At 48.2% G+C, this 144,179-nt stretch overlaps 1 protein-coding gene and 1 long non-coding RNA gene across 2 annotated transcripts; both read right to left on the bottom strand.

Moving 5' to 3' along the window:
- Positions 1-36,990: 36,990 nt before the first annotated feature.
- Positions 36,991-39,474, bottom strand: LOC309651366. The gene is made up of 2 exons (XR_014258071.1): positions 38,817-39,474; positions 36,991-37,248 (listed from the first exon to the last, which is right to left on the bottom strand). It is a non-coding gene; the product is annotated as an uncharacterized lncRNA (long non-coding RNA).
- A 1,441-nt stretch (positions 39,475-40,915) lies between these two features.
- On the bottom strand, positions 40,916-124,230 carry MYOM2 (myomesin 2). Its single transcript, XM_082443958.1, has 37 exons — positions 124,106-124,230; positions 118,190-118,308; positions 116,460-116,618; positions 112,680-112,842; positions 112,413-112,570; positions 111,194-111,286; positions 104,494-104,582; positions 104,357-104,407; positions 103,427-103,591; positions 98,617-98,778; positions 96,102-96,243; positions 93,928-94,127; positions 93,273-93,326; positions 83,320-83,447; positions 79,949-80,132; positions 79,018-79,192; positions 77,423-77,544; positions 75,627-75,814; positions 73,624-73,750; positions 72,254-72,432; positions 70,941-71,055; positions 69,714-69,870; positions 69,518-69,624; positions 67,185-67,229; positions 66,493-66,629; positions 62,300-62,444; positions 62,121-62,180; positions 60,690-60,757; positions 55,189-55,302; positions 54,912-54,999; positions 54,348-54,386; positions 49,626-49,731; positions 45,056-45,213; positions 44,769-44,805; positions 43,865-43,887; positions 42,709-42,764; positions 40,916-41,582 (listed from the first exon to the last, which is right to left on the bottom strand). Exons 2-37 carry the CDS (start codon positions 118,294-118,296, stop codon positions 41,265-41,267), a joined length of 4,419 nt encoding a protein of 1,472 aa, XP_082300084.1. The 5' UTR covers positions 118,297-118,308; positions 124,106-124,230; the 3' UTR covers positions 40,916-41,264.
- Between the last annotated feature and the right edge of the window lie 19,949 nt (positions 124,231-144,179).

Below are 144,179 nucleotides of genomic sequence, written 5' to 3'. Positions count from 1 at the left end.
GGAGCTCCCATGAATGAGATTAGTGCCTTTATAAGAAGAGACCCCAGATAGTCCCCTTGCCCACTCTGCCATGTGAAGACAGTGACAAGACAGCCATCAATGAACGGGAACTACGAGAGCTAAATGTTTATAAGCCGCCCCGTCTGTGGTTTCTGTGAGAGCAGCCCGCGCTGATCCAGACGCCCAGCTCACTTAGTAATTGATTCAGCAAATATCTGAGTGCCTTTCAGGCACCTAACAGTATCCTGGCTTCTGGGAATCACTGAGGACTGGAAAAGATTAACCGAAATCCTGCTCTGTTTCACAGCAACAACAACGGCCAGAGAGGAGAGAATTTACATAGCTGGTTCCTTTGGAAGGTCCAGAGAGTTAAGGAACCACAAAATAGGTAACACCATCAAACCTCACTGAATCCAACCTCCGTTTTTATTTAAAAACAAACAAACAAACAAACGAAACAGCTTTGGGATGCAGAGAAGTCCACTCTGCCACACAGCCCCTAGAGGTGAGATGGGAGACCCCCCATCACCCCAAGTCCCCATCCTGAGCTCCCCCTCTGAAAGCAAGTGGATTTTCCAGGAGTTTGTGAGTCAATTTATAACCCATTTTGTTTTCACAGCAGAGCACATAAAAGTGGAGATCAAGGGTGCTGCCTGGTATCTGATATGAGGACAGGAATGCAGCCAGGAGAAGCACTGCCTAGGAAATGTCATCATTCTTTTGAAGTTTATTCTCTCTGTAAGATTTTTTTTAATCCTTTGCATAGGCTCTAACGAGAAATGCATAGTTTTTTAATTTCTGACTTCTTTAAGCTTCGTTTGAAAAGACTAACTGAAAAAGATCAAGTCCTTTTAAGTGACACGTCTGTGTCTGTATGATTTTGCTCTGTCATAATTACAACATGCAAGGCTGTCAGAACTAAAAAAAAATGCAGATTAATTCTTTCTGTTGCTTAAATCTTTTATCTATGAAACTCACTGAGAATGTTTTACTTCCATAACTGATCAATGTACTCATTAATCTCACATGAAATAAAAGCATTCTAATCGATTTGCTTAGAAAACTTTTAAAAGGCAGCCAGAGCTGCCTGAGTGAGGTCCAAATCAGCAAAGGACCAAAATGGTGTTTCAGAGTCATAAACTGTCTATTCATAGGCCACACTGGGAATGTTTCATTTCCATAATTGATCAGCTTATTGATTAATCTCAAATTACATAAATGCCTTCTAATTGATTTGTAAAATCTTTAGAAAACCTGAGCTGCAAGAGTGATTTCAAAATCAACAAAGTGCTTGATATGCATAGAAATATTACCTGGAGTCACAGAATCACTGAGAGTAGAAGGAAAGGGGATTTTCAGAGCCTTCTTCTTTACTGCACTTAATCCAGGAGAATTTAGTAAGAACCCTCTCCAGAGTGGGTCCTGTCCCCTTGAATTAGCTCATCCTGTCCTGGTAATAACGCGGGAGAGATACAGTGAGCAGGAGGAGGGTGCAGGGCACCTGGAACTGCACCAACCCTTGGCTGAGGGCACTCCCAGCACAGCGGTGAGAATAAAACCGACCTCACGAGACTGTGGGAAGGATCACAGGAAACCAAGCATGCGAAAGCTTCCCGTACAAGCGTTGAAACCCTTGGAAACAGCACAAACAAAATGAGAAGAAAACCAATAAGTTGCGCAAATGCCTGTGTATGTATAGAGTATATACGTGCATATGTGTGATTAACACGTATGAAAATATTACACTGGTCATACCATGAATATGCAAATAGTGAGTACAGATCGGTAAGAAAATATTATTGTAAAGTAGTCAGCGAAATGTATGGCCAAGGACAATCAAACGTTTTTGATGATAAAACACCACGAACAATCCAAATGCCCAAGAGCAGAGAAATGGTTAAGAAGTAGGCATATTTGATCCATAGAAGAACTATTATTATGCCATTCAATGCGGCACTGCTGAGGACTACTAATAACATAAAGAAATTCTCATAAAATGAAATGGAAAGAGAATATAAAACTAGGGAAACCATCTCTATGATTCTGGTCTACACACGACACAAAGAAACGACTTTAGTTATTTCAACTTTTCATGTCCATTTATAGAACGGAATAAACTAAACACCTATATACATATGTTTTTAAAAGATGATTCAGTAGGAACAAGGATAACAGTGAAGATGTAGAAATCTAGGAAATTGTTTTTATGTTCATCAAAATAGGATAATATTGGTCTAACACGGGACAAAGGGAATGCCATATTACAAATCCTAACTTCAGTCATTCTGGACCTGCAAAATTCTGTTTTGTTTATCATTAAAAACATTTGAGGTTTTTCTTTCTCTGGGTGTTAGTAAAATGTTTGCAAATTTGCTCTGCAACGTACCTGTGGGTGGAGGAGAAGACAGACCAGGAAGTTTGGTGTGTCTGCCACGTGCCAAGTGAGATGCGTCTGGACAAACAACAGCCCAGAGGCTGAAGGGCCGGCAGCCACCTGAAGGGCATGGTCGGCAGGATTGGGCCCATTCTTATTTTACAGCTTAGAGAAATTCCAAACGCACAGAGGTCTTACCCGAAATCCTCAACATGGTTGGGAGAAGGGGCTAGAATTCACATGCACAGCATGTCAAATAGAACTTCAAGATTGGAGACATTTGTCAACGCCATCTTATCTCATTCTCCAAATGACATAATACTAGGTAAAAGGGTCAACTACCCCTACTTTAGACAGTGCTAGTAAGACAAAATTACTAAAATCGGAAAAAGTGACCCCAATTGCCGTATTATAATTATTTTAAACATTCTCACTAGGAGATCTCTTTCACATTGGAGAGTCCTTTCCAGCTGTACTCATTTCCAGCTGAATTTTAAAGAGATTCCAATGCTCTTACCTGATATTTTTGTTTAAAATGTTTAAATGATTTTCTGCTTCTCTAGAATCTGGAGCCTAAATCATAATGAACTAGGAATCAGAGATCCTCACAGATTCAGGACATAAGGCAAGATAAAATCTGCAGCTCTTAAAAAATTAAGCAATAGTATTACCACGTCAGTGTCCAAAGCCCTTGCCCTTACCAGTGACTAGTAACCAGGAGAAGTCGTGACTTGGCCTCATCTGGAAACGTCCAGCTTCAGAGGGGCCCCTTTGGTGGTGGGTCCTCTTAGCTGCCCTTCCTCAGCCATCTCTGACGGAATGACCCTGCGAAATTTCTCTTAGGAAAGCTGCTCCAAATACCCTTTAGTTGAATCATAACTGGATTTACAGCCTTTTCAATCTACCGTGGTTTAGGAGTAGATATTTTCACCAAGCAATTATTTTTCCCTTAATACTGAGCTTACTTACTGGATAAGCAAAAGAGATACTATTGATGAAATGCTCTTGCAGTGCCTCAGCTTGCATTTGTCAGCTCAGTCGATAGTTGATGCCCCAGGGCCAAATAAAAAGAGTGAAATTTTCAAGTTTTTAGAGACTATCAAACTCTGAACTGTCAGCTTCTCCTGATATAAATCTATTTTCATTTCAGTTTCTCCTGAGACACTTAGCTTCCAGACTGCCGTACTGAAAGTAAAAAGGAGGATAGAAGAGGGCGTATCGATGAAACACAGCGCAAATAATTCAAAAGCGTGATTGATTATACAGTCCCTGGCCAGTGGGATGGCAAGACGTTCAGTATACTTTCGCCTTGGCAAACGAGTCCTTGTCTCTACGTTGTCATTGCCATATTTCTATTTTCTATAGTAAGTTTTGCATTAAGTCGTTATGACGTTTCCATGCGTCCTTGAAAACAGAGATTTATCTTACTGGTTAATTACAGATCAATACAGGTTAGAAATCACGGGCTTGTTGCTGGGCTACAACAGTCTCTCTGTTCCTGCGTCACAGTCTTTTCTGATCTCTCCTCGGTCAACATGGGATAAATATGCTTCCTGTCTGGAGGGTCAGACGGGCAGCCCGAGTGAATCCCAGTGACGCTGTCTCAGTGACACGAAATCTCAAAAGGACGGTTATTCATGGTAGTTCTGTGCTATGAAGGCCCCACGAACACTGAACTAGCAAATACCTAATCACTGCTCATAGGGGAAACACGGGTCACAACATTTTCATCAGTCAGTCCATACAGAACCTGGTTGTATGTGGGCTTCTGTTCAAAGACATCCTACTTAATACATAGTGTTGATTCATTAACATGAAATCACCGCTAACAGCACCATAAGCCAGGCCCAGAGGAAGCTTCTCTGACACACGTGTTTCCCTGTGAGGCCCGTCGCAGCCTTCTTGTCCTAAGGGGTGCTGGCCAGCCCTGCAGCACGGGCCTCAGGGGCCACCGTAACCAGTGACATCTCCCCAAAAAGCACAAAAATGCACGAAAACTTGGCACTAAATAGACCACGAAAAGAACGATTTACAGGATGAGCACCACGAGTACTGAGTTTGGCATCGCAAATAAATGTCGGCAATTAGGCTGGTGTGGAAAAGCGGAATCTGTGAATAACGGGGGTCAACTGTAGGTAACAAGGAGGTCAAGACACTCTCATGAAGACGCCTGCAAATGTCAGGATAAACTACAGGTGTAAAAAGTATTAATGATGCTTTTCAATAAACCTTCTGGATCAAATCTACATATGATGCGTAAACCAAGACTTGGTTTGTTTCATTAGCAAAAGCAAAATGTGCCCCATTTCTTTAATTAGTCATATGCATTGGACCTCCTAAGTGGATCTGAGGCCTTTACAAAAGAAAAGAAGAACTCAAAATAACAATTTAGATCTAAAACAGGACAGGGACCATCAGAGAGAAGCAGAAGACATGGCTGTTAGGAGGAGCCCAAGTGAGTTTGTTGAGGAATAAGGCAACATGGACCTTGGAACGTGGTGATGGTGGCACAGGTGTGTGCATGGGTCCATACTTACCAAGCTGTTCATGTTCATTATGTGCAGGTCTTTATATGCCAATTACACCTCAACAAAGCTGGAAGGGAAGCCTTAATCCTGTCATTCCCACAGTGTCTCTCCACGACACTGTGATACACGTACCCTGGAAACAAACCAAGGGCTCCAGTCTCTGAAACCCAAAATTGGGACTCTTTCCCAGCTTTCACAGAGGTGGGAAGGGAAAGCTATAGAAAGAATTCTCTTGTTATTTTCCCTCCAATGTTTGACATCTGTTCCTTTTTATCTAGTATTAAAGATTAATATCAAAATAAGTGACAAAGAAATATCACCCCCAAAATGTGAAGATCTACCATCATTCGTGATTCGGTAGCTTGTTTTTATTTTTTGTCTTTGTTTATTGGGACTGTGTGCTCATACTAAGTTTATTTTGTATATATATGTGCATGTGTGTGTGTGTATCTCACCAAGTGAGTGGAAAAGTTATCCCTTACTTGAAAATGCAATTAAATACATCATTATTTCATGGTATCCAGCAAAAAGCAGCTACTTTCCAGTTACAATACTCCTTGAGTACTTTCAGAAAATGCTGATCTAATCCAACCTTTCACTATGCATTTAGAGGAAATATGCCCCCAAAATTTAAATCACAATCACTAAACATTATAGAACCTACTTCCTCCATTCCTTCATTCAGCATTTTGAGCGCTTTTTATGTTCTAGGGACGGGACTAGCTCTCAGCAGAGAGAAGTGAAACCAGACATACTCTTTACTATACTGCAGATCTTTCAATCTCCTGGGACTTAGTATAAAATAACTTCAAATAGGGTTTTGGAATCGTTTTCTATCGATTGTCTTTAAAGTGTGATTTAATAATATTCACTCATGACTCAATACTTTTATGAGAAATACAGATTATATTATCTAGGAATTTAGTTTTCTGCCAAGAAGAGTTAGTAGATCAGCAACTGATATCAAGCAGACGATGGTACAAAATCCAGTCTTGAATTCCCCACAGTGTAAGGGGAAATTTCCATCACTCTGACTTTGCTTCTGTCCTCCTCTCAGCCAGCAAGCCTCTTTCTCCAATCCATCCTCCCAGCTGTTCCAAGGCTGAGTTTCTGCGTCACTTCCTCTGGAAGCGCCCCCGCTACAGACCCTCAGACAGGCAGCACTCCTCCCTTCTCAATGCCTGGGCGACACTCCATGGGGTTAGTTGTGCAGATGCACTAAGAACAATGCAGAGGCATCATGGTACTTATTTGTTGATTTATTTGTTGACACTAAGCTCCTTAAAGGCAGGACTGGCATATTAACGGTTTACCCATGCACAAAACAATAGCTGATTCATGTGAGCGCTTAGTGAGTGTTTCAAAATGGAATTAACGGTGATGCTATTTACAGCATCAAAAAATTGGCCTCCTAAAGTAGCAGTTAAGATGTGGGCTAAACTGTCATCCACCGGGCACGTTAGTGATCATCTTTCTACTGGAAAGTTGGATGGAATTCCCCTCCAGCACACATTAACGCACATGTGGCCAACAGAGAGACCAGCTGGTGGAAAAATCTGATTTTCTAAAAGGGCTCAGATGTCCTCGGACACTTCCAAAGTGCTCGGGAGAGACCTCTGCTCTGAGTAACGCCCTTGCCTTCACCTGAGCACCAGGTCTGACGCCCCTCCCTCCCCCCACCTTCCCTGAGGCCCAGGAAGCCATCCTGACTTCCGGGCATGTTCCGGAGCCTCCCATTTATCTGCAGAAACAGGGGCAGCACCTCAGGCGTGATCTGCCTCCACTGGTCTCCTCCAGCCTTGGTCCCCCGTGCAGCAGGTTCTCCTCAAAGACCTAATTCCTGCCATTATGTCTCCTTCAGAGGAAGAGACCAGATGATGACATTTGGTTCTTCTCAGGGGTACCCTGACCAGCTGGGGATGGGGCCCCCATTATTTGGTTTGAGGATGGCAGGAAGGGCAAGAGCAGGCTTTGTGGGTGTCTTGAAAGCCTCCAAAATCCCCGTTGCGGTGGCCCCGGTGGCTGGGTTGACACAGCGGCCGTGCCCTGGAACGTCAGTCGTCGGTGACTCAGGTGCGCTTCAGTGCTATTCAGGTTGTGAGTCCCCTGACTGCACGCCCACCTGGAAGGTCCTCATCCTTTACCTCGGCTGTCTGAGGCACCTGACTGAAGATTCCTTCATCTCCATCAGTCCTACTGATCACAGAGCTGGAAAGCGTTCTTTCCAGGGCACCGGCCACAATGCACACCAGGTGCTTCCTGTTCACCTCACTGTCCTGCGCGACAATAAACCTGAAACAGTGACCAGCTCAGATAATAAACGCACACGGGTCTAGGACTCAAGTGCAAACAGCTGTCAGGCACATCCAGGGAAAGGTCTCAGTGTAATTGTACGCTATGTACTATCGCAAGCAAGGAAGGCATGACTTTACCCCAAATTCTCTCAGGGAAAGCACCACCTCATCCTAAGAGGGAGGCTATTTTGGTCCCAGGTATAACTGAGTTTTGAGGTACATGGATAAGATCTCACCCTAAAATCTAAACCGACTCTTTGGTTGGCAGGCAGGAAAGATATTTATAAGGTGGGGAGAGGGCAGCTCTAGTCTCCACACACCATCCCACAGGGGCAGTCCCAGTTACCCCAGGGAACAAAACAGGACAGTTTTCTAAAGAACAGGGGAACTGCCTGACCTGAAGTCGGCCTTGATGTTCAAGCTGGTGTTTCTTAATTAGAGTGTATGGTAAACACGTCTAGTAGAAAACCTACACCATATCTGTGGCTCCAAAGAGACCCCAATCAGGTGGCTTCATTAATCCGCCCAAATGCGGGAGGCGTGCAGACCTTCACTGCAACGTTATCAAATAAGCACCCAGGTTTCAATGAAGTTTTTAAAAATGCTCACAGCAAAGCCCAGCCACTCTTACTGTGACTCTTGTACTGAACACGTATTTGTTCATCAGTGTGAAGCAGCCTTTGGTCGCCCTTCACACCCAGACTACATGTAGTCATTGTTTTTAGCTGGATTTACACTCGGCACTGGTCCCTGGGGCCAGTGTGTTGGGAAAGTCCGTCTGTGCCGGGCTTGCCGTTACCATTTGGAAGAAGGGAAACCTAAGGCCAAGCTAAGGGAACCCAGGCTTGAGTCTGAAAGACGCCGTGGGTTTAAATCAGCAGATGCATTACTGAGATGCCTCCCCTGGTGACGTCCAGTGCCCCCACCCTTCTCCTCTCTCAGCGGCATCCTTCTCACTCCCTGTAGAGACCAGAGGAGCTCAAATCCAGAGTCTTTCCAGTTCTCAGGCCATGATGCGGTACGAAGCTGGCGGCAGATCCAGAGTCTGAGTTCAGATCCACTCCATGGGGCGGGGAGCCGACAGCATCAGAGAGAGAGCCTCAGCTAATGTGCACCGTGGGCCATGGGCAGTGGTGCAAAATCACCTTCGTTTCAAGAACAAAAAGTGCTTATTAAGGACCATCCTGTATCTTCCCCCCATGCCAGCCCCCTCCTTCCCGCCCTGAACAAGACATTGGCAGAGCCTCTTGCTCTAAAAGCCTGAGCCCCACTAGGCATCACCACACCTGTCACCTGCTTTGGGGACTTTAAACAAGAGTGGAGCGAGAGCCTGACACTCTCCGTGCTTGTGAAACTGGGCAAGTAGGGGCTGGGGTTCCCTGGTGACAAACACACAGGGCCAGTCCCCGTGCAGGTCAGCCGGGCAGCAAGATACCTCCACAGATGTAGCTGGTCTCAGCCCCCGGCGGCTATTCTATTTGCCTGGACTGTGCAAGCTTCAAGTGGAAATTTAGACAATTTCCCAGAGTTTTCTTATGCCTCAGACACAGACTTGGACAGAATCATTCCATATCACTAAACAAATAACCTGTTAGCTTGTATTTCCTTTAATGACTTCAAGGGGCAATTTGACAGGACCAGCTACACCCATGGGCTTCATCACAATCAGGAGTTCCTCCTGCTTCTCTGAATTGTATCAAAATGTTTCTCTTTGGATGGGATTCGTATACAATTAGCCCAACAGTCATCCTTATCACTCAAAATGGTTTCAGGTTAAATCTAGGAGGAGATTAATTTGTTCACAGTAATGTTACAGATCTAATATATGAGAAGAGAGATTCCCAAAGATGCTGAGGGGAAAAGGCTTAAAATGAGTATTGAACGATTTAGTGCAGAGTCTCACCGGCATTCCTCCCCTTGCCATGCATTTACGAGAGCGAAATAATATGCTGGTGAAGGGCTCCTGTGCGTTCAGGCGTACGTCTCAAGGTATAGGATGATCATCTTGCCTCTCTGGGGAAATGTGATGGTGTCATGGTCCCCATTTTGTAAAGGATAAAGGCAGCCTGATGGACAAAGCGATTTCCACGTTTCCAAGAAGCGAGGCAATCCCAGTGCTGCACCGTAGCCTCCGTCCCTCAGAACCGTCGTGCAGAAGCATTTGCAACGGCGCTCACCTCTGAAACAGACATGATTGCTCGGAAATTGAGGTCACACCCGCTGAAATTGCCAGTGCATGTTCATCCTGTGAGAAGTGTCATTAAAGCAGTTAGGAGGCGGGAAAGCTGGAACGGGGCTGACACAGGCGGGATGCAGGACCTGACGGAGGAAGAGCTCGCTGTCTCTGACCCTCTACGCATCCTTTCCTCCAGGGAGAAAATGTGATCCTAATTGCCAGATAAAAGCCGTGTTTCGTTTGTAAATTTTGTTTTTGAAAACAAGTGTTGAATGGTGTTGTATTGTTGATGTTGCTGTTTCATGTATTTATATCACATGCATCATGTCCTTCGATTCCCCAAGAACCTTGCAAAGCAGGAAAGAAAAGTATCTTTGCTCCCATCACACAATTAAAGAATCTGGGTCTCAGACATGCTAAGCGCCTGGCACAGCTCCACTGTGGTGAGCAGGACCCCAGGAGGGACCAGGCCACACAAGGGCAGCATCTGTGGAGAGTCCCCTCGTGCTCCCCAGAGGGACCACTGCCTGGGTGACTGTCCCCTGGACGACAGAGGACACTCAACGGGCAAAGGGCTGCTTGCCCCCATCTGAGCTGACGCCGGGTGGGGACACCGGAGCGCGACCGCGGCCGCCCATCCAAGTGGAGGGTGAGGGTCTGCACGGCCAGGAGATGAGGGGCGTCCTGCTCCCCAGCGCACGGTGGCCCCTGTCCCTCCCCCAGTCCCACGTGCGGGACTGAGACACACGTGGTTGAAGCACTTGCAGTTGCAGGAGCCGCCTCGCTAGGTCCCCGGCTATGACGGCAATTCTCTGTGTCACCTGCACGGGGCTGAGGGAGGCCCAGAGAGCTGGGGAAACGGCATGTCTGGGCCAGGTCTGTGAGGGTGTGTCTGGGAGAGATCAGCATTCGACTCTGCGGACAGTAAATAGGATCACCCTCCCCAGTGTGGGCGGCTTGACCCGAGCCACGAGAGGGGGGAGGAAGGGAGAACTCTCTCGCTGTCTTTTCTTGAGCTGGGATGTCCATCTTCTGACTACGTCCTGGGGCCTTTGGATTTAGGCTGAATTACATCACGGCCTTTGCTGGTTTCTGGTTTGCAGACAGCCTATCTCAGCGTCCATAATCACGAGAGCCGATTCTCCTAACAAGTCTCCTCTTGTATCTCAGTCATCTATCTGTCTCTATCTATCTGTCTCTGCCACCTATCTATCTATCCATCCATCTATCCATCCATCCATCTTATTACTTCTGTTTCTTTGGAGAACCCAAGATGCTGGTCCTTCGTGTAAAGGTGACCACAGTGAAGAGGCCAAATGGGAAACTTTGAAACTGCCCACAATCCCTGGCCAAGATGTCAAATCAAAACCATTGTCACACCGGGGGACGGGGAGGGGAGTAGAGCTTAGGGCCCTAATTAAAGACGTAAAGCGGGGGCGGGCGCACCTCTCCTGTGGACAGTCAGACCGCACGTATGTCAGGTTTTGCAGACACCATGTCTCTGTGGCCACTGCTCAGCTCTGCACCCTGGCGATGCATGAACCCCGTGAGGGCTGAGCTCACACAGAGCACTGACAGGACGGATGTGGGCTCGGTGGGGTCCAGTGGGCTGTCAGGTGCGCCCGGGGGGTGCAGGGTGGTGGTCCCCGCCCCGCCGCCCTTAGCTCGCTGGGGACAGCTGTATGCAGGCCAACGTCTGTGGACCAGCACGGATGTCACCAGGTGGCACCCAGCCCGAGTGCTGTTTCCACAGCAGATTCCTGAGGCCCCGGCCAGAAGGTGTGTGGCCATCGATTTGCTGAAGGCGTTCTTCCTCCTTCCAATTAGAAAAGAGGACGAAAAACAGCTGGATTCACATGGGACACACAATAATCTCCATTTAGAGTCCCGCCTCAGGGCTGGGCTTCCTCGCCCGCCCTCTCCCACATCACAGGCCAGCCCTGTCCCTGGGAAACCCGACAGGAGCCACACAGGTGACTCTAAACCTTCCAGCAGCCACATTTGAAAAAGCAAAGTGTTAAATTAATTTTCATAACGTCTCTTATTTAGCCCAATACATTTAAGATATTATTTAACATGCAATCAATATAAAAATTATGAACGTGGTATTTTACATCTTTCTTTTCATACTAAATCTTGAAAAACCAGGGTGTCCTTTGCCCTCAGAGCACGCCTCAGTTTGGCCCAGCCTCGTGTCAAGTGCAGGATGGTCCCAGGAGGCTAGTGGCCACCACTTGGACACTGACGCTGTGGTCTAAGGGGGTCTGGACCAGCGGGGCCGCCCAGAGAACACATGACCCGCAGCACCGATGACATCGTGCTGGTCAGAGGGGACAGGATGCACGCCCTCCGGGGGAGGGACTGACCTCCGGGCCTCAGTTTCCTCTGACAATAATTGTGACACCTCGCCGCGGGTCGTCATGGAAAGTAAATGACTTCATGTGTATAAAGTGCCGAGAACAGCGCCCGGCACATTCTAACATTCGTAAGTTCTTTCCATCATTAACTGTGTAAAACCACAGGTTGATGGAAGAAGAAATATACTAATAAAGAATTTTAAAGAGGAAAAAAAGTGAGACTCAAGCACTTCCATGTAACCCGAATCTGTCTGTTGCCCTTGACACCAGAGAATGAAAAGGTGAGGTTTGTGGGTATTTTCAAACTCAGCAACATTTACCCAGCTGCACTTCCTAGTTCATGATGCTTGGGGCGAGCAGTTCCCACCGACGTGGAAATACATTTCACACCAGTCGGTAATCCCAGCGTCCCCACAGAACCACCTTCCCAGCCCCACAAACCATCTTAGGGGAAGTGGCCCCAGTGGGCCTGGCCTGTGAGTCTCCAAACAAGCGTTACCTGGAAATAGAAGATCCCAGAGGCCCCCTGGAACCTGGGAAAGCCCTGGAATCAATTACAGCGAGGGAGGGGGAGAGGGGACCCGCTCTGGTGTTTACACAGGGCACCAATTCAGCAGTGCTTTTGATTAACTGCCTCAGTAAAGACCAGGCTTAATATATTCCGGATCTAAAATAGAAAGGAGCTCAGCCTGACACAGGATAATAAACCAACGCGAGCCGTATAATGGGCTATAACAGCCTTCCGAGTTCTCGGCACAGATCTGAGAGCTGGAGTCAAGTGAAAAGGAGCTTACATGTAGCGCTCAGAGGAGCCAGCCGCTGGCAGGCACTGAGGGCTGCAGAGCCGGGGTGCTGCAGCCCAGGGCGCGTGGATGGGACTCTGTGGACCAGGCCTTGTCTTGGGTTTTCCGAAGAGGGTGAATGGGGAACTGATTGAAATCTCATCGCGCGTCTCCGCTGTTACACATCACTCTCAGGCTTCCCTTCCTCTGGTCCGTGCCGAGCCTTCTGGAAACTTTCACTGGTACAGTCTAAAGCCCCAGAAAGGCTCTATGTAAAGAAAACGGAGCCCCTCTCCCCACTTTTGCTGATTTCATATTAGTTAACCACATAAGAGCTTAGTAAGCATCCCACCTACTTCACTTCTGGGAGCACCATAGTCCAGCAGCCAAGGCCACGGGTCCACGGGAATCAGACGAGTCTGAGCTGTTCGACCCTGTTGTCCATCACGGCACCCCGTCTCTGTGCCGCCTTCAGTCCTGCACCCCGGGGCCCAATGCCTGCCGTCACCCTCAGGTTTCCAGATGCGGTGACTGTGGTTCCCTCTGTGAAGCCTGGCCTGCAGAGTAAACCACTGCCTGCCTGCTAAGGTAGGTAATTAGAAATTTTGATATCAACACACATACCCCATCCATTCCCCATGAATGCCACTGGATTTAGGGGTTAGAGGCAGAGAGAAAAGGCAAGCAAAAAATGCATGAAAAAATACATCATGTGTAACATGAATCTATCCATATAAAATTGCATTTGTGCCCGTGTGGGTGCACAGAAATTTGGGGATAAATAGATAGGGCCGTCTAACGATATAATGCTAAAAGGAAAATAAACTTACTATACAATGTATATAGTATTTTGTTACATATTCAAGATTTTGTTAAAATTTAAAAATGAATAAAACCCATCTACATGCCTATATCTGGAAAAATGCTGTGTATCTCCAGTTTGATGTCATGAGGTTTAGTTATGATTCATCACCTAATGCACCCTTCAGGAATTATTAGCATAACGATTTTTCAGAGTACAAACAAGCAAACAAAGGAGAGAAAACACAGAGAATTACTAAGTTGAAAACAAAGTGCTGGGACTTCCCTGGTGGTCCAGTGGTAAAGAATCCGCCTTACAATGCAGGGGACACGGGTTCGATCCCTGGTCAGGGGAACTAAGATCCCACATGCCGCGGAGCAACTGAGCCCGCGCGCCGCAACTACAGAGCTCACGCGCCTCAGCTAGAGCCCATGTACTGCAAACTACAGAGCCCACGCGCCCTGGAGCCTGTGCGCCACAGTTAGAGAGGGAAAACCCTCACGCCATAGCTAGAGAGAAGCCCATGCACCACAACAAAGAGCCTGCGTAACGCAACTAAGATCCGACACAGGCCAAAAATAAACAAAATAAATAATAAATAAATCTTTTTTTAAAAAAAAAGCACTATTTAAGGACCACCTCCATGCAAAGTTAGCTGCTGGCACCGTGACTCCAGAATGCACAGTTGTTGTATTCTGCAACTTGCATCCTTATGTTTATCCATCCCCTTTTATTTATTCTTTTCTGTCATGAATATGCATCAGTTTCTCCTCAATCACACTCAGCTTGCTTAAGTGTAGCTACTCCTTTGAGATCTACGCTCATTTTCTGAGCACCGAGCAAGGAGAAGCTGCAGGAAAAATCACACTGCATGATTCATATCATATCATATAATTCAGATTATAGCCATACAAATCACATCCATGATTCATATGCCATAATTTCAGCCAAATTTGAACAGCATCACATCTGTTATCTACAGAAATAACCATGAATTACCTCTCAAAACAATTTTTCACATTCTCAAAGGTACCACTTCTCTTCCTATTTATAGATATTTTTGCCATGAGATATTGAGGTATACGCTGGGCAGCTAGGTTGATGGAGAAAATAATTTTTTTCCTGAATTTAATTAAACAGAAATGGATTGAGTGCCTACTGTGTGCTTGACCCATACTGTGAACTGCAGGAAATACATTTGGCGTGCACAATGCTCTCCCATTAGATTGTGAGATTCTTTAGGACAGGACTTTAGACAATTGCAAATTCTCCACTGCTCAGATTCAGAAAGGTAAAATCATCTCTCCATGTGGAGGGCAAAGGAAGGATTAAAGACAACCTGTCCGAAGTTCTCCTTTGCTGCTGGAGCTGAAGCTCTGATCACTCCACCCCTCAAATCTTGGGGGGTACGTCCCCTCTCAGCACGATGATTTCAATAGGACGCACCCATCTTGACCCTCATGTCTCCTGGCCACAAGCAAGAGGGGGTGAACCTTCCTCAGGAACTGCTTTCACTGTGCCATTTCTTAACTGGAAACTTTCACTCCAGAGGCAATGGGGCATCATGAATTGCCCCATCCTGATCTTTAGGTTCTGTCCCAGCTGTAGGAGACTGAGTTTGACAGCCTGCACCCTTGAAGGGAAGTGAAGAAGGTGGTACTCTCCCTTCCTCATCTTCCTCCCCCAAGTCCATAGCTCCAGCCAGACCTATAGGGAAAAAAATCAGACAAATTCCAACTGCAGTGATTCTACAAAATACCTGACGGGTAATCCTCAAAACCAGCAAGGTCATCAAAAACAAGGACAGGCTGAGAAAGGTCATCCCCAAGAGCAGCCTAAGGAGACAGGACGACTAAATGTAGTGTGATGTCCTGGTTAGGATCCCAGGGCAGAAAAGGACAGAAGGAAACAACTATTGAAATCCCGATACCGTGTGGAGATGAGTTAAAAGTAACTGCCAAAGTAGATCTCTTAGTTATGACAAGTGCACATGGTGTACAGGGCAAAGTTTCACCAGGTGTTGTCCCTTTCACTGGCTGCTGTGTAATCAATCAGTCTCCTTCTGTGATGGGATTTGTGGTGTTGCCCACAATTTAGTTCGCTGATCCATTTCTTTATTCTCAGACCCATACCATATTGAGGAGATGACACTGACTTTGCAGCATATTCTCGGCAGGCAAATTCCCCCTCCCAACCTCAACGATAGTACATTTTAATTCTTTCTTGGCAAGTTTGGAGTATTTAATTTTCCAAGTTATTTCTCAAAATGCGATGATGGGATTTTATTTTTGAATCAAATTAAACATTCAGGAATTTTGGAAGACCCCAGGCTGGCATGGGATCCCCCCAGGGATCCTGGACCAGAGCATGAAAGGTATCCTCCCATTCCTCCAGGCTGTCATCACATCCCTAAGGAAAAACAGGTGTAGAGAACAAGAACTCACAGTGGTCCAAGCCATCCCTGCCACTGGTATCACCGACGAGAAACCGGAGGCTTGGAGAAGCCAGGTGCCCGCAGGCTGGCATGTGTCCCCGAGGATTCCGGCCCATGTGGGCTCCTCCCTCCTGCTCACCTGCCACGGTCACAGCACCTGCTCTGCATCCCCTGCGCTATCACCAGTGCAGGCTGGTTGGATTAAGTGATCTCAGGGATATTCTGAGTCCCACGGAGATACTGCTCAGAGGTCACCCCGCCCAACATGAAAGCATGTGGCAAATCACAGAGAATAATAACCAGGGATATGTCTTTACTCCAGAGGATTCAGGGATCCCACCTTCACTGCATGAATCTTGACCCACAATGGATGGCTAAGATCTCATGCTTAGCTGTTTGTGTCATATTGTTTGGTAGCCCTTTTGGGGTTCACCACTGGGTGTATGTTTCTGAATGCGATGACCTCTAAACAGAGCAGAGTTCTGCAGTGAAGCTTCTTTTCCGTGACTCTGAGTGCCTTTTATGGTCTTTTAAAAAAATATCAAGATATCAGACTGCATCTACCAATATATACGTAATTCAAGCTTTAATCGGAGGGAGACTAATTACTCCCACGTAGATTGTAAGGATAATGTACTATGTGTGTTGCCCTTTCTTAAAATGAAAGATTTGTAGATTATTTTAAAGGCATTTTAATCATTTTCTTCTTTTTTTTAATTCAGCATATTAACTTGCAGGGACATACTGACAGCATTTAAAGTCTCCACGAACTTAGAGGGAAACACAAAACAGGCACTTTGATAATTCATTAGGCTGAACGAGCTAGCTGGGGTGACGGAACGGAATGTATGTGCCTATAACATGGAAATGCCCTTAATTGTATCAGGGATCGCCAAACAAGCAGCTTGACAGTGAGACTAATTCTTATCTATTAAAAGAAAGGAGGGGGTCCGGTGAGGATTTCACCAAATTCATTTTACGTGGGCTCCCCAGCATTCCGTGACAGAGCTGCATGTGTGTTTGCTGTTTGTTTGGATTTTGCAGAAATGATACATTGAGTGCTGAGAAATGCACAAGCAAAGAAAAAGAAAAATTAAATGGCTTAGGAGGAGGAGATGAAATCAATCTTCGGAGACTCTGCGGTGACCTTGAGCCTTTCTGGTGGGAGATGCTCTGCCCGGATGAACTTCCCAGGAAGGACGGGGAGTGAAAGGAAGGGCTCCAAGTGGCCGAGCAAGGGGGTTGAAATGCCTCTCCTGCGCCCTCAGCCTCTTGCAAAGTGTGAGTCTTTATCTGTAAAGTGACCGTTCTTCCTCCCTGAGTTTTTTTTTTTTTTTTTTTTTTTTAATTTATTAATTTATTTATTTATTTATTTATTTTTGGCTGTGTTGGGTCTTTGCTTCTGTGCGAGGGCTTTCTCTACTTGTGGCAAGCGGGGGCCACTCTTCATCGCGGTGCGCGGGCCTCTCACTGTCACGGCCTCTCTTGTTGCGGAGCACAGGCTCCAGACACGCAGGCTCAGTAGTTGTGGCTCACGGGCCCAGTTGCTCCGCGGCATGTGGGATCTTCCCAGACCAGGGCTCGAACCCGTGTCCCCTGCATTGGCAGGCGGATTCTCAACCACTGCACCACGAGGGAAGCCCCCTCCCTGAGTTTTGTGGGTGTAAAGAAATGAGTATTTGTGGATGGTCCCCCGTCTAACTACAAAGTGATGTGGGAAGAAGAGGGGTTGGAGGGGACTCCCCACTTCCCTTCCTTCCTCCCCTCCCTCTGCAGGAGAGGCTTCTGAGGGAGGGTGGGGACCAGGGGGCTGTGAGCCCAGCCCTGGGGGAGGCTGAAATGGCTCCTCCCCTCAGGAAGGCGCTGTGCGCATCTCCTACAGACTGACCAGCGGAGAATGCAGCTCTGACATCGCCTCGCCTGAAGCAATGCCTTGTGCCATGTCACCTAGCAGCTCTGGGCCCGTTCCCATCTGCACGTCAGTGAACAGCATCCTTCAGCCACATGGAGCCAAAAGTAACCCAGCCCTTTCCTTGTGTCTTAAATTTGAGGAACCACACTTACTATTCACACCTCTGGCAGGATTAGTGTAGCCACCTTGTGCTAAAAGTGTTAAATATTTTTTACGAAAACGCCCCTTTGGCTGATGGGAAGTAATTTAAATTCAAGATGAGAGTGAGTAAATAAACACTATTGGGGGGAAATCCCTTACTAGCAAAATAAATAAACAAAAATTCTCCTTGAGGCTGTAATACGGAGCAAGGTTACATCCAGGCAAACCCATCTGTTTTACAGTTCGGCTTGATAAATGATGTCAGAGAAGGTTAACAATAATGTGATCACATGTGCTCAGTCCCTCCCGAGAAGTGTTCACCGAACAGAGCATGCTGCAATAAGCTAATTAACGACAATTCTTTTTATCTGTTGATGCGTCAAAATGCATAACCATTGCCTGTTTTTAAAAATAAAACATTGATTCTTGGACAATAAAAGTAACAGGAAATCAGCTGCTACAGAAGGTCCTACATGAGCATCGTTGCCCAGAACACACCACACACAGCCACTTCCTCCCCAAAGGCAGACACCCCCCAGCCCTGAAAGTGCGCCCCTCTCCTTAGTAAGGCTCCTTCTCACCCAGGTATCCACCCAGGGTCTGGGACCGTTCCTGTCCCCGGGGAGGGGATGAGGGGGATGGAAAAGCCAGGGGTCCTTTCTCAGGGATCTCCCTGCTTGGTCTTGGTCCTTGCCGTTGTGCCCCAGGCATATTAAATGGGTCATAGCTTTGTCCTTGTGTCCTGAACACACCATCATTCCATGTTGCAGCTCCTCCCATGGGCACTCCTGTGATTTCCTCATCTCCCACCCAGGAATTCTGACACCTCCTGGCCAGTCTGTCCGTCATGATCCTCCTGCCCTCCTGTATCTCTCAACAGCCCCGCTCCCGGGCGGCCCCTCCAGAAGCCCTGGTGGACATTTCTGATGCTGAATGCTTCCCAGGCCTCACCTGCCCACATGGCCACCTGTTCTGGTTACAGAAGGTATCCTGATTTGACAGGGTCCCTTCCTCAGCACTCAGCTCTGTTCCTGCAATAGGAGGATGAACACTGAATCCCAGCTCTTTTCACTTGGCCCAGTGCGCGCGGGTAATTCATTCCTTCACGCCTGGCAGGATCACAAACTATACTACAGACGTATTTCGGGAAGTCCATTTTTTGCATGTTTTGGCATATCCTCTCATAAAATTTGCAAGGTTGGCAGGGGAGTAGAAATGGAGATCCACGTATCACATCACTAAATATAATAAAGTTAAAGTCAAGCTAACTAGCAGTGAAGTAGAATGCTTTGGAGCCACTCCCCTTTACAGATATGCTTTCATGAAATCCAGGAAGGTCAGGTTCTACCTGACAACTTGTTACTGAGTCCAAGCTCACTCTGCTTGCTGCACGACAAGCCAATAAATCAGGAGACGAGGTGTTGAGGCAGGGAATACAACATTATTTGGAAAGCTAGCAGACTAGTGTCTCTGAAAAACCATCTTATCGGGCCCTGGATGCCAGTTTCTTTTACAGAACAGAGAGGGGGAGGAGGTGAGGAAGTTAAGGTAAAAAGGCCATTTATCTTGCAAAACACCTCCCGTGGCCAGCATCAGGGAGGGGACGTGTTAATTTCTTCCTTTCTGCAGCCATTCACAGGTGGGCAGGGTCAGATTGTCTCCCTGTGAGCTGAACAAAGGCACTTTAGTTTAACATTCTGGCAGAGAGGCAGGGTTCCCTGAGGCAGGCCATTATGTATGATTATAATAACAAAAGCAAAGATTAAAGTCAAAGAAACAGATCCAAGATGGAGTCAAAATTGGCTCTTCCCTGTTACAAACTGTTGGTCTTCTCAGAGCTCCACCTGGATGGGGGGCGAGCTGCAAGGAGGGCTGGGCCCCAGGCCTACCCCACACCCTGGGCTTCTCACCCCAGGGTACTCCCATGATGCAGGTGGCATCACACACAATCACACACACACACACACACACACACACACACACACACACACACACACACACGAGTGTCAATACCCAGGCTCTGTCCACCTGCAAATGGGTGCCTCTTGGCTGCAAACTGATGAAGAGATGTGTCCCTCAGTCAAGGGACCTGGGGAAGGAGCCCAAGAACCCCTAGAATCAAGGCCAAGCTCCAGGGCATCTAAGGCCCCATGGGCACATCCCCTGGACCCCACCAGCCAGAACACAGCCTGAGAGGGTCACATCACGGGTCAGGGTGGCTCCTGTCTGGACCAAGGACAGAACTGCTCTCAGAGACCCAGAGTTCGCCATCAAGAGAGGTGCTAGGACCACTGCCTGTGTCTCTTGCCTCCATCCTCCTACAGAGAGGGGCACCCTGGACCACCTACCACCTCTGTGTCACCCAGCGGTAACTTCCATCTGAAGGACGGTCCAAGAAACCATCGGACCAGGGGAGGAAAGCTGCTGTGCTCAGAGGGCACAAGGGGGGGCAGAATGACCGTGTGCTCAGTCTCCATCCTGTCCTTGGTCCCAAGGGCTCCTGGGGGAGCATCTGAGCTGGAAAGAAGAGAAGGAGCCCCTGAAACACTGCAACCACGGGAACCTGGAGCGGGGGAACACCCTGGGGAAGCTGGCAGGGAGGGGGCACCCCTCCTGCAGGTGGCTCAGGGGGGCTCGCCTCAGGGACACCGGCTTTTCCAGGTAGGCGGCACTGGTCCTTGGATTGTAAACTCCACCACCGAGCGCAGCTAGGAAATAGGGACTGTGGACTGACCTGATCTCAGGGTCCCCTCCCCACCAGGGCCGAGGTCAGAACGGCTTCCTAGACCCTGGACGGCATGAGCTGGCAGGAGTCGGAACAGTTCGGGGCTGGGAGAAGTCCTGAGTGGGCTGTGCTGGGTGCACACGGGATAATATACTCACATGTTCATACAGCACCGGCTTGTAAACCCTTGGGGAAGCAGCCTTTCCTGCACAGACACACACTTTTCATTCTTTGGGTGTGTTTCATCAAAGGCCTCAAAGTCAGATAAATTACACCCGACCTTGGGAATGTATGCACTGCGTGTGGGTCTTGCTGAGCTGCACGCTTTTTGGAAGCTTGGGGTTTTTTCCTTTTCTTTTCTTTTCTGATACTTCACCTCTCACACAGAGGGCAGGCATCCTTCTCACTCAGTGCTTGTACCACCACCAGCTGTGAAGCCCGGGGGAGAACCCTCCAGGACCACTGCCCAGCCACCTGCCTGTCACCTGCGATTTTGCACAGAAGCCCCTGGTGGACGACTTACTCAGGCTGAGTGCCAGGCCTCCTGACGCCACCTGAAAAGATGCTTTTCAAGAACCAAGAAGAAATGAACGCGTGTTTATAAACAGATAAAAAGAACTGCTTGGCGTACCAAGGGAGCTGGGAAAACCGGAGCTTTCGCTGTTATTTTATGTTTCTGTTGCCAATTCACTCAGGACATACTTTTGGGCACTTAGAACATGTTTCAAGGGAATCACAGCCTGATGGTTTTATTATTTTTTAATTTAATTAAACATATATTAAAACTTTTAAGATCGAAGCTATTTTCCCTTTTGTTACCTTTCCCAGTACATCCAAGAACTGGGCACCCAGAGAATCACTTCAGTGTTTTCTTAAGTCTTGCTCAGGTTTCCTCATTGTCTTTGGACGCTACTGAGCTCAGAGATAAATTATTTCCATATTCAATCATTGGGTAAGTTCTCACCTCCGCATGAATTTCTGTGTGTTAATTTTTTAATCTTAATACTCCCTTTTAATTTTCTCTTTGACCTAACTTCCCCTCACTTTGTGTCATTGTACTGTACATATTGAGAATTATTTCTAAGCACTTTTGAAATGAGGGGCAGGATAGGTTGACTGACCAGATGGATGGATGAATAGATAGAAGGTAGATAAACAGGGTAGATAGATACAGAGGTAATAGATACCTAGATAGATGATAGATAAGTACATACATACATACATACATAGATGATAGATAGATAGGATAATTTAAGATGTTATTAATCCTCTACACCCATGTGGAAGAACAGAAATGAAATTCTTAGCACTGATTACATGGTTTGAGAGGTAAGGAAAGGAGCACAAGAGAGGAAACTGGAATAAAAATGAGCAAGGATTTATTTTCCTTTTACCACTTTCCAGTATTTTTTTTTACAATGAGCACTTATTACTTTCAATAGTTTAAAAATGCAGGACATTAGAAATATACATACTCTGTAAAAATAAATGCTACATAGATAAAATATTAGAAATATAAATGAATATAAAACAAATATAGGGTTGAAATGTAATATATCTTTAAATTCTACATATAAAATGCCACGAAGGCTGCACCAATTTACATTCCCACCAACAGTGCACAAGTGTTCCCTTTTCTCCACATCCTCACCAGCTCTTGTTGATAACCTAATTTCTGATCTATTCTAAAGTACCTCAGAAGACACCTTCATTATATACTCACTCATTTTATGTATATATATATATATATATATATATATATATATTCCCCCCCACCCCCCCACCCTTTGGCCATGCCACCAGGTATGTGCGATCTTAGTTCCCTGACCAGGGATCAAACCTGTGCCCCTTGCAGTGGAAGCGTAGAGTCCTAACCACTGGACCACCAGGGAAGTCCCTACTCACTTTATATTTGGAAGCTAGAAGCACAAATGGATTATCTAAGATTGGAGACAGAGCAAAGAGAGACCTACACTGATGTTTAATTCACTCTCCACAAAAGAGTTGAGAGACATGTATTTTCCAGCGAATTTATAGCAGAATATTAACAGCATAATCATGAACAGTTTTTATTAAATGATTTTATTTGTGTTTGCTTAGTAGATAAGATTTATGGTAAATTAAATAAGGTCCATGAGATTTTTAAAATTAAATATATTAACCATTTAGAAATAGACATGTTTATGTATTTGGTGGGTACTTTTCTTTTTAAATAATGAAAAATAATGAAATCCAGAGGAAAATTTTGATGCACACAAAACAAAACATTGAATCTAAAAATGGTACACACGCACATATATACACACACATACACACACATACATATACACACACAAACACACACTTCTCATTTTCTTCTTATTTTTTCCTAATTTCTCCACTTTCCCCTACTTTGACACAAATTTCATGAATAAATTTATTTTTAAATATTATTTTAATTTTAATAATATTAATGATACTAAAGACTATTTTAAAGAAACTTTTTTTTTTTTACAGCAGCTGAACAACCTGTCAACACCATACTTTAAGGAACAGGAATTATACTGGGTTGCAAAGGACAACACAGGAGAAAGGCATTTGACTTTTAAAGGATGATTTTCCTGAAGTTCTGAGGCCAGAGGCCGCGTGCAGACATGCTGGCGGAGATGACCTTGAACTTGGGAGTATTTATAGCCTGTTGAGTCACATAAGCTACACAAGCGTACACTTCATCAGGCAAGAGCGCTGACGGGCGCATTCCGTCAGGAGAACGAGCAGAACAGCTGGTGTGTGTGGATGTCTGTGGCATAAGTTCCTGCTAAAACTGTCAGCCACACCCTCACCCTCTCCCCCGCCGGCAGAACGCTGGCACAAATTGTTCCATAGACAGCAGTCTCTTCATTATCCTTCACAGCCCAGGACGGTGGCCGCTCTAAAAATAAAGCCTTTCCCCTCCTCGTTCTGAAATATGCAATGACAACACTGGATAAAAATGGCTAACGTTTTCAGAAAGACAGAAATCATGCTCCCTTTCAAAAGGATGGACGTCTGCTCCATCCTTCTTCCATGTCTGACTTGGAAAATTGGATTAAGAAGATGTCAGCTCACTGCTAAGTCTCAATTTCTTAGAAATGCATGTAGCAGAGCTCAGGGAGAGGAAGTCAAATCACTGTTAAATCTGAAGTTGACAAAGTTTGAACATTCGCAGGTGGTGACGTCTCTGTGAACCAAAGACTGAGGGGAGAAGCCATCAGTTTCAAGATCAGGAGGCCCCGTGTCTGCTCTGTTCACAGGGCAAGTTGTTTTTCAATCTCATAATAACCCTGCGAAGAGTTACTGTCTCGATTTTACAAATGGAGAGAGGACTCCAGAGAGAACAGAGGTGATTTTCTTCAAGACCCTGGCACCTTGATGAGGAAACGATTGGTTACAGCTTCGGTCACTTTTATTATCAACACATATCGTGATGAAAACAAACAAGGGATTAATGATTCCCGCTGAACTGTCAACATCTGGCACTTGAAACAGTAAACGGCAGATGAAAGCAGCAATTAGTCAACTGGGATGACGTTCCCTCCACCAGCCAACAAGATGTTGACAAGGTGAAGACAGACCATAGTGTTTTAGAAGGTTCTAGAAACAGTCCACCCCAACTGGAGACAAATAGCTCCTGCACACCAAGTAGAACAATTGAGGAGAGCCACCTCCTTACAACATCACTACATAACGTTTCCTATCATCCCCCAAAGGTGAGATACAGGAGAGGTTCCAGGATCCACCAGAGATGCGGACTATGTGCCCTCTAATTTGGGGAGAAGCCAGGTGAGTTCGATGGTCAGGGACCCCTTCCAAAGGGCGTCAGCACATGATTATTAATAATCATTGCTTTACGTTAAAAAGGAAATAAATAAAAGAAGAGCATTTCCTGAATTTTCAACCGGTGCCAAAATTTCTCCTTTTTCAGCTACACTTCCCACCTCTCGGGTGTTCCATCCACCCCCTACCTGACAAACCTCTCGTCACTCAGGGGCCGTGTCCCTCGTAGACGCCTGAGGAGGCTCCCTGCCGCCTGCACCTACGCTCCTAGGGCGCTGATTTTGCAGCCAGCTTTGCACACCTTACCTGCCTCCCCTGCTGGATAGAAAGGCTCTGCCGTCCTGAATAAATGACAAAGAACTTCAAACTGCAACAAAGGACCACGGATAAGGTAGAATGCGCCATAGCACTGATGCTCTAAAAGCTACAGCCCACCGTAGGACACAGGTTAGCCTGGGCTGGAGGAAGGCTAGAGCCTGTGAGCCCAGGAGGTGAAGGTGAAGTTCACTGGCACAGTGGCCTCTGTTCTCCCTGCTCCCTGAGTACCACTGGGAGGAGAGGCAGCGGGAAGGGATGGGAGACCGAGGGTCCAGGGAGCTTGGCAAGTGTCTCGTTCCTGCAACTTGCGATGCGGCCAGCAGCCTGTGGGCTCAAGAGGTCCCCTTTCCCTGGACTGGGGGGTCCTGGCAGTGGGCACTGCACTGGACTTGTTCTACAACATTCTGTACACACCCCTGGGGAAACCTGTGCACTCTGAGGAAGTAGGACCTCCTGGGGTGTCAGCCAGTTCGGGCACAAGTACCCACAAGACCTCGAAGCCGCTGTGTTTGTGGACATACACACTGGACATTCCTCTGCTTGTGACCAGCATCCTCAATGGCCATGCGTGGTGGACATGCTGACCTCTGTGTTGAGCCTGTACTTTATGCTTTGAGTTTATGTTTCTCTTCAGAAAAGTGTTTCCCCTGTTGGTACCTGCTTGCCCAAGTTAGCCTTTGCTAATTGGGTCTCCACCATTGAATGTTAAAGAAATAGGATAAATCGGCTTGTTAGAAAGAAGATTATAAACAGGAGAGAGATAATTATAAGGTATCCATTGTTAGCTGACAAGGTTAATTGTTCCTAATGGTTTTTCACGGTGTTTTAATTACACACAATCTGAAGGTAGTCTGCCTGGTGGTGGGTGAAGTAACCACAGGGAAAGATTCTGCAAGCCCCTTAAAATCAGGAACAGAAAACTTCAAGAAACCAAATTTACATGGCAAAGCCACGCATCAGATGTTTGAAAGGAGAGGTAGTGGGTCCAGGAAGAGGGAGCCTCACTGGGGCCACCTGGAGGCCTGTGGCTGCAGGACAGGGCTGGGTCCTGGGGAGGCCGACTCGGAAATCCCTCAGGACACTCCCAAGGCGTATCATCTTGCATCTTCCAGCTTGAGGGCACATTCCCAGGGGCCAAGGTACCACATAGTCTCACAGTTTTTCAGTGAGTTGTAGATTCAGCAAACAAAATCTTTTTTTTATTTACTCACTGTTCTCAAAGAGTTTGCAAATGTTTATTAAATTGAAATCTCACAAACTTGAACAGGTGAGCAGTTCCATGGAACTGGAAATTAAATTGTTGCAGTTGACAGGTAACAAAGCTCCTGCCTGAGTATTCTTCTCATTGGAGATACGGAGTGTGTCAAGGGGAGCTAGCTGAGACGAGCTAGCTGAGACTCAAAGCTCTGTGCTGGGCTAGTGAGGGCTTCCTGTCTCTGAATAGATGTGGTGTAGTTCACGTCCTCCTCCATCCTTCTGCCTCTGAGAGGGCGTGAGGCGGCAGCTACATCTTCATCGCGCTTCCACAGTCCTGCTTGCGGACCTGCTGGTTCGTAAATCAGAGAAACTGAGTGTGAATCCACTCCCTTCCCTGGGCAGCCTCCGTTTCACATGATTATTCAAGTTACCATCAGGTTCCTGGTTCCCACACGGCATTGGACCACCACTTGGGAGCTCCCATCTCTCCGTCCCACAGGTGAGGTCTCCAAGGTCCCCAGCACGTAGCTCACGTGCTGCCCACGTTGGACTCAAGACCTCAGACCCCAAAGCCTCTGTGCTGCGTCCCTGCCTTCACGGAGGACGGAAGCTCAACAACGAAAACACAAACGTGGGAAATGCTCACTTATACCATCTCACCCAAACACTTTGGGGCCACTTTCCTGTTTTGATGTGAAGAACATCGTCTTTCAAAATCGTTTCCTTATTTTATCCTTTGTTTCTCAGTGAGTGGCACCTCCACTGATGATGATAAAATCATTAAGTGATCAAGTTTTCTCATTTAGTCAAAAAACAATATCTAAACAAGGGGCAATACATAGGTTACGGTGTTTGGTTGAAGTAATCAAAGGAAATACCTCAAAGGCTGTATTTTTCCGTCCATGGAATGGGGAGATTCTAAGCGGCTTTCTTGTGCCTGTAGATACGGTGTTTTGTTGCTGGTGGTGGTTGTATTTTGCTTTCTTTCTGTTAACCCAGGCGATTCAACCCCGGCAAAGGCACCTGCAGCACCCGCCTTGGGCCCAAGACCCTGCTCATCACCTTCACATGCTTTTACTATAAGAAAAGGCGAGATTCATCTGCTCTTTTTACCCTTGATGGACAAAAAAAAAAAAAAAAGGTAAGGTTTTATCTTCAACTTAATTACAGCAGGGAACAGCGTTACCTCACGTGTTTCTTTTCCCCTGGTAAAAACTACAAGAAAACAAATCTTTTTTTTCTTTAACCCTTAGGCCAGATCTGTGTCCAGGTTAGTAATAGCTGTCCAGGGGAGATCCCCTTCCTACAATCAAAAAGGGAAATGCGATTCACTATTTCTCTTATGCAACAAATCGGTGTTAAGAATAACATACCAGGGAACATATTTTATTGACGTTAGTTTAAGAAATCTGTCCCAAATCAGCTCAAATGCCTGCAACGGTCCATTTCCGTGAGGCAGAGGCGGGCGGTTTTACTCCGGGGGCAGGGGTCTGACTTTCACAGCCCTCATACCCCTGCCACCCACGAGTGCCTGTTTACAATCAGGAGCCCAAGGCCAGAGAAGGGGTCACTGAACCTCATCTAGCTAAGAAGTGGGGTCCAGCCTAAAGCGGATACCTGCCCTCATTTCCTGAGAACAGCTGTTTTCTGTAGCTTCCACCTCCTTGATTTATCTTATTGTTTTGTGGTCTGTACGCGATTCATATCTTTTTAGCCAAGGTAAGAGGGAATTTTCGCCACAAATAAACACAAGCTGAATTGAGGGCGATGGAGAATCAGGCTAAGGGGACCAGGGACCCCGCCCGCCCCTCCCAGCCCAGCAAGGACCAGCCAGCGGCTGCTTGCGTTTCTGGAAACCTGTCCAGAGAATGCGTGTCGTGTGTCTGTAGCTGAAACGTGAGGAAGAGCAGCTGAACAGCGAAGGGGTCTGTCTCCTGAGGCTCCAGAGTAAATGGTAAACTCGCAAGTTAAAGACGCCTCGTGAGTCTGAGTTGAGGGCAGTTGACACGTCGATTGAGCAGCAGAGACAAAACGGTGCTCAATGCTGGGAACAGAACAACTAATTAATCCCGGAGGACATGCTCTCCAGCTCCCCCAGGGAGTACAATTTAGCTCCAAGTTGCCGTCTTCCGTTACTCCGCAGTTATCACTGAGATACATTAAGGTACGGTTTCTATTTGTTACACCAGACGTTATACAAGCAATTTTCTCAATGTTGCGATACGTGTTAAGATTGAGACTTGTTCATGTAACCACACTGATCTCGTAGAAGCTTTGGACGAGCAGACCTGGTTGATTTGTGAGACTGTTTATCGTTTGATTTTTATTTCTCGTCCTCACAGATTATAATGACTTCATCATCAAACTTAAAATATATTTATTCCTTCAAAGAAGAGTCCCAAGTTAACGATTATTACCAAAAAATTGTGTAAAAAATAAACACCAAAACTGAGATAAATGGAAAAGAGGGCAGAAGAAAAATAAATACTATCAGGAGAAGAGTTCCTATTCAGTGTGTCTGTCTTAAAGATCGTGTGAACTTGATCTGGGTGGAAACGTCAACGCTGAGGTTCTAGCACCTAATTCTTCTTTTTCCAGGTACAACAGACAAAAAGTATACATATGAAAGATATACAACGTGATGATTTGATACTACATATGCAGGGTGAAATAATCACCACAGTCAAGCTAATTAACACATCCATCACCCATGTAGTTACCTCTTTCTTTCTTTGTAATTCTTGAGGTTTAAATGGTTGTTTATTTATAAAGAAATCAATGTCTGTGTTACCATACTGATAGGCCTCAAGGGAACCCTTAGCTGCAATTTTGGAAAAAAAAAACCCACTTTCTTGACTAGATTCAATTGAGACCACATCATTGTAAAAATGATGCTGATTGGTTGAACATAGAAATAGAAAAGAAGTAAATTCTCAAAAAATTATGGGTAACATTGTATAGAAGGAAGTGGGAGTGAAACCTCAGGAAAACAGATCAGAAAACGTAATAAGCCACAGATCCGGAAAGAACAGTGTCCACCACACCACCACCTGGGAGCCAACAGGGATGCTTCTGTGACCCGGAGTGAAGTAATGGGCACAGATAGAATCGACTTGAATTCTAAGATTCTGGAAGGGCTGGGGTGGCCCTCTAACTGGGGATCTTTTCAGGTGGGAATTCCAGCAACATTATGCAGATGCCCCTGCGAGGAAGTATGACCCAGCCAAAGCAGTTCAGGTGGGGAGCCAAAAGAGTGGGCTTGCGGGAGGGGTCTCTGTGGGGCTTACATCTGCCAGATTGAGAAAAGCGCGGAGGCTCAGACAGGTTCCCAGCAGCAATGGGCCCAGATAGAACTGAATAAGAATGTGAGAAATGAATAAGAATGTGGGATGATACAGAATGTTCAGGAAAGGGAACACAAACAGTATTAGAGGGATGAGAATATGCTCTTCCTTCCGAGGATCAAGAATCCATTAACATGGGAAATAAAGTACACGACCAGCACTGTGCCATCAGATTCAACAAACCTCATAGAAAATATGAGCAAAAACTGGTTCCAGGAAGAAGTGATGGTATAGAGTGGCTTCCACCTCTTAGAAGAATCAAAAAACGGCTCCATGGAGAAGGCATGATGTGATGTGAGGGTTCCTCTGATAAACGGAAGAAGGGAGAAATAGAGGAGAGGGGCATCTGGGAGACAGATCAGCTGGAGGGAGCTCCAGCAGAGAAGAGGGTTAGGACCGACGAAGGGCAGACGCTCTTTTCCAGAACAGAGGTGGAGTGTGAGGGTAGCCCTGACAGATGGGCGGGGCTCCTCTAGACCACGTGTGTGCAGAACGAAACAGTGTGTTATATCAAATGAAAGTCAGGCTGAGGATCTGCAGGAAACAAGGAGTCATGTAAAGATATTTGAACAGATGCTTTCTTTTTTTTGTTTGGTATGATTCCATTTTTTTAAATTGAAGTCTAGTTGATGTACAATAGTATATAAATTACAGGTGTAGAGCATAGTGATTCACAATTTTTAAAGATTATACTCCATTTATAGTTATAAAATATTTGCTGTACTCCCTGTGCTGTACAGTATATCTGTGTAGCTTATTTTATACATAATAGTTTGGACCTCTTACTCCCCTTCCCCTGTCGTGCCCCTCCCCCTTCCCTCTCCCCACTGGTAACCACTAGTTTGTTCTCTATATCTGTGAGTCTGTTTCCTTTTTGTTATAGTCACTAGTTTGTTGCATTTTTTTTAGGTTCCACATATAAGTGAGATCAGACAGTATTTGTCTTTCTCTGTCTGGCTTATTTCACTAGCATAATGCCCTCCAGGTCCATCAGTGTTGCTGCAAATGGCAACATTTCCTTCTTGTTTATGGCCAGTAGAACAGAAACTTTCTTTATCAATGCTTTGCTTTCGGAGGATTAATTGTGCAACAGGCGGTTTTGGGAGGAGTCGGAGGATGAGTGCCCAGGGAGGAAGCCAGGGAGAGTCTTGGTCAGAGGGATTAAAGGCTTGAACTGTAAGGGCACAAAAAGACGGGAAAAGGGAGTGTCAGTTATAAATGATGAGATATTCACGTTGCTCCGTGTTACCTGCCCCTCAGCCAAGGCCACTCTCCATTCTGGAATCTGTCACAGCCTCAAGGAAGAGAAGAGCCTTTCAAGGATGGTCTACGTCAACGTACAAGTAAATACCAAGATGTAGGCTGACTAACAAGTGAAATCATTTAGTTAAAGAGCATGACGTTTGGTAAGTTAAGAAATCATCTCTCTGGAGCTTCCCTGGTGGCACAGTGGTTAAGAATCCGCCTGCCAATGCAGGGGGCACGGGTTCGAGCCCTGGTCCGGGAAGATCCCACGTGCCACGGAGCAACTAAGCCCGTGCACCACAACTACTGAGCCTGCGCTCTAGAGCCCGCGAGCCACAGCTACTGAGCCCGCATGCCACAACTACTGAAGCCGCACACCTAGAGCCCGTGCTCCGCAACAAGAGAAGCCACCGCAATGAGAAGCCTGCGCACCGCAACGAAGAGTAGCCCCCGCTCGCCACAACTAGAGAAAGCCCGTGCACAGCAAGAAAGACCCAACGTAGCCAAAAATAAAATAAATAAAATTTAAAAAAAAAAAGAAAAGAAATCATCTCTCTGCAGAAACTGCCACTAATCTTTAAGTAGTGTCCCAGACAGAAAGCTCGTAGCAGACAGCACTACAAGAAATCACGTCTGTGGCCTAGAACATAATCTAAGATTGACCGGACGGCCACAAACGCTGCGACCCACATGAAGGAATCCGCGTGTGTGAGAGCCCATGTTCCCTGCATTGCCCTTTAAGGCTAGGATTTAATTAAAACACATCTTCACCTGCCATCTTTATACTCACACTCCCTAAGGGTGCCCTTTCGAGAAACATGGCAGACAAGGGTAATGTAGAAAAACTCCTCCTACAGAGAAAAACTCTCTCCTACAGAGAAAAACTCCTCTGTAGAAGTGCTGTTACTACAATTTTGTTTTAATATGTAAAGGACTGTGAAGCCCCTGGTGGCAGGAGCAGCGGCCTGGGAGGGAGCTGGAAACGTGGGCTAGGCCGGGCTCCCCGGGCCTCGGACGGCTAAGACGCACTGCCAGCTGAACACGGGAACTTCAGGCCTAAGAAGTGAATTCTTGCTGGAAAAATGCAAAGTTCGCCGCCTCTATTGCTTCATGCAAAGGTGTAATGAGCAGCAATCATATGAACTGACCGCTGAGCGGCGGGGGGCACAGGGCTGGGTGGTCCCAGCGCTCCCGGAGTGAGGAGGCGAATGAGCAGTGACGACCACATGGCTGGAGCCCCACAGATCCCTTTCTCAAAAGACCGGAAGGCAGGTAGCAGTGGCGTAGGGGTGGGAAATACTTAAGCATCCCTTTACTTCGGTAGCCTAGGTGATAAACAGGAGCACTTGCTTTTTCTTTTTCTTCTTTTAATCTTTAGAAGGGAAAACAAGGAAACATGTTCCCCGGGGGGTTTTCTTCCATTGGTCAAAAGAACTGGGGCATCTAAAAAAGTCACTCTAGCCACCAGATGACAGCCTTGAGTGGGGTCTTGAAGGGGTGGAGGCCCCAAGGCCCCGGCCACCAGGTACAGCAAGCACCACGCCCACCCACCGGCTGGAGCAGGCGCCGCCCACTTGTAGGAAAGGCCCCGCCCACCTTCTGGAGAGGCCCCACCCACCGGCTGGAGCAGGCACCGCCCACTTGTAGGAAAGGCCCCGCCCACCTTCTGGAGAGGCCCCACCCACTGGCTGGAGCAGGCGCCGCCCACTTGTAGGAAAGGCCCCACCCACCGGCTGGAGCAGGCTCCCCACACACCCCCCCCGCCCCCCCCCGGAAGCTCACTGTGCCCCTTCCTTTCCCAGCATGGGCCGCCCTGGGCCTCCCGCCTCAATTCACCCAGAGCGCTGAGCTGTCTGGGGCCTGAATGCTCAGATTTGTCCCTGGATTCCAGGTCCCTTCTAGCCCCTTTGCTGTCCCCAGGGTCCTGACTCCCTGCCTGGTTAATGAACACGCTGCTGAACTTATGGCGTCCTCCATCCCTTCAGAGCCGGCTTCCTGCGGGTGGCAGGTGGTCTCAAAGGCGACCTGCTTCTCTGCTTCTCACCTGGTGGTCTCCGGGGGTCAGCCATCCTTTGCCATGTGGTGATCTGTTTCTTTAAACGCTCTCAGTCGTTCAACTAGGACATGGGAACAAAGCCAAAAGCATGGGCATCCTGGGCGTAGGAGCCGTTCCTGAAGCCAGAGAACCTGCTGGAGCCCAGATTCCACCACGCCTCCAGCGGCACGCAGGTGTGTTTGCCCAGCCCACCTGCACCGCATCTGCCCTCCTGCCCTCCGCACGCCCACTGGCTGGCAGCTGAGATATTGAACTGACTCCTCGTCAAAACGACAGACAGAGGAGCTGATGTCCTAAAATTCAAATCTGAGAAGTACTTTAGGAAACTTTTGAACTGCCTGAAAAATCCCAAGAACCTGTTGAAAAGGAGTCTTTTGGAAAGTCCCACATACGAGACGAAAGCTGAGCGTCATGATGGTGGGGCCCGAAGTGTATTGGGGAGCTGGTGATGCAGTGACACCCCTGTGGGACATGGATGGAGCTCAGTTGGAGAACTGCTGGTCCCACTTTTACAGATAAGGAAACTGAGGCACAGAAAGATAAAGAAGATTTGCCCAAGGTTGCTGTGCAGCTGGGTTCCAACAGAGCCAGGACTAGATCCTGAGCTCTCCCCGCGACGCTGTGTTCACCACTTTTCTACAGCAATGTATTAAAAGCAACGAAAGAAACGATGTTTGCATTACCGGAGAAGCGGAGGAACATCTTTCATAAAATAAAAGCAGATACATTAGTGTGGCTGGTGAGTGAGAGCTGGAGCAGGGAACGGAGTGATGAAGAGGAAGCAGAAGAGCAGACGTGGTGTGGCCTTGGCGTCATAAAGCTGAATTGAGTGGGGATTGTTTATCTTCATTTTCGCTTTTAATATACCCCTTTAATGTACCTCTTTTATATGCCCCCTTTGTTTAAAAAATACCATCATAATTCTATGCGAAAATGAGGTTTAAATGGATTTTCAACTATCTTAAGCCAGAAAAAAAAAGAGATTGTTATGTGTAATCTTTTGTTCCATTTCTTATTTAACTATACGTCCAAGGGGCAATAAAAATTAAAAATTAGAGATCCCCAAAACTAACCATGTTTGTTCACTATGAGACAAAAGGTGATAGGGATTGCTAATGCCCCCCTGGCAGCTTCCTCTCCCAAACATGCATTGTGAAAAAGTCCTTTGAAAAATCGAGAAGCGGGGCAACCATTGAGAAAGTGCTCAAGGACAAACAAGGGCACCTGGGTGATCACAGCTTCCCGAAGATCCAGAAACTCCTCCGGTTCAGATCCCACACCCTCACCCGACAGCTCCACAGCATAATTTGCTTCCCATCATCATGGGAAAAATTCCAATGCTGTTAATTCACTGCTTTGAAAAATGAGGGCATCTGCTGCGTTTGACATGCCTCTTTGAAACACGGAATATTTAACATTCATACCCCAAACCTAATGTATAGATAGATCACATCTTTTTATGACTTCACTGATGTAGTAAGAGCCTTGTAATATCTCACAAGCTATGTTTTATTCCTTCTAATGTGTACCACGTGAAGATTAAGAGGTTATATTATTGCCTTCACAATGACCTGCCATTTCCTGGACACGGTAATTTGCCGGACCTGCCCTTGTCACTGGGATAAGCATAACGCCTTTAATAATCTTCCATTCACTAAGCGATGTGTTTGCATCAAAAAGATGAATCTGGTTTCCCCGTGCAGGCAGGCGTTCGGTACCTGTTCTCTGAGTGCCATCTAGAGGTTTCAGGGCCCCGAGCACAGGAACTGGCTGGGAGAGCTTTCTCCACGTTCATTAATTTAGCATTGAGAGCTTGTTCCCGAGGCTGAGAACTAGTATCTCTAAGAGCTGGCTTATCTCATCCCTTCACTCCAAGCGGGAACTGTGGGAACGCAGCCGAGAGAGTGCCGGCAGAAAGGTGCTGAACCTGGGTCTGGGGCAGATCTGCACTGAGGACAGAGAAACCGTTTGAAGCCGGCAGTGCTCATCTGAGCTTAAAAGCCAGCGCCACGGAGAAGCGGGCCTTGCAAAGGCTGTTATATTGAGTTCTTTTTCCAGCAAACAAGATGCACATCAGAGGTGACGCGAGGAAAGCAAAGGCTTTTATAAAAACCCTGCCGGTAGTGCATCCTTTCAGCCCCACCTGCCTTCTGAGTGACCGGCCACCATCCTGTCCCCCTGCCCGCGGGCAGCCGTGCTGCATCTCTGAGCTGCGGCCCGAGGGGTCACAGGTCACGGGAGCTCCCGTGGCATCGGCTGCCACTGCCTGGAGGGACCATGGTCGCCAGGCTGGTGTGTGAGGCTGATCCCGCAGTGTGTTTGCGTGTGATTGTGGCACCAAGTGGAGAGAAGTGTGAGGCCAGGCGTGGGGCACTGCTTCACACCAGAGCCACGGTGCCACCTGCAGTGCCCTGTGAATGTCCGTGATGGAGAGGTAAGCGTGACCCATGTCGCTATGGAACTACTGCCACTAATTACCCACAATCCCCTCTTCTACGGCTAAGGCAGCAAAACCACCATGTTGAAGGAAAGGAGGTGCAAGCCCAGCATCCCCGCGGCCTTAGTTTAAAATGAATGTTTAGGGAGCACGAAGACGGAGAGGCTGACACCCTCCCGCGGCTCCGCAGCTCCACGCGAGCGACCGTGAAGGACGGGGACAGGCCCCGACGCGTGGAAAACTTCCCTGAAGAGAAATGGTGAAGCATGGCCTCAAATTTTACATCAAGTCACAGAAAAGATGGTTGAGAAAAAGCAACGAAGTGTGGATGAGGAAAAAGAGGGAAAAAAGTCAAGAGGAAAGTAATCTGGGTTAAATATTAAATGTTAATATTAAATAGTCATACAGTGACGGTCATCATGAGAGCAAGCACGGACGCAGCCCTTGCTGTGCAGCAGGCACCGGCCTCAGCGCCTTCTCTGTGCTCGTCACGTGACCACCAAGCTTCATACAGAACCTGGGGGTCAGGTCCCAACACTGTCCCCGTTTTACATACAGCGGACGGAGGAGGACCTGGGTCGGTGACTGTGCCCGGCGCCCGGTGCGTGGATGGCAGGGCCGGTGTCCTCACAGCTCTGGCCCCCTCGGTGCAGAGGGGCTGGGAGATTAAACAGACACATGATAGGGGGATGGGGAAGGGAGGGAGGAAGGGCTGGGGGGAAGAAGAGGGATCCTTATTTCTAAAGAATAAACTAACCGGCGGCAAATCTGACCTGAACTCCCCGGGCTGTGGTTGCCACTGGGAGCTCCCTGGAGTGACATTCTGACGCCCACAGAGACTGGGAGACGGGGCCCTGTCCTCCTGACAGTCGCATCGCAGAGGGGCTCCAGGGCCCGGGCTGTGAAACCGGCAGGAGGCCGGGGGAAGGCTTCCCTGCATCTCTGAGGGAGTCACAGGTTCAAGTCGAGTCGGGGGGAAGCCTGCCTAAGGTCACCAAACGGAGGGCAGCCGTAGGGCCGTCTGGGTCAGAGTCTGGCAATTGCCAGACAGTTTAAAGAGAAGACACTTTGGAACTGGTGGGCCGTCGGCTGACCACGGTGGACGGGATCAGTCCCGCGGTAAGACCACAAAGTGGTTTCATGAAATTAATGTGACTTCTGACATCTTCCTATTGTTTTTTCGTAACTGTCCAACAATCACATAATAACCAGTAAATCAATTTAAAAAAAAACAAAACATAGAACACAAAGTGGAACCTTCCTCTCTTGACGCCGCCTGACCATCTGCTGAGGACCTCCTTTCCCAACCTCCAGAGTGGAAAGGTGAGCTGAGGTCAGGCCCCGCCAGGCCTAGAATCCCCCACTCCTGGAGAAAATCAGGAGAACCGCGCTGGTCTGACCTCCATAGACGGCCCCCCCTTACCTCTCCCCCATGAGAATGCGAAGGCACCCCAACTTCCCTGTGTCCTTGATCACATTCCTAATGCAGCTCTCACCCTTGCTCAAAGCCCACCTTAACAGAACCCCAACTTCTCTCAAGCACTAGCCCAGAACCCCAAACGTGAGAAACAACTTTCTGTGAAGTAGAAACAAAGCCTTCACTCTCCAGTTACCGACTTTTTCCCTCCTTGATAGACACACAAACCGACCTTCATTTAGTTAAAAAATTGTTTGAATCCATTTTTTAAAAAACACTTTCATAAGTATCCACCCACTAATGAGACACTCTCAGATGTGTCACAAATATGCGTCTGTTCATTTGTTTCATGTTTCGTTAATGCGAGTGTACTTTTTATGAATTTTAATTTCTCAATCTATTTATGGTTTTTAATTTTCTAAGTCATTAACGTTCACATGTGGATTCTCACTGCACTTCTGGGTGAAAACGTTTCATGGAAAAAAAAACCACACATTTTACTGAAAGCAGCACATTTGTCACGGGCTGAATGAGGCAGACGTATGAAATTCAAGCCCTAGTAACGGCATCATTCACACTCTCCACCATAGAGGTAACTATCCAGCGCGGGCCTCCTTTTCTGAAAACGGAAATGCAGGTGGCATCAGCATAAGCAATGGGCTTCATTTTCATGTTTATTGACTAAAGAAAGTGGCAGATTCTTTTAGGAAGGGCGTTGGTGTTCAGGATTCATCTGACAGAAGGTGAGGGGGACTGAATCCTACGCAATCAGGACCCGCCCTGGTCCTGGGCATTCTGACTGCAGGAAGCTCTGCTTTTGCCAAAAAGCCCTTCTGATGCTTGAAAACACAGCGTTCCCGGAAAGGAACCTCGGGCTCGCTTTCTCACCCCACGCAGCTTCATTCTGGCCAGGCCTGAGGGCAGAGAGGTGAACGTGAACGAGGTAACTTCAAAATTATTGCTTAAAAATCGGGTATGGGCAATCTCAATGCCCAGTTTTAGAAGATGCAAAATCTCTGTATTTCCCACGTGAGTTGAACAAGTTAACACAGACGTTTCCCCTGGGTGTATTGAAATATGATTGATGTATAACATTGCATGAGTTTCAGATGTAGGATGATTTGACACGTGTGTCTATTGTAAAATGATGACCCCGCCATAGCCTCAAATCACTTAATTACTATTTCTTTTTTGTGGTGAGGACATTTGAGATTTAATCTCTTAGCAACTTTCAAGTATGCAATGGAGTATGATCAACTATAGTCGCCATGCTGTGCATTAGACCCCCCAGAACTTATTCATCTTGTAAGCAGAGGTTTGTGCCCTTTGACCAACATCTCCCCACTCACCCCCCAGCCCCTGGTAACCACCATTCTACTCTCTGTTGCTGAGTTCAGCTTCTTTAAATTTCACGTGTGTCTTCGTCTGCCTGGCTCTTTCACTGAGCATAATGCCCAGGACGTCCATCCATGTCCTTGCAAATGGCAACATTTTATTCTCTTTTATGGCTGAGCAGTATTCCATTGTGTGTGTGCGAGTGTGTGTGTGTGTTCACAAATATGCATCACATCTTCCTTCTCCACTCACCCTTGATGGGCACCCAGGTTGTCGCCATGTCTTGTCTATTGTGAATAACGCTGCAGGGAGCATAGAGCTGCAGGTATGTCTTCAAGACAGTGATTTCACTCCCTTTGAACGTACACCCAGAAGCAGTGACACATTCTCTGGGTGATAAGCAGCTAGTAGGAATGTTTAAGCTACAAAACAATGTTTCAGTCTGTGGTCCCCTTAGTAGGTCCTGTCTCAGTACTGGAAGCTGATGTCTGGTAACATCATCAGTTTGGTGAAGCGTCATTTTTACAAATGCCGAGTCACACTTCAATCCTTTACGTTCCCACCTGCTCAACCTGTTCTCCTCCCAGATGAAGCCTTCTTCCATGGTTGATTCATATGCATTTATACGTAACAATTCTCATGAGATGGCCAGAGAACTAGACATTTTTAACTGAGGGTTGATTTCTTTAAAAGCCTCCATTCCACCCTCACCTACCACATTTCATAATCATATGAATCTGAAATTCACTCTTTCTATAACTGAGCTATCAGAATACATATCACACTCACTCGTAGAAGGCATCATTTTCCTCCATTTTTGTAGATGCAAGAAAACAAGACTTAAAATAATCCAAGTGCGGGGTTGGGGCGGGATGAATTGGGAGATTGGGATTGACATGTATACACCAATATGTATAAAATAGGTAACTAATAAGAACCTGCTGTATAAAAAAATGTATACCATTTATGATAGGATTGCAACAAAGAAAAGAAAAGGTACATGGGAGGGTATTTTCATCTGTCTTTGTGTCTGATTGTGTTTTATGTTTTTATTAAACGTTTATTCTACCTTAAAAAAAAAAAGAGTACCTTATGCTATGATAATTAAATATTATGTTTTCCAAAGAAAAGAATCCAAATGACTTGCCCGTAATAAAAAGCTGGCCGTTCGCTGAGCTGGAACTCGGTGCTGGACCTGGGCTCCACGCACCGCATTTCTGCAAGGAGTCGTCCTTACCGAGGCCTGAGGTCGTGAAACAGAGGCAGATGTGTCTCATCACAAGCTTTCATACTGAGGCAGGCGTGAAAACGAAGCCACATGTGAACTTGACATCTGCGGTATTAGGGGACAAAGGTCACCGCAAACTTCAAATGACCTGGAGGAAAGTCCTCACAAAATTCCAGCCTGTGGATGCTGAGAGGTCGGAGGTACGGGTGACACCCAGACAAAAACCCCCAGAAAGGAGACTCCCCACACCAGGTGCCAGACACAGAACACGGTATTCAAGCTGAATCTGGACACTTTGGGAATAAGAATAAATAAGGACAGTAAGATATTACAATCCACTGAATAAAACAGGAATCCGTGGGTCCAATCTGAAGATGATAAATATAGACATTCACATAGACATAAGCACAACATGTAAACCCACGCCCGACGGGGAGGGGACCCTTGCTCAGAGCCGGATGCTGAGTAAGAAGCCTGGAGGGTGCGGCTGTCAGAAACACCACCCTCCTCAACCCTCAGAACGAAGATGGATTCAGAGGAGACTTATCAGTGGCGCTAAATCCGGGTGGGAAAGCGCCGAGGAGAAGGGTGTTTACCTGGTCCTAAAGTGCCCCCGCAGACGGCGGCCTGTGAGCTGCACAGGGACACAGACAGAGCAGCTACCCCGGGTCATCCGGGGAAATTCCACTTCCGGTGAAGGACGGTGGGGTATCGTGCTTCTGGACGTGCCCCCCGGGGAGGCCGCCGCACCCTGTGGTAGGGGGCTGGCTGATTTTGTGTGTCACCTGGGCAGGGCTGAGGGGTACCCAGAGAGCTGGGAAAACAGTGTTTCTGGGCGTGTCTGTGAGGTCGTGTGTCTGGAAGAGATCAGCGTTTGAATCTGCAGACTGAGTGAAGATGACCCTCCCCAGCGCGGGCGTCTGCATCCAATCCTCTGAGAGCCCGAATAGAACGAAGAGGTGGAGAAAGGGAATTCGAAGTCCAGTCTGCTCCTGCCCTCGACTTCGGAGCGCTTTTTTCTCAGGTTTTGGACTCAGACCAGGAACCCCATCGGCCCCAGATTCTCAGGGCTTGGGACCCAGAGGGAATTTTACCACGGCTAAACAAAAATGACTACTTAAACTAAAAAATAAGCAAGTTCTTTCTAACTAAATAAAGGTCAAATATAGAGAAATCTGCCTGGGCCTACCCTTGCCAACGATGTTCTTGGAAACACTGGTGGACTTTGCAGTAATAAGAAATTCAGCTAAAGATCACCTGTACAACAGAAGAGGTAAAAATGATTTTAAAAATTCGTATCGAGACTCACAGAAGCCTGCTCAGCTGGCTGGCATTATGAGGGAGGGACGTACTTACATGTCAGGATTTCTTTGATTACCTTAGGAAAATATAACCCAATGTCATAGAGTTTGGATTGGCCTTAATGACACAGAGAGAGAATATTCTGGACTCTCAAAGCTTTCTCTGTTATGGAGCAATATGTTTAATACAAAACTAAAATACGGAGATAGGATTTTTATGCCAGAGGAATTTCAGCCTCTTTCCAAAAAAGGGAGAAAAGTTCAAAGAAAGGATATGTTCATCCCACACATTTTAAATCTTCACCAAGAGATCTTCTGTAAACAGCCAAGTTTCACGTTTCCTCCCATGACCACTACTGTGATCGTTTCAAAAGCGTTTTCCTCCCTTCGAAATGCCTTAATTAACACACTCAAAAAGCACACGGCCATCTACGTATTTTGTTTTCCCGACAGTGATTTTACACCCAGTGGACATTTCTAAGCCCACACGAGACGTCACCTTCCCAGTCCAGTAGCCTCGGGCCCAAGTCCTGACGCGGAAGCTGCTGGGGGTAGCGGGCTGTGCTGGGAGTCTGGTCCCCGCCCCAGGCTCCCGGCTTGGGGTGCATCACCCGCTTGTTCCAGCTGTGAAGCTGCACCGTGACCCGTAATTAAACAAGCCAGAGGGGAGCAGGCAGATGTGCCGGGGACGCGATGGTACAGGAGAGACACCGCAAGTTGCCTTTGAAAGTTTTATTCACCTGAAGCAAGAGAGAGCTGGGAGTACGAGGCACACACGCTGTCCCACCAGCATTTCAGCGCCCCTAGGCCTGAGGGCACTAGAGGGCACGACCCCAGGGCAATGTCAGCTCACCTCCAACCCACCCCACCCAGCGCCTGCAGACACAGCGGTGCAGCCTCCCGGAAAACATTCGCGTTTCCGCTAAGAAGGACAGAAACCCCTAACCACCAAACACGAAGACTAAAACCGTAACGCACGACTGACTATCAAGCCACGCTGGATGTCGCGGGCCCTCGTCACCTGCTGGGAACAAGCACCCGCACCATCTGGCTCCTGGGCCGCCCCTCACTGGGTGGTCGAGGGCGTGGACGCGGCGATGAGCTTGGGCTTGGCCTGCTGGGGCAGCACCACGTCGGGGATCTGCTCCCCGTGCTTGTACACGCTGACCGTCACGTCGATCTTCTCGCCCCCGTACTTGTTCTTGACGTGCATGCTGTACTTGCCCGAGTCCTCGGAGGTCACGCCCTTGATGGTCACGGAGACATACTTGGACTGCTCCACCTTGACCACGAAGTGGTCGCTCAGCTCGATGACCTTGTCGTTCTTGAACCACACCACGTCCGGGTCCGGGTTCCCGAACACCGTGCAGGCCAGGTTCAAGGTCTTGGGGGGAGGGTGGGCAGAGAGGGGAGAGTTAGAGAAAGAAAAGCCTGGCGGCCTCCGAGCAGCCTGGGCCCTCCACCCACTCGGCTACTGATCTGCCCTTCAGGACATTTATTTAGTCAACACGCTCTTTACGTATGTAGGCACCACACTAGACACCAGGGATCCAAAAAGAGCAGGAAGTTCACAGCTTCCTGGGGCAGCTGGAGAGAAGACTCAAAGGTAATCTTTTCTATTTATTCCCAGATCTAATCCATGCGTAAGTTGATTAAAGAATTTGAAGGTAATCAAGCTCTGGGTTTTCCGGTAGATATTTTTAGCCTGGTTCTAAATTTCCTTTATATTCAGACTCATGGGTTCCCTTTACCAGTTCTTCTGGCACATCCAGAGACTGCGTTGTCTTAGGATAAACTGCATTGTGGACACTTAGCAAAGCATGCTTTCGGTCCAGGATAAAATAAAACTAGTGCTAATCCTCAATCCATGACCTCCAGGTACAGCTCGCCAGGTTTTCCTCAGCTGCTAAAGAAAAGGGCTCTACATTTTCGTGTTTTGGCCTAATAAAAATTCTCTCAAGTAGCTATGTCCCTGTGACACTGAGATAGAATCACTCAAGCACCCAGAGAAGTACCAATTAGATATCAGTAATTCCAGTGACAGGTGACCGATTAGAACTCCAATAAATGGTTTCCATCATACACCCCAAAATGACCTTGACAATTGGAGCGGAGATTGCTCTTTTTATTTCACACTTGACAAGGCGGCTCCCACCTTCACACGAGGCGGGTGGGTCGCGTGGGCGAGGGTGTGGGTGTGGCCCACCTGCCCCTTCATTCACGCCCTCGACTGGCCCCGGGACCCGTGGCGTCAGAGCCAGGTGGACACCGGGGCTGGAAACACCAGGTGTCACAAACACACCATGTAATGTGTCTCCCCGCGGTGGGAAAGGTGCTCTGTGTGCATTTGGAGGGTTAGACTATTCCCTCCTTTGAGGACACAAGTTTCCCAGAGGCAGCCTGGGCCCAGCAGGACCCAGGACGCCCCACCCCGGCTGCTGGCACCGGGCCTGCCGTGGGGGCCCCCCGCGTCGGCCGCCCTCCCTGGGCACCCGGTTGCCTGCCCTCACCTTTCCCTCCATTATGGTCACCACGTCGGGTAGGCCGCCGAGCACCTTGCCGCAATCTGCAAGAGCAAAGCGACTCGGCTGAGAAAACCGTCCACGGGGACGATCCTGGGGGTCGGGCCCTGGGCTGAGCACCGAGGGGCACAAGAGGAGCTGGGAGGGGGGCGCCGGCCCGGGAGAGGACACGGGGCAAGGCACACGCAACACGGGGGTCCCGTGCGAAGGTGCAGGGTGGGAGCAGGGAGTAAGTGACTCCAAGCGCAGGGGGCGTGAAACGGTGGAGAGGAAACGCGGCCGCGAGCCGGGCGTGAGGAGGAAGGTCTCACCAGGGGCTCAACACAGGGCAGACCCCGTCCTTCTGTAATTTAGTCGGGAATTGGGGGCCAGGCCTCTGGAGAGGGGATTTTGCAGGGGGGTGTATTGCAGGTATATTTTCATTTTCTGTCTACTGTGATGCTCTGACATCGTAAGTCCCGTCTGGCTGGGCAGAGACAACCCCCCGCCAGCCAAGGGCCCAGCCAGGAGCCCGCCTGTGACCTATGCCAACAGCCGGCCAGGCCCGGCCTCCTCCGCCTGCCCCGCCCCCGGGGAGGTGACACGCCTCTGCCCGAAACACCCAGGCCAGGTGCCCAGAGGCTCGGGATAGCCCTGTCACCCAAAGCCCAGCAAAATCACTAAAACCAGCCAATTGTACGTGTTCCCCCCACCCCGCCTGCCTTTCCCCTGGAAACCCCAGTAAAGGCCGTGCCCTCAGTCTTCCCTCCATCCTGTCCTCTGCCCCCTAACCCCCTGGCCATCCCCCCACGTGGCCGGCGTGGCCCTGCCTCTAGGACCCGAGAGCCCAACAAACCGTCCTTCCTGGGCCTGTCCTGAGCCTCCCCCGGCGGCCGCTCCTGACTGAGCAGCTCGTAAAAGGACACAGAACAGGTGGCGGAAGGTGAAGGCAGAAAAGAGGCCAGGGAGGGGGGAGGGGGGAGGAAGGGGAGCTGGAAGGCGGGCTTTGGGGAAGCAGGGGCTGTGGACAGTCCTGAGGGTTTCCAAGCGGGCCACAGGGTTCGCTGTCTATCATTTAATGCACAAAATGAACACTCTTAAGTACAGACCCTCTGCCCCACCCAAAATAATATTTTGTGCTTGTTATAATCTAACATGTACTTACTTTTCTCTGCAAAAGCAGCTGACCTGAAAATTAAAGGGGGGCAGAGAGCATAATAAATAATAAAAGAGTCATGAGCAAATGCTATCAACCAAAAGCATCACACATTTCAGAGGTTTGCTAGAGATGAAAGCAAAATGAAGAAGGAAACGTGTTTGCTTCTCGTAGAAGAAGGCATTCGGGTCACAGGGTCTGAGGACCCGTATGTATGGACTTTTCCTGCCGTTTCCCACTGCCCTGTCTTCCAGCTGATAAAACTCACAGAAAAGTTTCTTTTTTCACCAGATTACATTGGAGATTTTTAGATATTTTTGAAAATGTTGGTATTTGATTTACCTAAATCGTCCATTCATCCATTCAACAAATATTTACTGAATAACCTAGTATGGGACAAAGAGTGTTCTCGGTGTCGGATGCTCTAAAATTTAGACATACGTTTAGAAATCCCCCAGTTATTCTTTAAAAAGTTGCTCTAAACACTGGGATATTATTCAGCTAAAAAGAAATGAGAATTTTCCGTACCTTCCTCTCAATTTTGCTGTGAACCTAAAACTGCCCCAGAAATAAAAAGTCTTAAAAAAGAACCTAAATATATAACATTAAAAAATTGCTCTGTGTGATGTGTTGTTATAATTATACCTATTTCAGAAATTCAGCATTTAAATTCATTTAAATTAACCCAGGGTTATTATAACTCTACAATTAATTGATAGATGCATTTATAGTTTGGAAGAATGCCTTCTTCTAGATACTGAATGGCTTAATTGTTATTTTTATCCCAGTTCCTAGGAGTATCACATTCCTTGGGTCAGCTAGGCATCCATAGATGTTCCCACACTCAGCCAAAATGACACCAAGTCAACTGGACCCCAGACGGAAACATAATAGCCAAGCATGCAAATCTTACTTGAGCCGCTGGAATTCGGCAAGTGCTTCATCAAAAGCTGCAAGGAAATATTTTGTACATCAGTAACCGTTTGAACGTGTTCGGCTTTTATTCATTCCCTTAGCTGCTCTGCTCATGAGTTTGCTTAATGAAAACTGACTGGTTTGCTTAATGAAATAGCCAAATGAATCAAGTAATCTTCTCTGAATGAAAATGGTAAAATCAGATTGTTTCCCTCTCAGGATCCTTGATCACTAAGGTAATCCCTAAGTACAGAATTATTAGATACTAAAGAATAATGATCTTACCAGACAGGTCGAGGGACCGCTGATGGTTATTTTTGCCGTCAAAAATCTCGAAGGTGTATTTCCCTTTGTCCTTCTCGGTGGGCTCCCAGATACGCAGCCAGGCCATCTCCTCACTCCCGCCAACCCTCATGTGCTCACTTGATGCAATCTTAGCATCGCTTTGAAAAAGTCACAGGGACATACTCAATTTAGAATCTCATATTATATGTAAGATACCTGCGGGGCAATATTACACATCTTTCCGGGGGAGCCTCCTCTAACTTGCTAGAGCTGATGTCATCATAGATTGTTCTGGATATTACACATTTACTAACTATATCAGCAGCTCAGCTCTGAAAACCTTCTGAAATTAAATGTGATACTTAGTTTTTAAAGATACCTTGTGGTTTAACATATGCTTGTTGGTAATAGGTAATAGACTATCAAATACTCTAGACAGTATGGCATTTTTCTGCTCAAAAAGTTAAAAATAGAGTCACCATGTGATCCGGTGGATGCACGCCCAAAAGAATTGACAGCAGGGGCTCCAACAAATATTCGTACACTCATGTTCATAACAGCATGACTCACGGTAGCCAAAAGCTAGAAACAACCCAAGTGTCCATCGACAGATGATGGATAAACCAACTGTGGTCCATCCATATAATAGAATATTATTCAGCCTTAAAAAGGGAGGAAATTCTGACACCTGCTACAACCTGGATGGGCCTGGAGGACATTATGCTGAGTGAAACAATACAGTCACAAAAGGAGAATTACTGCGGTATCAGCACAGCCAGGACGAGGGGTACATGCTGAACTGGAGGAGGAGTCCACCGAACGCCAAACCACACGCAACCCGCTGGGCGCCCTTCTCAGAGCCCTAACCCCCTCTGGGCTCTGGCGCAGGAGCCCACGGCCCGCTGAGCCAGCATGTGCACAGCCTGGCGCGTGACCCTGAGCTCAGCTCCAGAAAGGAGCCACCCGCCTTCCATCCTAACCCCTGACCTGAGTTCTGACCCCACCTCTGTCACAGCCCCGACGCCTTGCTGGACTGGGCAGAAATGTTGTTCCCAGACACCATGTGAAGCCACCAGCCAGCAGAGGGCTGGCAGAAGACACCCCCCCCAACCTGGCTCCCCCTCCCAGCTCAGAGCCCCCAGCCTGGCTCCACCCCTGGGGTAAATTCCAGAACCTTCCCTGATCAGCAGTCCCACCCTCACCCTACACCCGCTAGGGCTGGCTTCTGCTGAATTAGCCAACTTATAAGAAGGCAAACAAGTCCTGGTAGCAAAGCACAGCTGCTGGCTGCATTGAATTTGTTATCACTGCTACCCCCTAGACAGTGACTTTGGCTTGAAGGACTATTTGTTATTGTTTTGGGACTTAAATGGGCCAAGTCGGATAAAACCTCTTCCTTGGTTTTATTATTTGATCACAAAACATGACCAAATCCCTTCACTTCCAACTAAATTTAAAACATCTTACGTTAAGGTAAGAAAGAGGAAGATGGAAGAAAGCCTAGGTGTGTCTGCTCATTTGTGCGAAAGAAACCCAGGAGATGGGTCCCTGCAGGGGGTGGGGAGGGGCTGGAGGAGAGGGTGGGGAGGGGTGGTGGGCGCACCTGCACGGCGGCCCTGCATCTCCCCTCCCCCAGGGAGCTCCAGGCTTCACTGAGATTTCAGGGGCCTCTGCATGCGAAGTTTCCCGGGTTGAATTAAAATCCAAAGTGTTTTCTTCTATAAAGAGGCCACGTGGCGTCTTCAGTGGCTGTGATGTTTCTAAGTCTTCAGTGGTCCATACTTAGCAATTTGAGGTCTAGCCCTTCCTCGATGACAGAGTAATTTCACCTTTGAGCAAGAGAACAAAATCCTTTTGCGAAGGGACATGTCTGCTGAGTTCCCCTTTGTATGCTTCTAAACTCGTTTGAAATAGGTTTCAGCCCTTCTTCTAAGTGGCCCTCGATGTCTTACTCAGCATTTCATCAAAGAACAATCGGCCTTGCTGACGCCCACATCTCCCCATATCCTCATCATTCTCTATTGATTTCTCGCCACCCACTGGCACAGAATGTTCAGGTCCACAGCTCGAGTCTCCCTTGGGCGTCCCTGACTCTGTTAGGTGGGCCATTTAGCATCCAGCAGCACACAGTATTTCTTTCTTTTTTAAAAAATAAATAAATTTATTTATTTATTTATTTATTTTTGGCTGTGTTGGGTCCTCGTTGCTGCACGCGGGCTTTCTCTAGTTGCGGCGAGCGGGGGCTACTCCTCGTTGCGGTGCGCGGGCTTCTCATTGCGGTGGCTTCTCTTGTTGTGGAGTACGGGTTCTAGGCACGTGGGCTTCAGTAGTCGTGGCTCGCGGGCTCTAGAGCGCAGGCTCAGTAGTTGTGGCGCACGGCTTAGGTGCTCTGCGGCATGTGGGATCTCCCGCAGACTGTATTTCAACAAATGTTTTATATTATTCTCTATTTTTCCAAGTGTTGTCTAACAAGGACTTACTTAATAGTCAAATAGTGAAAAATAACCAAGGTTATATTTGTGATAGAATATAACTATAAAATAAAGTTTAACATAGCATTGAATACTATTTAATAGTCAAGTAGTAAAAAATAACTACAGGTTATATTTTAGTTATTAAAGAACTGAAGAAATACTTGTGTTGATTCTGCTTGGAGAAGAGAAAGCGTGGCAACAACCACTTCCAGAAGTCCGTGGAAATCTGCAACACGACCGCGAGCTCTGTTGGTCTCTAGGGATGGTTTCTTCTGATACAACTTTTTTGATGAGGCAGACATGTGATCCGAGCCCTTATCTCTCAGTCTGTCTGTCGGCCTGCAATCAGTCCCCTCCTTTCGGCTGGATGGCCCTCAGCACCGTAGTGGCCAGAATCAGACCAACTAGCGTTCGATCCCTGCTCTTTCACTTACTAGTTGTGTGACTTTGAACGAATGATTTCTCTTCCTCTTGCAAAACCTCAGTTTTCACATCTAGAAAATGTGAGTATTAATACCAAGCTCATAGGGCTTTTGTGAGGGTTAAATGAAATCATGTGCGTGAAGTGTATAACACACAGTAACACAACATACATGTACCCGCGTGCCCGGGCACGTGTTCACGCGGGGTGTGGCATGTATTTAACCTCTGCACACCCGGCACCCAGCACAGAGCAAGCCGTGCCCTGGGAGGCAAAGCTGGAGAAGCAGCAGCCTCCTGCAGGGGACAGACGCGTTTACCAGGGACAATAAGACACTTATCACAGCTGCACACAACTTACTGCAAGATGATAGGCTGTAAATAACAAAGAAGCCCACAGAAGGAAGTGATTCATTCTCCTTTTCCAGGAGAGGTCTGATTCAGCTAGAAATAGACATTTACTCATCGGTTTTAAAAAATAAATCCTTATCAACGATTACATCACAAAACTACACCAGAGTTTCAGTCTTCAAAGCTCCTGTTATTAGAGTCCTCTAGAAAAAGCCACTTCCCCACAAACCCCTCAGTATGGGATCTGCAGTGACTACACCCGATACAGATTTCCATACTAACTACCAAAAGCAGAGACGCAGGATTCCAAACACAGATGCACTAAGTCGTCAACACATCTTCTTAGTTTATGCTTCTGATCATAACATCTAAGACAAAAGCACAGCACGTCAAAATGTAAATAGGAAAAAGATATCCCAAGACATTTATCCATTCAGCACTTCGATTTACTCACGAATAGATTCACCTAAATAATGCTTTTACAAGTAAAGTAGTCATAAGCATGAAGTTTGCCTTTTGAAATGTTAATTAGGGAAAATAACATCTAAAGGCACGACGTGGACACTCTGAGGTCCCAGTCCGTGGAGGAGCAGACGATTTTGGTATATGGACATCACTGAAAACTTGGCCTGCAAGTACTGCCCATGTCCTCAGGTTAGAGACAGACACCATGGTCCCCGCTCCATCCGCCCCCTTCGACGGGGTGCGTTAGAGATAACCCTGGGGGGATGGTCGGAAGGGCAGACCCCAGGGGGCTGGGGGCAGGCACTCGTCCACACGCTGTGACCATAATGAGAGTCTCCAGTGTTTTAGTAGCGAACATGCCCACCTGGACAGGCAACCAGCAGCAGACGTGAAATACAGAGAAAACCTGCTGTTTGTACAGGGCTTCATCTCTCTCGCTTTCTTCTTTTACGTACAATTAAGTTTGCTTTGGTCCTTTTCTTTTTAATCAATCTAGTGAGAAACCAACAGACTGGAAACCTGGAGCATCTTTTCCAAATATTATTTTTCCATTAGCTCTGCTGGATTCCAGACAAAATGTGTATCACCAGTAAAACCACCTTTGTCCAAACCAAGACACTGAAGAACTTTGTCTCCAGTACCTTCAGGCACTTCTTTATCTTTCTCCTTCTCCAGCCCCCCCGCACCACCCCCCCCGCCCCAGTTTCTGTGATGGTCCCGCCCCGAGCCCAAGGCTGTCATCATTTCTCAAAACTACAAAGTCTTGAGCAGACTTGGCTATGAGCGCGTGTCCCAGCCGTGAGCCCTGGGCACCGCCCCATGGATGGCACGGCCACAGTCCACGGCACGCGGACACTTACTTGTGGTACCAGTTCACTTTCATTTCTTCGCTGAAATATTTCATGAAACACTGAAGTCTTATTTCTTCTGCGGTGCAGACTACCTTCAGTGGAGAAGCAGAGGGTCCTGCAGAAAATAAAACATGCTCAGATCTGAGGAAAGCAGTCTGTGCTGTGTGAGAATGGACAAGCCCTGAGGCCAGGTTACATCCTGCTGTAAATGCATCCTCACGCATATATTCTAACATCCATCGGCCACAAATCCTTACAATTTGCCCAGGCCATGTTCATTCATTAAGTAAGCTTTTGCCACACCAAAATTAACTGAAAATCTCTTTGACAATAGCATCAAGGAACTCAAATGGCCCCAAGAAAATATTCCCTAAGGGCACTTCTCACGTCCCTGACCACTTCCATCCAGACATTACCACAGGAATCAACTTATACATTAGACCACACACAAGCTTCCCATATAGATGGGATTCCAAACTGACGGGGTCTGCCCTGTCTGCAAGATCGAACCCACCTTCTTGCATTTCTCCCCTCCTTCTTCCTGGCATTTGCTAAAATAACCTTTTCCCTGAAGGGAATGGAGCCTTCAGGCACTCAATCCCCTATAGAACTTTCTGGAAAATCCATGTAAATGATGTAGGGATGGGAATCCCCTTATGGAGCTCCGTGGCTGGAGCCCGTCTAGCTGAATGCCCCACCTCTGTGGCCTCTGGCGTCCTCTTTCTCTCTACTCTTGCCCAAAGAGAAAGGCAGAAAATGATTTTTCCAAACCCCTTCCTCTGCTTTGCTTCTCCCTACGTGGGGGAGGGCAGTGGGCTGACCAGATGCAGAGGGTAACAAGCTGCACATCCTTGAACACAAAAATACGGAAATGTTGCAGTCTTAAGGAGGCCGAATAGCTTAAAGTCGAGGGTCATTTTTCAGACTACACTTGCAGTCGATAAATGATCACGAGCCCACAAGGTTTTCCAATCAAGCGGGGAGGAGGGAAGGGTACCATCCAGGAAACGGACACAGAAGGAGAGCAGTTCTCAGCTCACATGCAAGGATGGTGCCTGGCACTTTCCCTAAACACTGAGAATCAAGCCCTGCACACAGAATTAAACTCTACCCCACAGAACCAGACGGGTTTCATTTCATCTAGAAAATCAACAGATAATTAACTTCACCCACCACAGGGAGGAAAGGATGGCAGAAGGCATGTTCCAAGTAATCAGATTACAAGAGCCTGATTTCCAAGAATGATGCTGACCAGGGCAACATGACCTAGGAAGCTGTATCCCTATTTTCTGATTTTATACCCGCTGCATCCTTACTGAGCCTTGATTTTGACGGTGTAAGGGGCATTTATATCTTATTAGACAAAATTTAACCAGATAGGTATTTAATCTACACAGTCGCCACACCAAAAGTAAGTTCTGCCATTGGTGTTTCTGTTTCACAATTGATTCTTAAAGTTATTTGATTAGACATTTCAGAGTTCTATAAATATTAAAAATCAAGGTATATAGTTTAAGCTTGGCCCTCTTTAGGTAAAACACACCTTAGACATTTTTGTAAAATTGAAGGATTGCCAACGTTAAAGAGCTGGGTGGGTAACGTCTTAGAATACACATCTCGTGATGAGGGGGGGGTTCCGACGTGCAGCAGAAGCAAGACAGGACTCCTAATCTAGGGACACGAGACTACTCTGCTAGTAGCTAACTGAGTGACCCAGGACAAATCACACAACTTCTCAGTGACCAGAGTTCTCATCTAGATAATGTGGGTCTCTTCTCAGGTTCTGCAAAAATACAAAGAGTCCCTCAGCACGTCTTGTCAGATACAGTTAATGGAGATGCCGAAAACCTAACCGAGGAGTTTGAGTCTCCAATCGTGCTTTCTGCGTCTCAAAAGTCAGCATGGAAATGAAGAGAAATGTCCAAGGCATGTACACACATACACAGAAGCATGTGCATGTTCTCACACACACACAAAGCACCATCCACGCAGAGAACTGTAACTTTGGCATCGATTTTTATAACGGGTTTGTTTGCAGCCAGAGAATTATAGAACTTTACATCTGGATGAGAACTTGGATGTCGTCTTGTCCAAATTCCTGATTAGAAGGATGAGGAGGTTGAGGAACCCTAACTCTCTCCATAACAGCAGGTTTGCTTTGCAGCCGAGCACAGACTTTAACCTTCGGGACACGAAGAACAAACAGTTCTGTTCTGTGGGCTGCTCGCTGACCCGGCAGGAAAGCCCCCTACACTCTGCCATCCACAAGCCGCTGCAGGATCCTCTCTGTGGGATCAGGGTCGGGAAGGTGGAAGCCCAGGAGGCTGACGTGAGGATCCCATGTTTATCCAAAGCCTCTAGTTGGCCCTGAAATTCGAACAAAATTTTGGGGGGGGGTCCCCAAGAAGAGCCACTGATTGCTTCCCAACATGCAAACCCCAGAGGCTGTTTGGTCTTAGAAGGTCCGGGAACACTATCTCCCCACACCCCGCCCCCCAACAAGCTGTGAAGGGAAATTTGGTTTAAAAGCCAAGAAAACGAATAGGGAAACGTTTCTGTGCTCCAGGAAACAGGAAATCACTGTTCTGACAGCTCTCTACTTGAGAATTCAGAAGAAGTACTCCTTGTATCAGCCCAGCATTACGCCTGATGCTGCTCCATGGAACTATAGAATCTGACCCAAAACGCCTGTCCCGGGCGGAGCTGGACCCTCGTTCAACAGGCAGAGGCCACCAGGCACCCGACACGCATGGCGAGACCGTGACTCGCGTCACAGCGTCCACGTGACCGTCAGCAGAGCGCGGAGGACGCGGACCCATCTTCACTCCGGCTGTTTCAGGAGCGACGCGCTCAGCGCTGTCTGCTATCAGTTAGACCAACTCGGGGCTGCATTAGGTCTAAAAAGCCACTGATTGCAGGCGACAAGAGCCCACTTGGAACCCGAGCAGGAATCATGGCATTTTCAAGGATTACGAATATTCCTGGGGGGTGGGGGGTCTCTGAGCTGCAGGGAAGAGGCCTGTGGAGACGACGGCCACTTCCCGGCCGCCCCGGGCGTGTGGAGACCGGGCCGTTTTCTGCGATCTGGACCACGGGCCACCTCCACGCGCGGTAGGCAGGGGCAGGAGGAGTGAGGGTGTGTGTACGTGTGAGCGTGTCTGAGGATGTGCCTGTGTGTCAGCACCCCCCAGGGCTCTCAGAAGACACAGAAGAGGCAGAGACACAGCTTTCCTGAGGTCAGAGGATGGAGGATGGAGGTGACCGAGGTCCCTGATGGATGCAGCAAGGGGACGTGGGAACCACAGATGTCACACCCGGACCGACACCCCAGGCGGCCACGACACCTCAGGGCTGCGGGGAAAGCCCACTGCAGCCTGGGCGGGATGGCCGGGAAGATGGGGCGGCTCTGGGATAACGGACCGCGCGCGTGGGCTGCGGAGAAGCCCCCGCTTGCTACTAACACATCCACATCATAGATCAAGTAACACTTGCTCTGCTCCTTTCCGGCTGCAACAGCACTGGACATGCAGCGTCCAGTAGACCCAGGGCCTGGCTCCTCGGGAGGACAGAGGCTGAAACTGGTGATGTCGCGTGTCCCGTGCCTTCTCTCTGTCCACCCCACTAACTCTCAGTAAGACGCACGTGGTCCTTCCAGGCTCGGGCATCTGGGACCCAAGATCACGAGAATACAATAGGAAACTACCTTCTGTGTTGCTCTGTCCCCTTCACTGGTACCTTCACTTTTCAAGACACCACGATCAATCGCATCACCAATGTTACAGGTCACATGATGCTTTAATGCAAGGTCATCCCATGGAGAATAAGCGTGAAGCCGCCTTTCAAGTGGCTTAATGTACCTTCACAAAGTGGCATGTACACCATGGAGTGGCATTAGGCCCATTAATAATTATCAGGAGTAAAACTCATTCAAAATGTGGTCATCTATGTGACAAGCAAAAGCAAAAAGGAACAGTCTACCTTACGGGGATGTTTTGAGAAAGTGATGAAAAAATAAACATCAGAAGTTTTCCACAAGAATGACCAAAAAACCTTACGGGGCAGCAGTTGAGCTCAGACCTGGGAGAGATGTGAGCTTCTGGTCCTGACTCTGGCTGCCAGAGCCCCACGGTTAAGCCACCTAACTGCTCCAGGCCTTAGGTGCCTGATCAGATGATATCAATTAGGTCATCTCTAGAAAGCCCACAGCCGTAAAGTTTTATAATCAGCAGAAAGCCCTCTACAAATATAAGCTATTATTATCAAATTAATAACCAATATCTTTGTACTCACAGTTTCCAGGGAAGGGTAAATAGAGAGGACGAATTTATTTGCAAAGCTAAAAAGTGGTTTAGTATGTATTAAACCAGACACAAAACCAGAGGCTTCAAAATTCATTATTGCTATTCAGCATCTGTAATGCAGACGCTGATAGCAATTATGGACAAAGCATCTTCGGAGTTGACCTAAGGCAAATTACAAGAAGTGGCTAATTAGGGAGTCCAAACTGAGTATGTTTTATCTTTTTTTTTTAAGAAAAACATATTCTGCATATAATGCCGAAAACCCCCTTAAAAAGCATCACCGAGGCAGTCAGATAACTGTTCTGCCGTTGAATCTGGGGCCTGTTCACAGGAGATGCACTGTGGTTCCATTAGCTGTGGAAAATGCCCTTCTCAGGAAATAGCGATTTTAGCACCAAAATGACTTGAAAGTTAGAAGGCATTTACTTACCACAGACTCTACTGATGGCCAAAATCATATCCTCGTACACTGAAAGAAAGAAGGAAACGTACCATTACGATGTCTAATTTTATCAGCAGCATTTTCATGTTTAATTAAATTGATACAGGAAATCAGGAAGTTCATTTGAAAAATGAAACATTAAAACGGCAATAGTTATCCATAAAAGGCTCATGTGTGGCGATAAATCCTTCTAATCTATTCACTTTTTAAACAAGGAACAAGAACATTTTGCTCGACATAAATCCGACCAGACATTTAATTGAATCTCTTCATCAATGTTTCGATCATTTTAATACATTTGTCACAGGATAGAACTTGGCTCCTGATGGTGTAAGACGGCATTTCATTGAAGCCCAGAGTAATATCATATCTTGTTCTAAAACACTCAAACAGCTTTGAATGCAACTCAAGTACAAATCTATTTTCTTTTCCTGTGTCCCCGCTAAAGAAACAGTATGTACTAAGGATACAGACGCTGTGTCCTCATTACACAGTTCATCCTGCTGGCGAAGTGGATTTCCTTTTAGTAGAAGAAAGAAGGTTTTATTCTACCTTTGTCAGCTATCTCAAGGATAGACACATCTTGACCTCTCTCGTCTTTCAAGGTTGCCTTATATTCACCGCGGTCCTTCTTTGACAACTGCAAATAAAACACATCCCATATGTACGTAAAACTGACGCCACGATACAAAATGTAATACAGGCTAATACATTCTCTTTGCAAACCATGGAAATTCAGGAGGCAAACTGTAAGATAATGCAGAATTCACAAGTTGCTTGAGAGAATTTTCTCATCTTGCTTCTATCTGTCTTCTTTAACACAATGTACCTTTGGTAGGAGCAGCTCACAGACCCCCTTCTCCAGATCAGGCGACTTTTCCGGTTCATACAGAGCGTCGTCCTTTAGCCATTTGAAGACGGTTTCCTTCTTGGTGTTTGCAACCTACAAGACAGGAGTCTTACGTTGAGTATGTGAATCGCTGTGGCTCATGAGAAAAAAGTCTATTCTGATTTGAAATCACAGACCTAAAAAAAATCAATTTTTATTATGGACAGTCTCAGACAGAAGCACACAGGAAAGCTGTCGGTCCTAATAATAGCAAATACATTTCTAAATTTCAGCTTCTAAAATAATTAAGTCGTGACAGTTCCATTCGGAAGAACAAATGATTCCTCTTCGTGCTAACCCATGAGATTAGACGGTGCAAGGTTTTTTGGTTCACGTGAGATGTCAGTAATAAAGACAAGATGTAAGCAAGCAGTGTATTTTAAATTTATAAATGATATAAAATATCATTATTGGTCTATAAAACTGTTGAGTGACTGCTTTTTTGGCAACATGACATTGCGGACACACAGACGCAGGGGAAAGAAACTTTAACACAAAACGAGCCCACTGGGCACGAGGACTTTCCTTCTACTAAAATTCCTCGAAATTCAATCTCTGCCATAAGCTTGAACTCGAAACTCAGCTTTGCAGAATTCCAAGGATGAGTAAGCATCTGAAGTCACATGCTCTGACCTACACGACCCACGAAGAAGAAGAATTCTGGTTCTGTAGGAACAGGACGTGCTGATCACATTGAATTGTGTGACACGGACCGTTCTGCATTCACATCCCATACAGACTCAACAACACAGATGCCAGCGACAAAAACTAAATTACAAACATTGAGAGCACGTGATGAGTTCCAAGAGTGTAGCAGTGCAATGTATTTTAGACTTCCCATAGCAGCTACATCAGTTGCTGTCGTTGGTGACAGCCCTGGGAGACAATCCCCAGACAGCAGGTTCTTCCTTCTGAAGCCAGGACCACGTGGTGACAGTCAGCAGTAGGATGGAGCGAAGCTAAACAATCCCAGCAGACGATGTACTTTGTCCTAACACCTCAAAATCTCCCTTGTGTCCATTTCCACGCCAAGCCAATCCCCGACTCTCTTCCACCTTAATTCAGCACTGCTCCCTCTTACTCTCATTTTCCAAGATACTTACACTGTCGGTCCTTGGGTGCTAAATAAAAACCTTTCCAATGACCTTCAGCCTCTGTTCTCTAAAACCTATATCCTCAGTTACTTTTTTTGTCCTGTAGCTCGGGGGGGGGGGTGTCTTCCGTCCCCAAATAACTCATTTGTCGCTTCTCTGAACTCTCTGCAATGTCTCTACCACTTTTTTCTTTTCTTCCCTCCTTCCTTCCTTCCTCCCTCCCTCCCTGCCTCTCTCTCTCTTTCTTTCTTTTTGGCTGCGTTGGGTCTTCATTGCTGCGAGCAGGCTTTCTCTAGTTGCAGCGAGCGGGGGCTACTCCTCATTGCGGTGCACGGGCTTCTCATTGAGGTGGCTTCTCTTGTTGCGGAGCACGGGCTCTAGGCTTGGGGGCTTCAGTAGTTGTGGTGCATGCGGGCTCAGTAGTTGTGGCTCACGGGCTCTAGAGCGCAGGTTCAGTAGTTGTGGCGCACGGGCTTAGTTGCTCCGTGGCATGTGGGATCTTCCAGGACCAGGGCTCAAACCCGTGTCCCCTGCGTTGGCAGGCAGATTCCTAACCGCTGCGCCACCAGGGAAGTCCTCTACCACTTTTTCAATACGTGCACCTCACATGCACATAAGTATCTAGGAAAAGGTCACATCAGGATCCCTTCTGAGACACTGGGTCCTGCCCGACTCTCATTGTCTGAGTGCGTCCTCCCCAAAGCTTTACTGGAGGTGTGTGAGAAATCTCTCTCCCAGATTTCCTTCCGTTCATGACTGAGGTTTCTCTTGCCTTAAACTTTTCTTTTAAAAGATGGTTTTCTGTAAAGGTATAATATGAATACGTCCTCACATTGATTTTTCTCCATGTGTTTTGTTATGTAAGTAAATAGAAAAATAACCACCTGCCAAAGTATTATTAGGCAAAAACCTATGTGGAAGAAGGGTTCACGGAATCACAGGAGTGATGGGACACGAGGATGCAGACTAGGTGGGTTAAATTGCAAAAGACTCACTTCTCAAGCAATAGTTATTCAGTTTCTCCAATATCTGTGTTTAAAGATCTATGACTCACTTTGATCAGGGAACTTAAAATATTATCAGATATTCACAGGAGGGCCTACACCACTAGGAGGATGTCAGAGCACATTGGGAGCAGAATTCCTATTTGTCCCACCGCCATTGTGAGCATGTACTCAGGACACCCTGGTCAGAAAAAAGAGCCAACTGACTACAACATAGCCACTGCCTTAATTGACATTTACCACCGTGTATGTTTAAGGTGTACAATGTACACAACTTGATACACGTATATATTGCAAAATGGTCCCCACAATGAGGTTAGTTAACACATCCTTCACCTCACATGTTTACCACTGTGTGTATGTGTGAGCAGTGAGAACACTCAAGGTCACTCTCTCAGCAACTTTCAAGTATATAATACAGTGTTATTAGCTACAGTCACCACGCTGGGCATTAGACCCCAGAACTTACTCATTTCATAACTGGCAGTTTGTACCCTTTGACCAACATCTCCCCCACCCCTTAGCAACCACCACTCGTCTCTTTGTTTCTATGAGTTGGGCTTTTTTTAGATTCCACGTGTAAGTGAAATCATGTCGTGTCTGTCTTTCTCTGTCTGACTTACTTCACTGAGCTTATTTCCCTCAAGATCCATCCATATTGTTACAAATGGCAGAATGTCCATCTTTTTTATGAGTGAATAATATTCCTCTGTGTGTGTGTGTGTGTGTGTGTGTGTGTGTGTGTGTGTGTGTCACATCTTCTTTAGTCACTCATTCGTCAGCAGACCCTTGGTTGTGTCTACGTCTTGGCCATTGTGAGCAATGCTGCTATGGACACGTGGTGCAGGTGTCTCTCCACAACAGTGACATCACTTCCTCGAGACGGACTCCCAGACGTGGGATCGCTGGATCGTATGGTAGCTCTGTTTTTAATCTTTTGAGAACCTCCGCACTGTTTTCCCACAGTGGCTGCACCGATTTACATTCCCACCAACAGTGCACGAGGGCTCCCTTTTCTCCACAGTTTTGCCAACATTTGTCATTTCTTGTCTTTTTGATGATAGCCATTCTGACAGGTGGCCTTCACCCTTGATTTGTCTTCTGTTTTCCCGCTCAGCGTCTAAACATGATTGAATGTCCCCAACCAGACAGCGGGGAGAGAAGGACTTGACCCCCACGTCCACGACCCGCTGGGACTCCCAGGGTGTGATGGGCTCAGCTCAGTCTTCACCCATCTTCCATCCCATCAGCCAGCGCCGTTCAGACTCCCACCCCCCGGCCACCGGCCCACCCGGACGAGGCGGCAGGCCCCGCGTCAGCCCCCCCCTCACTCAGGACACTGCGGTGTGGTATTCACTCCTTGAATTCCTCACCTTCCTCATTCCATGAAGCCGCTTCTTGTTTCTCCTCTTATTTCTCTGAGGACTTCCCCTCAGTAATTCCCTGAAAAATCCTTCTCTCCTGTTCTACTCTGACAACATGATATTTTCCAAAATTCTCCAAGTTTCCATTATCTTTCTGTCTCTAAAGGCTGACCTTCAGCAAACCTGACCCACGGGCGTCGTTCTCACCGCCACGCGTGTCCTGCCACCTCATAAACCTCCACAGCCGAGCTTCAGCTTGCTGTGAGGGCCGGGCTCACGGTGACGATGGTAGCACACCATATCGCCTGTGCTACAGGCGTAACCAACGAAGTACTTGCAAAACTGAATTTATCCTCAAAATCCTCAGACTTGGTCCTGCCCCTGCGGTGCTGGTTAGTTTCACAGCACCACCTGGTCTCCAAGACAGAGACCTAAGATCGTCCAAGACACTGTCCTCGCTCACATCCAATTACTCACCAACTCCTGCCGGAACCGTAGCTCCTAAACAGTCTTCCGGCGTATCTCCTCCTCTGTGCACGTGACCACTATGCTCGCCTGAGTTCCCATCTCTCACTGAGCCTCCCCACTGGCCTTAAGCAACAGCCAGATTCATCACACTCCTTCTGAAAACCCCGAAGGCAGGCTCCCCGCCGTCTGCAGACCAGAGCCCACCTCTGCCCTGCTGGATGCCCTCTGGTCCAGCCCCCAACTGTCTTGCCAACCTTATGTATTTCTTATTGTAGTAAAATACAGATAATATAAAATTTACCATCTTCACCATTTTTAAGTGTACAACTCTGTGGCATTACGCACATTCACGTTGCTGTGTAACCATCACCACCAACCATCTCCAGAACTTTCTCGTCTTCCCAACCTGGCACTCTGTCCCCATTAAACACTGACTTCCCACCCCCATCCTTCAGCCCCTGGCCCCCTCCATCCTACTTTCTGTCCATGAGTTTGACTGCTCTAGGGACCTCATGTAAGTGGAATCATACAGTGTGTGTCCTTTTGGGTCTGGCTTATTTCACCCAAGGATCATCCGTGTTGTAGCAGGTAACAGGATTTCCTTCCTTTTTAAGGCTGAATGACAGTCCGCAAATTTACCACATTTGTTTATCCATCCATTGATGGGCACTTGGGCCACCTCCACACTGGGTTATTGTGAATCACGCGGCCACCATCATGGTGCACACGTAGCTATCTGAGGCTGGATTGTATAGTAATTCCACGCATTACTTCTGAGGAGCTGCCATACTGCTCTCCACAGCGGCCGACTCATAATTCACCCTCTAATCCTTCGGCTCCTAGTTTCCCACGCGGCTGTTTCACAGTTCAGCCTATGGGAGCAGTTTCCACCCTCGTCGACCTGTATCCTTCTCAGTCATTCCCCCCGCACTCAGCTCAGGATTCACCGCTTTGTTGACTTGTCTGCTTGTTTTTCCCTCTTGTCTGTGAGTAGCTTGGGAACAGAAATGATGCACGATCGAGCTTTCCCCACAGCCTCTTCTTCTTCAGAGACAGCCGTATAGCAGGGGCTCATTAACTTAAAGTCTGTTCCCCAAAATACAGGTTTTTATAGTTAGTAGTAATTCAGGCTTACTTTATTACTGAATTGCTCTAACAAAAACTTAAGAGCATCTTATTCCCCAAACATACCTTTTATTTCCTAAAGAAATCGTATGAGCAGCACAGAAATTACCAGATAAATTTCACCACAGCACTCTTTCCCATAAGTTCACTTACTGAAATCTTAAATAAATATTTTATAAACTACCTACTTGAATCTTCGTTTGGTTGCCCCTGTAATCTGTTGACAAAGACCACAGACGAGACTGAAAGTCTGAGTACCACCCGCCCCTAATCCAACCCCCCTGCGCTACACCACCAATGTGATCTGAGCGTAGCTGCTTCCTGACTGTCTCCACTGTCACGAGAATGGGAGTGTCACTCTCTTCTGGCTAGAACCGATTCCTCACCTTACAGACCAGCCGGACTTCACAGTCTTCTGTAACATCCCAGCGCAGATACTCAGCGAAATGAGGGCCTGGCGGGAAAAAGGGAAAAAAGTTTAAATAAAGGGAAAAAAATGTATACATATACACACACACATACAAATGCATTTTGGGCAGAAGAAAGTAGCTGTTCAGTCTGAAACCAAGATAATTTAATAAAACTAATTTTCAGGGCTCCGAAGTCCGTGTGTGCAATACTGATACTGAAATCTCTATTTCTAGCTGGATGATGCTGTCTGATCTCTCCTTCTCGGTGATGTCTAATAGCTATTGCTCTTTAGAAGGAACAATAATGAAATATTATATTTTTTTCTCAAGGCATGTGTCTAACAACATCCAACAGCATAGTATAGAAAAACTTTAAAACAGGAGAACTAATTGAGGTAAGATAAAGAAAAAGCAGTTTGACCTAGCAATTATGTCAACACACGATATTTATATTGCATTTGAAATCAAAGATTAATTTATATATATTTCAAAAATATCATTTTTACTTAATATAAACGCAGAAGTCATATGCTAATAATACATTCAACACAAAAATACAAAGCAGTTTTAGAAAGTATTTATTGATTTCTTCCATATAAATACATCCTACAGAGTTGTAGAATCATATTGTAGAAAAAAAATCATATTGTAGAAATGAGTAAAATAAATATTTTTGACTACTAAAAATAAAAATAACTTAAAACAATGAAAATAATGTCTTCAATTTTATATTTTTAAAGCTGTATTCTAACTTTTTTTCAAAAACTATAGAAATCCCATATAAAAAATATTTTTCAAATAAACCCTTGGGTTGTAGTTCAGTTTCTAAAATTTATCCATTTTCTTTTGTATCTAGTTAATATGCATTTTTATTTTTTACTTATTTATTTATTTTTAATATGCATTTTTAAAACGATATATTTAAAAAGTATTGTTTGTAATTAAAGTTAAAACATCTAAAAGTTGAAAAGTTCACACAATTTTAAGTAAAATAACAAGCTCCTGGCTATTGGAATTGGGTCTAGTGCCCTCTCTCCATTTCTCCTAATAATCCCCCCAACTCACCCACCCCCATTCTTTATTCCTTTTTGTCACAATCACTGGAGTCCATCTGGACATGTAATGGAGGCATCCTTTCCTTATCACTGCAGGAAAATACGAACACTCAACAATAGATTCCAGGGCTTTTCAAGGTAGAAGCAAGAAGAAAATACAGTCGAAATAAAGGGAAAGGTCAAAGAACAGAAAAGTATCCAAACTTCTACAGTTACAACGTGGTCTGACTTCTCGATCATTTAAAATTGAAGTTAGAGTCGTTTGGCATTAAGTAGGATCTGCTCCAAGCAAATGCTCAAATCCTAAACCTTTGTCTTGTGTTAGTGGTGGGGAAGCCAGCCAACCACCTACCTTGTTTCCTGAGAAATTCCTTTCTTTGAAATTCAGCCTCTTCTAGGACAGCCTTGAATGCTAAATCCAATATTTAAGGGGAAAAAAATAGAAATGAAATACATTTGCTTCTCTCTGGTCAAAAGAATTTGCTTTGAATTTTCCTTTACAGACATATGAAGACCTTCCACACAGCATACCGTCTCCAATGAGAACCAGAGAAGACTGACTTTTGGCTTTTCCGTCTTGAATCTGCACAGTGTAGGTGCCTTCGTTTTTGATGGTAAACTCATCTATCATCATCTCGATAAGGCCAGTTGACTTGTCACACTTGATTCTGTGTGTCTGGGAGCACAGAAGGAAGGGGAAAATTCCACCGTGAAATTCCTCCCTCCATTTTTCCCGCTGGCACCTAACAGTTGCATCAACTATTGTATCTTAAGGGATCATGGTGCCCAAAAAACACACAAAAAGAAATTTCAGCCACTGAACCTCTTGGTGAACCAAAGGGCAAACGAGGGACCTCTTGGTGAACCAAAGATCAAACAAGCGACATTCGGCGATGAAGCCCTAGGTCTGCATGGGGAGTGACCTACACACAAAGAATCCAGCAGAAACTCTGCACACTCCTCGGGAATGTGCACCTGATGTGAGATAATTCAGCACACGGGGGAAAGAGAACGGGGTGCCCTTCATGTCCGATCACAAAACCACAGGCAACAACACAACCATCTCCACCGCCGCGAGGGCTTCAGTCCCGGGGACTCTAGGGACATGGGCATCACGACTGGTCGCCCCCCTACTCAACACCGCCACCAGCACCAGGGTTGAAGGTGCCCAGGCTCTGCATCCCCCATCCGGGCAGCCTCCAATGGGGACCCTTTCCCGGTGCCGCCCATCCAGAGCTCACGTCTCCCTCGGACTCTGCTCTCATCGCCTGTGATGAGCTACAGAGACTGAGGTATGGTTGCGAATGGACCATGTCTTATTCCACCCTTGGATACTATATCTGCAATCTAGCAGGGGTCAGGGAGGCAGAAGGAGCACATCCAAAGAAGGACTTGTCTTCGATGCAGCCGTCATTCAGGGCAAGGACAGCATAGGGGCGCCAGCACCGGGTCTCCCCTCAGGAACACCACTCCCAACACCACAGGAGGGCTGCCTCCTCTGGCCTTGACCCCCACCACGCTACACCCAGAATGAACAAAAGCATGACAACCTTTGCTGGTGACGTTTCCTGCAGGCATTCCTGCTTCCTTTCAGAGGAGCCCAGCTGGGATTTACGCAAAGGCTTCCCAGCCTGAGTTAATGAGCCGTCCCAGGAAGGTGGGGCTGTGGGGTGAGATGAGCGAGTCATCGCCAATAACCTGTGGTCAGCAGCCAAGAAACAGGAGGCGCAGGAGCAAAGTCCACTCCTTCCCCTGAGAACCTGCACTCCTTCTACAACCCTTACCTCGATGAGACTATTACAACGAACTCCCGTCTGCGGGTAACTAACGGAAAATGTGTAAGATCGGCCATTTTCTGACACACCTGTGTATTTATTTTCACAATGCTCTTCTTCCTCTTTCAGGTGACATTTATATTTTGGATTCCAAATGCCAGTGTCACAAGAGAGCTGAGAAGATGAATATTAGCAAAATAGCACCTTTGTTCAACATCCCTAAGCCCGTTTCCCTCAGCATCGGGCATCGTTTCTAAATTCTCCTGCCTGACGTTGGAAGAGGCACCTCTGTCTTCTGACCCCTTCCGTTTAATCCAAGTGTATTTCCAAGATGCCCTGTGGCCACTCCCCTGGTCAGCCCACCCTCCTCGCCCCCCGGCCCCCCACCTTGCTAGCTCTCGCGTGTGCAGGCTGCAGGGCACACGTGTTCCGGGGCCCATTCTCTGCATTCCTCCTCCGAAGGAGAACCCAGGAATCCACTGCTATTGAAATCACCCCTAACTACTCCAGCCTCTCCACACCCCCACCTTCTCTGAGTCGGTGCTCACTGTACTGTTTTACACGCTCTTCATTCTGTATTTTTTCTATATCATTCTCTGACTGAAGCTGTATTTCTTCAACTCTGGGATAAGCTCCAGGAGGGCAAGTTTACGGCTCATTTTTCTAGGCTACGGCGGACAATCAAAAACAATCTGCAGACTATCAGCTGCCATCCACGGGGAAAGGAAGATGAGTGTCTGTGGTCCCAAGGGTTAAGGTGATGCCTTAGGTTCTGTTTGATCAAATATGACTTTCAGGTTTTAAGCGAATAAAGCCCACCCCCGCCCACAGGCCCTGACTTCCAGGAAACATAAAAAAATCACCTGGAAATCGGAAACTCCAATATTGTTTCAAGTAAGTAAAGCATACACTGTGTACTTGGACAACACTGCTTAGATTTTTTTCTCGATGGGAACTTGGTGTATATAAAGTGAGAGAGAGAGCAATGAACGAGAAGGCATGAGTTCAGATTACATTTTGAGAGACAGGTCATTTCAGGAGGCGGTACCGATTACAGGAGGTCTCCTGATTAGGGGAGGAGGACACCGTTCCCTCCCCGGAGGCCCCGGTAGTTCTTGGGGGCTGCACAAAGAACAGCAGTCTGAGGGCTGCAACAGGTGCACCTTGCCGGGGTCCTTGAGTTTCTTTGCAGTTTTGAGTATTTGCTTTTGAATACGGGGGGCAAATTTCAAGTTGATCAGACAACGGTGCTGCTCTGAGTCTGTAAGACGTTCGCCCCCATCAAACATCTGTGAGTAGAGGCCCCTAGGAACCTGCTCTAATTAGGTCTGCGAAGGGAGAAGGAACCACGCTCACCAGCCGGATTCTTAACAATCCAGAGCCTTCTCCATTTTCTCAGCTTCTGCACCACAGGCTCTGGGCAGGTTTGTGAAAAGAATCAGGCTTCTAGCGATTGCCATTATGCAGCGAGATGATGTTCAATGATTTTATGGGGGCCATAAATACAGGTTATTATGTGACTTTCACAAAATAGCATCAATCTCCACATGGAAAAGTCACCTGTGGATTGCTAATTAAGGAATGAAATAGTACAGCCGTATTCCAAAAGATGAGCCAGGTAGCAAAGACATCCGTTTTTAAAGCAAGCTCTCCACAGCAGGTAGGAAATGTTCATCAAAAGATGTTCTACAAATAAAGGGCAATTACACTAAATTCCATTGCATTCCGTAGCATGATCTCTGCTCAAAGAAAACGTCTCCAATTACCTTGATCATGCGATGCTCTTTCATACACAGTATCCATACTGTGGGCTTTTTTGCAGCCAGCAGGAAACCGCATGCTTTCTACTTACTAGCCAACTCCCCAATTTGTACAGTTCTTCAAGGATGTCATTATTCTCATGGGGAACATGGACTGGATAAGAAAACTCACGTAATCTTTGTCCATACACGATTTCTTCCTGAGAGACGTTCGTCTAACCAAGCTTTACTAAAAACCCATCAGACACAGAGGCCAGACTAGGGATGAGGAGCCCAGCTCACAGGGAGAGTAAGTGGGCCGCGCACCTGGCATGAGCAATCCCTACATCTCAACCATCCCGTTAATATCCGTGCAGCAGACACACCGCTGAGGCACTTAGGACTCAGTAGGATAGCTAAATAGACACGATGCATTGGGTATCAAGGGAAAAGAGAGCAGAGGGGGTAAAGATGGTGGGATGTGAGAGACCCCAAGGGCACTGCTGAACAACAAAGAAAGGCTCCATCAAACAGGTCGTCTTTCAACTGGGTTCCCAGTTGCGCTGTAATAATTAGACAAGAGGACATATATGGAAACACAATGTTCCACAGGCAAAAAAAGGAATCCTTGTAATATCTGTAAGCTTCATTCTATACAATTAAAAGTAGAAGAAGGGCAAAGTATTTGTATCATAGCATCTTACACATTTTTCTCTGCCCAGATTTGCCGGGCCAAGGGGGCAGCCTAAAAGCTCAGGGAAGGTGCAGAAACTAATTTCCCAGCCGACGCCTTCCATGGGGAGCTCTCAGTGGGAGGGGGGCCTAGGGAGGCATTGCTCACATCAGGGCAAAAATATACCCCTTCAAAACTGTCATCAAGACTGAATAAACTGATCCACTGAGGATAACCGCCACCCCACGTAACCTGAACCTTTTCACAACACCACGTCTCTAAAACGTAGTTTGTCATTTTTTAATTCCAACAGGCTTGGATTTAAAGGCCTCCTGATCTCTCATCTACCCGAGACCAAATCTCTGAACATTGCAAGAATCAACCATGTCTCATTCATGTTGTCAGCCTTCTACACCCCAACTTCTACAGCTCGAAAAGGGATGAAAACAGACCCAGAATATTGACTTTCAGGAACTGACCTTCCCAAGTAATACCTGGCCATCTCCAAAGCCAGAGGCCACACTCACATGAACTCACCTCGCTGTCAGTGACTTCTCCGTCATTAACGATAAAGCGGTAGCTGGCATCTGGTGATAAGTGCTCAGCCTGCAGCCAGAAGCGGACCTGGCCCTTATCGGAAATCCCATAAGCTAATTCTGACTTCAGAGGAATTGCTACAGGCAGAAAAGATATCACAAGTCAATAATGCATGAATCCTTGTGAGAAAGAATAGCTATATACTGTCGGAAAATATCAATCCTCATTATTAAATTTTTGGAGAATGTGAAACCCCGGAGTATTGAACTGGATTATGAAAACCAAAACAAAGAAATAAGACTCTAGTTAGCCTGGCGCTGCATTCAAAGCCTCCCTGCCCCGTGAAGCCTTGCACGTGCGTGGTCTGCTTTCCTCATGGGCCCGGTGACCACAGATGGATGTATTCTTTCTGAATTCCATGTAATCCAATAACTGAAGATCCCAGTTGATACAATTCTCACTTGGATTCAACAGCCACACTCAACCCGAAATCCAAAACACTGCATGCAATGAAAATTGCTACGCGTTACAATATTAGCTAATACTTGTTTTGAGCGAATTGTTGACAAGTGTGTAAGCTGGAGCACGAAACGAGGCCATCCTCTCCCCAGAGCATCCCTTCCAGAGCTGCACGCGGTAACGAACATGCCTTCCCAGAGCGCAATCCTGCTCTGAGCTCCAGGCTCACTTACTGGGATTTTTTATCTCATTGCTCAGCGCCACCAAACGTTTCAGCTCTAAAATGAAGAAAAATATAATCACTGGTTTTGACCTGTACGTTCAGAAGCTGGCTTAAAAGCAAAGCAGAGATTTGACATCACATCACCAAGTTTAATTTGAGGCTGTGGAAGAAATTAGAACTGGGAGTTCAAAGGAGACGTGGGGTAACTGTAACTTTGAATACTTCCTCCAGTGAATTACCGACTGCAACTAAGATCTTCACCATTTAAAGAACCCACTTACTAAAGGGACCCGTTAGGACGGGTTAGGGCAGAGGTCCCTGGGAGTGGGGGGCACTGGAGGGGCAGGTGTATTCCTCGAAGAGAGGAAGACCTACAGAGGGGGTATGTAAAGGGACCCATTTCCAGATCCTCTAATTCCGTATGAACTCTTTCCTGAAATTGGTCTGGCTGGCTGAGAACGTGGCTGGTCTGTGATTTTCCTTCTGCATCAAAAGTGTCCTGCTTCAGCACCTCTCTCACCCACCCAGAATTTCACTGTGGTCTATTATCATGAATTTAAATAATAAATAATAATGATACGTTAAAAAACAAAAATGCATTGCTCCTAGGAGTCCCAAGAGTAAGTTAAGAAAAATTGAAGGTTCTAAACCATTTCTTTCCTTTTCCCTCCTTCCCTCCCCCCTTCCTTCCTTCCCTCCTTCTCTCCTTCCTTCCCCCCTCCCTCCCTCCTTCCCGCCTCCTTCCTTCTTTCCTTTCTTCTTTCCTTCCTTTCTTCTTAAAATTAGAATTTAGAAATGAGACCATGGTCACAAAGGTCCGTATGCACCTGTCTGTTTGAAATGAACAATGAAGCAGACTTTCTGTGACCAGAAGTAACTCCACCTAGACAGCTGATTTGAGGGTGAGGGCTGACACCCCCATTAGGTCTCACAGTGGGAACTTCCATACATCAAATGAGCTAAAGCTGCAGCATCAAGGTTTTGCCTGAAATGTACTTGAGGTCCATATACAGCATAAAATGTGCTGGAAATGTTCATCCTTTGCAACGATTTAAAATTAAGGTGAAAACGTCATCTGCAAACTTTCAAATGGAGCAGAGGAGTACATCACTTGGCAGAATTCTTTTAAGGATGTTTTGCTAGTAAAAAGCTGTGTGAAGGCCACTGAGTGAGGGTCAGAAAGGGCAGCTTAAAAGGCAGGTGAGCAGATTCCGGTCCCTTCCCGCCCCGTCTGTGAGCAGTGAGCTTGCCAGGGAACCCAGGAAGCAGAGATGGTGCAGCCCCTCTGCTGTTCTCCTGCTGGTCCCGTTAAATGCACATGGGCTCACCCCAATGCCCCCAACGTCTGCATGGGACCTGCGGACACCTGCAGCCATCAGACCCTGTCCCCTCCCCACCCGTCCTAGGCGAACCCCCTTGTATCCCTCTCCTGGGACCACACCCTTCACTGCAGCCAAACAAGATGCCAGCTGATAAGGAAAGGATTAGACTATCAAGCTTCAGGCATTTTAACTGAGGGCTCTCAGAGACTCAGAAGCTTTTAAAGGCCCAACATGGAGTTTTGAGGGTTCTGTCCAGTGCTACACAGTTCCCTCCACATCACTGACGAATCATCGTACAAACTTGTAAAACTGTCTCTGACCAGCACGGGGTGGCAGATAAGGGTTGGACACAGACATCAACCCAGGCAGCGGAAGAATCTCCTCCCGAGGCCAGTTCATTGTCTGGGGGACTCAGACCCGGGGACCTGCCTAAGAGAAACGGCTGCTTTTCCCCGGGTCATAGTAAACCGACTTCCTTCACATCTTTCTGCTGTTTTCTGTTTATAAGAGAGTGAGTGATTTTAACTATGGAAATTAAATATTATTTCACACACATAAAAAAAATATACATATAAATGTGTGTGTATATATATATACATGTATGTGTTTTCTTTTATCATCTGATTATTCGATTATTCAATGTTGGGAGAAAGGGGAGGATTCTTTCATCTGTGCGCCTCTCATTAATTTTACGGACTTATTTGCTAACCTGCTACTTGCCAAACTAATGAAACGTAACTAAAACTCATCTATAAAAGTACAAGTGGAAGGCTATAAAAGCAATATATACAGCGAGAAATAAAATACTCCCGGACCAGTGATTTATTTAGTGGCTAGAGTACAAACTCAAGAGTTTGTGTAATTTCCAAAGTAATTTTTGGCTTTAAAAAGGATTCCCCACCCCCAGCCTCCTGCAAACACACACCCCTTTTCTAAGCAAATCAGCCTTTTCTCTGTTAGGGTCAATCTTTGAAAGTGTTATAAAACCCCAAAAGGCAAGCCTATGTCCTACAGGTGTTACCTTCCTCATCCAAGACAAAGCTGGAGGACACACCATCCGTGTCACTGACGGACACAGAGTAAGTCCCTAAGTCCACTTTATCCAGATTCTTAAAGTACAGCTTCGAGCTGAAAGGGAAGAAAAGCCGGTATGTTAATTACTGTGTTTGTAGGCGTTCCTAAGAGGTGGTGATTGCCAACTCCAGAGTGGAACTTACTGGTCCCCCACGGTCTCGATCTTGAACCTCTCGTCACCCGCAATGTCCTCGTAGGATTTGCACCACGTGAAGCGAGAGGTGTCCGCCATCTCCTGGCAGTCAAAGCTCAGGTAGATGTCGCCTTTTTCATCCACGCCCACGCTGATCTCCTTGGTGCCTGCGGAGCGAGAACGCCAGGGAGCATCTTAGGAACACAGTGTCCTTCCGAGTCTATTTTTTGGAGAAGGGATGGCCCAGGCGGAGAGCTTGTTGTATATCAAATTATCGGTTTTTGCCTATGGTCTACCCAGGACATGGGGCAGATGTGAAAGAGCAAGCCCTCTGGGCAGCTGATGGAAAGCAGAGAAGTTCAGGTTTGGGTTTTAAGTCATCACATGTCTGTCCACTTCCTTTTCTGCATCCAGCACCACTGGAGAAAACCCTCTGGGCTGCCGACCCCGGCCATAACGATCCTTTTCCCCTTTGGGATCTGACCCCTCGCCACTCCTGGGGGCCCGGGCAGCGTGGTTAGGGCACTTGTTTCCCACACACCCGGGCTCTACTTTCTCCACTTTTTCCTTTGGGGGATTGTTTGTTTGTTTGTTTGTTCCTTTTTGACCAAGTGGACACCTGGCCCAACACAGGCCACTCAGCATCTGCCCCTTAGGAATCAGAACTGGAGGAGACACGCCGGCCTGAGCCAGGTGCACACAGACGCGCCCCTTGCCAGGAGGGCAGAGGAGCCCAGAGCCGGGCGGCAGGATATCCATGGAGCCAATCTCCAGGGAGGGGAGAAACCCAGGGAAACATGGTTTCCAGAGATCCTCCTCCCCGCGTATCCCGTGAGCTCACCCACCTCCCCTCAGAAGCACTTCCCCACCAAGGTCCCCTCATCTGGGCTCTTACTACTTTTAACCAAGAAAATTGCCAACGGCTTTATAATTTCTGATCAAAACTCAGCAGTAACATAAAAGACCATCGTCATCCCTGCATGTTCTACTGCTGAAATGAAGACCCCGCCACCCTTGCAGAATGACCTCACGTGCCCCTTGCTGCCCAGGATGCTGGGGGGGCGCGCAGTGGGTCTTTGAAGACATGCTGTACTGCGTCTGTCAATCCAACTCCTTCTGTAAATGTGACGGGTACCGTCCATGCATCCGCCGTCCATTCACACACACACGCATCCCTCCTTCCAGGTGACCCTGCTGTGAGGTTTGCCCTGTTAACAGTCGAGCAGGTGAGGCTCACCTGGCCTGGCCTCCACAAGTACCATCTCCGACGTGTCTGAGGGCTTCCCCACCCCACTCTCATTTACTGCCCGGACACGGAAGATGTAGGTTTTTCCTTGGTGCAGGTTGCAGACCTTGAAAGAAGAAGGAAACATCACATGTGAACAAATAGATGAAAATGACTTCATTCTTCATCACATTTTATTACAGATGTGTTTTCTTTTTACAAATAGCCTATTCTTCCAGTCGGAATAGCCGTGCAGAGGAAGTCAGGAGTGCAGAAGGGAAAAGGAGACGGGCAGGCTCATGACCTCACTTTGCGAGAATAAACAGGGTTGCTACTGTTCTGATATATCCTCTTCTTTGTTCTCTGCATATTTTAAAGCAGAATTAAAATCATATCATCTAGTTTAAAATCTGGTGTTGATATTTAACGTAATTCTACGGGACTAAATATCATTTCACGTGTGATTTTTTACTTTGTGCAAAATATCCCATCATTGGGGCAATATCAAAATTAAACCCATCTCTTATACAGCTACAGATGATGTATATTGTAATCCGCATTGATAACCAAAAATAAAATGTATATTAGCTAATTTCTAACGAATTCATTTAGCTGGATTCTGAGCAGTTTTTGTTCGTTCAGAAGACACTGATCTTGTTTCATGTTGCCCAACTGCTTTCCAGAGGCTGCTGCCCATTTACCTGTCACTCGGGTGCGGCCTTTCTTTAAGGTAGTACATTGCCTCTCTGTCTAAACCACATCCCAGAGCCCACAGCCCAAAGAAGAAAGCCTCTGACGAGGGCAGCTGGGTCCCCGGGTCTAAGCCACTGTCACCACTAACCTGACCCCAGTGACTGGTGAATTGCAGGTGCTAAAAACAGATATATTTGGAGAAAGAGGGGACAGAGAAATTACACGTCATAATTCCGTCAAATGTGTTTACACTGTGTGTACGTGTGTGTGTGTTTATCAGATAGACGTCCATCAGCGATCACGTGAATTGAGTGAAGTAAACATGGGCTTGGTGTGCAAAGACATAATTCTAGTCATCACTGTGGAAGGCACATCAACACAGCCCATGACCGTGAAGTGTCAGCACCATTGGGGGTCGTCAGACGGCAGGAAGGAGAGGAAACCCATCCAGATGGTCCCCACACACAGTCACTCCCCAGGTCCATGGAGGGGCGGGCACCACCTTGAACCCCGCTGGCTGGCAGCAGGGGTACCAGGTCATGTGCACAGTTCCCTGGGGGCTTCGAGCTAGACCCCCGACAGGGATGAAACGTGTTCCCCAGACGACAGAGCCTGGGAAGGAGTGCCGTCACCTTTAGGTAGCGATGTGCCGTGGGGGCCTTGTTGAAGGTGATCCACTCTCCGGAATCCTCTTCCTTGTAGTCGACGAAATACCCGGAGACAGGGCTGCTGCCCGAATACACGGGGGCCTTCCAGAGCAGCACCAGGGACGTGTCCCGGACCTCACAGAACATCAGGTCGTAGGCAGGACCTGAAAAGTCAGGTGACCCTGTGGACTAATTCACGAGCCCACACGCTCGCCCGGGACCAGCAGGCACGTCTCACGGAGAGAAGGGCGTGCAGGAGAGGATCCTGAGGCACCCACCCCCCTGTTGGGCTGGAAACCTGGGCATCACAGGACTCACCCAGGGAGTCTGACCAGCCACTCACCAGCTCCACCACCCCAGTACCCCAGGCCCGCCTGTGACAGTGACCCTGGGGGTGCCGCTGACCAAGCCCAGGTCCAGGGGAGCCTTGAGCAGGAAAGGCAGGAGGGGTCCCACCCTAACCAATCACTCTAAGCCCCCAAAAGCCTCTGGGAACTTCTACAGCTTTTCCTTCCACTGACTCTTCCAAGGGGAAAAAATTAATTTCATTAAAACAAGTATCCCCCGTCCCCTGCAAAAAAAGAAGAAAAGAAAAAGCCATATAATCCGGCCACAGAATTGAACAATCGTCTCAATTTTTTGAGCTTTTCAGCTTCAGCTTCGGGTTCGTTGTTTTGCCTCACTTTGTTTTGTTCAAACCATGAGCATATTATCCATGGCATTAGGGGTCCTGATGGACTGGATACAGAGAAATCGATGCCCAGACCCTGCAGATTTGTGAAAACAGTTTTAAAACGTGGAGCCCTGAGTAAATGCAGATGTTTTGTCAATGTTCACTTTAGAACCAGAGGCCCCACGTGGGGGCCTACGTGGTCCCACGTGGTCTGGGAGGAGGAGACCTGAGTGAATACACAGTCAGTAAGGTCCTGCTATCCCCACTCTGGCCCAGCTGGAGCCTCTCCTGCTGGGAGCTGGCCTCTGTCCGCCCCTTTGGGAGAAGTTCACCTGGAGCAGGTCTGCCCTGGACCAGCCTCTGGCCACAGCATCCTCGACTGGGGGAGCAGCCGGGGGTGGGTGGCCCCCCTGCCTCACACTTCAGTGCTAATGACTCCGTGCCTGTCACTGCCCTACCTGTGTGTCCATGGCCCAGACCACGGGGCGGGGCCACCTAAGGCACAGATCTGCCCCGGGCCTGGCACGTGGTAGTGGTGCCAGGATCTGTGCAGAGTGACTGAAGCCTGCTGGCTGCAGAGGCTGGTAAGGCCTGGGCTGGCGCCACGGAAGGCCCCCTCTCCGGCCAGCCCCGCGTGTGCACGCAAGGTACCCAGGGGTGAGTCCTGGAGAGACCGTCTTACCCGGTTCCGGTGCCGTCCAGGCCTCGCACTTGAAGAGCTCGCTGGGGTCCGACGGCGGCCCGATCCCCACGAGGTTGGTGGCGGTAATTCTGAATTCGTACAGTGAGCCCTCTGCCAAGCCCTCCACCTATTCAGAGGATGTTTAAATTATAGATGAACCCACAGACATAGAAAACAAGCTTATGGTTACCAAAGGGGAAAGGGGGGGAGGGATAAATTAGGAGGTTGGGATTAACAGGTACACGCTCCTGTATATGAAATAGATAAACAACAAGGACCTACTGTACAGCACAGGGAACTACACTCAGTATTTTGTAATAACCTATAAGGGAAAAGAATCTGAAGAAGAATATATATATATACACATATATGTATGTATAACTGAATCACTGTTGTACACCTGAAACTAACACAACATTGTAAATCAGCCATACTTCAATTTTTAAAAATTAATTAATTAATTAATAGGTGAAACAAAAGCTGTGTTACGACCCACGAGCCATCGGGGGAAAGGAAGTATTTCTGGTTGATTTATAGATGGAATGCGAGGGTGAGGGACCTTGTCAGTAAGTCAAGTACGCGTCTGTGGAAGGTTACTGACCAATCTCCATGTCGCAGTCACCACCTTCACCCCGACACGGTTTGCCTTATTCACTCCATAAACCCTCCCCCCGGGATGACGTGACGACCCAGGCAGGGAAACAGGCTCAGAGACAAAAGCCACAAGGAGCCAGTGGAAGAACGGTGGGCGGGACCTGACCTCGGGCCCAGGGTCTCCACCCTCCACCCACGGGCGACACCGCACCTGGGGTGTCAAGGGCCCGGGACGGGAAGCGTCCTTGCGGGGGGCGGGCGGGGGGAGTGACCTGTCTCCTCCCCGCACATTGGCTGGAGGTCCCTGAGGGTCCACTCTGCCTGGTCTGTGCCACAAAAGATGGAGGGAAGGCCCTGGACCAGACCATCAGCCCTGCCTGGCAGCCCGGCCACTGGATCAAACACAGCATCTGGATGACATTGTCTCTGAACCCAACAGCTCCCAAAGCAAGCACCTGTCACGTGGAGCCCTTTATCCCCTGGAAGGCAGGTCTGGCCTCGTGGAATGCCGGCATTCAGAAAGTATGTGGGCACTTCCTCCGGAGTTTGGGACCTGACAGCCAATAGTAAGGTGTCCGGGGACAAGCGTGGACAAAACACCAGGATCTGTGCACTGAGCTTGAATTCTGGCAATACGCGTCATACACAATAAAACGCATGATAAATACGTATTGCATAAATATAGGTATTAGCACAGAATCTTGTACAAGACAGGGATTAGAGCTCCTCTCCGCCTCCCGCAAAAACCCCTCGCTTTACCGCGTGACTCCTGTGAATGAATAGGTGGGTGTGCTGCCCTGTAACTGCGTGAGCTACCGTCACCGACCCGGCTGCTCCGTTAAGTAAACACCTTCTCACTCATCCCTCTCACGAGAAGCCCTGTGCGGTGGCTCGCGGGGAGGAGCGGGGGCTCAGGGAGGTGAGAGCCGCTGCCCGCGGGCTGCCGAGGGTTTGCCTGGAGGCTCGATTCTGCTCTTTCTTCCTCCAAATCCATGCTGCCCCTGCTCCCTGCACCCGGACGTTACGTGTAGCTGGGCAAGAGGCTCACTGGGAGGCTTGAGCACACGCCTTCCTCGGGAAACGGGGACAAACAGGCAGAGGAGCCTCGATCCTCACCGTCTCCTGCGCATCCTGCCCCGAGGCCAAGAGCTCCAGCCACCGGGATGGAGGCAGGATGCCGCTCACAGCAACACCTGCACCTGCAGACCACCCACCTGCAGGCTCGCCTCCTCTGCTTCGCTTCTCAAAAGAAGATGCTCCGTGACCCTAAGTTCTCATGGTGAATTGTTTCATTCATTTTTGTTTCTGTGTCAAGTTGCCTCATGTCACTGAACTCCGAGACACAGAATGGGGACCCTGCCCCACGTGAGGAATTGCCTGGAAAAGCGAGCGAGTCCATGAGCACCCACCGTCAGGATCCTCTCTTGGACAGGCGAGACGTTGACCTCATGCCAGTTTTGGTGGTGAGCCTCTCTCTTGTCTACGTAGTAACCGAGGATGGGTGAGTCACCTCTGAACTTAGGCATCTTCCAGCCCAGGGTCATGGAGTGGCCGTCACAGTTCAGAAGGTTGATCCCGTAAGGATGCGATGGGACGGCTGCAGGAAACACAGCGGGAAAGTCACCCGGATCTTAGCGCAATAATCATTAACCTACCGCGGCCGGCTCCAGCATCTCAGAGGGACGGGCAGCAACGGGAGATGGCCCTGGGTGCCTGTACCCTCTGTCCTGCCCGGGTCTCCCTGCTCACCATCTTCGCTTGTCTTTGTCTCTTCTTTTAAAGAGAGTAAGTTTTTAAAAAGCTTATTTCATATATATTTATCGCAGTTTCTAAATACATCTTCCAGTACACACATCCATACATCCATCCTCCAATATTTCAATAATACAAGGGCCAAGAAGGACACCTGAGACAACAGACTCTCCCCCTCCTCTAAGGAAAACCTTGAGAGAGCAGTTTTCTCATCACGCCCATGAAGAATGACAACCTCACCTTCCACAACCAGTGATGACCGACAGACTTAGGCCAGTGAGTCTTAACTTCCTCCATAGTTATAGAAACTTCAGATTAATTCAAATGAGTATGAATTCAAGTTTCCCTTTTGAACACCCTGTTTGGAAATGGACCATCTTTTCCTAACAGCTTGAAGAGGTTGTCTCTCTGCTTCCCCCCTCCCCTCCCCGACTCTGAGCAACCTATATCCAATCATCCTCTGTTATCTGAGATACAGGTACCCGGGAATGAGCTGGTCTTATTGCAGAATTAAAACGTAAATGATTGGCTTTCATTTACTAGGAATGACTTGAAGAGGCTAGCGGTAATGTTTGAAAGTCCCTCCTGGGAAAAACTGATAGATTATAATGAGCTTAAAATAAGAGTTATTGTTTTACTATATTGCCCACCTAAGTATCATCAGATTTGACATTCCTTGGAAATTCCAGTAACGTTATTTTATCTATTGTTAGACAAGAAATCATAATTTCTGAAGATACTTTTAGATTTAGTTGAAGACAAAATAAAGACCAAAACATTTATCTCAGAAGTGAAAAGACAATACTATGATTCAAAATGCGTCTAAGAGGCGATCGTGGTTCTAAATCTTCCTGAATACTTTTAAGTCATGGGGTCCATTTTATATGAAACAACCAGAGCAACATTATACAACACAGAGCTGCACAGATCAAGTTTCCTAGGGCCCATCACTGCCAGTTCAGCCCCGAAGTGTTCTGTGTGGTCAGAATAATAATTTTTAAAGATCACTATTTATGAACAAAGCCACAGAGTTACATAAACATTTGAAATTCTCTGGAATGACGTTAAAGTTCCTTGAACTAAAAATAGCTGAAAAAGCCATCGATGTTCTGTTTTAGCACCTATTCTGAAAAGAGACGGTCACACCCTACAGCACACATTTTAATGGGGGCACGTGCGCTTGGAAACCAGTGTGACCTCTGATAATATTTTCTATTTTCAAGTTGCATTTTACTAGCATATTATCCTTTCTCCCGCTCACGCTGGCATTTCCAAGACAAGTAGCCAATTGATGAGAGGTTTCCACAGAACTGCATGTTCTCTGTTCAACAATTTACATCCACTTTTCCCCTCTGGTAATACTCCAAACGGCATCATAAAGGTTTATTCATGCAGAAATTAAAACGTAGTGGAGAACCGAAAGCTAGCACAGAGTCGCCCATGAATTACTCACTGAGGGTGGCCTGGACTTCTATGGCGTCGGACTCCTGAGAATTCTCACTGGTCCCAACAGCATTCACGGCTTTAACTCGGAAGATGTACTGCTCGCCGGTGGTTAGGCCGTGCACCACGAACCTGACAAAAACACGAATCGGGGGCGTGACCACAAGGTTCAACCCTTTTTCTTCCTACAATAGACACAGAAAGCATTTTGAACACGCCATGAACATTTGTCACTGGGACTGAAAGGAAGTTTACTTTTTCGAGTGCCTCATGGATGCATATTAATTCCAATCAACATGCCACATCCAAAAGTAAGCCAGCAACACCCAACGACACTGGGGCTGAAGGGAGCTGGACTCGGGCGGCGGCGGGGGCACCAGCTGCTGCCCGCGGGTCCTGGGGGGCGCGGGAAGCAAAGCCCTGGAAATCCTGAGTGACCTCACTCAGTGCCAAGGCTCCCCCTTCATTTCCAAGTCTTCTGGATTTTGTCTGCATCAAAGTTCTATTCTAAAGTAGGATTCCTCTCCTTTCCTAAAAGAACCCGCGTCTGTAAAACTCAGGGAGAAGGAGTTACACCACACTGGCTAAGATTTGGCTTGGAGACCGGCTTGGACACCTAACAGATTTTATGTCCTCAGTCGAGTCACCTAACCCTGGAAAGACTTTGTTTTCCCATCTGTAAAAGAGGATCATAGTACCTACTTCTCAGCACAGCCACCTTGCACATGGTAAGTACTCAGTAAACGTGAGCAATAGTTATTTATCTTTGAGTCTGCAAACATGTATCAGGCATTCACGAAAAGCCTGCCCTAGAATATTTGAGGTGTTTTGTTCTGAGAGCTCTTCCTGCACTTGCTGGCGTGGAGTGTGCATAACATCTAACTTTAGCGTCAGTTGTGTCTCTTCTTTTCCAGCCACAGCTTTTTCCAATTTATTGGTTTTTAAAGAGTGAAGAGGGAAGGGTGTCAGAGCCGTAATGGATAACCCGTCCGCAGTGGAGGATCTGACAGCTATTTTCCTAAGCGCGTCCTGGCGGAACCCTAACACACCCAGGCCTTCCCTGCAGGCTCAGCATGAGACGGGAGCAAGTCAGTGTCGGCAGGAAAGATGCTCGGTCCCACTGCAGGCAGAGCCGCCGTCGCCCCTGCACAGGAGCCAGGTGCCTCTCTCCACCCCCTTCCCGGCTTTGTGCAATGGGTGGCCGGAGGGAAGGCCTGTCAGCTTTGTGAACAAAGCAATTTTAAAAGTTCAAAACATCAATACAGAGAAATAAAACACCCTTCCCGCCCCGGTCGCTACTTTAACTCTCCTGTTCAGGGTTAAGTCTTAAACGCTGAGTACGTCAGAGGAGATGCCCTGGGGCTTTTCTTTATCAACAGACAAATCACTTCAGCCACGCGCGAGAACTAGCTCCCCAGCTGCCAGCTCTGCAGCCCCCATGTGTGGGGGAGGAACCGGGCCCGTGGTGTGGACGTCACAGGTGTTGCTGCCGTGGCACCTGCACCCGAAGGCCCCGCGGGTCCGGGGGGTGTGCTTCTCACGTTTTCTCGGGGGCGAGGATGTCGGCCCCAGGAGGGTGGGGGGGGGGACCCGGGCAGGCGGCACCTGTTGTAGCCGATGGGCTTGTGGTTGCAGGGCTCCCAGATGGTGGACCCGGCCACGCAGCAGTCCACGTAGTAGCCGAGCAGGTCCTCCTTGTGCTTCGGCGGGTCCCACTGCACCACCACGGACGTCCTTGTGTTCCGGGACGCGACGACGCGGCCGGGGGCTGAGGGGACCACTGTGCAGGGGGGACAGGGACACAGGCTCAGCGGCACGGGGGTCTGGGGGCACGCCAGAGACCCACAGGCCCTCTCGTCCGCAGAGTTTGGGGCTTTAGATGAGATTTGGACAAGGAAGACGGTGCAGGGCAAGGGGGCACCCAGGAGGTTCCGGGCAGTGTCTGTCTCCAAGTCTCTCCCTTCCGCAGAAAGAGAGTCCCATCACGGAATCTCCTGCCCCTCCGCCCCTCCAGACCCATCCCCAAAGCTCCCCCAGTGACGCGCACGCTTTGCTACCTGGGAAGTAACTACGTGGGGATATAAAATTAGCCATTAAAAAAAAATAGGGCACAATTCTATCAGATTCAAGGGACTCTGCAAGGGACTCAGAATCAAACCATGGATTTCTCCCCTCGCACAATTCAGAATTTCTCTAATCTGTATTTGACATCTTCTGAGAGGGAACTTCAAGCCATATGGGCAAGAAACCCTAATGCATTTAGGGTTTGGTATTTTTTTCTTTTAAAGTGGCCATTGCCTAAAAATATTGCTAATCCATTTACTGGTTTCATAAAAAGAAGATGGAACTTTGGAGAAATGTTGACCAAAACAAGGCAGAGAGATCTTCATCTCTTGTAAAATGGAATTTTAAGGCAATTTGAATTTTAAATCACGTGCGACACTAACGTCTTTATCAACGCAGGTAATGGCTGTCCAACACGGTGACATTATTCGGGGCCCATCCTACAGTTCGGTCACTTGTGGTAACAACTCACCGATGGTGTCCTGGGCCTGAACGGGGGCGGTGATTTCTGACGGGTCGCTCAGGCCGTGCTTATTTGCTGACAACACTCGGAACACGTATGGTTTCCCCTCGGCAAGATCGAAGACGGCGTATCGGGGGGACCTCACAGCCATCTGTGCGTTCACCCGCTGCCAGCTTCCGCTCCCGACCACGGACTGCAAAGACAGGGGCCTCGATGGAGACAAGCTCCCCAAACCCACGGTGGGGGGAGGGGGTGCTCCGCTCCGGCCCTCAATTACACTGCGGGGGACCCACAGTCCACAGCACCTCCGGGGTCATCAATACCTCTGTTCTGAATTTTAGGAAAAGGAAGCCAATTTGGAGAAGGAGGTGAGAAACTACCCAAGGTTGGAAATGTTACCAAAGAACATTTTTACATGAAAGCCAATAAACTATGGAAATCTTCAGGGAATCAATACATAGGTCGTAGTTTTAGTAAAGACGGAATGAACTCTAAACAATTAGAGATAATTGAGGAGTAGATGTGTAAAATTCCATCATAACTGCTCACATTTCAGTTTAAGCTTTTTGCTATTTCTCAGCTATTATAGTAATAACAAAGTGACAGCAACCTAAATGACCAGCAACAGGGTAGGTACATTATGATACAAAATGATACATATATATTAAATGTAGCCATTTAAGTTATTGTATAAAGATCTTTACTCAAAGGAGAGGAATTGTGTCATTTTGTTAAATGTAATACAGGATGCCAGTTGTATGTATGATATATCAAGATATAAAAACCGATGGAGAAAAAGACTAAATATGTTCCACATGTTAATAATGACTATTTTGCGTGATCAAATTATTGGTGATTTTCATTTGGTTCTATATAACATATACGTGTTTTCCAAATTTTCTACACTGCGTGTTTAAGTTTTATCATTGGTAGTTACTTTTAAAACTGGGATTGCATGTCTAATTTAGTTTTTTCCTATAGAGATAAGCCCCCTTTTTGAAAGGAATGCTGAGGTAATAAAAGTTGAGTGTACACTGACCCCACTAAGGCTGCCAGAAAGGACTGGGAAAGCATTTCGAACAACCCAGGCTTCTAGAAATTAGATTCCTGTTTAGAGAAGTCTCCTCTCATCTTAGCAAAAGTGAAGTGGCTTTCTTGGACTGACGCAGGCGTCCACAGTCAGAGGCCCCCTTGTGCCAGAGTATGTTCTCCATCTGGAGAGCAGGGGGAGGGGCAACAGGGGAGCCCTGGGCACACTTAGCTGGGCCGATGGGAGAAAAGGACCCTGGGGCTGAAGGAGGGAAGACAGGGAGGGAGTGGGGAAAACACTGCTAGGGTCTTACAGCCAAGCTTCTAGAAAAGCTAGTGCCCATCTTCTAAGCAGGGGTGGAGGAAGTTCTTGGGGTCCTGCACCCCACGAACCGCAGGGCACCACTGCCTTCACCGCAGCCAAACTCTCAGCACACGAGCCCAATGTGGACAGGACAGGCCGTGCGCCTTGGGCTGTGGCCGCACGTGGGCTTTCCAAGCAGAGCTCACTCAGGGGAAGACGCGTGCTTCAAACTGTGCTCAGATGCCAAGCTGTTAACCAGAGCGCCGCCGTTCCTAAGCATCTTGTGCCTGGTCCTGACATAAAGTGGAAATACAGGACTAGACAGAAGACGCTGACTCATAACCATCCCTGTGGTTCCTTTTAGGCCTGATAGGAACTAAGGCCCCCAAAGACCACCTTGGATGAGTTGGGGCAGGACCGTCCTCCGTGAGCAACAGAGAGAGGTGGGCGCCCTGCCCGCCCAGCTCAGCTCCCTCCTGGGCTCCCTGCTGCCCCTCCCGCCCAGGCTCCCTGGACACCGCGGCTCCCCTCAGGCTGTCCTGGAAGCTTCCTCTCCCTGACCACACACCTGTGCTGCTGTTCACCACCCGTGGCAGTGGGTAGGGAATGGAAGGGCGCCCTCGGTGAGGCAGGCCTCTTTTTAAAAGTGGGTTTGCTAGTGGGGGGGTGGGGGGTGAAATAGGGGAAGGGGAGTCAGAGGTCCAGACCCCCAGTCCTGTAGTAAATAAGTCGAGGGATATGATGTACAGCAGAAGAAAGATGGTCAATAATACTGTAATTACCTTGTATGGGGACAGATGGTGACTAAACTCCTTGTGGTGACCACCTCATGATGTATGCAAATGTCAAATCACTACACACTACACCCGAAACCAACATAATACTGTACATCAACCATGTTTCAATAAAAAATAATTTAAAATTTTACAAGATTTTTAAATGTGTTTGCTGAAACTTGGTCTTTCCGGCACTGGGTAGGTGAGTAGGAAAATGTCTCTGAAGAGGGCCTGAGAAAGCGCCTTTCCCCCTGGGAGGGCTGACCACTAGCTTTTCATGATGCAAAAACAACAAGCTAGCACCCAGAAGCAAGAAGTTATCACTTGACTCTGCCCACAGGTAAGCCTTGCAGATAAGCAGAGAAAGCTGAGGGTCATTATACCGTCTGGAGCCTGAAAACTGTTCATTTCCATTCTGCTTTCCTTTACCTTGTTGTATTACACATTATTACTGTATGAGAGATATATGCTCACATTAAGAGTTATAGACTTTATGTGTATATTACACATGTTGGATTGTATATTATATTGTAATATAAATTTAGTATCACAAAACCACAGTTACAGGATTCGTATGGTTATACAGGTTTTTCAACAACGGCCCACAACCCAATCACAGGCCAGCGATCTGAATGACTGTGTCACAACCTGCATTTTTTAGTGCAATTGGACAGACCAAAGCAGGAGAGAGAACACATGGCATGGAGTAAGGATACTGTGTTTGAAATTTACTTGGTGATGTACATTCAGTGTGTGTGTGTGTGTGTGTGTGTGTGTCTGCAACACACAAACTATTTCTTCCTACGCGTCCAGATCTAAAAAGTCTGCAAACCAATGATTCTGTGTAACCCTTCGCCATTTGAAGTGTGAATTCCTCAATACGATCGCCACCAAGTGGCCACTCGGCTTATGAGCAAACTGAGAGCAGGGGCCTCTGTCCCCCTGCCCACATCCGGAATCCTCAGAACTTGGGGGCCTAGAATGTTCCAGCAGGAAGAAAGCTGGCGGCTTCCTCAGTGCGAGGCCCTCGTGTACAGCGGGGACCCGGGAGTCCGACTGGTCCCCGTGGAGGGCGGCACAGCCTGAGCGGGACATGCTCCTTGGATGCCACGCCCCTCACGGAACCACTCAGGCATTCACAGCTCAGCCAGTGTCTGCAGCTTCACGTTAAATAACTGATCTGAGAGCCGCCCATCCTTAAAACACACGACGCAGCACCACGGGAAAGCCTACAGAGATCTGCTGCTTCAGGAAACCCACCCCGGGTGTACCTTCTCAATGAAATACATCAGCGGCTCCTTGCCACGGGGGGCAGGTGGGTCCCAGCTGAGGACGACATACGCCCTGCTGATTTCTGAGGCGTGGACGTTGGTGGGAGGTCCTGGAAGCTGAACTTCACCTGGAGGAGGAATCAACACCGTGAGCGCTGAAAAGCCAGGGCAGCCGGCTCGCTGCAGCCCGTCTTGGGGGCACGACCCTCGGCCACTTCACAGGCATTAAAGGACTCACGTATCAGGGTCGGCTTTTGCTTCCTTTCTGTTCTGCGAAAGCAAGCAAAACTGCAGGGACTATTTTTCCAGAGCCAAAGTATAATGAACTGGTAAAGATCGTCCAGTTACTTTTGTTTCCAATATATGCCAGTTCATAAGAAAGGAATCTAATCCAAAATTCATCCAGAATTTCAATTGGAAGTGGGGGAGGCATGTACCCAGAAGAAACAGGGCATTTAACCAGAAATGCAGCTCTGACTGTATGGGGAATCTGTGCAGAGAAGGTACCAGCAATCGCGTTCTGCAGCAGGGAAGCCTTCCAAGATGGGGTCGTACTTTCTCTAAGGGCCCTCTCTGGTTGTTTTCCTCTCATTATGCCCTCGAAGCATCGAAACAATATATCGACTTCCAAAGCACATGGCTTCCCTTCCTGGGTAGATCTGTCCCACATCCGCAAGCATTGCATCTATGTCTATATACTTAAAATTCCAGTGTGACACCAATTAGCAAGTAACTATAATAGAACATTCGCATCAAAGAAGCCCGCTACGTCTCTTCTGACGCATGTCTCTTTTTAATAAAATGCTAGGTGGCAGGCGTGTTGTGTTTGGATGTGAGAACTTTTCATGAGGGGTGGAGGTTTTCCACACACACAGTCCCGGTCATTGTGATACAAAATATTATGAGCTTCCAATTAGATTAGCACATGATTAAGGTGGTTCAAAATGTCCCCAGGACACCTCGGAGCCCTGCTCAAGATCCAATGGTTCCCTCTGGACCGCACTGCCGGCGAGGAATTTAACAGCCACGTGGAAACGGCCCAAACAAGCCTGGGTTTCATTTCATAAGAGCCCCGTTACCGCGCTCATCCCATTTTACAACAGGCAACGGGGGCGCAGAGGCACAGCCGTGGGCTTACCCAGGAGCATCTGGCAAATGGGTTGGGTTTCAAACAAGGAGCGAGAGTGTGTCCAGAAAAGTGCCAAGTGTGCCGGGTGGAGCGGGGCCCCGGCACACCCTACGCGCCTTCTCTGGATCCACCTGCCGTGTCCACACCTAAAGAGATCCAGGGAGAGGCCCTAAAGAGAGAAGACACAGATCACCCACCCTTGGGTGACGCAGCCAAGCTTCCAAACTGAGTCGTGGTGCACCTCAGAGGTACCAGATGACACAGGAACAAACCAAGGGGGCAGAAGGAAATGACGCAAATGATAAAGCAGTGTGAGCGTGGGAACACATCAGTGCAGAATCGCCTTTCCTGCACGTCCAGATCCGAATGCCTCCCTGTGTTTAGACCTGGCACATAACTTCGAGACCCAGAGGAAAATGGAATAAGAAGCACTTTATCTGAGGCCAAGACAGGAAGGAAGAATCCAGCTTTTGTCAGCAGGGACTCCCCGATCGGGGAGGATGCTTGGGTTATGCGAACCCTCCGCCCCACCCGGGGCCGTGCACTAATGAGCCCTGGAGATCTGCAGATGACCCCGGCCCCAGACAGAACAAGAGGACATTCAAAATGGCCCCGGGAGCCAAGGGGAGGACCAAGGAAATAAACTGATGTCTGTTACCGACACTCCAACCGCTGAGAGGATCCTCAGAGAGAGAGAAAGCAAATGAAGGCAAAACAAAAAGAGCGGCAACGGCCAAGTGCCTTACGGGGTGTGCTGACCACGGTGCTGCTGCTGGCGGGTCCTGCGCTTGGCTCTGCCTCAGGGTCACAGTGCTCCTCTGGAGCCCTGTTCTAATGAGCCATGTCAACACCGGAGGAAGGGGGACATATGAGATGGAAACGCAGCTCAGAAATGAGCTCAGGAAAACGCAGTGCTTTCCCAAGTGGGCGGCTGTGCAGGGGTCCAAGCCTAGGTCTTTGAATTCCAAACCCAGCTTTTCGTTCTATTGACCACAGCCTCCAGAACCTGCCCCAGAGACTCGCCTCTACGTCAGTGAAACGTAAAGTTTGTTCGGAATTGTTAGAATGCCCAAGAGGACAGAATTCAAGAGAATGAACAACTGTAAATGAGTCTGCGGCATTCAGAGCAAAGGATGAATTTAATGCATTAGCTACAAATGACCTTGTCCAAAACAGTGCAGTAAATGCTTGGATATATAATAGTAGAACAAAAACAATCTCATCATATCTGCGAGAGCCTATTCTGGCCTTTCCAAGAATGAGGTGTCTATTTTTCCATGGAGCAACTCAAGAGAGATAGGAAGATTTGGATGATATTAAAAGGAGAGCATGGATATTAACTTAAATGTTTGTAGGAAGACACCAACCAAGATTAAAATGATTAGAAAAGATCAAAAGAGGGACCTTCAAGATGGCAGAGGAGTAAGGCGTGGAGATCGCCTTCCTCCCCACAAATACATCTGTAATACATCTCCATGTGGAACAACTCCTACAGAACACCCACTGAACGCTGGCAGAAGACCTCAGACCTCCCAAAAGGCAAGAGACTCCCCACGTACCTGGGTAGGGCAAAAGTAAAAACACAGACAAAAGAATAGGGATGGGACCTGCACCAGTGGGAGGGAGCTGTGAAGGAGGAAAGGTTTCCACACACTAGGAAGCCCCTTCGCAGGTGGAGATGGGGGATGGGCAGGGGGCAAGCTTCGGAGCCGTGGGGGAGAGCGCAGTCACAGGGGTGCGGAGTGCAAAGCGGAGCGATTCCCGCACAGAGGATCGGTGCCAACCAGCTCACCAGCCCGAGAGGCTTGTCTGCTCACCCGCCGGGGCGGGCCGGGGCTGGGAGCTGAGGCTCAGGCTTCGGAGGTCGGATCCCAGGGAGAGGACTGGGGTTGGCTGCGTGAACACAGCCTGAAGGGGACTACTGCGCCACGGCTGGCCGGGAGGGAGTCCGGGAAAAAGTCTGGAGCCGCCGAAGAGGCAAGAGACCATTGCTGCGGGGTGTGCGAGGAGAGGGGATTCAGAGCACCACCTAAACGAGCTCCAGAGACGGGCACGAGCTGCGGCTATCAGCGTGGACCCCAGAGACGGGCATGAGACGCTAAGGCTGCTGCTGCAGCCACCAAGAAGCCTGTGTGCAAGCACAGGTCACTACCCACACCTCCCCTCCCAGGAGCCTGTGCAGCCCGCCACTGCCAGGGTCCCGTGATCCAGGGACAACTTCCCCGGGAGAACGCACTGCCCGCCTCGGGCTGCTGCAACGTCATGACGCCTCTGCCACCGCAGGCTCACCCCACATCCGTATCCCTCCCTCCCCCAACCTGAGTGAGCCAGAGCCCCCAGATCAGCTGCTCCTTTAACCCCGTCCTGTCTGAGCGAAGAACAGATGCCCTCAGGCGACCTACACGCAGAGGCGGGTCTGAATCCAAAGCTGAACCCTGGGAGCTGTGCGAACAGAGAAGAGAAAGGGAAATCTCTCCCAGCAGCGTCAGGAGCAGCGGATTAAATCTCCACAATCAACCTGATGTACCTGCATCTGTGGAATACCTGAATAGACAACGAATCATCCCAAACTTGAGGCGGTGGACTTTGGGAGCAACTGTAGACTTGGGGTTTGCTTTCTGCATCTAATTTGTTTCTGGTTTTATGTTTATCTTAGTTTAGTATTTAGAGCTTATTATCATTGGTAGATTTGTTTATTGATTTGGTGGCTCTCTTCCTTTTTTTTAAATATATATATACATATTTTTCCTTTTTTTCTCTTTTTGTGTGTATGTGTATGCTTCTTTGTGTGATTTTGTCTGTATAGCTTTGCTTTTACCATTTGTCCTAGGGTTCTATCTGTCCGTTTTTGTGTGTGTGTGTGTGTGTGTGTGTGTGTGTCTTTTTTTAGTATAGTTTTTCACGCTCGTTATCATTGGTGGATTTGTTTTTTGGTTTAGTTGCTCTCTTCTTTCTTTCTTTTTTTAATTACTTTTTTATTTTTAATAATTTTTTAAATTTTAATAACTTTATTTCTTTTCTTTTCTTTCCCTCCCTCTCTCCCATCTTTCTTCCTTCCTTCCTTCCTTCCTTCTCTCTCTCTCCCCTCTCTCTCTCTCTCTCTCTCTCTCCTACAGGGTCTTGGTGCTCTGGCCTGGTGTCAGGCCTGAGGCTCTGAGGTGGGAGAGCCGAGTTTAGGACATTGGACCAGCAGAGACCTCCTGGCCCCACGTAATAGCAATTGGTGAGAGCTCTCCCAGAGATCTCTGTCTCAACACTAAGACCCAGCTCCATCCAATGGTCAGCAAACTCCAGTGCTGGACGCCCCATGCCAAACAACTAGCAAGACAGGAACACAACCCCACCCATTAGTGGAGAGGCTGCCTAAAATCATACTAAGTTCACAGACACCCCAAAACACACCACCGGACAAGGCCCTGTCCACCAGAAAGACAAGATCCAGTCTTATCCATCAGAACACAGGCACCAGTCCCCTCCACCAGGAAGCCTACACAAGCCACTGAACCAACCTCACCCACTGGGGGCAGACACCAAAAACAACGGGAACTACGAACCTGCAGCCTGTGAAAAGGAGACCCCAAACACAGTAAGTTAAACAAAATGAGAAGACAGAGAAATATGCAGCAGATGAAGGAGCAAAGTAAAAACCCACCAGACCAAAAAAATGAAGAGGAAATAGGCAGTCTACCTGAAAAAGAATTCAGAGTAATGACAGTAAATATGATCCAAAATCTTGGAAATAGAATGGAGAAAATACAAGAAATGTTTAACAAGGACCTAGAAGAACTAAAGAGCAAACAAACGATGATGAACAACACAATAAATGAAATTAAAAATTCTCTAGAAGGAATCAATAGTAGAATAACTGAGGCAGAAGAACGGATAAGTGGCCTGGAACATAAAATAGTGGAAATAACTGCCACAGAGCAGAATAAAGAAAAAAGAAAGAAAAGAATTGAGGACAGTCTCAGAGACCTCTGGGACATTAAACACACCAACGTTCGAATTATAGAGGTCCCAGAAGAAGAGAAAAAGAAAGGGTCTGAGAAAATATTTGAAGAGATTATAGATGAAAACTTCCCTAACATGGGAAAGGAAATAGTCAGTCAAGTCCAGGAAGTGCAGAGAGTCCCATACAGGATAAATCCAAGGAGAAACACGCCAAGACACATATTAATCAAACTATCAAAAATTAAATACAAAGAAAAAATATTAAAAGCAGGAAAGGAAGAGCAACAAATAACATACAAGGGGGGCTTCCCTGGTGGTAGAGTGGTTGAGAATCTGCCTGCCAATGCAGGGGACACGGGTTCGATCCCTGGTCCAGGAAGATCCCACATGCTGTGGAGCAACTAAGCCCGTGTGCCACAACTACTGAGCCTGTGTTCTAGAGCCCGTGAACCACAACTACTGAGCCCACGTGCCACAACTACTGAAGCCCGCGCACCTAGAACCTGTGCTCTGCAACAAGAGAAGCCACCACAAAGAGAAACCCACGCACCGCAACTAGAGAAAGCCCGCGCACAGCAACAAAGACCCAATGCAACAAAAAATAAATAAATAAATTTTAAAAATCAATGTGATACACCGTATTAACAAATTGAAGGATAAAAACCATACGATAATCTCAATAGACACAGAAAAAGCTTCCGACAAAATTCAATACCCATTTATGACAAAAACGCTCCAGAAAGTGGGCACAGAGAGAATCTACCTCAACATAATAAAGGCCATATATGACAAACCCACAGCCAACATTGTTCTCAATGGTGAAAAACTGAAAACATTTCCTCTAAGATCAGGAACAAGACAAGGTTGCCCACTCTCACCACTATTATTCAACATAGTTTTGGAAGTTTTAGCCACAGCAATCAGAGAAGAAAAAGAAATAAAAGGAATCCAAATTGGAAAAGAAGAAGTAAAACTGTCACTGTTTGCAGATGACATGATACTATACATAGAGAATCCTAAAGTTGCTACCAGAAAACTACTAGAGCTAATCAATGAATTCAGTAAAGTAGCAGGATACAAAATCAATGCACAGAAATCTCTTGCATTCCTATACACTAATGATGAAAAATCTGAAAGAGAAATTAAGGAAACACTCCCATTTACCATTGCGATGAAAAGAATAAAATACCTAGGAATAAACCTACCTAAGGAGACAAAAGACCTGTATGCAGAAAACTAGAAGACACTGATGAAAGAAATTAAAGATAATACCAACAGATGGAGAGATATACCATGTTCTTGGATAGGAAGAATCAACATTGTGAAAATGACTATACTACCCAAAGCAATCTACAGATTCAGTGCAATCCTTATCAAACTACCAATGGCATTTTTCACAGAACTAGAACAAAAAATTTCACAATTTGTATGGAAACACAAAAGACACTGAATAGCAAAAGCAATCTTGAGAAAGAAAAATGGAGCTGGAGGAATCAGGCTCCCTGACTTCAGACTATACTACAAAGCTACAGTAATCAAGACAGTATGGTACTGGCACAAAAACAGAAATATAGATCAATGGAACGGGATAGAAAGCCCAGAGATAAACCTACGCACATATGGTCACCTTATCTTTGATAAAGGAGGCAAGAAATACACAATGGAGAAAAGACAGCCTCTTCAATAAGTGGTGCTGGGAAAACTGGACAGCCTCATGTAAAAGAATGAAATTGGAACACTTCCTAACACCATACACAAAAATAAACTCAAAATGGATTAAAGACCTAAATGTAAGGCCAGACACTATACAACTCTTAGAGGAAAACATAGGCAGAACACTCTATGACATAAATCACAGCAAGATCCTTTTTGACCCACCTCCTAGAGAAGTGGATATAAAAACAAAAATAAACAAATGGAACCTAATGAAACTTAAAAGCTTTTGCACCACAAAGGAAATCATAAACAAGACGAAAAGACAACCCTCAGAATGGGAGAAAATATTTGCAAACGAAGCAACTGACAAAGGATTAATCTCCAAAATATACAAGCAGCTCATGCAGCTCAATATCAGAAAAACAAACAACCCACTCCAAAAATGGGCAGAAGACCTAAATAGACATTTCTCCAAAGAAGTTATGCAGATTGCCAACAAACACATGAAAGGATGCTCAACATCACTAATCATTAGAGAAATACAAATCAAAACCACAATGAGGTATCACCTCACACCAGTCAGAATGGCCATCATCAAAAAATCTACAAACAATAAATGCTGGAGAGGGTGTGGAGAAAAGGGAATCCTGTTGCACTGTTGGTGGGAATGTAAATTGATACAGCCACTATGGAGAACAGTATGGAGGTTCCTTAAAAAACTAAAAATAGAACTACCATATGACCCAGCAATCCCACTACTAGGCATATACCCTGAGAAAACCATAATTCAAAAAGAGTCATGGGGGCTTCCCTGGTGGCGCAGTGGTTGAGAGTCTGCCTGCCAGTGCAGGGGACAGGGGTTCGAGCCCTGGTCTGGGAAGATCCCACATGCCGCAGAGCTACTGGGCCCGTGAGCCACAATTGCTGAGCCTGCACGTCTGGAGCCTGTGCTCCGCAACAAGATAGGCCGTGATAGTGAGAGGTCCACGCACCGCGATGAAGAGTGGCCCCCACTTGCCGCAACTAGAGAAAGCCCTCGCACAGAAACGAAGACCCAACACAGCCATAAATAAATAAATAAATAAATAATTTAAAAAGAGTCATGTACCACAATGTTCACAGCAGGACTGTTTACAATAGCCAGGACATGGACACAACCTAAGTGTCCATCAACAGATGAATGGATAAAGAAGATGTGGCACATATATACAATGGAATATTACTCAGCCATAAAAAGAAAAAAACTGAGTTATTTGCAGTGAGGTGGATGGACCTAAAGTCTGTCATACAGAGTGAAGTAAGTCAGAAAGAGAAAAACAAATACCGTATGCTAACACATATATATGGAATCTAAAAAAAAAAAAAATGGTTCTGAAGAACCTAGGGGCAGGACAGGAATAAAGACGCAGACGTAGAGAATGGACTTGAGGACACAGAAAAGGGGAAGTGTAAGCTGGAAAGAAGTGACAGAGTGGCATTGACATATATATACACTACCAAATGGAAAATAGATAGCTAGTGGGAAGCAGCCGCATAGCAGAGGGAGATCAGCTTGGTGCTTTGTGACCACCTAGAGGGGTGGGATAAGGAGGGTGGGAGGGAGACACAAGAAGGAGGGGATATGCGGATATATGTATATGTATAGCTGATTCACTTTGTTATACAGCAGAAACTAACACAACAATGCAAAGCAATCATACTCCAATAAAGATGTTAAAAAAAAAAAAAAGAAGCCATTGCTAGGAGGGAAAAACAAGTATCGTATATTAACGCATATATGTGGAACCTAGAAAAATGGTACAGATGAACCGGTTTTGCAGGGCAGAAGTTGATACACAGATGTAGAGAACAAACATATGGACACCAAGGGGGGAAAGTGGCGGGGGGGTGGTATGATGAATTGGGAGATTGGGATTGACATATATATACTAATATGTATAATATGGATAACTAATAAGAACCTGCTGTATAAAAAAATAAATAAAATAAAATTCAAAAATTCCAAAAAAAATGCGTATTTTATACAGGCTGGTCTCCTGCAGCAAACATCTCTTCCAATATAACTGGCCATTTTTTATTCACTCAAACATCTGTGTTTTCATCAGCTGTTTAGGAGGTCATAACATCCACCTTTCCTAAATTGTTTTCTTTTGTTACTTACTTTTTGGGCATTTTTCCCAGTTTCTGAGTTTTTCTGGAAGCGGAGGTTTTAACTAAGACTTTATTTTTTAAATTTTTATTGGAGTACAGTTGCTTTACAATGTTGTGTTAGTTTCTACTGTACAGCAAAGTGAATCAGCTATACGTATACATATATCCCCCCTTTCCTGGATTTCCTTCCCATTTAGGTCACCACAGAGCACTGAGTAGAGTTCCCTGTGCTATACAGGAGGTTCTCACTAGTTATCTATTTTATACATAGTATCAATAGTGTATATATGTCAGTCCCAATTTCCCAATTCATCCCACCCCCCACTTCCCCGTTGGTATCCATACGTTTGTTCTCCACGTCTGTGTTTCTATTTCTGCTTTGTAAATAAGATCTTCTATACCAGTTTTTTCAGATTCCACATATATGCGTTAATATACGATATTTGTTTTTCTCTTTCTGACTTACTAATTTTTAAGTTTTCACTCATTGTCCTCTGTGAACTGTAGTTATAATTCCAATTAAAATCTTTGGATTCCCGGTTAATGATGCTAGATTCTCCTTCTCAGTAAATTGATCTTCCCAGATATCTAAGGACTATTAAGAAGAAGTGTTCATAAAATCCAATAGAAAAAAGGAAATGCAAACTTTCAAACCACAGGGCCATTATTTGATAGGAAAATTAGTCCCTTTTAGTTAAAATGTTAGAAATAAAATTTTTGCTTAAAAAAATAATAAAACAAAATACTGTTCAGTCGTGGAGTCTGGGAGAAAGGACCCCAGCCTCGGCCAGGACTCAAGTCTCAGGTTGGGTCTGGTTACTCCTCTGTAGGTCCCTGAGGATGCCTGAGGGACCCCACATGAAGCCATGAAGCCAGGACTCCACTGACCTCCACTCTCACTTTCATTCCCGCCCTCTGCCCTGCTGACTTTTTAAATTCCATAGACCTTAAGCTTGACCCACAGTTTTTATTTTTACATGTGAAGAGTGTACCCATCACTCTCTAATTACAACCCTAAATCCCTAGGGTATAAGCAGCTGAAAGGAAATGGTAACGAGTTCCTTACCTTCAAGGTCCTCCTGATAGATTAGGATTTCTTTATCTCCCTCCCAGTGGACTGCTGCAGAGAGAAAGGTCAGTGCTGAATCTGACGTCCAGAAAGCGCTGGATTCCCAGAATCACCTTTGCATTACAATGACAGCATTCGCACTACTCTGAGGTCATCAGAGTTGATATTTTGGAAGTGGTCTCAAAGAGATCCAGTGCTTCTCGGCTCTTTGTACTGGATTCAAAAGGCCACGCAGGTAAGGAAAATGCAGTGACCCACTTAAAACCATAATTAAGGGCCCAATCCCGTTAAGGAATCTGGGTCATGCGAAATTAAAATTCAGTAAGAGAGGGGCTTGGCTTCAACGCCTTCTAAGTCTCACCATGTGTTGAAATGACAACATCAGTGGACTAAGAAAAGTCTAATTCTGAACCAATGTAACTGGATTTCAGTGAAGAGCCTTAGGAAGATGAAGCACCTTCGTTTCAAGGTGTAAATGTCAGCCTGGCATCCCCACCCCTAACGTGACCTTGACGGCCACCCGGAGCCCATGAGGCACAACTGTGCTGTGCTCAGCTCTGAAGATGTTCTCAAGGCTCAGCTACAAGACGGGGGGGAAAGAGAAGGAACAAGTCACACAAAACTGCTGGAACTTGCAGTCTGAGCGCCCTACCTTGTAACGGTTTGAGGTCAAGGGGGTCGAGGGCAGCCACAGCCTCAGAGACTCTGGAAGGCCGGCTGATCCCTACATTATTGACAGCCCGCACGCGGAATATGTAGGACTTTCCTTCAAAAAGTCCGGTTACGGGGTATTTACAGATCTTCACGGGGCGGTCATTGCACTGAACCCAGCTGTCAGTTCCCACTTCACATCTTCAAATAAAAAATAAGAGTAGAGAATAACAACTATATCAGTCTAGCAAGTATATAGAGCTGTATACATACATTACGCACATATATTATATGTATATCACAGTTATAACAGGAGAACATCTCCCACCGGTAAGATGAATGCTGTCGAAATACTGAGTCACACAAATAGTAGTATAAATAAACTTTAAAAGACAGAGCTGTCTAGGAAATGTAGTATATACACATATACGTCCCTGAGCCTTTCTAACTTATAGCTGAAGCTCAATTCCCCACCTCAAACACATTTAGGCAAAATCTCCTCCAAAGGTTATTTCAGATCTATCCCTGACAGTTCTCTTTCAATTTACACCACAAACTCTCTGGGTGCCCCTAAGCTCCCTGGCACGTCTGCTGCCTAGGCCCAGGAAATCGACGGTCCTTCACCCGGTGTCCCAAAGACACATCTTTCTCCACCAGGTCACAAAGTGAGTCCTCGCTGCGAGGCTGGCTCACCATCTACTCCAATCACGTTAAGATGTTTCTTTCTAGAACGCTTCTCTTGTGGAATTTGGAAGTCTTTAGAAAATATTAAGTCCTGACCAGAAACCTGGAAATGTAGAAAAGATTGACCTCCATTTTTCCCAGGTTGAGAAATTTCAATACAGAAACTGCATGTCAAATTCCCAGGAGAAAAGAGCGAGTTCAGAAAATTCGTCTTATACCTGCGTTTTAGGAAGAATCAGCTCTCTTTCCTCCTAACTCTTCGGAATTTTTAATGAAAAGTTCTCTGACCTGCGTATGCTGACCTGTTTCGGCCAGAGTCTGATGTGGTCAAAACTGAGAGTCTGGCAGAAACAATCTCAGCCCAGACCAACAACCGGCAGGTTACAAGGATAGGAGGGCGTCAGAAAAGAGAAGAGAGTGGAGTATTACCCGAGAAGGTGCATGACGTCGTTTTTGCCAAAAGGTTGGGAAAATGTTCAAATGTCATAGGAGAATAGACAATAGCTTTTGTTTTGGCTTTTCTGTTTCAATTCGAGGTAAACCCTGAACAATACAAACCTGACGCCAGCACATCAAAATATCACCCTGATGGTGACTATAGCTTTGTTGGATGGAGAAGAGAACTTAATCAACATAACGCAAACAAACTGGGCTGCTTGTTTCTTTCTGAAATAACTGCCTTATATTAATGTGTTTTACACGCATAAAATCTTAAATTCCTACCCAGAGCCATCCTCTTATAACAACATAGCTTATACCCTTCTATCTTACTTCTAAATTCATTATCTTTGACTGGAATTTCTCTCAGTGATTAGAATGGATAATGCATTGCATATCCAATACATTCACAGCTCTGCTTGCTTTCCCTCCCAGGCTCTGAGCACTATTCCAAGTAAGGGAACAAGAAAAGAGTTCAAACTCCTTTGGGTTTAATGATGACCTGCATTTACGTTATTACTCAAATTCCAATATTTTGTACCTTCAAACATCAGTATTTTTCACCTGGAAACAAGAAGAGAACATTATTTAACCGAGAAGAACATTGGCCTTTGGGTATAAATGAGCTGGCGTCCTCAGCCCGACGTCACCACGCCCAGGCTCTCGTCCTCGGAGGGAGGAACAGGGCTGAGCACAGACCTGCCGGCCGGAGCCCCATCCCAGCCCCAGGCTGGACCCTCAGCGGAGCCTGCAGGCCGGGCTCAGAGCGAGCCTGGAGAGGCAGGGTGGGATTTGATACTGGTGCCAATCAGGCAAACTGAGCCTCAGCCAGCACACAAAGGAATCGCGTGTGGGTACACGAGGCCCTGCCTGGCAGGCGACACTTTCCAATTACCCAGTCAGGAGTGACTAATAACCAAACAGTGAAGTCACCTACATCCCATCAAGAACGGCGTCACAAACTTGAGATTAGAGAAATACCTACGCACGTCGTCTGGGGTAACACTCTTTTGAGGAACGTTTCCACCCCCAGAGGAATCAGTGGACACCCACCGATCAATGAAGTAGCCGATGACTGGGCTCTCCTTGGTCATGTTGGGTGGCTTCCAAGTTACGATGACATAATCCCGGTTCACATCGTGGCACTGCAGGTCCATGGGCGCGCCAGGGGCCCCCGTGACCAGGGGGTCAGCGTCTGGGGTGGGAGAGGAGAGGGAAGTCACGTGATCAGGGTCCTGGGTGCGGGGGAGGGGGGCGGTACAGCTGAGGCCGGCTGACAACTTCTTCAAACTCAGCGAGCTATCTGCTTGCTCTGCCCCTGCTTCGTCCTCACGCCCTTGATGGATTGGTGACGAGAGACATGCACGTACTGATGAGTCTTTAAACTTGAAACACTCTGTCCTCTATGACACACTCAGTCTGTGATTTTCCGTAAACGAATCCAAGTTGAAGTTCGCCTTCTACTGATGGCATGTCATCACATGATGTCATGTCGTCCAAAACCGACCGATGAAACGATAATAACAATGAGGCCTTTTGAACACCTGAGAGACAGTACCTTACACACTTGTGTGTTTCAGAGTCCTCAGAAGGTCTGAGGACTTAGATTTTTTTTCCCTGCAAGTCGTGAGCACACTTTGGGTCCGTACGCATGCATCCCTTCCACAGCCAATTATGATCATGCAATTACGTTTGTTTTCAAATGTTAATTATGGCGGCACTGAAGGCCAACAGAGCTATTTAGAAAGTTAATACACTGCACATTTAATTTCCTTATATAAAATGTGTATTTATTCAGGACCTAGGGCAGTTGGACCTTCTTAGCAGTGTAAGCATTGTACACTTTCTTGTTCCCATCTCCTTAGCGGATTAAAAGCTAAGGATTTCTTCACACCGAGCCAAATATTGTCTCTCATATTCAAAGTCCTCAGAAAGTCGTCAGAACACTTAAACTCCCCATACGTGCATTATTTTCTTCCTGTTGGCTGCACAAGCAAGGCAATTTCAGCTACTGCATTTATTGCGCTTTCATGGGGCAAAACATCTTGCTAGAAGGCATGCACGGAGAATGGAAGGCACATTTTAATGCCAACTGAATAAAAATGGTAAAACTTTGTGGCCGTGTCTAAAACCCCAGCCTTACAGGTTTATGCTGTCTGGTGGGTGGGTGGGTGTGCTTGTTGGCACTTTTTTTTTTAAGTTAAAATATTCCCTGATGGTACAGCCCTTCCATCATGCATGGATCTAACTGAAATGGTTTGGAAAAAATAATATACCGACAGTGTTATTCCAGGCACATATAACCTGGAGCCCAAGGTGGGCATACAGGTGCAGGAGACACGGAGAACAGGGCAGGTAAGGCGGGGGTGGGGAATGGAGGACAGAGTGGCCAGGACCGCAGGGAGAGGAAGAGGGGGGTCCCGGTCAGGAAAGCAGCCGCCGGCCACCTAGAAAAGACTGGTGTCCCGGGGAGGGGCCAGCCGGGCCTCGGCCAGGAGGGGCCTCTATGCCCGAGGCCGCTGCACGAGCCAGGGCCGGTGCAGGGTAAGGGCTCGGCTGGGGGGGGGGGGCACTGCCCCGCACACAGGGCCGGGGGTTCGCAGGGGCCCAGCTCCTGCTTCCTAGAGAAGGGTCCCGGCCTCTGCGCTCCACACCTTCACTGGAGAAAGAGAGAATATTTTCTTCCAAAACTGCTGTAAGAATTTTAGATTATATATACATATGTGAATATGTATGTGTGTGTGTACACATATACATACACATATATACACCTGTATGTATACACATATACATATATATAATACATATTATATATAATTTTATCCATTTTATATATCCCTTTATCCATTTTTATATATAAAATGTATATAAAAGTATGTATATGTGACATATACATCTATACACGTATGAATATGTACACCTACAAGCCTATATATGACAGACATTTATAGATAATATATAAATATCTATGTTACACATATACATAAAGATAAATACACGTATATATACAACATCGACCGCTGTGCCTGGTATATCACGAGCTTTGTTTTCCTTTCCATGAGTGGGACGGACAAGGCTCTCATGGGCTGCTGGAAGGATGAAACATGACAACACGCGTGTCTCCTGGTGTAAACGCTCCGGAGGTGTGGCCCCCGTGGTTACTGTCTTAAACACACATGTGACTGAAGTCAGTGGTCATGACAGTGTCGGTCTTTCCTGCCATGGCCCTGTCCCTGTCACAAGGCCTAAGCGGGGGAGGAGGGGAGGGAGGCCCAGGCGGCCCGGGAACAGGCCCTTCCACTCCGGACCCCACTCCCCGCGTGGATTTCTTCCAGAATCAGCAGTTCACTAGGCTGTTCACTCCTAGGAGTCATCCTACGAACTCCAGCAATTTATCAGCGACAGGGACACAAAGCTCCGCCTCTGCTCCATCCCCAGTGACACCTGCTTATGTCACGGATGTGATCGGGACACGCCCAGGAAACACCTCCTGGCCGTCAGGCCATCTCCGGGGAGCTGCCTTGGGCTCCATCTGGGCCCCGTCCCACCCCACCCGTAGCCTGCGCACCTCGGACAAACAGGAAGGCGCTGTGGTCGTGGACCCCTCCTCTGGACACGATCCTCAGGGTGTAGAGACCCTCGTCGTCCTTGTTGAGGTGGCTGAAGGACAGCGAGGCCTGGCCTCCCCCGAAGAACATCTTTGTCCACTGGGACTCCTTCAGCAGCACGTCTGGAAGATGGTCAAGGGAGACGGGCTTCAGGGACATGCAGGGGCCTGGTGCACACGCGGAGGACAGAGGTGCCCGCCAGCCTGACCCAGAGCACAAACACACACACGGGCCTGGGGGGACCGGGACACGCGGGACAGGACAGAGGTCAGCACTCGGAGTGTGAAAGGCGGGACTCGTCTGCAAGGGGCCCTGCTGCGGCTTCGAAACGCACTTAACCCAGACGCTGACGCCAGGAAGTCCCCCACCAGCGTTCCTTAGAAATTAATAATAAAGTGTCAACAAACCACAGTCAAAAGGCAACGAAACTAAAGAGGCAAATTTCGGGAGAAGAAAGGTAAGTGACGAAAAGTATTCAACACTGGATATCAAGGAGACACAAAATAAAATAATGAGAAATTATTTTTCACCTACTGATTTGGCAACATCCATAACTGGAAAGTGCAAAGAGGACAGCCTGTCAGGTGCAGCCTTGAACCTGCCTGTTCCATTCGAATCGGCCAAGACTATGAAACTGCGGGTCCCCGGAATCCCGGGCACTTCCTAGTCACGGGAACACTTTCTAAGATCCAGGCCAACATCCTCTGGGAATATTAGGAGAGCTCCCCTCGAATCCATTTCACTTCCAGAAAGGGTAAATTCGAATCTTAGAACTTAGCTCTTAAATCTTAAATTAGAATTGCAAAGGGTAAATTCATCTCCTTTGCCACCACAAAGAGGCTCTCTCCCTTCCTCTCTCCCTCCTGGACCATGAAGATCAGACACAACTATCCTATTCCAACCGAAGAGCGCAGGCCCAGTGCCCTCGGATCCCTACAGCGGACTCCGGGGATTGCAAGGTCACAGGCGTCTCCTCTGCACCTGGGACGCGTACCTGTTCCTCTCCTCTGCGCTTGGGCCCAGGGGTCCCCCTCCCCCTCCGCCAGCTCAGAGCCTTCTCATCTGTCAACAGCCTATTTTTTCTTTCCATAAAGCTCTCCATCATCACCGCAAACCTGCTTTGTTGGCTAACTTTGACAGTGCGCGGGGCCAGTGCCATGCGTTTGGCAAATTATCACAGCCTGTTCTGGGACATTCCTTACACTTTACAGAGACTCTGCTTTACCATTTTGTATATTTTCCCCAACTAGATTATAAATACCTTATGGGCAGGAATGGCATATGATTCTTTGTGCTATTTTGCATTGTGTTAGGCCCTGAATAAACACAGGCAGAATGTTCTGTGACTGAATCCATAGGGAACAAGCTCCCTTTAGAAGCAGCAGCCAGAGATGAAGTTTCCTTCCACAGTCTACCCACACACAGCACATACACCACACCACACACACACACACACCACACCACACACACACACACACCACATACACCACACCACACACACACACATCACACACACACCACACACACACAACACACACAACACACACACACACCCCACACACACCCCACACACATCACACACACTACACACACCACACACATACCACACACACCACACACACACCCCACACACACATCACACACACCACACACACCACACACACACACACACACACAACACACACACACACCCCACACACACACACATCACACACACTACACACACACCACATACACACATACACACATCACACACACTACACATACACATACCACACACACATCACACACACCACACAACACACACACACATCACACACCACACACCACACACACACCACATACACCACACAACACACACACACATCACACACACAACACACACACACAACACACACACACACCCCACACACACACACATCACACACACTACACACACACCACATACACACATACACACACACACACTACACATACACATACCACACACACATCACACACACCACACAACACACACACACATCACACACCACACACCACACACACACCACATACACCACACCACACACACACACATCACACACACACCACACACACACAACACACACAACACACACACACACCCCACACACACCCCACACACATCACACACACTACACACACCACACACATACCACACACACCACACACACACCCCACACACACATCACACACACCACACACACCACACACACACACACACACACAACACACACACACACCCCACACACACACACATCACACACACTACACACACACCACATACACACATACACACATCACACACACTACACATACACATACCACACACACATCACACACACCACACAACACACACACACATCACACACCACACACCACACACACACCACATACACCACACAACACACACACACATCACACACACCACACACACACCACACCACACACGCACACCCCACACACACCACACACACCACACAACACACACACACACACCACACACACACCACATACACCACACATACCCCACACACACCACATACACCACACCACACACACACACATCACACACACCACATACACCACACACACACCCCACACACACCACACACACACATCACACACACTACACACACCACACACATACCACACACACAACACACACACCACACACACAACACACACACACCACACACACACATCACACACACCACACACACCACACACACACCACACACACCACACACACACCACACAACACACACACACACCACACACACACCACACAACACACACACACACAACACACACACACACACCACACACACACCACACAACACACACACACACACCACACACACACCACACAACACACACACCACACACACACATCACACACACTACACACACCACACACATACCACACACACAACACACACAACACACACACACCACATACACACACACACCACACACACACCCCACACACAACACACACACACCACACACACACACATCACACACACCACACACACCACACACATACCACACACATACCACACACACACCACATACACACATACACACATCACACACACTACACATACACACACCACATACACACACACATCACACACACCACACACACACCACACAACACACACACACACACCACACACCACACACACACCACATACACACCACACACACACACACCACACACCACACACTCACCACATACACCACACAACACACACACACATCACACACACCACACACACACCACACCACATACACCACACACGCACACCCCACACACACCACACCACACCACACACACACACACACACACCACACATACCACACACACAACACATACACCACACAACACACACACACACCACATACATCACACATGCACACACACACCACATACACCACACACACCCCACACACAACACACACACAACACACACACCACACACAAACACATCACACACACCACACACAATCACACACACTACACACACACCACATACACACATACACACATCACACACACTACACATACACACACCACATACACACACACATCACACACACCACACACACACCACACAACACACACACACCACATACACCACACAACACACACACACAACCACACAACACACACACACCACATACACCACACACACCCCACACACACCACATACACCACACACGCACACACACACCACATACACCACACACGCACACACACACCACATACACCACACACACACCCCACACACACCCCACACACACCACACACACACACATCACACACACCACACACACACCACACACACACCACACACACACCACATACACCATACAACACACACAATCACACACACCACACACACACCACATACACCACACACACACACCACATACACACACACATCACACACACCACACACACACACTACATACACCACACAACACACACACACCACATACACCACACAACACACACACACCACACACACCACACACAACACACACACCACACGCACACCACACACACACTACACGCACACCACACACACACCACACACACACCACACACACACCACATACACACACACACACCACACACATCACACACACACACCACACACGCACACACACACGGCCGCACAGGGCAGCCCACGCTGGCTGGCGGGAGCAGTGGGCAGGGCCCCGGGAATGGGGGGTCCCAGCCCTGCCACTTCCCGGAGGTCTGGGGGAGGGCGAGGAAGTTCCTTGTCTCAGCTGCCCACTTATGAGGGGGTTGACAACACTTCCCTCCCAAAGACCTGATGAAAATCAAGTGAGTTATCACACTCAGAATAGAGCCGGGACGCAATAAGCTCCAATAAATGGTAGCTACTGTTTCAGCAGAGGAAAAACATAAAGAAACAGACACCCCGCGCACTCCTCCTAATCCCACGGAGACCCTCTTTATGGAGCTATAACAACCCCCGATGACTCATCTACCTCCAGGCCTCCCTGTTAACCCCATTCCCCGGGAAGTTCTAGGTCAACGCGGGTCCAAGCTGTCCCCAGGCTCGCCTGCTTTGCCGCCCGCAGCTGTCGCGGCGGTGGAGAAAGCGCCAGGTCAACACTAAGGCTCAAAACTCACCATCACCCCAGTGAGGCCGGGGTCCGAGCCCAAGCACGGCGGGCGTGGGCGCAGAGCGCGCAGGAGGCCGCGACACTCACCGTCCCGGTACCACTGGGCCTGCGGCTGCACCCGCTTCAGTTCCGGCGTCACCAGCAGCGTGCACTTGAGAGCCAGCGTCTCGCCTTCCGTCCGGAAGGTGACGCCGAATTTCTCCAGAAACTGGACGTCGAAGTGCGTGTACGGGATCACGGAGGACAGGGGCACTGCGCGGGGCAGAGGACGCGGTCACACGGCGGGCCAGCTGGGCAAAGCGGGCTCCTCACCACCCCCTGCGCTCACTTCCCCACGGGCTGCGCTGTGGCCTGAACGCCTGTGTTCCCCACCCCCCCGCCCCCCTCCGTTCTCAGGTCGAAGCCCCGCCCCCCGGTGTGAAGATATTGAGGGCGCCTTCGGGTGATTGGGCTGGATGAGGTCCTGGAGGCGGGGCCTGGGATGGGGTCAGTGCCCTTGTAAGAAGAGGACGAGACCAGAGCCCTTTCTCTCAGCTCTCCGTGAGGACATGGCGTCCCACAGCTGCTAGCTGGGACGCGGTCTCCCCTCCTTGGTGGGCACCTCGACCTCGGACCTCCAGCCTCCAGAACTGAGGGAAGTAACGGTCTGATGTTCAAGACCCAAGTGTGGTGTTTGTTATGGTGCCCGAGCTGACTCGGCCACTTCTGAAGCATCAGAAAACCAGCGTGGAGTGGCATCTGGTCATTTGTGCCGAAGGAGGATGGAAGGCAGAGTGAGCAGGGGGTGTGTGCTCTGAGCCACGTGCAAAGTGTAAAGGGTTTAAATCCTGCATCAGCCCCAAGATGTGTGAGCCCCTGAAGCCACGGCAGCGACGGTCAGCACACTGACACCAGCCAGGAGAAAGGGCCTTTTGCAATACACTTTGAAAAGAGATTTGATGCTTAGAAAATATTTTTTAATGATATGCTATGTCAGTACACATTTTTCTGCGCAAAGAAGGAAAATAATCAACTTACAACTGATCGGGAGCCCCACAGAATAGAACGGTTCCTCGTCACCTCGGAATCCTGCAAGACAGTCAGGCGATCATGGCGGAGAAAGAGGACAGAAGGTGGGGAGACAGCGCCCCATCCCCGCAAGACGGCAGACTCACTTCTCACCACCACCGCCGCGTTGGTGGACGCCTGTCCGTGCACGTTTGTTGCCACCGCCGAGTAGGTCGCAGTATCGTCAAAGTCCGCCCTTGGAGGGAAAAAAGCAAGACAGCGTCCTGAACGTGCTGTCGGGCCGGCCTGTTCTCTGAGAGTCAGTGACCCGAACTCGAGCACAGCCTTCCTCGACAGCAGCTCGTGTGACCTGGACCCCTGGTTCATGAGTGATTTGTTTGAGAACAATGCCAGCTCTGCCCTCAGAACGAGGTATTAACTACAGACACCACTGACATCTGATCCCGTACGATGCCTTAACTTTGGCTTTGCGGGGGAAGAAAATGTACTAGCACTTCCAAAGATGCTGAACTGCACCCTCAAAGAGAAGCTTGTATCCCTCTGGTTCTGTTTTTCTACCTGCAGCATCCGTGGTTTTATCTCGTCAATGGGCAGCTCCAATGGCCTCAACGTCCAGGAGAATCAACCCCACCTCCCTCCCCACCAGGGGTTCCCTGTGCAGACCCCCAAAGCAGTTTGATCGCCCAGACAGGAAGCACCCACTTGTGGGTGTAACGAAGGTGCCTGGACTGGACCCACGTGAGGCCTCCAGGACCGGAGCGTCGCGAGGGACGCGTGTCCACCCCTGGGAAGGACAATGGCCCAGGGACCGCAGAGCCCAGTTTCTCAGGGGTGGGGCTCCTCCAGCTCCCCACGTCCATCTCACGGAAGCCGAAGCTTATTTTCTGGCTATGAACTGTCTTCCCACCAGCTTCCCCCCAAAACTTGTCGTGAGGGCTCTTACTCAACTGACACTCTGCTAGTTACTTTTCGTTGGCTACTTTGTATAAAAGTCTCAAGTGCCCAGCAAGACAGTGCTATTACCCTATTAACTTGGAGAGAAAGTAGAGCCTTTAAGAAGTTGGGTAAACGAGGTCCACAAAACTCTGGACTCTGCAGCTTTCTGGTCCTTCTGCCATCTCTCCAAGCATGGGCCTCACAGGCATAGTGACAAAAACACAGAAAAAGCTTACTCAGGCCTCATGTTTAGATGCTTTAAGCATCCAGTGACCCAGAGACAAACCCGTTCTCTGGGAGTCCTTCGTCATTTTATTGTATTTTCTATTCCACTTGGAGCTGAAAATAGTTTCTTTGACCAAAAAATACACAGTGTCTCCAAGAAACGAGAGAGAACATTTCAGGGACCCACGCTGCCTGGGAAGAGCCCTGTGCCTGCCCCCACGAGGTTCTAATCCAGTTCCACTGCGCCCGGCAATCCCATCTGGCCTCCTGTACCTGCCGCTGCTCAAGGGAGAGAGAGCCGCTACCGCAGAGGTTCAAACCAGTGCATTACGTTCAGGCTCACCTTGGAGGGATACAGGCCAACCTCAAGGCCCCTCAACAAAGCTGCAGTTCTAGCCTGAACGCATCGCATTCCTTTGCCGTGCCATTTCCATGTACACTGCGGGTACAGCGTATCGCCAGGGGCAGAATAAGAGTGACGGTACAACACGTAAAAATCCCGTAAGCATAATACGGACGCTTTCCCCATCACTGGCCATTCATGTTCTCTGCTGATCTATACACACGCTGCGCGCGCGCGCGCACACACACACACACACACACACACACACCCCACACAACAAACAGGCCACAGCAGCTCCCTCTGGGAACACGGCTAGGGCTGGGGGTCTAGGGACGAGTGGAGAATTTCTTCTCTTCCATAACCTTAGGTATCGCTTGGATTTTTTTTAACCTTGCCCTTGGGTTATTTCTCCTAAACAATGAAACCACTGTATTTTCATAAACGCATTCTTCAAACAGGAAGTATTCTTCCGGGATTAGCCCTACACCTCGCTCTACAAAGATCCCTCCCCACTAGCGGGACTCACCCGCCCCGCAGACCGGAGGGTTGGGCCGCCCACGGGCATGGGCTGGGGAGTCGGGAGCCAGAACAGTGCGGGGGGAGAGGCAAAGGCTCCTGTACAGACTGCCGCATCAAACCCCCTGACCTGGAGGCTGGGATGGGACTGGGACACAGACTCAGAAGTAGGAGCCGTAAGGCAAAAACAAACACCCCACCCAGAGCCAAGAGACGGGGCAGCCCAGCACAGGAAGTGCCCCCCCCCCGCTGGACCTGAACCAAGACTGTCTCCGGGCCCAGCTGGTCAGCGTCCCTACCCACTGCTGAGCGAGGAGGTTACTGGTGCCTGAACCACAACAAGGGCTCGAGAAGACCGTGTACAGACGTCACTCAGTGTGTCCATCGGTCACCATAAACCTGTTTCCATCTTCTTCAATGCCTCCCTCAAAAGCCTTTCTGGACGTGACTTCGTATCGGTAGTCTCCAAACTGTGTCCCAGAGTTTTCAAACCGAATCTCCCAAATGTGCTATCAATTTCTTCTTCAATATGAATTTCAGCAGTTTTTAAAACAACGGTAGAAACACGCCCTTGACACACCACGTACTGGCCACTCACTGAAGCCCAGACACAGCTCTGTGCTGCGCTTGACTTGTTTGTGCCCTGACGGCCCTCAGGCAGAGCTGCTCACAGCTTCCCTGCTTAACTGAATTACATTCTGAGATTTCAAGGTCACACTTAATGTTCCCATTTGCGACTACTAATCGCTGTGAATCAGGACTTTTCTTCAATATTGTACAATCAGAATAAAATCCGGGGCAAAATTATGTCTGCTGAGACTATTACAAGATTGCAGTCATCAGCCACAAGTTCTGATTTCAGATCTGTGCCCTCATCAGGCCAGCCTGATAAGTCTCCTCTACTGACTTTTTAACAAGTAAATAGTATGTATTTAAAACTTCTCAAATACGTTTACTGAATACCTACACTTTACTTGGGGGACACGGACGATTAAATAAAACAATGCATTTGAAAATACTTTGCAGCTGTAGAGTACTGTATGAACTGTGTAGATTATTAATTGAAATGTATTAGCTGAATCCTTGGACTGAAGTTCAAAAAAGGTTCCCTTTCCCTCCCCGGAGAAGGTCCTCTCCTTTGCCTTTACATTCCAATGAAACAGCACGGATTTCTAAGCGTTTTGAGAACTGCAGTGAATTGCTCTCCATCGTTTCCCAGCTGAGAACAGCTGGAGGAAACCCAAGAAGGAGGCTTGTGACGCAAAGAAGGAGCCCCAGGCACCAAGCCCACCTGGACAGCAGCGTCTCCCGCCGGAGTCTGAGCTGCTCTTCAGTTGACTCACAGAATTAGGACCCCCGAGGCAGACGTACCTAACACTCCAGCGCTGACAGCCGGTCAAGTAACCAGTTAGCACTTGGTCCTTAGCAGAAGGGACCAGGCTGGGGAAAAGGTGCCTTGGAGGCAGGATCTTGGTGCACACCTGCTCACGTGCACCTATCCAGAAGAGAGGCTCCACGGGGTCACCTGATTTGTAAAGAAGCCCATGCCCCCTAAAAATATCCGGACCCACTGATTTACTGCCACAGACCCCAGGCAGGGCGCACCTGGCTGAGGGAGTATGCAGACGAGAGTTAGAACTTCTGGTCATGCTTACTTTTGTCTCGTTCTTTTTGCACATCTCTTTTGTAAATGTTTTACATTCTATAAAATACAGTAGAACAGATATAGATTATAAATAAACACACGTGCGTGTATTGGGGGAGGGCTCATATATATTTGTTGGCTGCTCTTGCAGGGGGTGGGCTGCAGGAAGCATGGCGCCTGGGGGCACCGGACAGAGGGGACAGCGGGACAGCAAGGGACCGGGCAGGCAGGACTTTGCAGATTCGGAGGAGATGGTGCCCAACTTAAAATTCTGTTCACAGGTCAGTTGGAGACCCACATGCCTGACCACAGCCCAAGGGCCCCCCAGTCTTCCTCTCCTTCCCGAGGACACACTAGGAGAAGCACTTTGCCAGCCCACAGAGCCTATTTCGAGCCTCTACTTCATGCTGTCAGAAATTGCAAGCGAGATTAAGGGGCAAAGGGGTTTATTTTCTGTTTGGACAGCATCCCAGAATAGACAGAGGTGGTATCCTTTGGTCTCAATTTTTACAAACTTCCATGGGGCACTTTTGCAGCCCAAAGTCTCAATCTGAAGTGCCCCCAAAACCACTCCAGGGGAGAAACTAATAATACTTCATCTATTTTAAAGAGGGGCAGGCAAACATTTAAGTGGCACATGAATTTCTCTTGGGAAGTCAGGCCCCATGTACTCAAACTCTAAGCGGTGTTGACACGGGATTTACAATTTAATTCAAAGTAGAATTTGAATATCAAAGTCTAAAAATAAAGTGCAAGAAGAGGTTAGCCCTGGAGTCGCCCTGCGAGGAGTGGGGAGTACGGAGAGGTGAGGTTAGAATAAAACACAAGATAAGATGTTCTAAACACCTTTATAAAAACACGAGAGCAGCATGAAAATTCTTTGAAGAAATAGAACTCACTCTATGAGTCCCAAGAGAAAATCTTATGAGCATATAAAATCATATCAATTACAGCTTAAATTCAAACAGTACCAAAGGGAACTAAGCTTTCTTTTCGGCACTTCAAGAATTCGGCGACAGTAGCCAAAGAATATTCATAGGAATAAATGTCACTCTTGTAACAGAAAGAAGAGCTCATTCCCCAGCCAGGGGAGAAAAGGAGCCAGCACATTCCTCACCACTTAACCGACCACAGATCAGATGATGGTAACTCAGCAGCCTGGAATGAACAGCTGAGGTCAGCTGTAATTTGTGGGCTTCCCCCTGGCTCTTTTTCTGAAGACTATTTACATTTCATCTGTTAAAAATGTCCCAATGTGGGTAAGAATACTGAGAGAAAAGTTAGTCTCAGGAATTTCCTTGTCCCAAATTCCTTAACTATTTGCAAGCTGAGGCAAACTCCAAGTAATATATCTGAGGACACCTGGATATACTGGGGCCTCACTGATTTAGTTCACCCGGTTCAAAGCTTCTCTTATTCCCAGTACAAATTTAAAAGTTGCCAACATAGTGTGAACAGGACTTTTTCATACTTGAGCAAGGGAATTCGTTTCTCTTTTCAAAACGATGACTGAAATTCAGCTTGAAAACAAACCAGTTGCTAGGGCACCCCAGGTTAGAAAAGAGTCACCCACCCCCCACCAAATAAAAATACTCTTCAAAATGAAGGATAGTTTCTCTTTCTAGATAGTATGGCTTACTGCCTGTGGAAATTTCTGGAAATTTTGGAAACTGAAGGAAAGTGGGATGCTTAGACCCCGCCCACTCTCAGCCTTCCGCACCCCAGCTGACGCAGGAGCCCCCAACCCTGGGGCTGATTCCGACCCCTCTTTTTCACTGACACCCACATCCAATCCATCAGCAAATCCTACAGCTTTAACTTCAAAATTGGTCCCCGCCCACCTCACCGGCTCCACCTCGTCCACGTTGGTCCAAGCCCCACCATCTTTCTTGAATTTCGGCCAAGCTGTCCAAGTCTGCCCTGCTATCCGTTCGCAGTCAGTGACCCTCTGGAAACGTAAGTCAGATCTTTCACTTCCCCTTTGCCCCCAGTAACAGCCTTGTGACGGTTACAGGGTTGGGGGTCATCTTCACGGTGCTGGTGAGATCTCCACCCTTCTGTCCTATGACTCCCACCAGGGCTGCTGCAGCCCTGGGGTCCCGACGCTCCTTCCCGGAGCCTCCGCCCCACGCCTCTGTCCCCTCCTCCATCCCCTTAGACGTCTTCTCCTCTAAGGCCTGCCTGGCCCCCCTTTAACACCACACCCGCCCCAGCCGCAGGCCATATGCCCTGACCCCTGCACCCAGTGTCATCACCCTGATCTACCGTAAGATTCCCTCTTTATTACACTTAAGGCTTGCCGCCATGTTCTGGACCTCCAAGTCAGGAATCGAGGTTTTGGTCGCTTTAACACAAGTTCCTAGACTGTGTGGGGCACATAGTAGGTTCTCAATAAACAGTGCCAGTGGGGCCCATGGGGCCAGGGCCTCCAGCTTTTCTAAAGAGCCTCAAATTTACCTAGAGAAACAAGGTTATGACTCGACACAAATTTTAATCTTAACTGTAACCTGTTAGCCTCTGTCCTAATTAATCTGCATAATGTTATGATCTTTTTGTAAAAAATAAAAGCTGCGTATACAGAAAAGCAGAGGGTAAATGAACAGCGGAATCTCACTTTTGTTAAAAAAAAAAAAAAATCAAAGCATGCTCGTACGGTTGTACGTGTGTGTTGTGTAAGGGAAACCAGCAGTGCTGTAAGTACACCAAAATACCGACCCTGGATGTTGGAAATACGGATGAACTTTACCTTCTTTTCGTTATCTGTATTTACTGCATGTTTTCAATTTGCTATGAGACGAAAATAAAGGTCATATTTCCTTGAGGAGCTGAGCTTGGAACTGTTGCCCAAACCTGCAGGAGATGCAGCCCCGCTGCTGAGCAGGTGTGCGGGTGTCTGTGTTTCCCCGTGACCCTCACACCTGGCACTGCCATCCTTCCTTAGGCCGTTTTCTCCTTTCGTTCCCAGAACAGGAGCCCCGCAGAACCAACCACTGAATCCACATCCCTCTGGCCTGACCCCCAAGGAAACAAAGGGAAGCCTCTACCACCAATATTTAACTCAGAGACACCAGGAACGTCACGCGGAATTCAGATGTGGTGTGAGCTGACCTCCGCTTCTGTGTTTGGGAGGTTGATCACCGGGGCAGGTGCTGGGGCACGGCCATGCCCGCCAAGCCCTTACCTGTTGATCTCCAGTGTGTGCACTCCGTACTTGCTCTCAATCCTGTACTTTCCTGGCTCCTCTGCCTGGCAGATCAAGCTGCCGTCTTTATACCTAAAAGAGGGAAACACTTGTCTGAGCATAAAGGCCAACTGGCTGTTTTGCACGTGTCCCCACCTTCCTATTTCCCATCCCCCGCCGCCCCTCGCGGGCGCACGCGCACACACACACACAGCACGTTTTCGCTCTGCTTCTGCCTGATTCACCACTCAGATCATAGGCGGTGGGCAGAGCGGGAGCAGCTACGGGAAAGGTCCAGAGCCCACTCTCGGCTGTTTAAGGGGAGGTGGCTCTTGCAGGACTCAGACTACGGGGGCAGCCCTCAACCTGCATGGGACACAGCGTGGGGCCAAAGGTCCCCTGGAACTTGTTAAGAACTCTGGATACAACATTCCAAGGAAAAACGTAACCAGCGTTGGTTAGGCCCTGGTCCAGCTTCTGGAGGGAGGCCACAGTGTAGCCTGAGTGCACGTGGAGAGACCCAATTGCTCTGGACCCTGCCTGGAGGAGGCTGGCCTCGGTGTCCCCCCAGGACAGCAGGGCCACGGCTCCCCCTAGGGCAAGGGTGGGAGGCTCTCAGCCTCCCCGGCCCGCCTCGTGAGCAGCCAGAGGGCGGAGGCACTACTCTTCTGCTCTGCTGCCGACAGCCCTAACCCAGGACGCACGTGAAAGCACGGTGTTGTGGCCAGCGACAGATCCTGGGGACTCGGTACCAGCAAGTGGGAAAATAAATGAATACACAAGCTAGTTTTAGCAACATACGTTGAAACTGAAAGTGTCGGTGGGGCTTATTTAATTTTCAGCGTCACAAGGCTCGAGGAACCCTCTCACTGTGGTTCCAGAGCCTTGGAGTTTAGGGTCTCCACTTACATGAGTAAAAGCAGAGCTGCAGGTAAACACAGGTCATTTCCGGGAACCTGGTTTTCAGTAAAAGTCCTCTGGAAAATCATTTGGGTCAATTGCACTAAAATGAAAACGCCTGCCTAGGATTTCCAGGGGCCCCTCCGTGTGTTTCCACGCACGCACTTCCTGGTGAGTTTCAAGAGAATTGGTCCCTGGAGTAGGTGCCGCGCGCTCCCTGCAGGTGGATCTTCTCCATCCGCTCAGGTGAGCCAACGGCTGCAGATCCTTCACAGGAAGAGCAGCGGGGCCTCCGCCCCTGGGAGGTGCCCCCACTCACCACTGCACCACGGGGGTTGGGAAGCCCTGCACGGTGAAGCACAGCTTGACAGACATCTGCTCCCAGATGGTGTGCGACTGGAGCGGCACCAGGATCCTGGGGGCTCTGCTCAGCTGCTCCTCAAGGAAGTGCCTCTCCCAGGCCAGCCTGTCGTCCACCTGCCCCGGGGAGCAGCGCGTCAGGGGGCCAGGGGCGCGAGGCCCCCGCCACGAGGCCCGCGAGCATCGTGCCGACTACACGGCTGCACGGGCACCCGCCCGCCCCTACCGCGTGCTGCAGGCCGTGTCTGTCCGCGTGCTGCAGGGCGTATCTCTCCAGCTTGTCCTGGGCATGGGTGCGGGCCAGGTGCACCTCCTCCTCCAGCTGGGCCAGCTCACCGAGGAAACGCTCCCTCTTGGCCTCCGCATAGGAAGCCACCAGTGACTGGTACCTAGGAGCCAAGAAGCCACAGAATTCTCGGGACACGTGCAAAGGGCGTGTGGCCACTGAGGGCCTGGGACCAGACATGCGGTCCCCGGGGACTTCCTACGTGGGCTCAAGGAGAAGGTGGGAGACAAGCTACTTCTGCTTCTTTTGCAAGCTCTCCTCTTCGCGGCGACACACAGAACCCACTCGTTTTCCTGGGAGGCTGCCATTTCTGAGTGAATTTAAGACTGAAGTAAAGCCTTCTGAACTAATAGATTCAAATTAAGAAATAAGTCTGTATCCTAGAAAAATTAAAAGGATACAGTCAGCAGCTTCTTAATCTGTCGGGGCAGAGAAATGAGGGGCACCTTCCTTCTGGCCCGAGGGCCACCTCTGTGGGTTCCACAGGTTACATCCTGGCACTGCCAGGCCCAGCAGTGCGTCAGGCCACCCTGTCACCCCTCCCCGGCCCCATCCCCTCCTTCACCACCGCGTTCCCGAGGCCCCAGCAGAGCCAGAGGCTTGCTGTTCCCTGGGCTGCCCGGGAAGGGAAAACGGCAGCATCAAGTGTGCAGCCGGGGAGGCGGGGACCAGGCGGACGTGGCTTATAAAGGTGGGGTGTCAGACTGGAGGACTTTCTGCTCTGCGTGGCCCAGCCGTGTGGGGAAAGCCGTCCTAGAACCCGGGCAGCTCCCGCCACCCTCCACCCCGGGCCCTCCCGCCCCACCGCAGCCCTCACTACCAGTCCTCGCTTCTCCAGACACAGCGCAAATCGCAGGCCTGGTGTCAGGGGTCCGGGAAGCTGGAGATCGAACACAGAGTTTCAGGAAACTCTGCAGCTTCTTCAAGCAGAACCGTGGAGATAGGAACTATAATGAAAGCTAAACCCCTAGCGAGTGTTGACTCAGCCTCGTCTTCACTTCCGACCAGCCCAGCCCAGCCCAGCCCACACCCGCCTGCGTCCCGTCCCCGGACACACACCACGATCTCCTCGCTGCTTAGAGATCATCTCCTCGCCCCTCCGGCCTGTCCCCACACCCTCTGCTCATGGTGATTCTCCACGGAGGAGAACAAGCGTCTAGGTTTTTAGACACAGGTGCACATCCGTCACATCACCCTAATCCCAAGTGCCCGGCTCCCCTTCACTCACGGAGCCACACGCACAGAAATGACTTTGTAGGTCCCTGTGGGAGAAACAGCGAGCGCCTTGCTAAGAGGGCTCGCAGGAGCCGAGCCTTCTTGTCTGCAGTGAATCCCACTAAATGACAGCGTCAGCAAAGGCAAATCTCTATTCGTGCCGCAAACTGTCCTGATGAGCTTAAAGGATCAGATGTCCCACCTGGACCTCGTTTAAAATGTCTTTGTGAATTGCACTTGTCAATAGCACCGCCAGCCCCGAATGTTTTATAATAAATATTAGAACTAGAATTGCTCCCCCTGGCCGGCCCAGCCCCAAATACTGTGATCTGGGACATTGAGAAGGCACCCCTGCTAGTCTGTGATGGGGTGACTGTGACACTGCCCCCTTGCGCAGAATGATGTCACTCATCGTGCATTTGCCCTAAAGACAAGCCCCTCGGACAGCTGCATAACGCAGGGAGGCCCACTTTTCACAGGACAGAAGCAGAGGCATCAAAGGGACATTTCTAATCTGCTGTATCTTCCAGGAGGACATTTCCAGACCCTTCAGGGCACGCCGATGCCTCGTTGGTATTTATTTTACATGAAGACATAGCTTAACTCAAACTGATGAACCCATAACTTCATCTCTCTCCAAGGACCCATTTGTCCTGTAGGTTAAACTCATATCTGCCACAGGAGGTAAGGAATAAATATGTACTTTCAGTAACGCCTAAGGCCAGCAAGAGTAGTGAATTATCATAAAAAGGACTGGAATTCATCGAACTCCTCAAATCACACTACACCGGGCTCCCTCGAATGGCAGGGACAGAGCAGGGGTTGCAATAAAATCTCCATTAACTCCGGCCCAGCTCACCAAAACCTCCAATTACTTAGATTTACTTTTAAAGGAGGAAAGACCTAATTTCAATAAGATCTTTCACATGGGAGATATGCACATGGGTTGTGAGAATAAAATACTGTGAGGGTCCTAAAATGCAGAATCCCAAAGCATGGGTGCTGGGCTCTGTGGAGAGCTGACACAGCCCTGACCTATATCCACTGCACTTGCCCAGAGGGACTGACATTTACCCTGAGCACCAGGGACACAGTAACATTATAATCAGTCATCAAGAATCAAAATACATTCTTGAGTCAGATTTGATATTGCAAGAGTAGCTTCATGTGTTTTAGGAAGGTTTCCAACAGCCAGGATTGTCACAAAAGTCATTTTTGCCGAGACCACATCAATCATGGTAACCCACTCCCTGACTGTTCAAATTAATACAAGCTTACTTTCCCCATTTATTTCACCCCAGGAAACTGAGGAATAGGAACTTTATGGGATAAGATCACACCAAGGTATAACTGATTAAAATAAAATTATAAAGCTCTGGTCTTCTCACTCCCTGGGCCAAAACCTTAAGCATAGGAGAACCCTTTCTGAAATAATCCAACACAAAAAAATCCAATTTCTTAATGTACACATTCTGAAGTGATTCTTTTACAAAGGAAGTCTTCACTTGACAATAAAATTAATTTTCAGGGCAAAATTCCCATAAGGCATCTAAAAGATTTTTTTTTTAAATAAAGGCTAATCTCTTCAGCTATACAATATTTTTACTAAACATATTCCTTAGTCATAGTGCAACTTTCAGACTGAAACATGTTGAGCCAAATCTCATTTCCTTCCGGTTTTGAGTGTTTTAGCGATACAGAGAAAACTTTCTAGAAATAAGTAGGAGGAGAAGGTGAGGGGGAAAAAATAGAGCAGATACGAAATGAAGCATTCATGAGATGGCTCAAGTGCTCTGTTCTGAAAAGATCCAAGTCAGTTGACCACCTGTTTCTCTGTGATCTGGAAATAATTTTAGAACCGACGTTCTTAGTAACCCACCCCATTCCTGTGACATTTTCCCCATGAGCTGAGTCTGTAGAAATGTGAAGCATGAGGGTCTACAGAACCCCCTCCCTTCAGCTCTGTGTCCACACAGACACGTGGCTGGAATCCTGGCCTCTCTTTGGAAGATTCCGCACTCAAGTCTCAAGCCTCACAGCTGTTCCTTAATAGCCGAAGAGGCTGGTGGTGGAAATTCAAAAACTCCAACTCAGACCTTTAGGTCTCGAGGCCTCCGAATGTGACCAGCGTGCTTTCTGGGGAAAGGGAGTGAGTTTGGGGGGAGAGGAGAGAGGCCTGAGGCCAATCCAGCTGCAACGTGTGGACAGTGGCCGTGGGTCCTCTGGACCGCAAGGTTCTCTTCTGCACGAGGATGCAGAAAATCCAGCCGCAGTCGTTTCCTTGTCGGGATGAATTGAGATGATGACAGTGGAGAATAAGAACCGACTGAAAACGGTCGCGCGTGGCTTTCACTGCAGCAAGTGTTCCCTTCCCAGTTCGCCCACGTCCCCTTTCGGCTATGCCCCCTGCCTCATTCTCTGACTGCAGAGCCCCTGCCCAGGCCGCGGGGCAGCGCGGGGCGCCCGGGGCTGGCCTGGCGGCGGGCAGAGAGGGCAGGGCGTTACCTGTGCCTCCTTTCCTGCTCGTCCTCTTCCAGCGCGGTGCTCAACTTCCTGGCACACAACCTGCAGGTGGTCCCCTCCTGTGCCGTCTGGCTGGACCCTCTCTGCGAGGACGACTTCTGAGTGACAGATTTCTGGGAAGACGTCTGGGTGGAAGCGCGCCTTGGCGAACATGGGAAAAATCACATATGGTGGAGAAGTGTAAAAATGCATCGTCACAAACAACATCACTCCCTTTCCACGCCCCCAAGCCATCCTCGAAATGCAGGGCACCCACACCTGCACATGTGGACACACACACATGCACACGCCTGCAGGCACACCTGTGTGTATGCGCTTACTTGCACATGTGAACACACACACACACACACACACACACACACACACACATCCCTAAGTGTAGCCTCCAGCCCGTCTGCACAGGCCCATCCCCCGCAGGGGGCGCGCCCCCAGACTCAGCTGCCCGCCACCCCTGCCCCTCCCTCAGGCCAGCCAGTGCCTTTCAGGCCCGTTTGGCCGGAGGCCATGATTATATATATATCTCTTAAGGGATCTGCAGCTCCCTGAGGCTGCTGGGAGGGGCAGACAATGTTTGGCTTTGTTTGTTACCAGGATGGCAGCTAACCACAAGGACCACAGGCGGTTCTAAATATAGGGGCTGGGGACGTGGGCCTGAGGCCGGAGCCCGTGCCCAGTGTCCACCTCCTAAATTAACACCACAGAAACATGGGGGCCAGGGCATGTGCCACTGGCCCCTGCAGACGCAGAACCTCAGAAGCTCACAGATGAGGCTGCGGCTTGACACCAGCCTATCAGGCAGTGAACAAAAAATCTACCTTTTGCTACATTATTATTAATGTAGCAAAATTATCATTGAGATGGGGTTCCATCCGATCTTCACTTGGCCCCCATTAACTTCTGTCCCACCGACATTCTTTCCCATGGGTTTCCTTCTCATTGCCCTTGCTTTTTGGTGACCTTTTAGATTCTAGTTCTGGAAGGCATGTGAAGAAGAGTGAAGTCAAGGAGCAATTACTGAAGGTCCATGACTCATGAGCTAAACCAGGGGCTCGGAGCCAGTCTACCAGGACCTGCCGGGATCTACAGGATTTGCCAGGATCTCCCAGGATCTGCCAGGACCTGCCAAAATCTGCCAGATCTTCTAGGATCTACCAGGATCTCCCAGGATCTGCCAGAACATGCCAAAATCTGCCAGATCTTCTAGGATCTACCAGGATCTCCCAAGATCTGCCAGGATCTCCCAAATCTTCCAGGACCTGCCAGGATCTACTAGGATCTGCCAGGACCTGCCAAAATCTGCCAGATCTTCTAGGATCTACCAGGATCTCCCAAGATCTGCCAGGATCTCCCAAATCTTCCAGGACCTGCCAGGATCTCCCAGGATCTACCAGGACCTGCCAAAATCTGCCAGATCTTCTAGGATCTGCCAGGATCTCCCAAATCTTCCAGGACCTGCCAGGATCTACTAGGATCTGCCAGGACCTGCCATGATGCCATGCAGCGCCCCACACAAAGTTTGCTGTGCAGCCAGGTCAGCCACGTTCCCCGTCTGGCTCTGGACACGGGCATCGGGGAGCACGGCCCTCCCTACCTCCCCGGCTAAACCAGTTCATCCCCAGGCTTCAGAGGACTGGATAAAGCTTCTTGCCTTGAAAGTCAGACAAAGCTCGTAATCAAGGCTCGGCCTGCCCCATCAGTGAATTACAACTTACTTTTTCGCTGCATATTCATCCAGAAGGTACCTTGTTTGAATATTACGGTATGACTGGTCAAAGTTTTTGTGTCTCTTTTGGTAGAAGGGCATGGCAACAAGTGACATCTTTGTGGACACCTAGAAAAAAGAGTAACAAATAGAGCAGAGGTCCTGGAATTTCTAAAGTAATCAGGCTCCTGCAATTCACACTAACCTTTTAGGTTGTTCCAAAGAGGAAAATCAACTCCAATTAACAAAACCCTTGTGGGGAAAGAGAATATAAGAAAAAGTCTTTAAGAGGAAATAATCTTGGACACCTATTAAGTTCCCTGGGACCTGACTTCATTTCTTGTTTGCTTCCATAAAAATTAGAAGATTGAGCCGCTCGTTTCCCTTAATTGTAAACTCACCCAATGTCTATAAACTACCTAGTTTGTTCAAGGCAATGTGAAAAGCAATGTGAGCGATAAGGATAAAAATAATTAAAGCACAGGTCAGAGAAGTAAACAAACACTTAGAATACAAGAGAGGAGGAGATAAGAGCAAAGGAGACACAAAATGTGTTGGGAAGTAAGGGGGGAGCACGTGGCCCAGGGGTGAAGCGGGTGACATTTGAGAAGAGCCCAATGGACTGGGGAGGTGATGGGCGGAGGTGGGGCGGGCGGAGGGCATCCCAGGGGCAAAGTGGGAAGCAGGAAAACACTGGGGCTCAGGATCTCGGGAAAAGCAGACAGGAAACGTCGCTCCGGAAAGCACGCAGCCGCGTGGAGGTTTCGGCGTCTGCGCAGGAGGCGAAGCGTCTCCTGCTCTGAAGGGGGGTTTGAGAACAGAACGGTCTCCAGGAAGCCTTCCAGACCCAGTCCCCTAAAATCCCATCTCACTGGCTACTTGTCGGCTTGCTTGGTTGGGAGGGGCAGGCCTGGGGGCTGAGCCCAGCTCCAAAGTCTGGGGGATGCGGGGAAGTGAGCGCTCTTTGGCTAAATTCTCCCCAAACAAGAAGTCTTCGAGACCCACCCTGCAGCAAGGATGTGGGGATCTGAAGCAGCGCAGGTATTAGCCGGCCGTTTGCTGCATGTGTTCACCCAGATAAGTAAAATGCCAGCTTACCGGGCTGCTTGACTCTCTCCAAAAAGGGACGCAGACAATGTCCCTAAATCCCTGTGATTATTAACTTCCCAAATAAAGGGGCACAAGAACTCCTCCAAACCCGAGCTCCATTTTTGTCATCTGTGTTGAAATTGGAATAATCTGCCCCGATTTAAAGAAGGATCCTTAGGAGGCCTCACAGCACAGCCCCAGGGGACACGGGGGTGGAAACGGGCAGAAAACGCCAGGTCCCGTCCCGAGATGGGCCCGCACCCTCATTCCTCATTGCAGTGCACGCCTCTAGGCAAATGTTAGAAAACCTGACAAGCATAGAATTTGCTCCAAGTCTATGTCTCATGATCCGTTCCCTTCAGACTATGATTTCCTAGAATCACAGAATTATAGAGCTTGGAAAGATCCTTGGGGATTACCCAAGCCCCTATTCTATGGGGGAGGACGAGTGGAGCAGGGGACCTGATAGCCAGAGAGGAGAAGTGATTTCCCTAAAAACATACAAAAAGTGCCTGCCCATCCGGAGGCCACCAGACTTCTCTTTCGGGGTCTTCTATACTTTTCCACACTAACTCATCTCAAAATTCCCTCCTAAAAACCAACTAGTCAACCAACTACCACGTCTCCATGGAGGGTCCAGCGTGTGTCTTGTGATTGGCATACATTTGACTATAAATATATAATAGAATGTTGCACCTAAAAGAACCCAACAAAAACATACCCCCTCCATCCCACCCCCATTTTAAAAGAGGTACCATAACGTTGAGGTCAAGTGCACAGGTTTTGACACCTGACAGGCCTAGGATCGACTTCCGACTCCAGCACTACTGTGAAGTGGCCTTGGGCTGACCTATCACTTCTCTATCTTGGACGTTCTACTGAATCTGCACAGTGCTGGCACCGTGCTTGGTAGGGAGGAACAAACAACCAAAACTGGGAGCCGCCCCTAGCACACTATTCTTGTTTGTTGTTGTTAAGGTGAATTCTGCAGGTAGGACAGGGTGTCTGAAAACACGCACTTATCACTTTAATATTTGCACAATATCCTCGACTGCATCTCTGGGCTTTTTCAATGAGTTACTCAGGGTGAATCTTCAAGGAAAGCTTCTGCCCATAAGGTACACACTCCGTTGCTGGGGACAGGTCACTGGATTGATGTGTTGGGGCACACGGGTCACCACCTGGAGCCAGTTTCATCTAGACGCCTTCTCCCATCACCCCTGCACTCATGGAGGAAAAGTCAGCTACAGCAGAAAAACCCAGAACAGCCTCTTCACCTGCTGCTGCAGCAGTGGTCCTGTCCCGTCACAATGTTTACTTACATCTGTGTGGAGTTACCCTTCAGATCCGGTTGTGTTTCTTGGCAGAGGGAAGAGTCCAAAAATGGCCTAGGTGACCGGAGAGGATAAGCTATCTCGACATGTTTAGAGTGTGGCAGCTAGCACCCTCAGAGCCCCCCCTTGGTGGGACCCTGCCTGTTCACAGCCAGCGACCTGCGGGCTCCGAGTGCAGTCAGCACCCGGCGTGTCCTGGGCTGACGCGATGCCAGCTCAAGTGGCTGGTGAGTCCTCACACATCCTGCCGGGAGCAGGCACTTTGTGGCGATCGGGCGCAGGGCCGGAGTCGAGTGCACGTGGTTCCCATGCTCTCGCTCTGACCGTGGACTTGCTGGAGGTACGACCCCCAGGGCACCATGGGGCCGTGGTGGTACCCAGGGCTCACCCCACGTGATTCTCTGCTAGCTGAGTGGACATGATGCTGAGGGCCAGCAAGCCAGGAGGCTTCTCCCACGTCCACCCCACCCGCACTTGGAGCACCTGCCCTGCGCTGCACCGGCCAAGCCTGGACCAGGGGGCCATTGCATTTCAAGGACAGAGACATCTTAGGGACACCTGCTCCAGGGAAGGCGGCAGACTCCCACCTTCTGTGCATGGGACCCCCTGCCCGCACTCACTGACTTTATGAGCCTCAAGCCCAGCCCAGGTGCACGGGAAGGGCCACCACACAGCCCAAGCCCACGCCAGGCCACCCATTTGGGCTCTGCTCAGTGGACCTCAAATTCCAGAACCTGGGGACTTCCCTGGTGGCACAGTGGTTAAAAGTCTGCCTGCCAATGCAGGGGACACGGGTTCGAGCCCTGGCCCGGGAAGATCCCACATGCTACGGAGGAATTAAGCCCGTGAGCCACAACTACTGAGCCCACGAGCCACAACTACTGAGCCCACAAGCCACAACTACTGAGCCCACACGCCACAACTACTGAAGCCCCCGCACCTAGAGCCCGTGCTCCGCAACAAGAGAAGCCACCGCAATGAGAAGCCTGTGCACCGCAACAAAGAGTAGCCCCCGCTCGCCGCAACTAGAGAAAGCCCACACAGCAATGAAGACCCAACGCAGCCAAAAATAAATAAATAAAATTAAAAAAAAAAAAAATTCCAGAACCTGCCCGGGTGTCCCTGTCCCCACTGGGAGCCTGCAGACAGGGGTAAGGACGCCTCGTGGAAGCGAGTTCCCTGCAGGCACGGGCTCCGACCCCCCTCAGCCTGGGGCCGTGAGGGGCGTGGCCAGCTGTGCTCTGGGGACCCCACCGAGAGGGGGGCGTGGCGGCAGTGTGCACAGAGCTCTCTCCACTTTCTCCTCTTTAGGGAAACGACCCCCAGCTGACGCCTCAAAAGACAGCGAAGACAGCGGCCCCCAGCACAGTTCTGGGGGGTGAGTCCCGCATGGAGGGGGCGTTGGGGGCTGGATTCCAGCGCTGACCCTGCCGCCCACCCAGCTCTCGGGTCTCAGTTTGTTTCGCTGAGAACAGAGGGGCCAGTGGAGGAAGCAGGGACATTCCTTCAGGCGCCAGCGGCGCCCGGATCTGTGGCCAAGTTTAAAACCACCGGAGGCAACACCCCGCTCCGCCCACTGACCGCCCTCAAATACCAAAGAAGCAGAGTCGACCTTGGTCAAACACACAGGTTCTGGTGTTTTCAGCAATCATGAGTGAATTTACACAACTTGAGATGCATCCCCTTATTCTGTCCTGGTTCAAATCTCGACCTTTCCTACGAGGAAACTGCTTCAGGTGATGAAACTAACCCTCAGGTCACTGGTTCCCGGTGACGGAGCCAAACTTCCATCCCGGCGTCTGACTCGGCACCGGCCTGCTTCCCACCCACTGTCGCTCCTGACACGTTTGGGAATCATGACACTGAAATGAAACGCGAGCCTGCCCTCAAGCACAGGGGGCTGTGCGTCCGTGACAGGCTCCGTCCTGATCCCTTCCTGCGAGGACTATTTGGAACCGATCTCTCATGTCACCAAGAAGGGTTTTAATCTGTGAAAACATTTCAATGAAAACACATTTACTTCCATTTAATAAAAGAAATTGTTTGTGCAGCTAAAGTTGTTGAAGTCCGTGAACACACCAAGTTAAAGCTCTTCTAGAGAAACAGAAAGGGCACAGTTGGTCCACAGCCCCAAGGAACTACGCCCTCAGTTCCCAAGACGGGTTCCATTCACATCGGGAACTACTTTCCCCAAGGTTTTTCCAAACTACTCGGCTCCAAAAGGAAATATAACTGAGCACAGCATAACTCTTCAAATCCTCACCATCCAACGTGGCCTGACGTCTAATGTCTGTCAGCCAGCTTCCCAAGTGTCCCCCAAAGAGCCTCTCAGCCCCAGGACTGAACGTCTTAGCAGGTCCCTCAGCTACCTCTCTCCTTGAAGCTCCAGAGTTCTTCCAGGGAGCCTGATTCATCCAGCCCCCACGCTTAAGCAGGATCAAATTAGATGGAGAAACAAGATAATGTGCTGCTTCCTGGACGGGAGCTTTCCAGCAACCCAGCGACTTACCACACTTTTCATAAATTGCCAGAATTAAAAACAAATCAACAGTTACACAAATATTTCATCCCATAAACTTTACCCACAGGTTCTCCTTGTTTTCATGAAGCACAGGCACCTGGGTGAAGGTCCCTAATTCAGAGTTAGCTTCATGCAAATTCGCTGCACATAGAACCCAGACTCAGTCTAGTAAATAACTACTCCAAATGATCTTTGCTACATGTGCTCTTCGACTCCTGTTTTACTTCTACTCAGTGAGGAAGGACCTTGAGACCAGGAGGTGGAGAGAGCTAAGCATTTCCAAGCACTGAGACCCCACGTTCCTGCCTCACTGCCCCTCCCGGGCCTTCTGGGTGCAGGCATCCAACTCCACTGCCTTTTTCTGGGGCAGCGTTTCAAGAGCATGACCAGAGGAAGCTCAGGCTCTCTTAGGGGAACTGAGCCTGAAAATCCTGCAGGATCGTAATGCATCAAAAAGCACAAAGGAGAAAAGCGTCATTGTGAGGCGAGAACTTAGAAATCGTGACAAGAAGTACTGTTTTCGTCCCCTCCCCTAGATGCTACAGTCCAGGTCTGAGCTGAATGGCCCTGCTTTCTTTCTGTTTCTCTTAAGAAAATATCCAATTTTATTTCACACCATTTCAAACCTGCCCTCTCCTGACAGAGGCTCTCATTTCTGTGACTCGTGAAAATTGCAGACATCCATCAACCCACTCAGGGACCCAAAGGAGATGCTGCGAAAGCCAGGGTTAAAGTGCAAGGGCTGGGAAGGGGCTCGGAACCTCCTAACAACACAGGAAGTATTCAAATCCAGTCAAAGAAACACAGACCTTGGCTCTAATTACTGGCTGACCTTTTCTGCATGGAGTGGAGTTCGCCGGTTCCCGTGGCTTCACCCTGACACCCTTTGCTTAGGAAATCTGAGTGCAGCCAGCTTCTGTACGCTACCCTTCCCTCCTCCAAAGCCTCACATCAGAAAAGGAAAGCAGCGGAGGAAACTTACCCAGAGAGAAAGGAAGGTGGCGAAGAGGAGAGGGCGTCTGCCTCACGGGCTCACCAGGCTGCAGGCTCCGGCCGAGGGAAGCAAAGCACGTCTCCCTCCAAACGTCTGGCCTCCCTCCCATTTATGGCTGAGGAGATGCTATTTATAGACCCTTGGGAAGCCTGGCCCCTCGCTGATACCTGCATCATAAATCATCAGCCTGCTCTTAGGAGGGGAAAACGTTTAATTCGAGGAGGAAAAATCGAAAAGTGAAAAGCATCCTTCCCAACGCACAAAGTGCATTTCTCATGCCCAGGAAACTGAGGAAGCAGCTACTGACAGAGAAAAAGAGGGCAGGGGCCTGACATCCCACCCTGCCCGCCCTCCCCAGACTCAGCTGTACTCTGAACATAAATTTGCAGACTTATTTTTAATGCTTTGGGGCTAAAGTTTCCCTGGTACACAAACGGACACTCGCAGATGAGTCTCTAACACAGACTTGATTGCAGTAAGCATTTTCACCATTTTGACACCAAACCCCGAGAGTGCTGTCAGCCGTGGATGGAGGGAAGGTGGCCTCTGTCGGGGGGGCGGTGGAGTGTTTGGTTGGGTTTTTTTAATTTTATTTCAGAGATGACTCAAGCTCTGACTTGGTTTCATCCTGGGGTTAATTTAGCCAGAACTTCTACCTAAAAGAGGACCCATGCCTAGTCGGCAAGTTACGTCTTATTTATAGTTACTACCACCGGCGTGCGCGGCATCTAAGCCACCCAGATGACTGCAGGGTGCAGCATGTGTCCAAGTATAAATAACACACGACTGGCACGATTGATCTGGGCTGTCACAGGGAGCCTATCGCCGAGAGGGCGGCTGAGTCGGGACGCCCCGCCTCAGAGGCCAGAGCTGACTGCAGCCACGTCCCAGGCTCGGCCGCAGTGGGGCTGTTTCCCTGCTGGCACAACGTGTGTGAGAACAACTGACTTTTAAGTCTGTTGCAAAAATTAGTGAGAATAATATATAGGAAGTGCCCGAGAGTCCAAAAAACTCCCTGTTCCCACATCTGGTTTATCAAGAATGTAGCCAAAGACCAGCAGCACAGGTCAATGGATGAGTGAGATAAATACCACAAAGGCACGCAAGACACGGAAGCAACCCCAGTGCCCATCGACAGATGAATGGATAGAGAGGACGTGGTACATACGTACGATGGAATATTACTCAGCCATAAAAAAGAATGAAATCACGCCATTTGCAGCAACGTGGATGCACCTAGAGATGATCATACTAAGTAAAGTAAGTCAGACAGAGAAAGACAAATATCATATGATATCGCTTATATGTGGAATCTAAAAAAATAGTACCAATGAATCTATATATAAAACAGAAACAGACTCAAAGACATAGAAAACAAACTTACGGTTACCAAAGGGGAAAGGGGGGGAGGGATAAATTAGGAGTTTGGGATTAACATATACACACTACTATATATAAAATAGGTAACAAACAAGGACCTACTGTACAGCACAGGGAACTATATTCAATACCTTGTAATAACTTATTTATATAGTGGAAAATAATCTGGAAAAGAAATATATATTGATATATATGCATAACTGAGTCACTCTGCTGTACACTTGAAACTAACACAATCTTGTAAATCAACTACACTTCAATAAAAAAACAAGCTATCACAAAGGCACAGAGTAAAAGCTGTTTACTTCACCATCTGAGCATACTTGTATCCTCTCCATCCAGCCATTCACTCTCCTCCCTAAACACTGCCACCGATGTTCCGAACGTGGGCTGAACCTGCAAGCAGACAGGAGCCAAAGAGAGGAATCCCAGAGGATGTGGTCAGAGGTGCGAGTTACAGCCATCCTCCCCGGCTTCCCAACCTCGGGGATCCCTTTTCACGGAAGCCACTTGGCATTGGGTTTCCATCACGTGCGACCTAAAGAATCCTGACTAATGCAAAGAAAAACTTCAGTGATTTTACTTCTACAAATTTAGCTAAAATTTGCAATAAGATGGAGGAAAAAAATGATATCAAGGAAAAATGTCAGAGGACAAAAAAAAGGAGACTGAAAGCTAAAACGTGGCGTCAGAAACATTCTGAATCATGGAAACCTCGGGGTCACATGGATTACAGGGCAAAGTTAAGTCCTAAGGATTTCATGAAATTATAGCACAGGGCCAAAATAGATGCTCAATGCAGAAAAATCTATTTGAATACTTGAAAAAAGTAAAATTATTCTAAGATATTTTGTTAACTTCCATACATTCTGTCTCAGAAAGCACCAAAAGAAATGGTCTAACGCAGTTTAGAAAACGTCTATCCAACTGGCTGGATACTCGTAACTATTTTACGTTACAAAGATTGAAGGCCCATCAAAAAGAAGCTTCCAGGCTTTGGCGAGAGCACGAAGCACAGCATCAATCACGGTGGAAACGGCGCTGCTGGCTGTCTGGAACGTGTGTTGGCCTTTATTTCCTCATGCCTACAGTGGGTCCCCCACTAACAGACGGCTGCCAGGAGGGGCGCCCGGAGAACTGGGCCCCCTTAGCCCCAAATATGCCAGCTCTTTCTCCAGACTGTTCATCTCTCTGCTATTGAGGGTTTCACTTCTCACCAAAGAATTGATCCTAACATTCTTGCCGCAGCGGCCCATCCGGAGCCTCTAAGCTGGGCACGTGCACTGCCCGGCTCACCAGCCCTGCTGAGCCACCTTCCCCACAGATGCCACCTGACAGGCCCCACAGGGGAGGGGCCAATGCCCATCAGAACTCCCCCATGAACTTCACTCCCTTCAGATTGCTGGCCTGCCTGCATGGGCGCTTAAGCCTGTCCCCCCAACCCTGCCCCCCAGACCCTGCCTCCCCAGGACCCTGCACCCCCAGACCCTGCACCCCCTGGACCCTGCCCCCCCGGACCCTGCCCCCCCTGGACCCTGCCTCTCCTGGACCCTGCCCCCCCGGACCCTGCCCCCCCGGACCCTGCCCCTGGACCCTGCCCCCCCTGGACCCTGCCTCTCCTGGACCCTGCCCCCCCTGGACCCTGCCCCCCCTGGACCCTGCCCCCCCCTGGACCCTGCACCCCCTGGACCCTGCACCCCCTGGACCCTGCTCCACTGAGGCAGGCACGTCCTGGAGGAGCTCAGTAAACAACTCACCCAAGAGAAACCACAGAGCAGGATTGTAAACACAAGCTTCCTGTCAATATTCTCAGCTGCTCCAAAGGCGATCAGAATTTCCTCAGCCCTCTCAAACTATCCCACATTCTAGGCAATGAAGCAGCACCTCGAATGGGAAGCGAACCCTGCATATGAGAAACGAGAACCGGAGACCGGGACAACTCCATCAGGCCATCAGCCCCACCACTGGCCCTCCTCTTCAAGCCCTGGAAATGTGCGTATCACAAAGGAGGTACACTCTGAGAAATGTGCTTTGTCCTTCTCTCTCTCTTCAGAATGTCTTTCTTCCCAGACATGTGTGTCCGTATGTTCCATATTTGGATTATACGGGAGAATGGTTTAAACCTCAAGAAAAGCACATGTCTAGATGAGAACTTTCTGAAAATGTTCGTCGTACAAGTGTGACCTTGTTCAGAGAGATGAAACCACCCCCTTTTTAAAATACCTGTGTTCAAGAAAAAAGACTACAAAATGGAGAATTTCATCAGAGAACTGGAGTTTATTTTTTTAATAACATAGACTTTTTTTTGGTAATTTATCCTTTACTCTTTTTTATTAATTAATTTATTTTTTAAATTTATTTATTTTTGGCTGTGGTGTGTCTTTGTTGCTGTGTGCGGGCTTTCTCTAGTTGTGGCAAGCGGGGGCTACTCTTCGTTGCGGTGCGCGGGCTTCTCACTGCGGTGGCTTCTCTTGTTGCAGAGCACGGGCTCTAGGCACACGGGTTTCCGTAGCTGTGGCTCGCGAGCTCTAGATGCAGGCTCAGCAGTTGTGGCGCACGGGCTTCGTTGCTCCGTGGCATGTGGGAACTTCCCGGACCAGGGCTCGAACCCGTGTCCCCTGCATTGGCAGGCGGATTCGTAACCACTGCGCCACCAGGGAAGCCCTACTCTTTTTTTTTAAACAGACTTTTTTAGAGCAGTTTTAGGTTCACAGCAAAATGGAGTGGAAAGTATGGTGGTTTCCATCTGCTCTGGTCCCCCCACATACACACCCGTCCCCATGACCAACACTCCACAACAGGGGTGCCTTTGTCACGATTATCACTCCAAGTCCTCTTACATTAGGGGTCCCTCTCGGTGTTGTACTTTCTATGGGTTTTGGCAAATGTATGACATTTATTCACATTACAGTATCATATAGAGTAGATTCATCGACTAAAAATCTTCTGTGCTCTGTCTGTTCATCCCTCCCCCCAACCCCTGGCAACCACTGATCTTTTTACTGTCTCTATAGTTTTGCCTTTTCCAGAATGTCACACAGTTTGTGGACTTTTCAGCTTGGCTTCTTTCACTCAGTGATATGCATTTGAGGTTCCTCCGTGACTTTTCATGGCTTGAAGGTTTATTTCTTCTCAGTGCTGAATAATATTCCATTGTCTGGAAACACCACAGTTTATTTTATCCACTCACCTACTGAAGGACATCTTGGTTGCTTCCAAGTCTTAACAATTATGAATAAAGCTGCCATAAACATCCCTGTGCAAACTTTTATGTGAACATGAATTTTAACTCATGAAACTTGTTTTCATGAGTTTTTCAACTCATCCAGCACCATCGCTGGATCATAGGGTAAGAGGATGTTTAGTTTTGTAAGAAACTGCCCAACTGACTTCCAGAGTAGCTGTATTCCCACCTCTGCATCCCCACCAGCAGTGATGAGAGTTCCCGTTGCTCCACACCCTCACCAGCATTTGATGTTGTCAGTGCTCTGGATTTTGGCCCTTCTCATAGGTGTGTAGTGGTGTCTCCTTGTTTGAATTTGCGTTTCCCTGATGACATGTGATGCGGAGCATCCTCTCATATGCTACTTGCCATCTTTGTATCTTCTTTGGCGAAGTGTCTGGTCAAGTCTTTTGCCCAGTTTTTAATCAGGTTTTTCATTTTCTTTTGTTGATTTTTAATAGCCCTTTGTATATTTTGGATAAGAGTCCTTTATCAGGTATGTCTTTGGCAAATCTTTCTCCCAGTCTGTGACTTGTCGGTTCATTGTCTTGACAGTGTTCTGCACAGAGCAGACATTTTTAATTTTCACCAAGTCCCACTGATCAATTATTTCTTTCATGAATCGTGTCTTTGGTGTTGTACCTAAAAGTCATCGCCATACTCAAAGTCATCGAGACTTTTCTCTTAGAATTTGTTTAAAAAGAATAAAATGAAAATTCTAGAACTGAAAAATCCAACTGTAGAAATTAAGAACTTAATAAACATTTTTAACAACACTCCCTTTCTCTCCTCCGCTCCTAAGGCCCATATGGCCCCCTGTGCTGTGGACCCCATCCTTCTCGTGTGGAATAATCCCCAGAGCTCATAGAGGGTCAGGAACACTTTGTGAGCCCATCAGCCAGAAAGGAAAAGCTCACAGTTCTTGGGACATGTGAAGAGGTCCTCAACAGGGCACTGACTAAGTAAGCAACACATCAAATTACCCTAAGGTAAGGCTGCTCTCACATCTCCATAAGCTCAAGAAGGAGGGAATGCATTGAACACGCTAAATAAAAACACAGACGGTATTGAGAAGATCCAAGTGAAACTTTTAGAAAGTTCCACGTCTGAGGTTTTTCAGGTACTGATGGGATTGACGGCACATTACTTCAGAAACAAATATCGCTGAATACTGAGGATGCAACAACAGAACATATACAAGATAAAATACACAGAGAAAAAAGATGGGAAAAAATAAAAGGAGCCTCAGAGAGATGTAGGACATCTTGAGGCAGGTAATACACATGGAATTCGGGTCCCCAAGGGATCAGGCTGGACAGAAGAAAATATTTGAAGAAATAACTTGCAAAATGTTCCTAAAATTGCTAAAACTATAAACCCACAGACACAAGAAGCTCAACAAACATCAAGTTCAAGAAACATGAATGAAACTATACAAGTCATATCGGTATCCAAGTGCTTAAAGTCAGTGATTACGAGGAAGGCTTAAAAGCAAAAAGAGAAACAAGATGTATCCTGTAGAGGAATGAAGCTAAGAAGGATTTTTCACGGAAACGATGCAAAGGACAGTATTCAGCCCAAAGAAGGAAAAAACCTTTCAGAAACGAAGGTGAGCCCCGCCCATGCACACACACAGCCAGGGTGCTGTGAGTGGGAACCTGGTGGGGACCCCAGGAGACACCCCTGCCTCATACCCAGGGTGTCGGCCGAGGCCCAGGGGGCGCCTGGTCTCACCCTCCTGTCTGCTCAGGGTGTCCACGCTGTCGCCCCGCAGCCCCACTGGGCCCTTTCCCATCACTACCCGAACGTCCTTCCAGCGTCCCCCGGCCGTGGGCACAGTGCCCCCAGCCCCACACGCGCTCCGGCCATGGCCTCGCCCTCCTGGCCTGGCTCCCAACCTGCATGTGCTCGCCTTCCCCATTTATCCCTTTTCCATTCGTCCTTTGGCCTCTTCCAAGGCACCTTCCGTTCCCATCACATCACACACCAAAATAGCTCTAAGTCACCCACGACCCCGTGCCACCACCTCCAAGGGACGCTTCTGCTCTCAGGTTCCTCAACCTCCGGCCACTGTCTGACCCCTACGGCCACCTCCCTCCCAAGACGTGCATCTTCAGCCTTGCCATCCCACAGTGAGATGTCAAAGCTGCCCCGGGGCACTGCTCACGGCCCCTTCTCTTCCCACCTGGGCCCCCTCCCCTTACCCTTCGGAGGCTCCACCTGGAAGCAGGTGCCGCCCCGGGTGGGGGGGGGGCCCAGCGTTTGTGTCCAGCTGCCCCTCCCTCCCCCATCTGAGCGCAGATGGAACCTTAAACTCAACAAGGCGAAGGCTGAACTCAGGCCCCCTCCTGCTCCCCCGTCTCCGTGTCCAGCGGTCCCCACCCCACGAGCAGCACAAGGCAGGGAGCCCGGGCGCCTCCCCCAGGCCCTCCTGATCCTGCACAGTCTTCCTCCTGGACACCCTCGGGCCCCGCCCCCTCTGACCCCCTCCAGGGCCATCGCCCCAGGCCGAGTTGGGACCACCTCCTGCTGAACGACGACAGCCTCTCTCCGCGCCCGTCCTGTCTCCTCTAACGAGTGCTCTCCAGACCACGACCAAATAAATGTCTCAGCAGGCAAATCTGAGCAGTCACCCCACGCCCCTCGAGCCCTTACGTCTTAAACTAAAGACCAGCACCGTGACGTCTGAGCCCCACCCGCAGGGTCCCGGCTGGAAGGCTCCAGGTTGGTTGCACGGTCTCCCTCTTTCCGCTCAGGTAACCCCTGTTCAGACCTCACCTCGAGCACCAATTTTTCAGGCGCCTTTTCCGAGCCCGGTGCGAGTGGGGTTCCTCTGTTACATCCTCCCCAGGGCCCTCGCTGCGATTGGTAACCGCGCATGCGCAGTGACTCGGGGGCGGGTCTGGCTCGTCCATCTCACCGGCTGCTCTGCTGGCCCTGAAAATACAGGGGCTCAGCTCCAAACCCACTCAGAAAACACTCTCAACGAAGAAGAGCTTCCTAACGAATACACCGAACTAGTTAATGTGCCTCCTTCAACATTAGCAAGAAACTGTGTGGTGACCCGATCAGTGCTCGTCCCAACATCAAAGCAACCGGGTGGCCTGGAGCATTTCTCAGCGTCTCTGTAATGGAGCCCGAAGTTTTTCCATCTTTTGTAAATCAAAACTAATCCTAGGAAACCTGGCACCAGCTCTCGGCCTTGTACCTTGCAGGTATCATGTGTGCGTTCTCTTCGGTGCGACCTCCGTCGCATTCCTCACCAAGATGGGGGTGCCGGGAGCCCCCAGGGTCACGGGTGGCGTGCAGCCCAGCTCACCCGGGGTCAGACGTTTCCCAACTCGTGAGGTTCATCTGGACCAGACAGAGGATAAAAATTGTCTTAGCAGAGGAGAAACCCAAAGAGGCTATGAAAACCCATGTGGGAGAGGAAAGGCTGACATTGAAGTGGTTTATAGTCGTCAAGGCAACCACAGATTTCTACATCTTGGTAACGTTCAAGATTACAATGCGATCCTTAATGCAATATTCATGGCTGTGTTTTAAAACTATGAGAACTGCCACCTGACTGTTAGAACTGTACCCTGGATGCCTTTCTTCTAAACCAGCTGTCCCCAACGCCCAAGGACTGGTGCAGAGACAGGAGCTGGTTTTGATCTGCACTCTCACTTTGACCAGATCGTGCCTGGACCATCGTACAAGCTCAACAATACATTTTTACTAAATGTGAAAGCACGGCCTTTATCCTGTAGATGCTATTTACGGGTTCCTGTGTACAGCTATGGCCCTCAATTAATGGGAAGTTTATCTCTACCCTGTCATTAAATAATCATAGCAAGGCCAGAGGAGGTAAGATGTGGCCAGAGGGCCCTGAGCTGTTGTCAAGGGCACTGGCTCCGGGCCTGGTTTTCCTGTTTGTTAATCTGTTGCTGAAGCCGCGTGCCTTGGGCAGACTCTCTCCACCCTCCCAGACCTTGGCTTCCCCACTGGGAAAGTGAGACTTAGCTTAGATGATCCTTGTCTAAGCCCCGATACGCTATGATTTCAGTCCTGAACGATCACGCCAGGAGAAGAGAGCCTTACCCACTCCAACACGGTCGCCAGCGGCCTGGCCCAGAATAGGATCCAGGAAACAGGAACCAGAGCACAAGATGGTCCTGCCAAGAGGATTCTGAAAGTGCTTAATGGCTTAAAGATCACCAACAACACAGCAAGCCAGGTGCTTGTAAAATAGAGGCTGTCATAAAACAAAGGTGGGTGGAAAGTGCAGGAGAGTGTTCAGCTGGCAGGGACCACATGTCCTGTGCACAGCAGGAGACAGACCACGTGCCCCTGGGCTCCGGAGGGGGTGCACGTGGTGAGGACAGAGACAGGCCCAAGGTCAGTCCACGGAGGACGCTCAGAACCAGACAAAACATCCCGTCCAGCCCTCACTTCACCCTATAAACTCGGAAACTGAGGCCCAAAAAGGTTAAAAAAAGTTGGCAGGGTCACATGCCTTGCATGGGCTTGAACTAAAATTCAAATATCTTTATTTCCAGGACCTCATGATTTAGCCTCCAGGGAGGAGTTGGTTCCCACAGTGGGTGTGTGAGGTCAGGTCAAGGTCAAGGTGACGGCCCCGACCAGTTCAGCAAGTGACTTGGGCCACGACCCACTCAGGGAGGCCACAGCCAGGGTGAGTTATGGGGTGATCCACACACAGGTCAAGTCTCCTGAGGGGCCAGGCCCACAGGACGCATCCAAACATGGGCTCTGAGGTCCAATTCTTTTTTTTTTTTTAATTGAAGTATAGTTGATGTACAATATGACATATTACAGGTGTACAATATAGTGATTCACAATTTTTAAAGGTTACACTCCATTTATAGTTATTATAAAATATAGGCTGTATTCCCTGTGCTGTACAGTCTATCCTTGCAGTTTATTTTATACCTAATAGTCTGTACCTCTTACTCCCCTCTCCCTATATTGCCCCTCCCCCTTCCCTCTCCCCGCTGGTAACCACTAGTTTGTTCTGTATATCTATGAGTCTGCTTCTTTTCTGTTATATTCACTAGTTTATTTTTAGATTCCACATATAACTGACATCGTACAGTATTTGTCTTTCTCTGACTTATTTCACTTAGCATAATGCCTTCCTAGTCCATCCATGTTGCTGCAAATGACAAAATGTCATTCGTTTATATGGCTGAGAAGTATTCCATTATATATATATGTACCACATCTTCTTTATCCATTCATCTGACGATGGACACTTACGTTGCTTCCATATCGTGGCGATTGTAAATAATGCTGCTATAAACATCTTTTCTAATTAGTATTTTCATTTTTTTTGGATGTATACCCAGGAGTGAGATTGCTGGATTATATGGTAGTTCTATTTTAAGTTTTTAAAGGAAACTCCATACTGTTCTCCATAGTGTCTGCACCAATTTACATTGCCACCAACAGTGTACGAGGGTTCCCTTTTGTCCACATCCTCGCCAACATGTGCTATTTGTGTTCTTTTTGACGATGGCCATTCTGACAGATGTGAGGTTATCTCTCACGGTGGTTTTGATTTGCATTTTAAGGTCCAGTTCTTCCTAAGCACGTGGAGGTCAGGCACAGGCTGTAGAATCCAGTGCGGCTTAGCTCTCACCTCCTTGTTCCTGAGAGCAGACACAGTCAGGGGTGAGAACCAGGGTGACATTTGGGCCCAGAGACCTGCTCTGACAATAACTAGGAGTTTGACAAGATGAGGCCTGGAAAACCACAACGATTTTCCCCAGGAGGTTCAATTCTGTGTTTACTTGAAAGCAAGAAGATGTTTGTGTTTGCTCCTCAGGCTTCCTGGAAAACCCCAGATTCTCCCATTCACAGCACGTGTCCATGATTCTGTTACAATGAAGGACCTTACAACTTATCACCCAGGCTGAAGCCATCTTAAGAGTGAGAGCAAGGACCATAAAAAACACTCTGAGACAACAGGCATGTACCTACTGTCACCTGGGGTGTCCGATTTCATGTGTCACCCGGATGGGGCTGAGGGGTGCTGGGAGAGCTGGGAAAACGGTATTTCTGGGGGCGTCTGGGTGGGTGTGTCTGGAAGAGATCAGCATTTGGGGTAGTAACTGAGTAAGACCACCCTCCCCAGTGTGGGTGGCTTCATCCAGTCCTTTGAGGTCCTGAATAGAACACACGAGTGGGGGAAGGGACAACGTTCTCTCTCTTCTTGAGCTGGGACGTCCATCTCCTTCTGCCCTCAGACGTTGGGGCCCCTGGTTCTCGGAAATTGGACTTGGACCAAGTCCCACCACCAGCTGTCCTGGTCCCCAGCTTGCAGACGGCTAATGGGAGGGGGGGCTTCTTGGCCTCTGTAACCCCATGGGCCACTTCCTATAATAAACCTCCCCTTGTGCCCGTCTGTCCATCCGTCTGTCCTGCTGGCTGTCTCTCTGGAGTACCCTGACTACCACACCCTCACTACAACCAGCAAAAGCTCAGCCCCACGAATGGGGAAGTTGTTACCTCACATCCTGGGGAACCAGAACCGTTTGGGGGCCCAGATGTACTTCATAAAAAGTGAAACACTTGAGAGGCGCTCTCTCTGTGAGGACGACTTTTTTTCTCCAAAAGGCTAGTATTTTTCCTTCTGGTCTGATTAAAAGCTGAGTTCACAGAGTTTTGCTATTTTTCCCATGAGCTCTGCACTTTATTTTTTTTATGCTCATGAGGAGCTTTCACAAAATCATCTCACTTGACTTGAGCTTTACATTGTCCTTCTTCTTTAAAAGATTCCTTTTCTCATCACAGACTATTTTACTTGGAGAAGACTCTGAGAAAAAAAATGTACAGATGATCCCCCCAGTGGTAAAATATCCTAAGTTCATGGAACGGTTATTTACATAAAATTCTAATTTCAGCCAATTAGGTATAAAACTGCAGACCTAGGGCCTGCAGTAGACCTAGGGCCTAAAAGTACTCAATTATTCATAAATTAAAAGATGACCTTCCTGAGTTGAATTTGGCACTGATTTTAGAAATTTGAGCAAATTATTTTCAATAATGCACATAAATAAGGCTATTATTATTCTTCCCCAGGAGAGGCAGAAACTGTGTCTCATTTTCTTTTTATTTTAAACAACTATTCCTGGGGCTGGCATAGAATAGACACGCGATAAATACTCCTTATTTGATTGTGTGAAAGAAAATTAAATGAACTGACCTAAGAGATGTGGTCAAGTCAAGAGTGGAACCTGCTTTAATGCTGTGAAAAGTAAAGATACAAGTGTCAACTCTTGACTTTTTTGATGTACAAATGAAATGATGTTAAAGCATCAAAAATTAACAATATATAAACATTGATTATTATTATTTATTACCCCATTCTAGTTTTGTAATTCAACGTTACATTTTATTATGAATTATCTGCAGATTATCAAGGAGTCCTTTAGCCCAAAGTTTCTTGAACATTTTAGTCAAACTTTTTGGACCCCTATGTGCCCTTAAAAATATCCCAAACAGCTTTTACTTATGTGGGTTATATATCTACCTACATGTACCACACTAGAAATTTTAATTCACTTTAAGGTAACAAAACCTAACCCATTTTATGTTAACACAAATAACATATTTATGAAAAATAACTATATTTTTGAAAACAAAAGAATAGGTAGAGCGGCTCTCTTTCATGTTTTTACAAATCTCTCTGACGTTTGGTTTAAGAAAAGACAGCTGGGGGTGTGTTTCTGCATACAATTTGTTGCAGTCCAATTCTTGGCTGAAATGTGTGGGAAAGATCCAGTCTCACGTTGACAGACAGTTTAAGACGGCGCGGATCTTAATAGCCTTTTCAGAAGTGAATAGTGTTTTCTTTTACTGCAAACACCATCTGGTAATTTCTTAAAGATTAGTTGCAATGTGGAATCCGAAACCATAGCAATGACCTTTACATGCCTGTTACGTTACATCCTTTGGCCTCTCTTGCAGCTTGGATGCGCCTTCTACCCATGCACGATTTGTGACATCCTGTGTTGGCCACTGGAAAATAAGACTTCACTGAATTTACACAGAATCTTCCAAATCCCATCATACGGTAGCAAAAACTCACACTGTTGATATAGCCACCGACCTCATCAGTATTATGAAAATGATTCTTGACACCCAGACTCTGTAAGAGGGCATCAGAAACTTCCAGGCCACTCGGGACCACATTCAGAAGTGCCGCTTTAGCCTCTGCTGAAGCTGCGAACCTTCCAGGCTTTGGAAATCTTGACAAAGTGACTATTCAACGTATGGCCACTAGAGGGCGCGCCAAACTGGCAGAACCGTCAAAAAATGTATTCATACCGATTCCTTTAAGAAGAAATTCAAAAGCGTTTTATAAGAGAGAGGAAGAACACCATAAGCAAATTTAAATAATTATATTACCAATAATCTTTTGCAATTTTGAAAAAAAGTGACATTAACCCTAACTTGGTTTCAGCTAGTCACACTAGTTGTGTCAAAAACACATCAGTGTATGGGCTTCCCTGGTGGCGCAGTGGTTGAGAATCTGCCTGCCAATGCAGGGGACACGGGTTCGAGCCCTGGCCTGGGAAGATCCCACATGCTGCGGAGCGACTGGGCCCGTGAGCCACAACTACTGAGCCTGCGCATCTGGAGCCTGTGCCCTGCAACAAGAGAGGCCGCGACAGTGAGAGGCCCGCGCACTGCGATGAAGAGTGGCCCCCCCACTTGCGGCAACTAGAAAAAGCCCTCGCACAGAAACGAAGACCCAACACAGCCAAAATAAATAAATTTATAAAAAAAAAAAAAAAAAAACACATCAGTGTGAAAGCTCCAAGCTGAGTAACGGCAGGTTAGTTATTTGTAGTAACTCTTATACTGAAAATAAGTCTTTAAAAATCTGAGGGGGTGTGTGTGTGTGTGTGTGCGTCTGTGTGTACACACTGGGACATTCAATTTCATGTGTTAACTTGGCTAGGCCATGGCACCCAGATGTTTGGTCAAACACCCACGTAGCTGTTCCTGTGAAGGTATTTTTTGGATGGGATTAACATTTAAATCAGTGAACTCTGAGTGAAGCCGATTATCCTCCGTGATGTGAGTGGGTGGGCCTCGTCCAATCAGTTGAAGGTCTTGATAGAAAAAGACCAAGGTCCCCATAAACAGGGGGTCCGCCAGCAGACCCCCTTCAGGCTCGAACTACAGCTCCCCCCTGGTCTCCAGCCTGCCACCTGCCCTACAGATGTTGGACGTGCCAGCCCCGCAGTCGTGCAAGCCAGTTTCAGTCTCTCTCTAGCTCGGTTTCTACACTGATTTTATGTGATACATCCTGTTGGTTCTGCTTCTCTGGAGAACCCTGCCAAGCACACACACGCACACACACGCGCACACACACGCACACACACACGCACACACACGCACGCACACACACGCACGCGCGCACACACACACACACGCACACACACGCACACACACGCGCGCGCACGCACACACACGCACACACACGCGCGCACACACGCGCGTGCGCACACACGCGCACGCACACACACGCACGCACACACACGCACACGCACACACACGCACACGCACACACACAGGCTGACGAGGAATTCCACAAGGAACAGCAGCCTGAAGCGGAGGGAATAAGGAAGCCCCGTCCATGACGGCTGGTCACACGTAACTGTCATTTGACAGCCTCACTTAGAAGGCAGAAATCAAAATCCCGCGTCTGGAATAAGGTGAGGAATCCAGTAGGTGACCCCCTCCGCAGGAGCTCCCCAGGGGCCCCCTCAGGATGGGGACACGGTGGGTGCAATAGTACAGCCTCAGGTCAGGTCCTGTGTACCCTCAGGAGGACCGTAAGCCCTGACCTTGGCTAAAGGGAGTCCCACCTCACCACCCACCCACCCGATGCCCCGCAGAGGTAAATGTACATAAAATCTGGAAAAGGGCATCTCATCTGTGGGGAAAATTATTCCTCCAAATACTTTTCCAAATACAATGACTAGTATCTTGTCAAAGATAAAGTAACGTCCGTGAAAACTACAGACGAAAACAGATCCACAGAGACTTCACTTATGGCCACCGTCGGGCAGACTGTAACAGAAACGCTACAACCTCAGCCGTCAGGGACACGCAGACCAAAACCACAGCGAGGTGGCCCTTCACCCCCTCCACAGCAGTGAGCAGGACAGACGGGGCCAGGCCGGGGGGCCCCGAGGAGGAATTTCAGTGATGCACCCACGTTGGAGAACAGTCTGGAAGCTCCTCAAAGCACCCGACACAGAGACGCCAGGTGAAAGGATCACGTGTCCACACGACACTGGGATCCCAGCGTCCCCAGAAGCATTCCTCATAATATCCCAAAGAGTGGAAACAACTAACTGATCCATGGATAAAATAAAATGTGGTCTAATCACAAAGACCACATGTTGTGTGATCCCATTTTATGAAATGTCCAGAACAGGCAAATCCACAGAGGCTGAAAGTAGATTTGTGGTCGTCTGGGGCTGAGAGATTGAGGAAAAATGGTACAGGGTCCCTTCTGGGGTGATGATGATGTCCTAAAATGCACTGTGATGGTTGCACAACCCTGTATATATACTAAAACCCATTGAATTTTATACTGTGAATGGGTGAATTGTATGGTATGTGAATTATGTCTCAACAAAGCTACAGTAGAGTGAAAAAAAAATGTGAAAATGTTGAAATAAGTAAGAGACAATCCTGAAGATATCTAAGATAACAGGAAAACATATCAGATTTTAAAAACACCTAAATAGAGCTTTTAGAAATAAAAATTAAATGACCAAAATCAAAAACACAATGGATGGATTTTACTGCAGAGTTGGCACAAAAATATAAATATATGTCATTTAAATCAGAATAAATTATCCAGAGGCAAAAATTAGAGAGTGACACGGAGGCGACAGATGCAGACAGTGGAATTTTTCCAGAATGGACGAAAAATACCAATCCTCAGACCCCAGAATACTAACAAATCCCAAGAAGATTCAATTGTAGAAATCCACACCTAAATTGATCATAAGGAAACTGCAGAAAACCAGATACAAATAAAATCCTATCAGAAGGCAGAGGAAAAGAAGGGATTTCCTCAAAGTCATGACGTGTGGGAATGAGCTGACCTCTGACCAGCCGCCATGCCAAGCGGCATCCACGGTGCACAGAGAGCACACAACCACCAACTTAAAACTCTACAGCCAGAGACGTGATCTTTCAAGAATGAGGCAATGTCAATAGTTTTTTCAGGCAAAGAGAAAGTAAGACATTTTGCCCCCAGCAGAAAATACTAAAGGACGCAATTCAGGCAGAAGGAACACAGCCAGAAGAAAAGTCTACGGGACAAAAATACATAAGGAACGGAGAAAGTAAGAAATGGTCCCAACTCTACATAAACGAACATCCATCAAATTCATGGAAATTTTTTTAAACTGGGATGAATTTTTAAGACTTTCATGACATCCTAATAGGGTATTTCTGATGAATGGCCCACACCACTGGAATCTACCTCATTTGCAGGACGTATTTATTTTAGAAAAATTAGGGAAAACTGCTCTGGGCATGCACACCCAAGGCTGTGTATTCCTTCAGGTCAAGTTCAGCGGCCTTTAACCCAAAATGGCTTTTACATTTTTAAAGGGATGTTAAAACAAAACAAACAAAAACAAAGAAGACTAAGTCACAAAGACCAGTAGGTCCACCAAACTTAAAATACTTTCTGGCCCTTTACAGACAAAGCTGGCTGACTGCTGGTCCAGATCATCTAAGTTATAGGATGGTGTTTTTTTCTTTTCTGTCGTAGATGCCAAAAGTTTTTAATTAAAAGAGCAGTTTGTTGTCCTCAGGCGGAGAAAATGTGTAAAGCGTGCTGGGGGTAAGTGGTAGGAAGTCGACTTATGAATTAACCCCCCAGGCGCCCATGCTGACCTGTCACCTGAAAGGGATACCCCCAGACCCCTGTCTGGTAGGCAGCCAATCGGGTTCACTATTCGCCTCACGCTTCCTGCCCTCCTGCTGGAAAGCACAGCTTTCAAATCTTAAGTGACCCACAGAAAGTCTATCGTGCAGGACCTCCCTGGGCGCAGTGGTTAAGAATCTGCCTGCCAATGCAGGGGACACAGGTTCAATCCCTGGTCCAGGAAGATCCCACATGCCATGGAGCAACTAAGCCCGTGCGCCACAACTACTGAGCCTGCGCTCTAGAGCCCGCGAGCCGTAACTACTGAAGCCCGCGTGCCACAGCTACTGAGCCCACGAGCCACAACTACTGAAGCCCGGGCGCCTAGAGCCCGTGCTCCGCAACAAGAGAAGCCACCGCAGTGAGAAGCCCGCGCACCGCAACGAAGAGTAGCCCCTGCTCGCCGCAACTAGAGAAAGCCCGCGCGCAGCAACGAGGACCCAATGCAGCCAAAAAAAAAAAGTCTATCGTGCAATCAAGCAAAGCCTAGAATCACAATGAGCAAGGTGTGTGGATTCAGCGTGAGTGTGATGCTTTCACTCTTCCTAAGTCAAGTGTGGAGTACGAAGCCATGGGAACTGGGTGACTTACCTCCCAAAATTTTCTTCTCCAAATAAATGGGAAAACCAATGATGACTTAATGGCAGCACAGAATTGGTATGTATGGATTTACATTTGAAAATACAAATGAAACTTTTTAGAGGTAAACCCTTCTAAAAACATTTGAGGGTGTGACAGAAGAATGCAGTATAAACTCTACAGAGAGACTCTATGCCAACCTGGGGGCGTCACCTTTCAAGTGACAAGTCAGCATGGGCTCCTGGGGTTTTAATTAGTACCTCATCCCCTGCCACATACTCCAGCTCTCACCACACACTCCCTTTGCCTGAGAGAAACACTACATCCCAGGCACTAGCAGGAAAAAAAGGATCTAGAATATTCATTCTTCTTTCTTCTCTCCAACAATGTCAATTCAATTCGTGTTTGTTGCATTCCTCTATCAAGCAACCTAATTTTCAACCACGTCATATATTTACATGAAAAACATTAGCTGGTGTGTTAGCTGGGAGTTTCGGGATAATTAGCTCAGAATAATCTATAACATTCGTAGTATTTACCCCGCTACTTCAGACAGCCCAGGACCCCATGCCCACTGGAGGGCTCCGTGTCCCAGCGCTTACTTATTCTTGCAAACAAAGAAGAAACTGGGCTTGTGCGCTAGGTTTTCCCGCCAGCAAAATTCTGTGTTGAAATAGTTGACCCAAACCAGTTGGTGTACCCAAGACACTACATAATTTTTTTTTTTTTTTTTTGCAAAACCATAACTGTGCTCCCTGAAAGGCGGTGACATTTCAAAATCCACCCCTCTCTCTAGTGCAGGCTGCTCAGGATCCCAGAGAGAGAAAATGGCCCTAAAGATGTAGTCCGGCCCCTCCTTGCACAGATTAGGAGGCTGATGTCCTCAGGAATGAACCCCACTCACCCAGAGCCTGTGGTACCCACATCCGCTGCCCCGAAGGCCCCCATCACTTCTCTGGGTCAGCTTCTGGGAAACCCAAAGGGACGGTGTGCCAGCTTCCTCGGGCCAAGTTCCTCCGTGAGTCTTTATCCTATGACGGCCTGTCATTTGCCTTTTAAATTAAAGAATGGCCGCCACGTGTAAACCTTTTCCCTGAGAGAGAAGGACACTCCAGAAATGTACCTACGGGAAGATTCGCTTACTTAACTTTCAACATGATTTGAAATTTTGAAGAGCAAGATGTTGGGTTAACACAGATTAACAAATCCAGTGCGTGTGGGGACCAGGCCCTCTGCTGGGGATCAGCCATTTCAGACAAAATGTGCGTTATTTCTGAAAAATCGTCTGCCAGGGCCAGAGAGGGCCATGAAAGGAAGGGCCCAGGACATGGGCGTGTGTAATGAAGAGGACGTGGGCCTGACCGGCCCCTGGAAACCACGTGGGCCCTTCCGAAGGCCACACCTGTCCACCAGCCCCTGCTACTGTGCACCCACTATGTGCAGGCAATGTTCACATTTGTGGTCAAAACACCAGAGGTCACAGTAAGATGGGACCCAGACAGTTCACACAAACACGCTGGCTGGTGGTCTGCGCTGTGGGGAGAAGAGCAGGGAAGGGGCCCAGAGCCCGTCCGGCTTGCGGTCTTGGACAAGCAAATGGAGGAGGAGAGAAGCATCTCGTCAGAAGGAGATACTGTCGGATAAATTAGACAGAGGCGTCGCTTCCTCAGTATTACATGAACTTGTGGTTGCCAAATGGGAACACTTCCTCGAGTCTTCTGCTTAAGTTTCTAATTTTTTATATTATAAATCCTGGATATAATTTTTCTAGCCTCATTAATAACTGTGGGCTGCTATTTGGGATTTTCCAAAAGGCCCCTGTTGATAGCAGGAAGCCACGTTTGTTCACTCCTGAGGGTGACTTTCACACACCGTAGTGGGCACACGTGAAGGAGCCTATCGTGTGTCGTGTTATTAACAGAAATGTGTGTCCCTGGAGGATTCAACTCATCGTAGGGCGTGCGTCACCTTTGAAAACAGAGATGCATCTCTATTCTTTAATTAACAAGCATTTATTGTGTGGATGCACTTTAAGTAATGTTAAGTGTACATAAAAGGGTTTTTTGAAAGTATCTTACATGTCCTGATCTATGTTATAGTAGCTGTAACGTCATTTAAAACATTTGGCTCTTTCCCCAATTCAACGTCCTGAGTATTCAGTTCACACTTGGCTCTGAAGTGTAATGTCTCCTGTTGTCCAGCAGATGGTGGTATTGGACGCAGCGCTGCCCGTCACAGCCTGGGACGCGGGGCCTGGGGTTCTAGACAGACCCCGGGAGGCCCCAGAATCGTCCCACCCGGCGGAGGAGGCCCGAGCATTTCCCCCCTGCTTGTTCTGAGGCAGGAATCCAGGCTCACAAATGCAGGGGGTGCAGAGGACTCGAGGTGCGGTGACCTCTGGCCAAAACTGGAGGGGACAGAACAAAACTCCTCTTTCTCCCACTTAAAGGTATAAATTATCTCCCTAAATAGAACAGCAGCAGTGGGACCGGCTGCGCCGCGTGGGCACGGTCCACCGGCTTCTTCGCCCGGGTTCTCTCTCCACCTCCAGGGCTGCATCTGTCGTGTCAAACGTATTTGCCTCTGTGATGGTTGGTTTCATGTGTTGACTCCACGGGGCCCAGGGCTGCCCTGATTTCTGAGTAAACATCATTTCTGGGTGTGTCTGGTGGCCTCCCCCCATCCACTGCGGGCCCGAACAGAACCAAAAGACAAAGTGGGGCACATGCACTCTCTCTGCCTTTCTGCTTGAGCCCAACATCTGTCCCGGGCACTCCTGGCTCCCAGGCCCTCAGACTCGGACTGGGGTCTACACAGCAGCCCTCCAGCTCTCAGGCCTCAAGCTGCCCCCTCGGCCACCCTGCACCTTCAGCTCCAAGACAGCTCTTCACGGGGCTTCTCTGTCCCCA

The sequence above is a fragment of the Balaenoptera physalus genome (genome assembly GCF_965194825.1).
Source record: "Balaenoptera physalus genome assembly, chromosome: 21".
Classification (NCBI taxonomy): domain Eukaryota; kingdom Metazoa; phylum Chordata; class Mammalia; order Artiodactyla; family Balaenopteridae; genus Balaenoptera; species Balaenoptera physalus.
This window is presented reverse-complemented; position numbering and strand designations above follow the sequence as displayed.

Bases quoted from the DNA above. Each gene is read 5' to 3' on its own strand.
- MYOM2 (XM_082443958.1), bottom strand. From the start codon at position 118,296: ATGTCACTTGTTGCCATGCCCTTCTACCAAAAGAGACACAAAAACTTT. The intron at 45,214-49,625 runs GTAAGTGTCCGC...ACTTTTTCAAAG, and splicing joins AAAGTGAACTGGTACCACAA to CGATGCTAAGATTGCATCAA. The intron at 44,806-45,055 runs GTAAGATCATTA...ATTTCCTTGCAG, and splicing joins GCGGTCCCTCGACCTGTCTG to CTTTTGATGAAGCACTTGCC.